Source organism: Stylophora pistillata, chromosome 14 (assembly GCF_964205215.1).
Source record: "Stylophora pistillata chromosome 14, jaStyPist1.2, whole genome shotgun sequence".
NCBI classification, from domain to species: domain Eukaryota; kingdom Metazoa; phylum Cnidaria; class Anthozoa; order Scleractinia; family Pocilloporidae; genus Stylophora; species Stylophora pistillata.
The window spans coordinates 1,419,018-1,538,351 of NC_142532.1; the positions used below are offsets into that span (position 1 = coordinate 1,419,018).

General features: G+C 39.3%; 1 protein-coding gene across 5 annotated transcripts; it reads right to left on the reverse strand.

The window, feature by feature from the left end:
- Window positions 1–2,750: 2,750 nt before the first annotated feature.
- LOC111338391 (obscurin-like) lies at window positions 2,751–117,923 on the reverse strand. 5 transcript variants are annotated; one of them, XM_088745738.1, is made up of 126 exons: window positions 117,444–117,923; window positions 117,283–117,348; window positions 116,835–116,946; window positions 115,376–115,466; window positions 112,618–112,731; window positions 112,212–112,328; window positions 111,406–111,810; window positions 110,233–110,355; window positions 104,352–104,543; window positions 103,880–103,991; window positions 103,528–103,775; window positions 103,226–103,348; window positions 102,742–102,933; window positions 102,071–102,421; window positions 101,729–101,851; window positions 98,549–98,746; window positions 95,713–96,066; window positions 88,038–88,157; window positions 87,531–87,722; window positions 87,155–87,409; window positions 86,742–86,864; window positions 86,068–86,238; window positions 85,811–85,984; window positions 84,296–84,475; window positions 83,738–83,860; window positions 82,321–82,512; window positions 80,824–81,150; window positions 80,297–80,419; window positions 79,868–80,059; window positions 78,524–78,847; window positions 77,374–78,206; window positions 76,906–77,263; window positions 76,701–76,798; window positions 76,317–76,386; window positions 76,108–76,197; window positions 75,831–75,971; window positions 75,640–75,692; window positions 75,213–75,463; window positions 74,960–75,009; window positions 74,487–74,535; window positions 73,609–73,893; window positions 72,955–73,015; window positions 68,145–72,538; window positions 64,951–66,996; window positions 63,423–64,301; window positions 62,131–63,033; window positions 61,456–61,755; window positions 60,886–60,947; window positions 60,159–60,540; window positions 59,242–59,550; window positions 58,960–58,984; window positions 57,957–58,240; window positions 57,826–57,867; window positions 56,791–57,413; window positions 56,138–56,390; window positions 55,393–55,788; window positions 54,028–54,909; window positions 52,706–53,590; window positions 51,530–52,429; window positions 50,083–50,964; window positions 49,097–49,825; window positions 48,040–48,591; window positions 47,463–47,792; window positions 46,163–47,047; window positions 44,994–45,887; window positions 43,851–44,735; window positions 42,753–43,628; window positions 42,336–42,461; window positions 41,875–42,075; window positions 41,668–41,719; window positions 41,103–41,458; window positions 40,633–40,938; window positions 40,419–40,473; window positions 39,821–40,251; window positions 39,172–39,483; window positions 38,848–38,884; window positions 38,371–38,744; window positions 37,835–37,913; window positions 37,541–37,614; window positions 37,152–37,433; window positions 36,879–36,915; window positions 36,302–36,594; window positions 35,955–36,106; window positions 35,141–35,351; window positions 34,629–35,003; window positions 34,003–34,302; window positions 33,542–33,615; window positions 32,569–32,762; window positions 32,295–32,322; window positions 31,925–32,175; window positions 31,746–31,812; window positions 31,305–31,408; window positions 31,036–31,105; window positions 30,781–30,873; window positions 30,465–30,557; window positions 30,077–30,127; window positions 29,593–29,670; window positions 29,147–29,188; window positions 28,934–29,068; window positions 28,478–28,588; window positions 28,095–28,161; window positions 27,797–27,999; window positions 27,156–27,477; window positions 25,139–25,417; window positions 21,418–21,696; window positions 21,078–21,137; window positions 20,866–20,992; window positions 20,319–20,519; window positions 19,790–19,928; window positions 18,910–19,039; window positions 18,706–18,754; window positions 18,534–18,560; window positions 18,152–18,304; window positions 17,755–17,800; window positions 17,049–17,123; window positions 16,459–16,792; window positions 10,579–12,219; window positions 7,294–7,423; window positions 6,947–7,150; window positions 6,710–6,848; window positions 6,130–6,256; window positions 5,680–5,755; window positions 4,805–4,975; window positions 4,317–4,362; window positions 3,724–3,804; window positions 2,751–3,375 (listed from the first exon to the last, which is right to left on the reverse strand). In XM_088745738.1, exons 1-126 carry the CDS (start codon window positions 117,565–117,567, stop codon window positions 3,289–3,291), a joined length of 38,115 nt encoding a protein of 12,704 aa, XP_088601864.1. In that variant the 5' UTR covers window positions 117,568–117,923; the 3' UTR covers window positions 2,751–3,288. The 5 variants fall into 5 exon arrangements, with proteins under 5 accessions (XP_088601864.1, XP_022800614.2, XP_088601866.1 ...); XM_022944879.2 differs by having other exon boundaries at window positions 60,748–60,947; XM_088745740.1 differs by lacking the exon at window positions 64,951–66,996 and having other exon boundaries at window positions 60,748–60,947.
- Window positions 117,924–119,334: the final 1,411 nt, after the last annotated feature.

Sequence of the window (119,334 nt, forward strand, 5' to 3'; positions counted from 1 at the left end):
TGCATATAAAGGAATTCGTGGACGATTTATATCTCGTTGCAAAGAGCGTGATTAGTTGTGTAATATGTGCAAGTGTCAAAACTATAGCTCTTTTGTGGGCTGAGAAACTCCTCCCTGAGTTTTAAAACAATAGAAATTCGTTAATGAGCTTTTGGTTTATCTTGAAAACCAGCAGCAAAATGCTATTGTTTTATTATTTAGAGAGAATTCGTAGAGATATAGACGCCTATAAAGGAACTCCTGGAGAATTTGTAGCTCGTTGGAAAGAGCGTGATTAGCTGTGTATTGTGTGCAAGTGTCAGAGCTAGAGCTCTGTTGTGGGCCGAGAAACTCCTCTCTGAATATTAAAACAATAGAAATTTGTTAATGAGCTTTTGGTTTATCTGGAAGAACCAGCAGCAAAATGTTACTGTTTTACTATTTAGAGAGGATTCGTAAAGCTATACACGCATATAAAGGAACTCCTGGACAATTTGTAGCTCGATGGAAAGCATGTGATTAGCTATGCATTGTGTGCAAGTGTCAAAGCTACAGCTTTTTTTTGCGCCGAGAAACTTCTCTCGATACTACAACAATAGAAATTCGTTAATGAGCTTTTGGTTTATCTGGAAGAACCAGCAGCAAAATACTATTGTTTTACTATTCAGAGAGACTTCGTAGAGATATAGACGCAGATAAAGGGCCTGCACGATTTACATCTCGTTACAAAGAGCGTGATTAGCTGTGCATTGTGTGCAAGTGTCAAAGCTACAGCTGTTTTTTGGGCCGAGAAACTCCTCTCTAAATATTAAAACAATAGAAATTCGTGAATGAGGTTTTGGTTTATCTGGAAGAACCAGCAGCAAAATGCTATTGTTCTTCTATTCAGAGAGGATTTGTAGAGATATAGACGTATATAAAGGAACTCCTGGACAATTTGTAGCTCATTGGAAAGAGCGTGATTAGCTGTGTATTGTGTATAAGTGTCAAAGCTAGAGCTCTATTGTGGACCGAGAAAATCCTCTCTGAATATTAAAACAATAGAAATTCGCTAATGAGCTTTTGGTTAGTCTGGAAGAACCACTAGCTAAAACGAGCTTTTAAGTCGAAAAGTAAAATTCATGGAGAATTTATGGCGTGTCAAAGAGAGCATGATTAGTTGTGTATTGCGTAGAAGTTTTGAAGCTACAGCTCTTTTGTGAGCCGAGAAAATCCTGTCTTAATATTTAGTAGTGGAGTTTTCTTCAGGTGTTTCTATCTCTGCAAAGAAGGAGAATTCCTGGACAATTTATCACGCTCTTTTTAACAAGCTACAAATTGTCAAGGAATTCCCCTTTTTTGCAGAGGTATGAATGCATTAAGAAAACTCTACCACTTAATATTCAGAGAGGATTTTTCCTTTATGTGTATCTATTTCTCTACATATCCTCACTGAATAGTAAAACAACAGCATTTTGCTGCTGGTTCTTCAAGACTAACGAAAAGCTCATCAACGAATTTCTATTGTTTTAGTATTCAGAAAGGAGTTTCACGGCCCACAAAAGAGCTGTAGCTTTGACAATAGGCCATTTTACAGTTGTGTACTTAGTTGCCAAGCCTTTGATTCAGAGTGAGGCTGAAGGTGACCTTGTTGTGATAGAGACCTGTATCTACTTAGCATAACATAGTGATTTACATTTGAAAGGCAGGAAGGTTTGTATCATAACAAGCTCAACCCTAGCCTCACTCCTATTCAAAGGTTTGGCAACCAAGCACACAACTGTAAAATGGACTATTGCACACAATACACAGCTCATCACGCTCTTTCCAATGAGCAACAAATTGCCTAGGAGTTCGTTGATATACGTCTCTATCTCTACGAATCCTCTCTGAATAGTAAAACAATAGCATTTTGCTGCTGGTTCTTCCAGATAAACCAAAAGCTCATTAACGAATTTCTATCGGTTTGATATTCAGAGAAGAGTTTCTCAGCCCACAAAAGAGCTGTAGCTTTGACACTTGCACATATTACACAGCTAATCACGTTCTTTCTAACGAGCTATAAATTTTCCAGGAGTTTCTTTATATGCGCCTATATTTCTACGAATTCTCTCTGAATAGGAAAACGATAATTTTGCTGCTGGTTCTTCCAGATAAATCAAAAGCTATTAGCGAACTTCTATTGTTTTAATATTCAGAGGAGTTTCTTGGCTCACAAAAGAGCTGTAGCTTTGAAACTTGAATGCAACACACAGCTGATCACGTTCTTTTTAACGAGCTATAAATTGTCTCTTTTTTTTGCAGAGATATCAACCATAAACAAAGTTCTATTGTTTTAATTTTCAGAGAGGATTTTCTCGGCTCACAAAGCAGCTGTAGCTTTGAAACTTGGATACAATACAGGGCCGATCACGCTCTTTTTGGACAGTCTACAGCTCGTTAGAAAGAGTGTGATTAGCTATGCATTGTATGCAAGTGTCAAAGCTACAGCTCTTTTGTGAGCCGAGAAAATCCTCTTTGATTATCAAAGCTACCGCAGCTCTTTTGTGGGCCGAAAAAATCTCCTCTGCACATCTAAATAGAACTTTGTTAAGGAGTTTGAATACCCGTTTTAGCTCGTTGTTCTTCCAAGTTACCAAAAGTTCATTAACGAATTTCTATTGTTTCACTATTCATGCGCAAAGTTTTGTTAATGGTTTAAAAAAGAAGGGTTAGCTTCTCAAGGTGAGCAGTGAGGTTTTGTTGTTTTATTATTTTGATTGTTTTCTTTGTCGAAAGGAAAAGGACAGAACTATTTGAAACGTGTTTTATTTCACTTGCAAATGTTTGTCTGAACAGAAATACTAAAATGGCAATTCCATAGTGAAATCACGACAATTATGTCTGATTAATGAGTTTGCCTTAAACAATAGAAGCACTCTTTCATGTTGTAACTTAACTCTTTTGTCTAAATTGTAATATATCTACTTTCATTTCATAAACAAATAGAACGAAGAGGAATAATGTGCAAAAGCATTTACTACTAAAATGCATCATAAAGCAATGACTTGCTTCAGGTTACTAGTAAAAAACGCATATTTGGATTATAACATTACCACAAAAATATTCCCTACAAAAATAAATACTCTTTCGTGGACCAAAACGTCTAAAGAAAAATATTGAAAATGATTGTAAAAAAAATCATTATTAAATTTACTTAATCGAAATGTTTGAAATCGCTCTCTAAGTTTACAAGGCGTTATTGTTATTCAGAACTAGCTAGTTGATCTTGGCACAGACGCGTGCCGCTTTGTATCCTTTTATGTCGATACACAGGTCAGGTACCCAGAACTATTCCTCATCTGAGTCTGGAGAGCCGTAAGGATCCTCGTTGAAGGTTTTTAGGACACAGGACGCTGACACAACATCTTCCTTGTCCTGTGGTCAACAAATACGTTATTATTTCTCACTCAAAAACGTTTTTTAATAAGATACTCTATGCACGACTTTACAAATCTTCCCATCTGCTGTGATTTAGTTTAACGGCTAAACTCGAGAAATTTTTCAAGGGATTTGATAAAATCAAAAGAAAGAAATTTGTGACATCACACTGCGAAAGACGCCATACAAGAGAGGTGACATATGATCCTTTCCTCTTCAAAGGGGAGTTTCATGAAGATAAAGAAAATCAATTCGTTTGCAGAAAATTTTGAGTAGATCTTGTTGTGGAAATTGATTGCTGAATGTAGCTTATGTCAAGTGATATACGTTTACGGAATAACAAACCTTTAACAGAAGTTTCTGGCTCAGATCTTTGAGCTTGGAGCTCACCACGTCACTTGAACGACGTTTCTGCATGTTATCGCCCTAGCAAAAGAATGAACGCTATTATTTGAAGTGAATAAAATGCACTCAATTAGATATTTGGCAAGATGATAAAAGGATGTCGCAGAAGGGAACGATAAAATAACTTAAGATTGAACTGAAGGAAAACGCATGTCGCATGATGCGAGGATTGTTCCCACTAACACTTTCTGTAGATAATTTCAAGTTTAATATTTCTTATCATTACATGGCTGTCTCACAAGGACTGGGAACTATCGAATTCACGAATTTGATTGGCTGAAATCAACATTGAAAGCGGTCTAAATTTTCCCATCTAGATCCGTCTAAAAAAAAAAAAAAAAAAAAGGTACAAAGAATATAAAAAATCGGCATCTAAGACAGCCATATAATAATCATCTTATTCACCGAGCTAGGTCGGTCTGTATGGGCGACCTCGGTCAAGATTCTCCCATACAGACCTCCCGCTCGGTTAATAAGAACTAAGCATTGGTCAAGTATAATTCAATGTAAAAAGTCTTTTTTTAGGAACTTACCATCAGCCAGGGATGTTTCGCAGCCTCTTCTGCGGTGGGACGTTTTCTGGTTGTGAATGGAAAAGAAAAAAAAATAACTTTGTCATCCACAAAAGAAGTGAATTACTTGTCCTGTCAAAGCGAGAACAAATAACACCCACGGAAGATGAACTTGCAACATCTCGAACTATTCATACATTATCCAACTAACAGATGACGAGTATGGACAAGGAAATCAATGAGTAATTCATCTTGATGAAACACCCACTTATGTAAAAAATATTAAGAGTGAAAGGGTTCAACGCCCGTACTAAATACAACAATAACAGAGAGAGAGGGAGAGAGAAAGAGAGAGAGAAATATAGTTTTGCTTACTTTACTTGCTCTACTTATTGTAATCCTGGGCTATTTAAAATTAAAGTAAAAACTACGAAATTTACACTTAAGTTTAAACTAATGCATTCCAAACGGTTTAGCAGACTGATCATTGATTATTGATTGTGACTTACTTGGCGTCCTTAGAAAGTAGAGAAGTGATCAGATCCTTTACTTCTGAGGTGTTGCGTTGAAATGCTTTGGAGTCAAAAGACCATTTACCCCTCTTGATCGCCTCACCAAGTTTTTCATCTTCGTCTTCGTCATCCTTCGTTTCCACGGAGAAAGGCAGCATTCCACTTATGCTAAAAGAGAAAACATAAATATACAAAAATGAGGTTTACAATCTAAGCAAGTCTTCAGCTTTGTTTACTTCCAGACCTTCATTCATTCGTTAGTCTTAAGGCGACACAACACTACTACTTTCAAATAACATTTGCGTGACAGTATTGGTGATTACCGTGATGGAGTTTAGCTATAGGTGATAATAATTTTCTGGACATTTGTCCTTAGTGTAAAACCTGAGGGGATCTTTGATGCGAACCGGCGTTGTAAAGATTGTTTTTCCTTTTCTTTTCCCCCTTTGACCCCTAGGCCTAGGAGTAACTAGCTTCTAATTTCTCCTTACAATATCACCCTTGAATCAAACATTTAGGTCAGGAGAATAAAGGAAATGATCACCAACTAAAGAAACTCTTGATTAGTAAACAAATTCTCCTTGTCAGCACCTTGGGAAGTGTATGGAGGACAGTATGGAGAATATGCATACCGGTATTAGGGCGTAAAGGGTCCTGGTATAGGAAAGGGGCGTTTCAAAAGAATTATTATTCAGAGATTAAAAGTGTCCTGATGTTGTTCTGGGATCGCGACTTTTGAATGTTAACTGTTTTCAAAATCATTCTAGTACTGCAGTTCGCTTTCTTTAACTATAATTCAAGTGAGATAGGTAATTGTTACGAATTAATAATATCTAATAGTTATAATAAAAAGTGATAACCGTTTCACTCACAGAGCGTAGATGAGAACACCAATGCTCCACATGTCTGCTGGTCCACTGACGGGAGCGAAGTCCAGCAGCTCTGGAGCTGGAAACAAATCAATTGATCAAATAAATACACCGCAACTAGGTTATCACCAACTAGTCTTATCGCGGTCAGAGTGAAGGTCCATCCAAAATGGGAGGAAAAGTTCATCAAATAAAAACTGGTTCAAGTGACCTTCGCTTGAGCTTACGCTTGCACTGATAACGGTGATTGCATTTGATCACTTGAGTTTGAGTTTGATTCATTGCTTGTTCTCCAATTCCCTATATGTTGTCTATTACTTATTTCGTATCTTATCTTACCTTTCATATTCTATTTTTATGTAGTTTGATTACTTAAGTATCGCATGCGCAGTAGGCACTAAACCCTGATGTCACTCTATCTTACAAAAGAGGATTTTAACTCGTTCAACTCACCTGTGAATGCAACATAACTAACAATGGCCAGCATGTCACCTTCCTTCCAGTTCTTGATGCGGCGTGCACTTCCGTAATCGATAAGTTTCACACCCAGGTTACTCTTGGCAATGAAAATGTTTGCAGGCTGTATTAAAAAATTAAGAGAGTAGTAAACTCAGACAAGCTGGTTGTAAAAACCCTTCTTCCAAAGGGAAACAAAATTTAAAATATAGTCATTAGGTTGGTTGGATATCCATCACTGATATTGTATGGGTGGGATAGGACGTGAACATTAAAATCACTAACACTGACTTATGCAAACCTCCACTCACTTGCCGGCAGGCAATTAGAATAAAATGGAGGAGATGAAATGGGAATTTATGTCAGGAATGTTTGTGGGCAGACAACAAAGAAAAGGCACCGAAGAATAAAAAACTGAACACGAAGTACGAAATGAAAATTTTTGATCGGAAACATAGAGGCAAGGCAGCGGTAGGAAAACTTGTCTTTAAACAAGGAAATGAAAAAAAAAAAGAAAAAGAAAAAGAAAAATGCAAAATACAATATCGACCTAAAATAAGCTGCTTTATTAACTTACCCTTATGTCTAAGTGAACAATCTGCTGGCCATGAAGATAATTCACTACATCAAGCAAAGGTCGAATTACAAAACAGATGTCTTCCTCACTCGGCCTGGGTTTTGATCCAACAAAGCTTAGGATATCTTGTCCCTCCAGCCTTTGATACAAAGGAAAACGAAAACAGTCAGAGCATGTTGAAACTCCTGAACTTAAATAAAATATGATCCAATAAACGTAGTCCTTGAAACAACTTACATGTCCATAACAAGGACAAGATATCTCCTCACGAGGAATGCATCTCGCAACATAACGACTTTGTCTCCTTTGATGCTTCGATGGATGTCAAATTCCTGAAGAGTATCTTCGCGGTCTGTGTCGTCGTCATATTTGATTATTTTCGCTACAAAAGGTTTCTTTGTTTTGGCGTCTAAGCAGCGCTTTATAACTGAGAAACGACCCCTAGGGTGAAACAAAAGCATTTACATAAGGTTACTGCAGAATAACTGAATGGTGAAGAATTCCAAGGTAACCAAATGTTATCGTGCGCGTTAAAGCAAATGAACCAATTGTATGGTTAAAGTCAGATAAAAAAATTCCCTTACTTTGCTATTTCGTGCTTTATTCCCCAAAACTTGTCGACATTTTCCAGTTTAAGTGCCACTCCACCAGTGGAATAGCGCTTAGCGATGGCTTGTGGAGTGTTGGCTGCTCCTCCAAGACCGCCCGTCTTACCTACAGTTGTTATCACAAGAAAGACACTAAGACACTAAAATGTAATTCAACCTGGTTGTCGCTTTCTACAAAGTAAAAGAGCAGGCACAAGATCACACAGAAACAATGAACAACCGCAAGTACGTGAATGCTGCCACTTGTGTTGTTCAACGTTTTTATGCGCTCCTGGGTTACACTGAAGCGAAAACCAGGCTTGAGCATACACTTGAGTGAAGTTGATAATTTTTTTTTTTTATCACGGTTTTTACCCCAGAATCGCGCGACTGAACTGACTGCGAATTGGCTTTTAATGCAGAGTTAACGCCACGTTTCCTTTCTTGACAGTGCTGCTAATCTAGTTTTAATCTAGTTTTTCTTGAAAAGGACTACATTCAAGTAGAGAAAAGATCCTCAGTTAACGTTTACTTTTCTTTTCAATTTCTCTTCTTCATCAATAATTTGTCTTAAGTCATCAAAGTGTCCAGTTTAACTAACATATTACTAGAACAATGGTCAGAAACATTTCTTCCAGAAACAAAACCTCTGGTCTGTTGAATTGTTAAAGATAAACTAGATTCTATTCGGCCACTCAACCCCACCAGGTTAGTTACAAAATTACTTCACCAGTGGAATACAAGTGCATTATTGTATACAACACCTTATTATAGATGACCTTAACCTCTTATATAATAACTGCTGCTAATAGTACGTTTCGAATCGACTAACTGAAGAGTGATGGAAACAACAGCTCCTATCATCGCTCAAAGCCTATGATCCAACTTTCAACGCAGGAAACATACGCGACCCCTTTTGGAAACAATTCTGCCTCCATGAAATAACAGATTAAACCCGTTTACTAACAGAGTAAAGCACAGAACATCAGAAAATAATTAAAAACCAAGATATACTTGATCACACTTTAGGATTTCAAAGTATTTTAAATATTTAGCATGTGGAGCAGATTGGTAACATCTTGTTATTTAAATACTCCGCAGATGCACTGAGTGAAGGTTCTACACGTGTTATTAAACTGTAAGAGAAAATGTCAAAGCGTAGCAAGAGAGGAGTAGTCTCAATTGAACAAGAAAAACGATTCACTCGAGAACTCTCACACAAAATATAAATCAACCATACAGCCAAAGGAACTTCTTCAGCATAAATCATTCGTTCTGGTTTTGCAACTAGTTATATCGTCCTACAATGTTACATTTGACAATAATTTCCTCTTGATATCAATGGTTTAAAGCAGTGCTTCAATATTTTGCCGATGACTATCACAATTGAAGTAAGACCAAAAGGATTTTAATTAATCGTTCTGATGAACACATTATTTTTTCCCCTTTTCTAATGTTTTTCTAAAACCATGTCATACTAGCGGTTATACACGTATCGGATTAGAAGGCAAAGTAATGAATGAAATATTACTGCAAAAAAAAAAAAAAGGACAAAACATTTAAAAGATCCAAGTTGAGCGGAAGTATCTTTGAAGAAAAAAACCAACCCAAGGATAAAAAACTTTAGGGATCTTGTACGAACACCACATGAAAATCATGTTCAAACGACTAACACGAGATTTCTTTCAAAATGTTACGATTAACTTAAGAAAATTCGGAAAAGAAGTTTCCTTAAAATACAAAGAAGACAACACAGATATTACGAATAACAAACCGAGTAGTGAAAAAGTTTGCTAACATGGTTAACGCCTTGGAAAGGAATATAAAAATGTCACTTACTGGCATCGTTAGCCATGTTGCCGTTGCGTACATACGAAGAAGACCGCCAAAGAAAACTAAAAATCTTAACGAGGTATTGAAGTAGATTAACTCCACCAAACAAATACCAAGAATGAAGATAACTTCAACCAAGTGTTTTATTCAAAATCCGACAACAGCACGACGTCTACATGATTTGCATGTCACGCAACAATCTGCACGCAAACAAACATGTCTGTGTGGAATATCTTGATTAATTTTCTGTTAGCTGTAAGACATAATCCGTATGATCCTTTGTACTTAAACTCGAACGGCGCTAATACTCGTTTTTATGAGAAAAACAATCCATGCAAAGCATAACTTGGAGTTCTTTAGTATCCTGTGTATGACACACAGTTAATTTTAACCAATGGTCCTTTCTGAGATAACAAAACAGTTTGTAATTTAGATGATAAAGCGTGAAAAGAATGTGATATGTCTTATTGTCGTAGAATAGAAGGACTTGAAATAGCTTTAATTTGTGTAGTTCAGATACAGAAATATTAGGAATAAAAAATAAGAGTGGATTTAGTAGTACACCCTGCTGGCGAATTAATGCTTTGAACGTATATTTGAGCTATTTTCAACACTTTGTTCGAGAACAGCGAGATTGCCATATACGGAATTCTATCCTACAGTCTCTTTCACCTTTAAATTAATCTTTCTCGACAAGAATTACAAGAATTCACACTAATTTTTTTCAACAAATGCCGTGGCTTTCCTTTAAGTTGGCCTTTGACAGAACCTTTTTCTTTCACAATTTCGTGTTAGTTACGCGGGTTAAATAAGTCCACAGCTTAAGATTTTTAACTTCAACGTCTTAAAGGTCCTCTTTGAAAAGGACGAAACAAATCTCCACAGGTAGCCCAGACTAACTTCGGAGTAAGAACTATAAACGAACAAGGATCCAACCATGACAGCAGAAAAAAACACACAGCAATCACTTTTCATGCGAAATAATGGCCGAAAAATTAAAACAAAATATTTTGTTATGACTTTAGGTTTGCGAGGTGATTGAATAACATAATTTTCGCAGTTTAAGCAGCCAGAAATTGCCTTTCATTCACGAGAAATTGTTTTGTGATCAACGGAAAAAACCCTTCGCCGAAGCTTAATTATTTGGCAACAGTGCAGGAAGCCGATATAAGTTTCCACTTCCTTCCAGTTAGTCATCGGAAACGACCTTAACTAGAAATATATTTGTCGATATTAACTGTATTATAATTAATAACTGAAGTATAGCACTCCTGATTAGTAGTGTACTTACGTGTGACCTGCAAAACAAAATGAAATTAGAACAAGACTTATGATATAACGATGCGTAAAACAATTTTCACGATCATGACTACATCTTCGATTATCTCTCTCTTCTTCAGTTAAACTTTCATTTACGATGAAATTTTCTGACGACAAATTGACGCTAACCATTATCGACTTCTTCGGTTTTGTTTTCTTGCTGTGTGGTTTCGCCGATTCTTGTTGTAGTTTCTTTTTCTTCAACAGTTGTTTGTCCGTCTTTGGTAACAGTCACTGTCTCTTTCTCTGTAACAGTTGTCTCTCCCTGCGTTTGCGTTCTTTCTGTTACTGTTACTGATGTGAAGCTGTTACTGGTGCTGAAAGCTGCTGAGGCAGGTGATAGGAAAGGAGACGACGCCGGGGGGACACCCCCTTCCGAACCTTGTATACCGGCAGCATGCATTGCTTTGACTCGGGCTAACAATCCACCCCCTCCACCGCCGCTGCTCTTCTTATCATCGGATCCCCGACTTCCGAGAATCCGGCTCAAAAAGTTCGTGCTTCGGATCGCGGTGATGGCTCGCCTCCATTTCCTTCGCGCGGTGAATGCTTTAAGACGATCGGTTTTCAGTTTCTTCCCTTTGTCCTTCTTGATGGTGAACCAGCGATGTTTAAGTAATTGATCGACCGTACTCCTTTTGTTTGCTTTAAGCACAAGAAGACCACTGATGAAGTCTTTCGCTTCATCTGAGATATCATCAAAGACAGGATCGTCAAAGTCCCACTCCGCCAGTTGGACATTCGTCAGGGTCTCTGCATCAGTATCCCCCATAAAAGGCGATAAACCACTCAGCAGAATATATGCTATGACTCCAATAGACCATAAGTCCGTGGCAGGTGTAATTCGCTCGTATGTAATGACTTCTGGGGCGACAAATTCTGGTGTTCCAAACATTACCTTGAGGTTTTCCTTCGGGTTGTACTTCCTCGCCAGGCCGAAGTCAATAAGCTTGATTTGTTTACTTTCCGGTCTAATAAGCATGATGTTTTCGGGTTTGAGATCTAAATGGAGAACCTCTCGCTGATGCAAGTGCTGAACACCTTCCAATATCTGTTTCATGTAATGCGACACTTCTATCTCCGAGATGAACTCATCTTCTACCACCTTCTCAAACAGCTCTCCACCCGTGACGAGATCCATGACAAGTATCATCTCCGTGGGTGTCTGGAAGAAATCTTGAAGCCGAAGAAGCCGCCTGTGCCGAACAGAACTCATGATCTCTGCTTCGTGTATGACGTCTTGTCTGTCCTTGGGCGCAGTACATTTGATGAACTTGGCTGCATAGGCGCGGCCAGTTTTATTGTCAATGCACTTGCACACAACACCAAAGCGACCTTTGCCGAGCTCATCTTGAACAGTGTAGTACTTCGTAATCTTTTCCTCTTTTGGAGTCATTGTTCTCTCCTCAGCTTCAGAGCCAGACGGTTCAGAGAGTTCGGAGTCGCTCGCGGTTTCATCGTCCGTTGAACCCGTGTCGATTAGCAATCGTGCGCTACTCGATACTTTACCGTGAGGATTCTTGGCTACTACCGTGTATTCGCCTGCGTCGGCTGCAGTTCCCTTAGTGATGATAAGTTTACAGTTGTCGTTGTCATCGTATAGGAATGTGAGCTGTTTACTTTCCTTCAGTAGCTTCCCGTCTTTATACCATTCCACTTCCGGTTCAGGGTTACCGCTAACCTTGCATTCAAATCTGGCGGCGCTGTTCTCTATGATCTCGCAATTCGTCAGGTGTTGAATGAAGACAGGGGGACCTAGTGGCATGCCATCTAAATGGGAAATAAGATGAATGATTAACAATGGATACGTGTTACGCAAGGGTACGAATGGCGGAAAGTACTGATTGGGCTTTAGGTAACAAACATGTGATAGTTGTACGTGGTGAAAACGGAACCACAAGGGCCTGTAGGAGAATAGCCACAAGAAGCTTAGCATAAGTGAGTGCAGAAATAGTCCATTTTAAAGGAAGGAAAGGGTGGAATGGAAGTTAAATTCACCAGAACAAATCCACAAAAATTCCATCTTAGACGAATTAGAAGAAAAAAAAGGAGTTAAATTCTCCTCCCCTCACGGGTGCAAAGTAAAACATTCAAGTAATGGGAAGTAAAGAAGTGATCAACGCAGAAAAACAAGTAAACCATTTCTAAACAACTTTCCTTTCAAAGAAATAAGATCAGTTAAGGATTTTAATGCTGATGCGTGGGCCGCAAGGACGAGTTTTATCGGCCTTGACCAGCTCAAGAAAGACAACAACTGCAACTCCAGTTTCGTCTGTACAGTGACTAACGAATGTTGAAGTCAAGATCGATAATATTCATTTCAGCGCGATAGAAGAAAGAATAATAATTTTTTATATCAGTCAAGGATCAAAAGTTTACCCTACGTGTATCGCGTGGGTGTTCAGGTCACGTAGGAATCAAGGAAAGTTGAGGAAGTAAAGTCAAATAGGATTTCATTGCAGCCACAGCTGCATTAACAAAAGGAATGAGAAGGAAACCGCAGGCAGAGTTACCGACATTCAACAAAAAGTTTTTCTATTATCTTTCTCATCACGAGCACAATACGAAAGAATAAAACAAAACCTACGAAAAAATTGTGCTGAGATGCACCACCAAGTTCTCAACACTAAATGAAGATAAATATTAAGAGGAACAGTTGGGAGAATAGAGAAAAAATCTGAAAGCGGACTGGTCAGTTTACAGCGCTCAAAGATATTTGACGTGACAAAATCTGACATGTGTTTATAAAAACACCACATGCTGCAATGGAATAATCAACTACTAAATCAATGAAATTTCAAAAAATATTAAGAAACATCTATATTCTAAAAGAAAAAAAGTGCACTCTTTTTGAAAGTATTCAGGAATTATCATACTGAACAAGAAGAAGAATATCTTTTATGCGAGTAACAGAAAGCAGAACAGAAATCTTGAAAAAGACATTATTGCGATAACAGCACTTAAGATGACCCCCAGGCATTTATCTACTTAAGACAAAAGACAACGAAAAGCTGATGAAAGTTGACAGATAAAAGTAAGGAAATAAACAAACTGAAAAACAATGGAATGATTTAAGTAAATATTATCAGTGAGTTTCTTTCACACAGCGTGACAGGCCAAGGTTTCACTATTATTCCACACAACATGATAGGAAACAACATCTTCCAAATGGAATCCAATTCAATTGGACATTTTTCTTGGTCAAATGATTTATGCAAACTAATCAGAGGGCGCCTTTCATGCCATAATTATGAAACATGTCTTGAATAAACGAGAACTTTCTCCCAGGACATCACAACACTATCAACAGTCCCACATGTAGAGCACGTTAACATCACCTGGAGGCCGGAAATATTAATTTTTTTTTCCCACAGAGGCAAGTAGATTATCTTCCACTTGAAGGAACAAAGTACTGAAAATAAGCCGACAAATTAAACTAACTCGGCATCTACCTCTCGGTTACGAGAGCGAGTTACATTGTGCGACCCAAGGAATGCAACACAGTTGACATGTAATTAGACACTGTTATCTTCACGATAACCCTTTCCCCAACCGGACGAAAATATTTGACATTTTGAAAAGCATCTTCATTATTCTGACAGAGTAAGATGAAAGAGATGAAGGAAAAAAATTTTCAACAACGTGTGCAGACAATCGGAATAATTTTGCTCCCACAACAACAAAGCCACGAAAGTTAACGCGGGTAACGAAAGGCGTTTAATTACAAAACGTAATGCCAGACAACTTTAAATGTTACCCATTGAACTTAGTAACGGGATACGCCGCTAAATGATGTTACCGACATTGGAAGAAGCATGAAGCTTTTTCTGAATGAGAAAATTCAAACAACTTATCTGAACACGTTCACCTACGAAAAATAACTGAGAAACTATTTGAAAGGCATAATTCATGGAAAACAAACGTTTAATTGAACGCGGGTAGGAGCCAGATGAGGACGGTTTAGCCTTGATAACTGTGAGAGCTAAACTTGCTCACATATGCATGCAATTCCTACAATGACGTTTCTATATGATAAATACAAAGTTACACGCTTTACACAAACCTGTTAAAGTGCTTTTGATGCTATTACGAGTTGAAGAGAATCTCCTGGCCAACAGAATGCTGTGATTCATGGTTTCTTCATATGGAGTGATAACCAGCTACCGCGCGCATTGAATAACTTCTGTACTAACAACCACAAAAATAGAGAACAGCATCTGTTCCAGTCTCCACGACAAGTTAAAATTCACGCGAGACGTTCTGAACGCTTAAATGAAGCAAAATTTGACAGTTTCTCTATGGAGTATGTCTGACTCTGGTCGAAAGAGATCGTTCAAGGAAACGTCAAACAACGCTTCAATGGCACCAGACGCATTATAAAATGTATTACGTTCTCGAAACTTCGACAAAAATTCGCCCGCCTTCAATTAGCATACGAAACTTGATACTTTTGAAGTGTCAAAGTACATCAACAATAATACCATTATGAAGCAATTTTTCTTTTACATATTGTCAGAAACAGTCTTCAAAGAAAACACCTTGGCATTAACGTGTAAGTAGAAAAATGCGGAAGGCCATGAAATAACCACAGAAAAGTAAACTGTTTGCAAGTCAGTTTGCCTTGTTTGGACGAAGAGTCCTACAATCGCAAGCGAACGAGGGGGAAAAAGTTACATCGTTGTTGCTGGAATTGGAAAAGCGCCTTGCACACGGCTCACTGATTTTTTAGTGTTTAGATCCCATGTAACAGGAAGGAATCACAGAGGCGCCAGAAGCACTTCACACCAAGACATTTATACACAGTTTTAATCCGAGCTTAAAAGAGGAAAAAAATAAACCACCGTTTTTATCAGGATGTGTAAAAATAACCTTTGGAGCTAAATATGGATAATCCAATTACAAATGTAAAGTAATCTAAGTTGAGGCTAAAGTGCAGGAAAACAGACCGGATATTAAATGTGACTTACAAGCTGAATCACAACTGGTCATGAACTAGTGTTGATAATCATCACAACTGAGCTAAGTTTGCGGGCAAAAAAATCAAACTGCAAAAATCGATAAAGCTGTCAGGGTTAGGACTTGAAACATTTCTTGAGATATTTCTAAATCAACGTCACAGCACACCACAAGGAGACACTGATCAGCACAAATGAAAAATGATTGAGGCGCCCGTGAAGTGAACTCTTAAGACAAAAAACAAAGGTGAACCGTGATACCTACACAGAACCGAGCCTTTTTTATCCCAGAATCGTAAACGAGTATGGGGACCTGTAGACTATCAAGGTTCCATCAGGGAGCGAGGGAAGGAGGGAGGGAGGGGGGTTATCTCAAAAAAGATTAACACACTCAACCAGTTCGGGAGGAGTCACGTTCTGATCATTTTCGCTTGAGTTCACACCATATGGTTAACGCAGGTGGATTGTATGAGTCACAGGGATTATAATCTTTACAGCAAACGGTTTAATGACCAAATCACCAGTAATAAAGAAAAATTACAGGACTTGGGAGGGATGAATACCGAGCTGTCAGTCGCAAAAGAGTTTGGTGCCACCTGTCACCGCGAAGAAACAAATTGAGGCAGTGTACTTTACTACAGCTCGAGGCTCATTGCTTTGACAACAGCTGTAAAGAGGTTAGTGGGAAGGGATGGAGAAATAGGATTAAAGAGAATCGGTGTTTTGTAAAAGCGCCTCAAGAAAGCGGATTTAAGTAGTAATGGATTTTGTTCTTTGACAGACAAGTGAAAAAATTTGTGGCCCACTTCGAAAACAGACTGCAGTCGAACATGAAAAGAAGCCGGTTCAATTAAGTTCTACCGATAGGAGTATACTATCTCTCGGCAAACAGGATCCGAATCAGCCCAGACAAAAAAAAAGTGGAAAAGAAGGAAAGGAAAGATAGCCCAACAGTACTCCCGTTACGATAATGAAATGTTGGTTGGCTGTTGACAACAAAACACAAAGAAGACGAACATGATTACAACATGTGGATCAGGAGTGCTATACTTACGGGCTTCTGCCCGAGACATCGGGCTTCTCCTGCCACTCAAGGCGGGACTTCGGCGACCTGAATAACTCAGGCCCCGTCTTTCTGGTACGAGGCTATCACCTGGTGAAATTTTCTTCGGTTCCTCCTTAGGTACCTCCTTCTTGACTGGCTCCTTCTTCGGCTCCGCTTTGGCTCCTTTCTCCTGAACTTCCTCCTTGGCCTTCTCTTCTTTTACCTTCTTTAGAAAGCCACCCGATTTAGGGGCAGCAGCTGCGCCACCAGGTTTGCCTCCTCCAGCCATCAGCCCACCAAGAGATCCCATTCGACTCAGAGCTCGCAAAGCATTCGCTGTTCTCTACAAGGAACAAATGAGGCAAACAGATTACTTTGTTTCGCCTGGGTTGTCTTCCGTTCGTGGATGAGCAAGTTGTGAAATGATATATTGAAGCGGGGGAGGGGGGTGGGGTAAAGAAATGAGCGATAAAAATTTTAAAGAACTGACAAAACTCTCGAGGGGGGGATGGGATAAATATTTACTCAGTCTCCAAACACCACAAAAATAATCACCTAAAATATTGCAAGGAGAATCTTAAATACTGACAGACACTTACCGCCCAACGACGGCGTGCAATAAATTTCTTCAAGTTTTCCGTACTGAGCTTCTGAGCCTTGAGTGTTTTGACTTTCTATTGCGGGAAAAAAAAAAGGAAGATAAGCATATCCTTGAAACAACATGCCACTATACATGCTTTCTGGGCTTTACGCAATACGACAATGTCTTTTTTTCTTTTTCTTAATAATACTTTCAGTCATGGTTTAATGGAGAGCACAACAGCAGCTATGTTTGTTATTCTTATCTTATCAGGCAGAGATACCATGGACCCGTACTAGAGGGACATTTACCTTAGCAACGTGATACCATGAACCCGTACTACAGGGGCATTTACCTTAGCAACGTGATACCATGGACCCGTACTAGAGGAACATTTACCTTAGCAACGTGATACCATGGACCCGTACTAGAGGGGCATTTACCTTAGCAACGTGATACCATGGACCTGTACTAGAGGGGCATTTACCTTAGCAACGTGATACCATGGACCCGTACTACAGGGGCATTTACCTTAGCAACGTGATACCATGGACCCGTACTAGAGAGGCATTTACCTCAGCAACGTTAATTGGAATAGTCAAACAATGGCAGAGGAAAAGAGGGAGATGGAGGGTGGAAGGCTCAAAAATTACAATAACACACACGAGATAAAGTAATAGGTAATGGGCTCCTGGTAATATAGAGGAAAAAATCTGCACTCGTACCTTCAACCAATCATGGTTCATACATTTGAAAACATCATTTCTCTTCCTAAGAATTTAATACCAAATATCCATTAACTAAGTAACATCATGAAGATTTCACTTAAGGGTCTGTCATTAAAATTGTAGGCTAGAGGCAATGTTGTTCTAAGGGGATAAGCACTTCAGTGTGTACACTCCTCCCCAATCTCCTTGAACACTTATAAACCTACGGCCAAAATATTGTCCTCATATGAAAAATCGCTAAAGACATGCAGGCTACCTAAAAATGAAAGCTTCTCAGCAGATCTCTCTTTCATGTCCGAGACTGTGAGCATTACAAACTCATCCTTCATTAACATGGTATCGATTGTTACGTTGTACTTTACAAGAAAGTCAAGCAGTATCTAGAATTACTTACTCGGGACCTCTGATGAGCAGTTCCTCAATAAACTTCTTGGACATGTCTGACACGACATCAAAAGCCTCGTCTTCAAAATCCCACTCAGCAGTGGACACGTTCTGTATGGTCTCATTGTCATCGTCTCCCATGAAGGGTGACAGACCACTCAGCCTGCAAAATAATTAAAAAAAAAAAGGAAAAAATGACATCGTATTTGAGTGACAGTCTGCCATCAGTAGCTAAGTATCGTTACTGCCTTTTTTAGGTAAGTGAAAAATAAGGCAGCACAGATCGATACATAATTAAAAATAACCATACAAAATTACCCTTAAAAAGTGATGTATACGAGTACAACGGTGAGCTGTACGACAGAAAGGGAAAATAGGAAAGTTATACTCACAGAACATAAGCTATGACGCCCACACTCCTGCAAAAGAAAACAGAAAATGAAAAAAAAAAAAAAAAAAAAAAAGGGATACTTTAGTTAAGTTATCTGTCAGCTTTACATTGGTGTACGGTTTTTTTCTTTTACTGAGCAAACAAAGATTTAGAAATGTAAACGTTTCTCTTACCACATGTCACTAGCAAGGCTGATAGCTTCGTAACTGATCACTTCGGGTGCTAAAAGTATAAAAATATATTGAATAATTAACCACTAAAAAAAAGAAATATCCTGAAAGGTACTCATTTCAAGTCTACCTAAGGGGGTACCACCCATGGCCCTCTTATTGACTAAGGTTAGTAAATTCATTTTACTCGATGCGCTGTTGACTCACCTACAAATTCGGGCGTACCACAGGCCACTTTGACGCTTTTTCCTGGTTCAAGTACACGAGCCATTCCGAAGTCAATCAACTTAAGATCTTCCTTACCATCAGGGCGAATGACACAAAGTACATTTTCAGGCTGAGAAGAAAGGGAAGACTACAGTATGAACCCCTATGCTAAAACTTTAATTATTGCTCATGAATCTGTTCAAATAAAAGCGTCTGAAATGTATTTCCATGTGTCCGCACTGTTTATCTGAAAAGTGGACTACCCCAAATGTTTGCTAACAAAGCCCTTCTTGTGAAGGTGTAGTCTGATCGTCCGGGTGAGTGTAGTCCTGAGAAGGACTGTTGTCGGTGGTAGTGACTGATGTTTCGACAACCTGTGCGGAAGTCATCATCAGAGTCAAGTGAATGATTGTTGTCAGAAGAATGTTCTTATTATTAGTCAACAACTACCCGCTCCATACAAACGACTCATTCACGACATAAACATCACAAACGACCGAAAAAGAACGACCTAACTTTACCGACAGATCGAAACAGGCCAATCACGACCGACTTACGTCACTTGAGTCTTACAGCCAATAACATCACGGCAAAACCAACCGATCATTTCACACGAACTGGAATAAGAACATTCTACTGACAACAATCATTCACTTGACTCTGATGATGACTTCCGCACAGGTTGTCGAAACGTCAGTCACTACCACCGACAACAGTCCTTCTCAGGACTACACTCACCCGGACGATCAGACTACACCTGCACATGTTACCCCCGGGTTCAAACCATTTACTGCACAAAGCCCTTCTTTGTGACCGCTCAAATTCAACTTACGCAACCATCGTGCAGCTCTCTAAGATGACCAAAGGAGTTTCTCCTCACCTTAAGATCCAAATGGACAATACGTTTCCTGTGCATATGTTCAACGCCCTGCAGTATTTGCTTCATGTACCGCACAACTTCTTTCTCCGTTAAGTTATCATCATTACAGACTTTCTCGAACAGCTCGCCTCCAGAGATCCTGAAAAGAAAAAAGACACAGGAGATATAAAAATATTTATAACTTTCTCGGTTTTTTCATTAATGAGCTGAAAGAAACAACATTTATCTTAATGTATTCTGTTGAAAATATAAAAATATTTATAACTTTCTCGTCTTTTTTCATTAATGAGCTGAAAGAACGACATTTATCTTAATGTTTCTGTTCTGGTTCATTTCAATAAACTGACATTCTGTAAAGACATCAACAAACCAAATTCGTATAATCTACAAATTATAATTTCTTGAAAACCATTAACATCATAGTGCTGAAATATCTAATAGAATTAGTTTAGGTCTCATACTAGTATTGTAACTATCTTTCCTTTTTCCACCATTGAGCAAAGTAATTCTCAACACTAATTTCACTCACAGTTCCAAGACTATAATCATCTCTTTTGGTCTCTCGTATGCATCATGGAGGTAGATGAGCCGTTTACTGTGCAGTTCATTCATGATAAGCATTTCTGCCAGAACTTCTTCTCTTGATTCCTTGGTGATTTTTAGGAACTTGGCGGCGTATTCCGTCCCAGTGCTTTTTTCTTTAACTTTTTTGACAACACCAAATTTGCCCCTGGAAATTAAAATAGTAAATATTTTTTTCCTCTTTACAGGACGGAATATCTTGGCGGAGAAGAGAAAGAGAAAGAAGTCAGGACAGTAGCAATAGAAAACTAAGCAACTTATCAGTTTTAAAGCACTGCAGTGTCCCGATTAGACAACCAAATCCTTTGGACAAGCATATGCCAGACACAAAATATACAAGAGACGGTTGTCATCTCACTACAAGTGAGTGTATTTGTTTTACCTGAGTAAATAATTAGCCAGCACCACTGACGAAGAATTTCAACGCTTAATTCAGACAGAGGGTAAAATAAAAATACAGGAAGATCCTAAAAAGACAAAAGAAATGAACTTACTTTCCGAGCTCTTTCTGAGACACGTAAGTATCGTCAAATTTCTTATCCGTCCGCAGGAAGACTGGATCTCGAAGCGGAAGGTCAAGGTCCTTGCTTTCTACGTCACTATCACCATCACCGTCATCGTCTGGAAAGAGTCATAGTGTGTGAATGGGTGTCAGACAGAGGAGTGTATCACTACGCCTGTGTTTACAAGCTTTCCAGTTTCTTACCTTTGGCTACAGCTTCATCACCACCTTTATCGACATTGTTTTCATTGACATCTCCCCCGCCTGAAAAGTAGGAAAAAAAAAAAAAAACTATCAAATTGGATGGGTTAATATTCTTGTACCTCTCAAGTTCTAAGATTGTTTACACTTCGGGATCTAAAAGTGCAAATCGATAAAAAGTTACGATTTTCCGTTCATGGCATTTATCTACACTTGAAGATAGTGCACTAGTCACGAACTCTCACATAACATACATCTCACATAACACATACATCCGCATATATCAACATGTCATGACAAGTGCTATGGAAAGGTTGATCCGAATACCCGACACCATTCCCACCTTTCACAGTAAGAGTCACTGAGCACGTGTCCTCTCCAAAGTCGTTTTTCACCAGGCAGGTGTATTCTCCTTCGTCGGAGGTTTCAACATTTTCAATTTCTAGCTCGGAGAAGTCCTCTGCGATTTCAATAAGCACTCTTCCCTCATCCTTCAGCTCTTTTTTGCCTTTGTACCAAGTTCCAGTCGGGATGGGATTTCCAGAAATTTCACACTTGAAAGAAACCACATCCCCGACACTGACCGTTTGAGACTTGGGAGCTTTGTCGATTTTCGCTGGAGCTGAAAGTAAAACAGGCCAGATTGTCATTGGAAGATGGAAACTAAACTTGAACCAAATAACAGCGGTGTAATAATTGTATCCGTGAACCTTAAGTATCAAATTTTTTTCAACACTCCTTTACATTCTTCACCTATGGGCTTGAGAGAAAATGTCAGTGGACATTAACGAAATGTTTCTTGCAAAAATTCCAGTTTTAAACCAAGAATTAGTCGCAGCAGGTCAAATCATACGATGCAGTCTGTTTGAGAACCATGTAAAGAGTTTCTGCGCTTTCCTCGCATTTTTACCTCTCGATATCAGCATATCATTAGTTTCTGCGCTTTCCTCGCATTTTTACCTCTCGATATCAGCATATCATTAGTTTCTGCGCTTTCCTCGCATTTTTACCTCTCGATATCAGCATATCATTAGTCGCAATACTGATACAACCGCGCGAATAAACGAATCTACAACTTCAACTCTTTCGCGAAACTCTTCTTCTCTTAGTAACCTTAATGAGAGTGAAACACATTGCGAGAAAAGGAAAAATAATCACAATATCGACTTTGAACTATGAGTTATCTTCATGCCATTATTTCAATTATCACACTAAAAAAACATATAATTGTTTTATCTACTTATGGTAACCTCTCATTACATTTGTAATGAATTGCCCACACGATTATGGACAATTGGTAACAAATAATGTAAAAAGAACGTTTGTCTCTTGAAAACCAACTTATTAAAATCTTTATGACTTCACACAGAAACTTCAAACAGAAATTTAAAACAGACATCATGGCAAATCAGCTCAAAAGAATTGTACGAGGTCAACCATCTGGAATGTTCATCTTATCGTACAACGCGACAAAAATTTGCAAGAATAAAGATGTTTAAATTGACAAGTCAAAATAAAGTCAATTTGATTTATGATGAGTTCAGGAACTTGACAAGTAAAAAATAGCAAAAAGTCAGAGGCTCTCTAATTGATAAGATGGTCGATAAACAGTGAGCGAGCCATCAATTCAACAAATTAAAACTATTTTTCGAGGCTACGCAAGCCTTCATATTAGTCGACCACAGATGGGTCTTACTGTAGAGTACAGGCCAGTGATGTGATCTTCTCCAGTTCGACACAAGTTGTCCTATCAAGTTACAAAAGAAGGCGCCTGGATACGTTACTTCTCTTATTTAAAGACACCTGTTTTAACTTAAGTGTTTAGATTTAACATCCATCAGAATTTAGGCTGTTTAACGTTTCCAGGGCTGTTTGAACATAACATACGACATTATGAATTGGATGAATCTGCGACGACCTGTACAGAGAAATCTTTGAATAGACCTGTACCTCGGTGTCACGTGCATAAGTGATGTGGAAAATACTTACATTTCTATCCTCGCATAACCATGAAAAATACGTATAATGTTCAACCAAAAGAAAATTTCTCGCCCTAAGTAAGCCGTAAATGAGGCGCCAGAAAGGTTCCTTTAGATCTTCAAGTCATTTCACAACAAATGCGTTAACTAAGGTTGCTTATTGTCTGGTTTGCAGCGCAGGATAAAAGCCTTTTAACCATAATCTGCTGTTCCTTGCCATTTACAAGCCTTATCCTCTAAGCCACCAACGCCTCTTTAATGATGTTTTCAAATAAGCCCTTGAAAATCCAAAGTGTAATTTAGCAGTTCAACATAGAAAACAATTTATCGATTTTGTCATACAGCTAACATGAAGCCTTCCAGTAGTTTGAAGTCATATCGCCAAAATAACATATTTTGACCGAAAAACCAAGGTTTCAATATTAATGGTAGTGCTAAAGTGGGCCTGTCTCTTGCTACACGCAGTTAGCATTGTTCATATCATGAAAGTGAAGAACAGATGATCAACCACCGAACGCGTTTACAGCGCACCAGTTACAACGTGAAAATTGACCTTTTCAAGTTATGGATTAATATCATATTTGTAGCGCGATTCTCAAATGACAATCTATGACTTACTCTTTTTAGTGGGCATCCTCCAGTTAAGACTGATACCGGATAAATAATAATGTAAAGAAAAAATCCCGCTGCCAGAAAAAGTGCTATTTACTATAGAGATTTTAACCTATGATCCCTGCGTGTAATTTACTTATTTTGATAAGCTGGTTAATAAATGTAAATGGCCTTAAAAAAAGCTACCTTTAGATAAAAGGACCATACTTATGCCGCCAGATTAGCATGTCACGCAAGAAACATATCAACAACACATGTCTGTTCAGCTAATTTCAATTTACGTCTCTCGAATCTTTATTTTATCAGAGTCACTATGAAAAATCGAGTGTAAATAGAGGGTATAAGTGTTTTACTTCCTTATCTGAACAAAAGAACAGGCATTAGGGGAAATTGGTTTGGTCTACATATGCTGGAGATGTTTCAGATTCAACTCCATTAAGGTCGACCAAAGAAACTGTTTACGAGAAATCTATCTCACAATGTAACTTAATGTAAGCCGAAAAACACGAGCATACTGCGAGATCTTGGTGTAAGCCACTGTTAGGCCAACAAATGATCGGCGTCACAGTTTCGTAAGAGTCACTGTGTAACGCGAGTGTAACAAAAGGCAGTTAGAGTTATCTTCAAAAGGATCAACATTCCTTTTAAGGGTGGCGCGGCCAAAACCATCCGATGACGGCCAATCGTGTTGAAAAATTCTACTATCAATTTAACCCAGCATCAGTTGTATTTTAACATCTCAGCACTACAAGTCAAAGCATAAACTTTAGCTGAGTTCTTCAAGTAGTTCATATATGAAGAAATTATGGCATAATCGATACTGATGTTAATCAGCTAGGCACCCTGCCGTCCAGCTTAACTTAACCGTCACAAGACCCTTTAAAAGAGCATTCGAAATGTTAACCACAAAATTCCAAGGACTTTTCATATGGGCACAAAATAAACTTGTTCCTCAGTTCCGTCTCCGTGTGAGAATAAAATGAATATTTAATACAAAAGAACGAGCAGATTGAAAACAAGGCTCACTGTCGTTGAAATGTATGAACAACATTAGGACGTCAAAACAATACCAAGGCTGCCCTCTCGGCACAAGAGGCATTGGTCGAGTTAATGGAGCATTTCTCGTGACCTCGATTACTGACTAATGAATAAGACGCAGGCACAAAAGCGAACTTTGATGTATAACTTTGGAACGATTGATCCATATTGCATCCACAAGGAAGTGTCGTGAAAAAAAAAGCAATTAAAGAACAAAGGCCAAATTTTAGTAAGCTTCTGCTGAGCTTTGAAGTAAATTTGCATGTCAAAGTTAAAAATAACCCGTGTACATTCCTACGACACTATTTGCGCTTTCAATAATTATCGTACATAGTGAAAACATCCACGACAGGACAAATTTTAATGACACTTAGCAGTCAACCATAAAAGAGCCGCAAAGAAAACAAAGATCAGTTAAATGGATGAGGGACTTACCATTTACTATGAGCTCAGCACTTGTGGAAGCCATTCCGTTTTCATTCGTGGCTGTGCATTTGTATTCTCCTTCGTCTTCGGCACTTGTTTCGGAAATTTTCAGAGTAACAAGGTCTCCGTTACTGAGAAAGTCAAATCTTCCCCCTTTCTTGATTTTGTCATCATCTACAAACCATTCTATGTCTGGGAAAGGATCTCCTTCCACTCGACAGCGCAGACTGGCAGGTTGGCCGACACAAACTTCGATGTCTTCAAGTTCCTCTGTAAACTTCGGCTGAGCTACGGGGTCAAAGTGATACTTATTGTAACAAAAAAATTTGTTTTATGTTTGAGTGGTCCAATATTTGTCGGATGTCTTACGTCTGTGAATGACTTCATCACGATTCAATTTAGTTTGCAGATGAAAACGCTCTAAAGATGGTACATCAGAATTGCATTTTACCATTTCAGTTGTACTGGATAAATTATGGTTGTCACTGTTGGATGTACGTACTATTAATTCTTACTTTTCAAAGTTACTCATAACCTATTTTCTTCGGAACCTTCTGCTAACAAAATACTCAACTAAAGAAGTCTTCAACGCGAACATCACAAAAAAATAACTGCGTCTCTGTTACCTCGTCGCCTTCTCGGTCGCCCTTCGTTTCGTTCGCTCGCCGAATGTTCGCGAATTCGTGATGTTCTCTCGTATGATCGAGTCCCAGAGGCTGATGAAGACACATAGCTTCGAGAGGATGAAAGGGTTGGCCGTGAAGACATTTGAAAACCGACTTCACCCGAAAACAGTTCGTGCCTTTTTTGAAATAATACACTGTGTGACTCCAACTAAGTCAATTATTTTGCATCAAATAACCCTTTCGAGTATAGAGCATAAATTCATAATTTCCACCGATGAGCGATGTGAATTCCACTGCATTAATCACTTACAGATGAAAAACAGAATTACCATAATTAATATTCCCAGTAATTCAGAACCAACGAGGCGCGACCGAAGGATAAGGATGCTAACCATGTATACTATTGTTTGAAACAATACCTTTTAAACCGCTTAAATTGATTGTGGCGTTATCATTTGAGAGTACACTGCGATTGAAGTTTTATGAATTTTTTGCCCTGAAATTTATTTATTTTCTGTTATCATAACCCATCCCACGGAGTCGCGAGATCATTGAACCGTTCCAAGAGCGAAAGTCGAGCCAAGGTTTATAATCCTTTAAGAACATTATTATGTAGCACTTAGAAACAAGCAGAAATTGTCAAGATTCATCGCATTTAGAGATTAAAGCATTTTACATTGTTAATTGAATCCTTAAACAAAGAATACCTCGACTTGCGTGAATGGAGAGACAACAAAACTGGCTTTAACTTTTTTTAAAGTTGTTAATCCAAAGACTCGTGTTTGTTTGGAGATATTCATAGACACAAGGTGAGGGGGATCAAAGGTAAATTTATTTCGCCGTCAGGTCACGTTGTGACAAAACCAACATTTAGTGTTTTTTTTTTTTTTTAATTTAATCCAAAATGAAACATCTGAGATCCCAAGAGTATCAAATAGCTAATGAAAGAGGTAAAATAAATATCTATCACGAGAAATTGATGAACATTCGATCATATTTTGCGAGTATACCAAGACACTCTTTTTAAACATATTCAAAATAATGAACCTGATGTTAGTTATGTCAGCAATGTAATTTCGATTAATGTTAGCATTGTAAATGGTATCTGATTATAAAATAGGATTTCATCGTAAGCAGCTCATTCTAAGTAATGTATCGCAAGTGATGTACTGAAGCTTGTGTGTTGTAATAGAGCTTATGTAATGTTAGTAACAAATGTCCTAAAATGAAGAAAAAAGTCACGTCGTGTAGACTCGCCAAATCGAACAGCGCTTAAAACTAAGATTACTGCTTCCTGGATCTATTAAGCCTACTAGTTACTCAAAAAGTAGACATCACTTGCGTTCATTTGCATTTATCATTTATTGTCGGCTGAAGGAATGAATGAAAAACATATTTACCTTCTCCAGTTTCTTTGAGCCGTTGCAGCTCCGGTTCGGACGCTTCTGAACTCAAATCTTGTGGAATATCATCCTCTAAACCAGCTTCCAGCTCTAGCTGAATTTGAGCACCCGCAATCTGGTCTTCAAATCCTCTTTCTAGCAACCAGCTTCCAGGAACCCAGCCCTCTTTGGTTTCTCTGTCTTTGACCGTTTGCACGAAGTAGAGATCTCGGCCTGAGCGGAGCACCCGTACTTGTTCACCGCGGCCGATTACCCGCTCATGTGTATCTCTTTCCAGTGTTTCTTCGGACAAGTGATAGGTGCCTCCTAGTTGAATGTTCTACGAGCAACAATCATGCGTGAATCGTGAGCTTCTAATTGCAACTTGAAACCTCCTTAGTGATCATCTGACAGGCACACGCCTCCCTATGGTCCACTGAGACAGACCACATTGTAAAACAGACTATTTCTCTTATCAAAAATGTCCCTAAAAAAAGGCCACGCCCAATCAGTCAAACTGTCTCTGTATCCAACTAAATTAACCCTGGAAATTCAACGAGCGAATGGCAGGTTGCTATGTTACTTTAAAGAGAAGAAGAAAGCAGCTGGCAACAAACCGAAAAACTACGTACGTGATTCGATCCTATCATTTCTCTTACCAGACGTTGAGGTTCAGGCGAGTCTGGTGGTGTGATGGCCACGTACTGTTTTTCAAGCTCAGCAATCAAATGCGAGTAAGAAGGACTGGTGATAGTTTCTTTGACTGTAGTCACCAGATTTCCCTCTGTAGATGAAGCACTCGGTAACTGAACTTCAAGTTCACCAAACATCAGAGATGGTGCAACAGCAGTAATTAGTGATTCTGAAAGAGTTAAGCGTTTGTGAGCCGAGGAAACGAAAACAAACAAAAAGAAACGAAAAGAAAACGGGAAAAATCTGTTTTAAACTTGAACTTACTTTCACTCAGATGTAATAGCCTTTTAATTTCTCGAACCCAGACCTGTTTGGACCACTCGGTCTTTGTCTGAAATAGCAGAGGCAGAAAACAATTTCCACCAATTAAGACTTAGAAATAAATTCACTTTTTCTCTCGCTATCGCTTTAAGACGCTCTGTATTTAGCTCCGGCATTGTGAGTCCAATATTATCACTATAAAAATCCATCACAGTCGACTTACAAACGACTCTACACTTACAACCGATGAAGATTTCAACCGAGGCTGTTGAACCCTCAGTCACTTTTCAGGAACACCCTTACCCGTACGATTACACCACAAGAATAGCAGACAGTTTTTGCCTTCTCCCTTGAACATCATTCACAAAGCAGCTGTATCATCTTACCTCAAAGGTATGGAGTACCAGAGCAGTGGTGATGGAAGTACCCACCCACACCATGAACTGACGGGCACCACCTTCAACATGTTCAGTCAGACCAACATTACCACTTGTCAGCTAAAGAATAAGAATGTGGCTTATTAACTTACAATTTTAACGAACGACGATAGGACCGTGTTACCAAGTATTTACTACCATTTTGATGAACAAGAATTTCACCGACCTTAAAATGAGTGATCAAACAAATATCAGTGAATCACGGTAACAAATATCAGTGAATCACGGTCACAAATATCAGTGAATCACGGTAACAAATACAGTAACCAAACTAATGGAATATAACGATAGAAAAAAATGAGCAAGGGCGTGGCTCGGGCAATATTTCTTATTGTTTCTACTTGTAAAAAGTTGGACAAAAATCCGAGAGGAGTTTGAAAGTTTAAACAGTTGGTGATATCATACCTTCAGCACGTTTTTAAAGATGAACTTTCTTCCTCCTTCTTTTCTTTTCGTGTTTACAATTCCTTTCTCGAACAAGAACAAGTCCCGCTCTTTTCCTTTTCCTCGAGCTTTCTCTTCCCAGAATAGCACCACCTCCTACAAAATAAGACGACCTACATCTTCAGTAATTCTTGTAAGAAAAGAGGTTAACATAAAAGTTATAACAAAGCTTACCTGGCGGATGAGTCTCCCGAGACTTTCAAGCGGAACCTCACCCTACAGAGTGACAATGGAATGAATAAGGAATTTTATTACACGACTCGGGCAGTCAGAGGGCCAATAACTAAAATTAACCAATCAAAATGCTCTATTGCCGGTCAATATTCAAGACCTCGGGCCGATATTCTCCCAGTACAGCCCTCGCGCTTGGTTAATAAGATGTATATAATATAATTGGGACAGGTTTTTGTGAATCAAGTAAGGTTCTCCGTCTGACGGTCTGAGAGTACGAAAAAAGAAAATAACAAACGAACGTAAACGAACGCGGAACAGAAGTAGCATGGATGAATGTCATATCTGCATTAAACATTACATAGACACACTGCTAGCAAAAGTGGGGGTGGCTGATTGTGGGAGTCTAAGAGTTTTTTTTTTTGTGAAGCGCCGAGTTAATTACTTACATTGTATCCCTCGATGTAGGATTTTTGTGTCGCTTCATTTGCTCGTCGGGATAGACTAGCTAGGAATTCAAGAGCCGCCTGTCGAGAAAATTAGAAATGGAATTATGGACTTGAAATCGTTTGAGTGACATAGAATTCAAAGAGCAAGTTGTCAAAATACGGTCTTAACAAGTACCATGCTCTCCTCCATACCAGTGTTGCTTTCGAAGAGATAAAGAGCGTAAGGCATTGGGAGTGGGGGGGGGGGGGGGGGTTGGTGGGGTGGTGTTGGGCTGGGATTGAGAGGATGGGTTAAAAATTCCGACCGATAGAATACAATAGTTGATCATTATTTTAGGCTGTTATCGACGTGATCATTTTTGTGCAAGAGTCCCGCAGATCAGTGACGACGATCGTATTTCTATCTATTCACCTAGACACCATTGTTGGCTGGGTTTGTGATGGCAAAGCTAGTTGTGGCTTAATTGAAAAATAAGGAACTAACCTGAAAATCTGAGTGCTGCAGATTGGCACGTACAGTGAACTTGAGCAATTCCTTTGTTAAAATAATAAAAACCAACGTTTTGAATGTAATATCGATGTTACCTTAAAATGGACGCACATCGATATAACAGACTGACAAGGAGGTACCTAAGCCACTAATTGTAAGTACCAAACTCTCAAACAATTTCTCGATAAAAAGTAAACACCAAATTAATTTACAAATAAAACCGCAAAAAAATAAAATTATTAATGATAAAAATCAGCAACAGAAGGTAATAAAAAAAAGTAAAAAAAGTAAAAGGATTTGAAGATAGGTGCTTTCAGCAAAACTTAGGAAAAACTTCTGTACTTCAAATCAATGTAAGGTATTAGTGATCATTCTCTCTTACCTTAAGAAGCAGGACGTATTCATCAAGGTGCTGTGCTGGTTTTTTAAGGTACTCTGTGAGGGACATAGCATCTTTTGTGTCTTCCTGGAACTCCTGTTGATGTTGGAACAATTATCGTTCATTAGATTCAGCACACAGCAGTACGTTAACAGGCCTTGGTTTAAAGGCAGTTAACATTATTTCAGCTTTTTTACCTTGAATGTACTTTAAGCTAAAATGCAGCTGGCGTGGGCTTTTACTTGTATATTATCACTGTGAATTATTATTTGTACGAGTGAATCTAATTGACGAAAGAGGGTTTTAATGAAATACTCACCGTCCAAAACCCTTGTGTTTCCTCACTCTCCAACTTTTCATTTGCCAACGGTCTTCCCTCAAGGAACTTGATGTACATTTCAAATTTTGTTTTCTAAAAAAATCACGAAATGGCAACGTTTCTGGTCAAAATGTTGCTTGTATTAATATTGAACGTTAAGACGAAGCCAATTGTACAAAGGTAACTTACTGTCGATGAGAAAGAATAGTTACTAATACTTCCAAAGATCGCCCGCTTTACGAAAATATCACTTACGTGTCTCAAAATAACCTTTGGTAAGTCATCTGGACTCTTTGCACAAGCCTCCAGTTCGTGCAGGAATTGTCTGGAGAAAGAACGGATGCGTCAGAAGAGTGACAATCATAAATATCAAGTGTTTTAGGTGGAGATAGCACTTAAAGCTTGACAGTGACGTATTCTATCGTCTGAAAGTCGACAATTTAACTCCACTAATACTACAAATACGCAAAATATGAATCATGAGTCGCACAGAGTTAGAGGAATGAGTACCGCAAAATTGTTACCTTGCGTGAAATCCGTATATTTCCTTGATATTGGAAAACACAGCATCCTCATGTTCAACAACTTCGTCGGGAATATCTGCTGCATCAAGTTCAGCTAAATGACTCTATAAAAACCAAACAAAACAGATCATCCTTCACGTGACCAGTTTCTTTTAATTCAGTGACACCACGTCACTCGAAAGAAAGGGATTTAGCAAATGAGTGGGGGCCTTCTGAGCGAGGATAATATTCAATTTCCACTGCAAAACGAGACAACAGCTTCAGTACAACAATTCTGCTTATATCACTTGCTTGTTCATCATCGCCGGTGTTTCTCAGCAGAGCTCCTGGTAGGTGTAAAAGTTGAGGTAACTCAACCCCGACACTTCCCCAACTAGGTGATTTGCAAACAGGATTTACATCACCCTTGATGTCAAACTCTTAGAAAGCGGCTGCCCTTACCTCAACAACAGTTCGGAGGTCGTTGACGTACTTCCTTTCAGATTCTATCAGTTCGTTTAGCACGAATCTAAGAGAACAAATCTTAGTGTAAGACATATCGTTAATCAAGGATAATTAAAATGTATTGGTACAGTGGGGAGAAAATTGACACCGAATATTGTCCACAATTCTTCTCTTACTCTCGCTGAATGAGCGCCTCCCTCTCTTTCCCTTTAGCAGTCTTTGGGGCCTTCTTCACATCTTCCTCAGGGGCCCTTATGATAAAGACCCTCGGTAACCACCCGACAGCGCCAGTGGGAATAACGCAGACCATCGAGCTCTCCAAGCCTACGTCATCAAGGATCTCTAACATGTCTCCCTCATTTACCGAGACCTCATCAGAGGCCTGGGCCGGGTAGTTGGTGATACACACAAACTTCTGTTTCTCTCCCTGAAAAAAAAGGAGCCAAAGCTTGTGAATTTGGATATCAAAATAAAGTAAGAAAGAAATAGGTAAAAAAAAAAAATCATATATTGCAAAGGGAGAAATAAAAAAAAAAAAAAACTTACTCTCATTAGTATGTCTGTGGTTTCATCCCTTAAAAGTAAAAGTATCGATTAGCTGCATTAATTCAAGATTTTGTGCAACCTAAGTGAGCACCTTCACCGCATTAGTAATCATACTAAATAAACTGACTTTGTGATGAGTCAAATGAAAGACATCAAGGTAACTTTTTGTGCCGTCTAGAGGTTGTCTTTGTGCTCTTGAAAGGCTAATGATTACTCATCAAGCTGAAAACTAATATCAAGTTAAACACGTAAACAAACTTAAGTTGACACTTACCCATCTTCGTCTCTCTTCAGGCATGTGTGACGTACAAATCCAATCTCTGACCCACGTGACACCCGTCTGACCAACCAGAACTCAGGTCTGCTGGTATCTAGTACTTCGACTTTGTCGCACTTCTTAAGGAATTTGTTTCCAGTCTCTTCTGAGTAGAAGTCCTCAATTGCCGTGTATAGTTTGAGCGTGAGAACCTGAGGAGGAGGTGAGGTAAGAAAACCATGAAATGGCCAAGAATTATCTTCACAAACATTTGTACATTGAAGTTTCCTTTAACTCTTTAGTGACTTTGCTGAATATTTGGGAGGGCGAAATCTTCTTCCCTTTAGATAAATCAAGGACTAAATATTGATTGCCGAATATTCAGTTTAGAAGGCAGTGTGGCCGAGTGGTCAGCGTGTCGGACTCGCAATCCGTCGCTACCGGGTTCGAGTCCCGCCCTGACCACTACCTGGATTTGTTTCACGGTAGCTCCGAATTCAAATCATCGGCGATGCTTGTAAATAACCAACTGGTTTGCCTTCGGCCAGATGGGATTCTTCATAATGTTATTTTCAATTTGAATTGTTTGTTTCAGTTGTTGGATGGAAAACCTGTAAACTAGTTTTCAGCTAGGTGTTTCTCCATCTTAAATAATAATAATAATAATAATAATAATAATAATAATAACAATTATTATTATTATTAATATTATTATTATTATTAATATTATTATTATTATTATTATTATTAGTATGTTTAAGTAACTTCTCTTAAAGTTCCCCAATCAATTAATATCGACTTCCTCCCCCCTTTTACCCCTTAAGGTGAATGGCGACTAATTTCTCGCCGCTATCTGACCTATGAATCAAACATAAAGATTATGAGAAAAAATAACGGATCACCAACTAACTGTTACACGCATTCTCCTGGCTCGTACCATAATGAATGAAGAAAAGAATTATGAATACACAGGACTTATTGAAACTCTCACCTCTTCAACTCTTGACAGGCCTGAGTTCTTACGCGGAGGTTTTTCTCCAGCAAAGGGTGACAATTGATCGGCTCCTACAATAAAGGAAACGAATAAGCTCCTTCTTTCCAACCTCAAAGTTTATGAATAAAAAGATCATGTCTCAGAAAGCATTTTCAGATTATCAACAAATTTAGTTGCGCTCTATGGGCTGAAAGGTATATGGTGCTGCACACCTCAGTAACTGTGAAATTGTGGTCTGGAAAGTATTCTTAAGTTTGAAAAGAAAAAAGTAATTGAAAAACAACAATAAATTGAATTTGCAATCTTGAATAACTTCCCTTTAATGCTCTTGTAAGGAGCGGAGACGATTTCCTCGGAAACAATATCAACCAAACACTATTTGCACCCTAATTCTGTGGAAGTTCTTCCTCCTTTATATCTCAAACAATCCCTTTTATTACACTTTCTACCTTACACACCTTCAACAAATAGCACTCCAGTAGAGGACACTTCTCCCAGATCATTTTTGGCAACTACTTTATACATTCCAGCATCTTCAAACTTGCCTTCTGTTATCAGAATAGAGAACAAGTCTCTCTCCTGCAAAACTTTGATGTGCGGAAACTGTTCACCACTGATCTTTTTGCCGTCTTTGAACCAAGTGACTGTCGGGGTAGGCTTTCCACGCACGCGCACATCAAACCTAGCTGCACTGCTATCTTCGATGGAGCGATCGGTTAGCGGCGCTGTGAATGAAGGCGCTTCACTTTGTCCAAGCGCTGAGGGTAAACAAATAAAATAGTAAGTCATTGAGGGGGGTCTGGTGCAGAATAGTTTCTTCCACTCTTATGACATTTGTTTGCAGCAGATTTAGCAAAACATTTCAGTAAACATCGAACATGTCATTCCATATCTGTTCATTCTGAGTTATGTCGACGTTCTACAGATCATCGGAAGCGTCTTTATTTTGCTTCTAACATAGTATTTTCAAAGTCGTCATTATCTTCCACGAAGTCTCATTTGAGGAATATTTGAAGCACATACACATAACCCCGAAACAAAATCCTATGAACTGGCGTCGTGCCCATTGCTTTTTTTCATTTACCTTTGACCGAAAGTTTTGCTTGACAGGCAACAGATCCCCCCATGTTGGAAGCCACACAACGATACTCGCCCTCGTCCTCCACGGCCACTTTGTTGATGAGAATGGAATAGTTTCCAGTCTGCGAATCTTTGATAAACTTCACTCTTGAGTCTTCCTTCACAAGATCTCCATTCCTGTACCATGAGACTTCCGGTTCCGGTATGCCTCTCGACTTGACAGTAAAGTATACAGTGTCCCCGACAAAGACATCGTTGTTGCTAAGCTCTTGTTGGAATTCTGGCTCGCAGACGCTGTCACGTGATCTTCGACGTTCCATTCGGGCGTTTAACTTTACAAGTTGTTCGTCATCTTGGGATGAAGATTCTGACATTGACTCTAAGTTGAGAATAATCAGAAGAAGAATTAAAGGGGCATCCAGTGATAAAAGTACTGAGAGTTGCCAATCAAATATTTTCTTCCGGGAGGAATAGAGCTTGATTTGGTAATACCTGAGACGATTCGATTATACTCACCTTCCACTAGGACTTCAGCCGAACACGAAGCAATGCCCCAGTTATTGAGCAGCACGCATTTATAAATTCCTTCGTCATCGACAGTGACTGACTGAATGTCCAAGGTGTGTTGCTCGCCCGCTGATGATTGAGTGAATCGAGGCTGAGAGCGGATCAGGTCATTGTCTTTGAACCACTCGATGTTGTCAATGGGCTCAGGACCGGAAGTCACCTTAACGAGGCAATGAAACAAATCTATATTAGAGTCAAATATGTCCTGTTACCCCTTTCAGCAGTTATTCTTTGCCAGCTGTTCATGTTAGATTTGAGAATAACCGCCTCCTGGTTAGCTCAATAGGTTAGAGCGCCGGATTGTGTTGTGCGGGAGGTCGAGGGTTCGAGTCTCGGCCGGAGCAATACTCATGGTCTTAAAATAATTGAGGAGAATTTGCTACCTTTCTATAATATCAATGAAATGGATAGATATTCTAGTCTTCTCGGATAAGGACGAATAAATAGAGGTCCCGTCTCCTGCAAGGTTAGGGGTAGGAGACGTTAATTTCCCACGCACGAGATAAATGTGTGATGGATGTTCTCCCCTGGGGTGGGATGTGTTGGGGGAAAAGGTGAGGTCGTTACATGGACTAAAGCGGCTGCCAGAGGCGCCTGATAATGCTGACGTCCGTTCTCAACCTTAGTAACACTGCAGACCTTAGCAATTCAGCCTACGCTGCTATTAAGGTATCGAATCATTCATTCACTCACTCACTCACTTACTTTCACTCACTCAACCCTATTAATAAAAACCCGTGAATAATAAAATATGTTATTTTACCTCCAAAGTGACATTTTCACCATCGTTAACCTCGATATCCCCCAGAGGGGAGAGGATTGTCGGTTTAGCACCACTCTTTGACCTGGATGGCCGTTTTGTCACTGGGAAGCCTGGGGCTGTGCCATCGGTACTTTCTTTAAAATCTACTAATTCTAAACACAAAGAGAACAGTAATTATTTCACTAGCATTCTTATGTAGAAGAACATCCCGAGAGCGTTATAATCTTCTAACTCATAACAAAATTCCCACCTACATTAGCTTTAGGAAGCGTGAAGCGCCATTTGGGTACACGGACGCTTAAAACATAATTTGAAAATCATTTACATTTCAGCAAAGCAACACCGACCTTCCACAGCTAACTTCGCCTCACAGGACTGTGTTCCAGCCTTGTTAGATATAACACACTTGTAAATCCCTTGATCCTGAATCTCAACAGGGGAAATCTTCAGCGAACAGTGTTCTCCATCAGACGACATCTTCAACCGCTTTCCATACTTGATCGGCTCGTTGTCTTTAAACCAGCGAATCTGCAGTGGTTGGCTGCCAGCGGCTATTATTTCTAACTGTGCAGTGGAATTCTTTACCACACAGATGTCGGTACATTCTTGGACAAATTCGGGGGCCATTTGGGAAAGGCGACTGAGGTTGAAAACATGGCAAAAATGCAAAAATGTTGAGGTATTACTTAGTTAAAATAAAGACGATTGCAGTCATTTCTCCTCACTAACCAAGATCCAAGATTTTTTTTTGTGCAGGCGAAATAAGTTAACTCGGTTAATTTTAAGGGACGAGTGTGATTAAAAACCAATCATAAAAAAGAAGGCAAAGTGGGAACAAGTGCTATTCATGTAGATATGAATTTTAAGATCAATTTGAGCATAATGTGTAAAACCTTTTTCAAGCAAAAAACATGTTTGTCTCACCCGCGGTTCATTACTGTCTGTGGAACTTTGACTTTCTCTGTAAAAATAAACGTCAAAAATGATAAGCTTATCAAAAAAGACCATTTCAATTTCTTCCATTGTATACTGCCCCCTTTTCCTTAACCATTTTTTAACACCGAAACCCCTAAGAATTATTTTGTCTAATAAGTTTGTTAAAGCACAAAGCTGTTGTCATTGAAGACGTTAGATATATTAAGCCGCATTACAAGTCAGCTTATGAAACCATACTGCTTTACAACACTAAGAGGATACCTTCAACAAGCACTTCACAATCAGTAGACACTGATCCCGCATCATTGGCAGCAACACAACGGTACACTGCCTCATCTTTGACTGACATATTGAAGATGTTAACTGCTTGCATCTCACCAGCGGAGATAATAGTAATATGATGGTCCTCTTTCAAAGCATGGTCGTCTTTGTACCACGTGACCTCGGCCTTGCACTCGAGGGGAACTCGAACGTCTAGCGTCAGATTGTCACCTTCTTTAACCTGTTTGTCTTGAAGCTCTAACAAGAAAACTGGTTTTGGAACTAGAGGGAAAGAAACGAAACAAAAATCAACACAACGCATCTGTGTTTAAGGCCTCGACCAAGAGTTGAAGTTGGAGTAAAAGATAATTTTTGACCTTTTGCCTGACCTGATTTCATTACAGACTTTGGTTTTGGTGCAGTTGGGGGCGCCACCTTCCTGTCAGCAGGTTTCGGCGTCTCCCTAGGATGGGTAAAAAGGACAAGAAATTAGCAGAGAGGAGCTGCAGAAAATCACGAATAAAAATGATTTACAAAGCTAGAAGAGTAAATATAAGAAAAAAGCAAAACGACAGCGATAAAATTAGAACAAAAACTCCGTTAGGAATTGTGCTATTGACAATCCAGCTAATTTTCTATCGTACGCCATTTGAGAATGAGCAGGATACCCCATCATATCTTACGTTGTTCGAGGTCCGTCCTTAGATTGTAACTCATCTTCCGAAGTTTCCTCACTTTCACCTCCTGTTGATTCTTCAAGGCCTGTGTAAAATGAACAGACTTACAATGTCATCAAAAATGCCTCGAATTCAATAAAGTTCTTCAATTTTAATTCCTTAGAAAAGATAACAGAGGGTCTTACTAAGTTTTACTACGTTTTTTATTAATAGTCCATTTTACAGTTGTGTGCTTGGTTGCCAAGCCTTTGAACAGGAGTGAGGCTAGAGATGACCTTGTTATGATACAAACCTTGCTACCTTTCAAATGTAAATCACTTTGTTATCATGCTAACTAGATACAGGTCTCTATCACAACAAGATCATCTTTAGCCTCACTCTGAATCAAAGGCTTGGCAACTAAGTACACAACTGTAAAATGGCCTATTGACTTTTCGTATCTCCCTCAAATGAGGTTCTGGTGCAAAAAAAAAAAATACAAAACAAAACAAAACAAGTCTTTTCAGATAACTAAGCACAGAAGAGCACTAAAGGCAACTGACCTTCTACTATTAGCTCTGCAGTGCAAGACACTTCTCCTTTGACATTTGTTGCTTCACACTTGTACATGCCCTCATCGTCAGTAACCACATCATTAACAAACAGAGAGAACACTCCGTCGTCATCCTCATCAAACCGGATTTTTCGGTTCTCCTCAAGCAGTTTGTCATCCTTCAGCCACCGTATTTCTGGACCAGGGCTTCCAGTGACCTTGACATCAAATCGCGCCGCGCTTCCTTCTATAACTTCTGCTGTCTGCATTGTTCGAGAAAACTGGGGAGGAGTCGCAAGAGCACTACCTTCAAGCTTAGGTTCACGTGACAGTGGGACGTCTGTGGCCATTACTACAATTTGCTCGTCGACTGGCTTCTTAGGACTGAAAGACAAAACAAGGATCACATGTTTAGAAAAGTTGTATAAAATAAATTATGGAGTTACAAGAACTTTCGAGGGTACGTTTTGGCGATAAATTGACTTACAGTGACATGACACCCTCCTTGATTTCTGGCTTAGGAACTGTGAAGAGACAAAGAAACAAAAACATGAGTTTCAAACGAGTGAAGACAGGCCAGAGTCAATACGAAAGGCGTTTAAATGAATGGATTAAAACAAATGAAGGGCAAACGAACGATTGGAGTGGCAAGTTTATGATGATCAAGGGAGGGCAGTAAGAAGTCAAAATCGTCCACTAAGGGGGGGGGGACGAACGAACGATATTGCAATCACGACAAGAGGGAGAGAAAGATTGACAATGACCATCATGTTAAATTGAAATTCGCCTTCACAAAAACAGCTATACATACCTTCAACAGTAAGCTTAGCAGAACACCAAGCCTCGCCTGTCTTGTTCTTCGCTACGCACTTGTACTCTCCCTCATCATCAGCCTCTGCACGTTGTATACGAAGTGAATGCACCCCATCTTTGCTCTTCTCAATCTTAACTCGACGGCCTTCTCCGATTGGCTTGCCTTCCTTCTGCCATATAACATCTGGGACTGGATTACCCGACACCTTAGCTGTCAGTTTCGCCTCCTCCCCCTCAATGACTTTTGTGTCAGTGAAATTCCGTTCGAATTCTGGACGAACCGTTAATTCTTGACGAGGTTTGGAGAGTGCTAAACAAATTTTAACAACAAAAGGGAGACGATAGGTCAAACTATTTTCTCACTATTTTCATCTCTATTCCCTCTAAGAACGAGACAGTCGAAGACTTCCCGTTGCTTAAAAAGCTCACATTTGGTCAGGCACTTCAACGCTTGTAGAGAGAGCGGGATAAGATGAAAATTCCTTTCTTGACTCAAATTATTTGTAAGTACCAGTAAACACACAAAGAAACATTTCCTAGATATAATGCGACTCGAAACAACTACAGGGTTTACAAATCAAGGTAATGTGGTAAGGTCTTAATATAAATTTGAGGCTACAAAAAAATAGAACACGAATGAGACCAACTTGTAATAGTGACTTCAGCTGACGAACTGACGCTGCCCACTTTGTTTGTGGCTTCACATTGATATTCTCCCGAGTCTTCCACCTGACATTCTTTGATCACAAGCGTAAATCCGCTCACTGATTGGTTGATGTCAAACCGTCCTCCTCCGCCAATTGGTTCGCCATCCTTGTACCACTGGAAACCAGGTTCCGGTGTTCCCATGGCCCGACATGCCAAGCGAACTGAGCTACCTTCAACCGCTGATTTATCTCTAAGCTTTAGAATAAACTCTGGTTCTCGAAGACGTTCTTTTGGTTTTGGAGATTCCGGTTTGGATCGAGGCTTTGTTGCTGTTGGTAGGGGTGGTTCTGACTTCTCTACCTGAGCTGAATCAGGTGATAGGAGGGTCTCAATCACTGGTGATGCTTCCGTAGAAACACGTTGTTTTCGTCTACATAGAGAATATAATTCATTAATTTCCATGCACCCAAAATGTAACTCAACTTTTACTTACGCGTAGTGAATATATAAATAAGCGCATTTTTTATGCTGTTTGACAACCTAGTGCATCTTCTAACAGAGATTAGTCAAACTGTGAAAATATTGTTTGTAACATACATCTCTTCTTCTGGTTCTTGTTCACCTGCTGATACGCTCTCTTCGTCATCTGTTTCTATAAATAAAAGAAAGCAAATGACTTATCTGCAGCAGTGGGAATAATTTTGCAAAGGAAGCGATGGAAATGATTAAATGTAGTTATAAGTAGTTATAAGAAGTAGAAACAAATAAATGAGATCAAACAAACAAGCAGACACACAATTTAATCGCTTACGTAATATATACAAATCCGCGGTGCAGTGTGCCTTGCCGGCGCTGTTCCTTGCCACGCACTTGTACATGCCTTCATCACTTCCGCATACGTCATCTATGACAAGCACTTGTCTGTCATCATCATCCTCGAACTTGTACCTCCCTCCCTCGAGCAGGGGTTCGTTCTCTCTGTACCAACGGATATCCGGCCGCGGGTCGCCGATCACACGACACTCCAGACTAGCTGTTTTACCGGGAACTGCATCAATATCTTTGAGTTTCTGAGTAAACCTTGGTGTAGTTCCTTCGAATTCAGGCTCCATGTCAGCTGAAATGAGGCCAAAAAGATTAGAGATCACCACACTCCTTAGTGGAAATCTTTCTCAAAACGAAAATATTAAAAAATAAAAAACCAAGAACATATAGCACCACCACTTTGAGTTGCCTGTTATAACCAAAATATTATAACATTACCAAATTGTTGTAACTTACGTTCAACATTGAGGTATGCATTGCTCTCAACCTGACCAAAATCATTCCGTGCCACAAATCGAATGTGTCCCGCATCTGTCCTCTTAGCGTCTGAGATATTCAAAGCATAAAGATCCTCATCACGTTCACAAGTGAAGCGAGGCCATTTACTGACAAGTTGATCATCTTTGTACCACTCAGCGGTCACGCCAGTACTGCTGACCACACGACAAGCAAACTTTGTCACGCCACCTTCCTTCACGTCACGGTTGCGTAACACAAGCGTTATATCTGGAGGAAGCTTGGCTGGACCACTTGTGGAGGATGATTCAACTTCATCTTCTGTGTCGTCCGACAGCATATCAAATGTTGACTCACTGACAATAAACAAATTAAAATAAGTCTTACGATATTCAAACTTGAATTTTGTTTCCGGAAACGAAATGGGAAGTTCTCGTCACAAAAACTAATACAGAAGGACGTTGCCCTTCCGTAGCACAGGATTCAGTTGCCAAGTGTGAAATCTTTCTAATCATATTTGCTGTTTGGTTATTGTGTGATTCAGTGTCGCACGGAAACCACTCACCGTGAAAGACGTCTCTCGTAGTCAGAGCCACTGGCAGAATCAAAACCATGGCCTGTGCAGGAAAGGCAAAGAAACCAATTTAGTGGAATAATAAGCACATGACAATTAGAAGTACGAAAGAACACCGTGTTACTTAATTTGTATGTAGAATTCTATTTCAAAAATACGAAGTTCACGACGACATTTACAAGATAATTAGATACTTACTTTCTATGAAGAGTTCTGCACTGCACTGAACCTTGCCGGCTGGATTACTCGCCACGCACTTGTATCGCCCTCTGTCAGATGATTCAGCTTCTCTTATGAGCAATGAACACAAACCGTCGTCTTCAAACAAGAATCTGATTCGACCGCCTTCACGAATCACACGATTATCCTTGTACCAATCTACCTCCGGCTCTGGTGTCCCTGAAAAAACGTAAACTATACTGTTAACAAGATATCATAACAACCAAGAAAAGACCAATTAACCCCCCTCCCTTTTAACTGTGACTGAGAATTGTTTTATATTTTATGTGTGGCGAGTGTTCAGTTATATCATCGCCTTTGGTACTTTTTCTTATTTAAACAGAAATCACTACATTGATATGATTACAAGCATTACAGTTGCTGCAATATCAGGAAATAAAGCCTGACTTAAATCATAAGAGGATAAGAATAGATCTCACCTTTGACACGGACGTCAAACTTGGCAGCACTTCCCTCCACGATCTCTATGTCCTGAAGTCGCTGAATGAACTCTGGTTTAACAGCTCCCTCAGGAACTGGTTCTCGTCGGAGGACAAGCTTTTGAGCTGTGAGTAAAGAAAAACCCATATAACTCGCTTAAAAGACTCAACCCTTGTGGTCTTTGAGTTTGGCTTCTGTGTGAGGACTTATGAGCGAACGGTATCGTCCTGGCGGCAAGCTATTACAAGAACATTCATTGCCTAAGGGTCACACGTAAAAAAAAAATCTCAGCAATTTTTCCTAGAAAATAAGATACTCTTTCTCATAATTAAAACATTGATAGCCCTAATAACTTATCTCGACTTTTCTACTGTTTCTCAAATGATATTTCACTAAGACAACAAATTTAAGCCTACCATTAACTATAACAACAAACGGTTTGACAGCTGTTCCAACGGAGTTTGTGGCTTCAGCTCGATAATTCCCTGAATCATCTGGGACTGCTTTAGGAATCAACAGAATGTTCATGTCACCTTCTGTCTGCAGCTCAACCCGCTTGACTCTCCGAGCAAGGCGATTCTCCTTGAACCATTCTACCTGAGGGGTGGGCTTCCCTCTGGCTTGCACCAAAAGCTTAACTGGAGCACCTTCCCAAACCTCAAACAGCTGCTCCTCTGCGCCTTGAACAAATCTAGGTGCGACTTGTCTGTTATTGACTTTGAGCTCAGCTGAACTCGTGACTTCACCTGCGCTATTTGTTACAAGGCACCTATACTGACCACTGTCCTCTGTGCTGCAATCGCTTACAGTGAGTGAAAACTTCCGACGCTCTGAATCTTCGAAGATGGTGTACTTTCCTTCATTGTTTATCGGCATTTTTCTCAAGAACCACTGCACTACGGGGTCGGGCTTTGCACTAACTGCAATCTCAAAAACGGCGTCCTCTCCTTCTAGTAATTCCAGATCATTCATCAGTTTTTTGAACTCCGGTTTATTCGTCGATTCGCTTACAACAAGACGCGTACTACACGACGCAGTTCCACTTTTGTTCTTAACAACACACTGGTAATCTCCGCTATCTTCTGGCCTGGCGTCCGAGATGACAAGTGAGATGAGGTCACCCTCCAACCCTGTTTTAACCCGTCGGTTTTCACTTACAGGCTGACCATTCTTTGTCCACTCAATATTGGGTTTAGCAGTGGCATTAAGGCGACATTTTAGTCTCGCTGTGCTTCCAATGGTAGCTTGAGTTTCTTCTAACGGTTGAGTGAACCTGGGTGCAGGTTTCTTCCCTGCATAAGACATAAACACTTCGATTAAAAAACAAAATGAACACAACTAAGACAAATCCAGCATAATTTGTTATACGACTTTACTACGGAACTACCACTGATGGATAACACTACAGGGTATAAGACAACATTATGTTGTGTTACCAGCAAAATAACTGAGATTGTTTTGTGAATAATATAATAAGTGTCACACTTCATGCTGTACCACGCACATTGACTTACCTTCAATATCAACCTGGAAGGTCTTAGTCGTTGTACCTGCAGCACTCTTCGCCACGCATTTATACACTCCAGAGTCTTCGGGAGTAACAGTGAAGATTCTTATACCATATTTGTTTCCTCGCACTGATATGTTGCCGCGACTAGTTCTTTTAAATGGCCTGTCATCTCTAAACCACTCTACGTCTGGCCTTGGATTGCCTCGAATGGTCACGTTTATCTTAAGTTCATCGCCCTCCTTTACTTTTATCGGTGAATCGCCGCCTTCATCGGAGAACTCCGGCGCAATCTGTCTCTCTTTTACGTCAAGTCGTGCAGAACATTGCATTCTTCCAGCCTCGTTCGACGCAACGCATTTGTAGCTTCCAAAGTCATCTAATGACACATTCTCAATAAATATGGAGTGTACCTCGCTGTCCTCGGATTGCTCAATTTTAAATCTTCCCCCATTGGCGATAACTTTTCCACCCTTTGACCATTCAGTAACAGGCTTAGGATTGCCAACCACGCGGACGTCAAATCGCGCCGTATCACCCTCGATAACGTCAGTGTGCTTCATTTTCTCTTTAAACTCTGGCATTATAATAGCTTTATTGACAAGAAGCTCTGCGGAGCAAGACACTTTGCCAAGATCATTTGTTGCTACACATTTATATTTCCCTTCGTCTTCAGCAACAGTATCAGAAATTGTCAATCTGCAAACTTCAGAATCGAAGTAGGTGTTCACTCGTATACTTGATGTGATAAGTTCATCGTCTTTATACCATTCAATGCTTGGTTCTGGTTTTCCATGAACCCAGCACTCTAACTTAGCACCACTGCCTTCTACAACTTCTACTTTCTTTAGAGGCTTGAAAAACTCCGGCGCTGAGCCTTTGGGTTTTTTGGCTGGTTAAGAAATAAATAGAGTTCATAATGTTGAGGTTTTAATTGAAATTATCAGCATTTAATTTTTCCAGACTGGTGTCGATGTTACAACAATTCTAACGTTTACCATCAGCGGAGAAAAAAAAATAAAGCCTAAAAAAAAAAAAAACCAAAGCACAAGGGATGAATGTAATAGGTTTGAGTCCTTAACTGGAGTAAGAGGAATAATATGACATGAGCTATGTTTGTATACCTCATTTTTATCTAAAAATAGCTAACCTTCTACGGTGACGTTAAAAGTCCGCATTGCTGTTCCCAATTTACTCTTCGCTACGCACTTGTACACCCCAGAATCAGCAGGCTTAGCGCTGTATAGAAGAAGTGTGTGTTTCTCTCCTTTCACCAGAGTGGTCATATTCGATGACTTTCTGAGACTAAGTTCATCTTTATACCACTCAACATCAGGAGCAGGTTTTCCTCGTATTGTAATTTCCAACGAAACTTCTTCACCTTCTTTGAAGATCACAGGGGCATCACTGAACTCGCCTGCAAATTCTGGAGGCGTAAGTCTTTCATTAACTTCTAATTCCCCACGACATGTGGCTTTTCCTACCTCGTTAGACGCAACACATTTGTAAATACCACTGTCCTCCAAAGTTGTTTCATCAATTATGAGAGAATACAATTCATCCCCGTCGTCTACTTTAACAATATATCGTCCTTCGTTAATGATAGCTTGAGATCCACGGAACCATAAAACATTCGGCTTAGGATTTCCGCTGACCCGTACATCAAGCTGAACTTGTTCACCTTCATTCACTTGTAAACCTTTTAGCTTTTCCTTAAATACAGGCGCTACTATAGGTTTGGTGACGACAAGTTCTGCTTCAGAAAAAGCCGATCCCAGATCATTTGTAACAATACATTTGTAAGATCCACTATCAGCTTCTTGTGTTTCAGCGAAGGACAATTGACACATATCGCCTATAATATCAGCTTTGATCCTTTGACTAAGTTCGACCTGCTCTCCATTTTTGCACCATTCAGCCGTGGGTTCTGGTGTACCAATCATACGAACTTTCAGTCTTAAAGGATTTCCCTCTACAGTCTGCATTGCTTTTAAGGGCTGCGTAACCTGTGGTGCCTCTCCTTTAGGTTTCTTTGCTTTTTTACCTGAAAGGAAAACTTCCGCATATTTTATCACTGACGGGATGCTTTGAATGCTTTTTTCTTGACTCTTGCCTGAAAGCCATAGTTTGTATCCCTCCCCCCCATCCCCATAGAAACCAATCTAGGTCAATTTCAGTGAACTCTAATTTCGTTAAATAGTGTTTCAAATGCTCTCCAACCACTGATAAACTATTTACTTTATAAATTCTCTCCAACCACTTGCAAACTATTTAATTTATAACACTGCGATTAATGAAGTATAAAGAAAAAATAGTCACCTTCGATATTTACTTGGAAAGTTCTGGTAACGCGTCCGGCCTTGCTACTAGCTACACACTTGTATAGGCCAGAGTTCTCTGGTGAGACATTCCTAACAACTAAAGAAAATTTGTCGTCTCGGGATTTTATGTCTAAACGACTTGTCTTTCTCAATGGCTTGTCATCTTTGAGCCACTCGACATCAGGGCGAGGCTTGCCTCTAACGGTAACAGATAATGTCACCTCGCCACCTTCAACTGCAGTGATTGGGCCTGTCTCCTCCTCGTCAGCAAATTCAGGAGCCGCCATATTCTCCTTTAGTTTAAGTTCAGCTTTGCAGGCGGCCACTCCAACGTTATTTGTTGCTTTGCAGGTGTAAGTACCGGCCTCATCTGGGGAAACATCATCAATTACAAGAGAGAAGAGATTATCTTCCTCATCGTCAATCAAAATATATTTTCCAGCATCTTCAATCTTGTCAGTTTCTTTAAGCCATTGTACAGCTGGTTTGGGAGATCCTGTCAAACGCACATCAAACCTTCCTTCTTCGTTTTCTGCCACTTCAATGTCCTTCATAACTTCGGTAAATTCTGGTTTCCTATCAGCTTCGTTTACGAGAAGTTCTGCAGAACAGGATGCAGTACCCAGCTCATTTTGAGCAATACATTTGTAATCACCTTCATCGTCAATTTCTGCTGCGCGAAATGACAAAGACGCAACGTCTCCGTCAAAGTCAGCTTTAACTCGTTTACTGGTCTCTAGTGGTTCTCCATCTTTAAGCCACCGGATGATAGGTTGTGGAGTCCCCGTCAGTGTACAGGAAAGTTTTACTTTTGTTTCTTCAGAGACTTCAACTGATTGCAAAGGAAAGGTAAACACTGGGGCACTTCCTTTTGGCTTCCCAGCTGAGGATGTAAACAAAAATACTTAATTCCTGAATCCTGAAGTACATATCAAATATGATAAAACTTCTTTCGTAAAGACACAGGTGATGCATTTAATAATTGTAGTATGCGAGCCCGAAATATCTGTCTAGTTGCTACTCACAGTGAAAATTTAGAGAATGTTGAAATACTGGGCCGCTTATTTCGACAAAGTTTACCCGTTGTAAACAAAACCATAATTCTAGCACTTAGCAGTTAAGGCATACAACAGAATTACGTTTTAAAATTCTTTCATTGTACATTCACGAAATGCGTTAAAAGAGAAAGCTACGAGGCGAGTGTTCTCTTGTTTAAAAAGAAGCTTCACCAAAAAACGTTCAAACAACTTTTAATCACGGCCAGAAAAATTACGTCAGTAAGTTTAATAGATTCCTACCTTGTACCATAACATCAAAAGTTCTGGTGGCAGTTCCCATCTTGCTCTTAGCTTCACACTTGTAAACACCAGAGTCATCCGCCCTAGCGCCGAGAATCACCACGGAGTGTTTATCTCCTCGAGCTCTGATATCTAGCCTTATGCTCTCGCGAAGGGGTTTGTCGTCTTTGTACCATTTCACATCAGGTTTTGGTTTTCCGTTGATTAAGACATCCAAACTTACTTCTCCACCTTCAGTCGCAGTCAAGGGGGCCTCAGGTTGGTCTCCTGAAATTTCAGGGGCGAAAAGCCTCTCCTTCACAATGAGGTCAGCTCGGCATGTGGTTTTACCTGGGTCAGAACTAACTATTAGCAAGTTGATGGGCCTATATTGGTCCCTAATAATTCAGGAAAAAAGGGCGAATATAGGTGCATGTGCATACATAGCAAAGCATACACACCTACGTCACCAGAATAAAAGTGCGGAATTCCTGACGCCAATCTTTCAAAAAAGACGGATTTTATACTAGGGAGCACAGATGTGCGTGCAGCTTTACAGCCGAAAATAACAACAAAACGAAAGGCAAAACTCCCTTACCCCCTTGGTTTGAGGCTTCACACTTGTACATTCCAGCATCCTCAAGCCGAGTATCACAGATTTCAAGTGAAAACAGATTCTCATCAGGATTCTCTTTAAACTCAATTCGACCATCGCTCTTCAGCTTACTTATCCCTTTAAACCACTGCACCGCAGGCACAGGGTAACCATCTACTCGAGCATCGAATTGGACAGCGTCTCCTTCTGTCACTTCGACTGTTTTAAGTTTATCCTTGAATTCTGGCTTAGTTACGACACGTACTTTTAGAGTGGCCGCACAAGATGCTGAGTCAATCTCATTGGTAGCCACGCACTTGTATTCTCCTTCATCAAAAGATCTGGCTTCCTTGATTGTTAAAGCAATGGACTCGCCATCATTTTCAAACTTGACCCGTCTGTTTTCTTTTATCTGCACTCCCTTTTTAAACCACTCGATGTTAGGTTTGGGTTTAGCAGTCACAGTACACTGTAGTTTGGCATCGTTTCCTTCCTTTACTTCCACAGGTTGAAGAGTTTCAAAAAATACCGGTGCTTTTCCTTCCGGTTTCTTAGCTATAATTTACAGCAACAAAAAACAGCACAGATGACTAGCAAAATAAAAATATCCCTTCATCGATGCGAACGATGGTTTTAAGAATGATACTCACGGTAAGCACGCGTTGATTTGCAGAATTAAAAGAGACCAACCACTACTAAAAGTACAATGGAATACACGCACAAAGAAAAACCAAGAAAAACAACAACAGTAAATACATGCAGAGAATATGCCGATGCTGAATGGAAATATCTTTTCCCCTTCAAAAGTTTTTGTTGGGAAAAAGGCCTTCCAATTGGTTATCTTCTTTTTTTCCAATGGATCCTCCACAGAAATAGTTAAAGTATTGCAATGGCAAGACTACAAGACAGGGTCTCTAATACACATGCACAACAATTCAGATCATTTAAACTCCCATTATAGTATATTCACTGTTTGTTTGGAAGGGATAACTTTTAACGAATGAAAGCAAACAGAAAAAAAGATCGTTAAAATGCTGTGAGTTACCGGAAAGCTAACTACCTTTCACACCGTCTATTTCCTGTCCAGTGACAAGAGCGCTCTCAACCTCGGCAGCTGAGTCGGGTACAGTGATGGCTTCATCAATCGCAGGCAGCGCACTTTCAGCTTTCTCAGCATCTTCTGGTGCGATCGTCGTTTCTTCAACAACCAAGTTACTTTCGCATGACACTTCACCGACTTCATTGAATGCAACACACTCATATTCACCGCTGTCAGTTGGCCTTGCCTCTTCAATCACCAGAGAAAACAGGTCGTGTTCTTCGTCATCAATCAAAATAAAACGACCCTCATCTTCTATCTTTTGTTTTCCCTTAAACCAGTCAACCTCTGGTGGCGGTACACCCACAACACGCACATCAAACCTTGCTTCGGCCCCAGGCAAGACACTGATATTCTTCAGCTTTTCTTTAAAATTTGGTTTGGTTTCAGCTTCTTCCACTAGAAGCTCTGCTTCGCTTGATGCACTACCGAGCTCATTACGAGCCACGCATTTGTATTCGCCCTCATCGTCAAGCTCAGCTAGTCTGAACGATAAAGAAGCAAAATTGCCATCAAAGTTCAAGTTGATGCGCTTCGATTGTTTTACCGGCTCGCCATCTCTAAACCATTCAATGTTGGGTTGCGGTTCTCCTTTTACCTCACACTCCAAGTTTGCTGGTTTACCTTCCACAACTGTAAGGTCTTGGAGGGGTTTGGAGATTTCTGGTGCTATTCCTTTCGGTTTCTTAGCTGTCAGGAAAAAAACACAGAAAAAGAATAATGCGTTATAATACTACGATACTTAATTTAGTAACAATTTATGAATGGTGCCACCATTTCAGTCCGGAGTTTGTTAACACATGGTACTCGAGAAGCTAAGGGGACAATTAAGAAAACACTTGATCAAACTCTCTAGCAACCCTATATACCTTATATGGTCATAGCTTCGGTGACAAGGTTTTCCGGAGGGAAAATAGTCAAAGATCCCAGGAATAAAGGTAACATACCTTGTACCATTACATCAAACGTTCTGGTGGCAGTTCCCATCTTACTCTTGGCTTCACACTTATAAACACCAGAGTCATCCGCCCTGATGCCGAGAATCACCGCAGAATGTTTATCTCCACTTGCTTTAATGCCTAGCCTTGTACTCTGGCGAAGGGGTTTGTCGCCTTTGTACCATTTCACATCAGGTTTCGGCTTCCCAATGATTGTTACATTCAATTTACAGTCATCGCCTTCTATAACTGTAACTGGGGCCTCTTCCTGTCCTTCAGGAAATTCAGGAGCAAACAGCCTCTCCTTCACAGAGAGCTCACCACGTATTGTGGTCTTTCCAGCTTCATTGTAAGCGACACATTTATACATTCCAGCATCATCACGATTGACATCCTTAATGGTAAGAGAAAAATGCCCATTTTCCTGATCTTCTTTTATTTCAGTGCACTCGTCATTCTGGAGCCTAGCCGTCCCTCTGTACCACTCCACAAACGGTTCAGGATAACCGACTACAACAGCATCAAAGCTGGCAAAATCACCCTCAACTACTTCAACCCTTTTCAATTTCTCTTTAAAGTCTGGTTTAGATAGAACCCTCACTTTCAACGCTGCTGTGCACGAAGCAGAACCGAGTGCATTTGAGGCAACACATTTGTACTCTCCTTTGTCATCTGGCCTCGCATCTTTAAAAGAGAGAGAGGATGCCATCCCATCACTATCCAGCTTGATTCTTCCGCTCTCTTTCACTCGAACTCCATTTTTAAGCCACTCAAAGGTCGGAGGTGGTTCAGCGGTCGCTTTACAATGAAGCTTAGTTGTATCGCCCTCTTTCACTTCTATTGGTAGTAAGGGCTCTGTAAATTGTGGTGCACTGCCTTCTGGCTTCCTGGCTATTAAGGTTAAGTAGAAGGGTTTATAAGGTTTTTAATGAAAAAGCAAGCCCTAACCGTCTGTTAGTCAGTCGGCCTGTCTGTTAGTGGTGTGCAGGTCTAACTCAAACTTAATCCTTGGCTCAAACTTCATTTTACAATAACCTAAACTACACTCCCAGACACAACGGATGGGACAAAGAAGATGGACATTGGAAAGGAAAGAACAACAAACAAAGTTGTTCTGGAGAAGCGTGGATTGGGTATGTTAAGATAATAAGGACAGAGCTAATGGATAGACTAATGATTTTGGTGGAGTGCCAGTGAATGCACACTACGGCTACACACACATCCTCGGAAACCCAGGGGCAGTGAGTCGATTTCAAGTTAAGGGCAGAAGAGCCCCTGGGGACATTGTCTTACAAGACTACTTCCAAACGGTCGCAGTCGTTCTGGCATCTGATTGGTGCCAGAAAATCTTTGTTTTTTTTTTTTTTTTTTTTTTTTTTTTTTTTTTTTTTTTTTTTTTTTTTTTGCTAACAGTGGTGGAGTGCCAGTGAATGCACACTACGGCTACACACATTACCTGAAACTTGTACATCAAACTCCCTCTCCACAGAGCCTGCCTTGCTAGTGGCCTTAAACTTGTACAATCCAGAATCTTCTGGGACAACTTCCGTAATTTTCAGCATATGCGTGTCCTCTCTGACAGAAACATGCAAATGCTCATCCTCTTTGACTTTTTTGTCATCTTTCAGCCATTCGACTTTCAGTTCTGGTTCGCTTTTTCTCAGCTCTGCACTCAAACTGACGTCACCTCCCTCTTCAGCGAAAATTGGGGCACTTTCAACTTCGTCAACAAACGCAAGGGCAGTCAGGGTCTCTTGCACAAAAATGTTGGCCTCACAGAATACCTCACCTTCTTCATTATATGCCAAACATTCGTATTTTCCAGCATCTTCTAGTTTTACGTCCTCAATGATCAGTGAGGAGCGCCCTTCGTCTTCCTCATATTCATCATCCAAAAAAGTAAATCGCTCCGCTGGTTCTTCCAATATCTTACCGTCTTTCGTCCAATCAACTTGTGGCCTGGGTACTCCAGTAATAAGCACATCAAACCTGGCTTGCTGCCCAGCCTGAACACTGACATTCTTCATTCTCTCTTTGAACTCCGGTTTTGCAGCTGGTTTGTTTACAAGAAGTTCAGCCCAGCAAGACACACTGCCAAACGCATTCTGAGCAACACATTTGTAGTCACCTTCATCATCAAGTTTAGTCTCTTTGAAATTCAAAGAGAAGGTTTCATTATCGCTTAAAAACTGTGCGCGCTCGCACTCCTTCACCTTTTCGTTGTCTCTAAGCCACTCTACCTCTGGCTTGGGCTGTCCGCTTATTTGACATTCTAACTTGGCAGGGAAACCTTCAAGAACCTGAACAGATTTTGAAGGTTCCACAACTTCGGGTGCTTTTCCTTCCAGGCTCTTTTCTGCAAAACAATGAGAAATGAAGCTCAGTTTGTTGAGAGTAAGAGAAGAGAAAACAAGTCTGCCTAAAATCACTGTCATCTTGCATCTGTTCGATTTCCAAAAACTCAAAGTCAAAGTCATCAAACCACATAACACTTTGTTAATGTTATGAGCGCCAAATAAACAATTATTGACCACTTTTCTCTAGTATAGCTTAACACCTTCAACCTTATTTCACGGCACGTTTAGATTAAATGTCGAGTAATAATATGCACGTCAATGAAGCACAACCTTACCTGCCACATTAACATCAAATGTACGAGTTACAGTGCCTGCCTTGCTTGAAGCTTCACATTTGTAGGTTCCCCTGTCTTCGGAAGTAACATCTGAAATTACCAAAGAGAACTTGCCATCCTTTTCGTCCATCCTTACTCGGCTGGTTTTTCTCAACTTTTTGTCATCTTTGTACCACTCCACAGTTGGCGCAGGCTTCCCTTTAATACCTACCATTAAGCGTACCTCATCTCCTTCCATAACGTTAAATGGAGCACTTTGTTCTTCATTCGTGAACTCTGGTGTTATCATTTGTTCTTTGACGGCAAGAGCAGCTTTACAACTTGCCTGTCCCTCCTCGTTAGCAGCTATGCATTTGTATGTTCCTGCATCTTCAAGAACAGTGTCCTCGATGATCAATGTGTAGATGCCTGCCTCTTCGTCATCCATCACGACGAAACGACCATCGTCTTCCAGTTTGTTTTTGCCATGGAACCAATCCACCACTGGAATTGGATTTCCTTCCACAGTGGCATCAAACCGTGCTGCTTCTCCTTCAATGACATTAATGGGCTTCAATTTTTGTGTAAACTCTGGTTTCTTGTACGGTTCGTTAACTAAAAGTTCCGACGCGCAGGAAACAGATCCAAATTCATTCTTGGCAAAGCATTTGTAAGCGCCCTCATCCTCAAGTTCAGTTTCTAAGATCTTCAAAGTACACAATTCGCCATCAAAACGGATCTTGACCCTCTTGTCTTCCGTCAGCGGTTCGCTGTCTCTGAACCACTCGATAGTTGGTTCTGGTGTGCCAGTCACTCTACACTGTAGCTTAGCGGGTGACCCTTGCACTACCTCTACTGGCAGTAGGGACTCTATGAACACTGGTGCAATACCTTCTGGCGGCGCGGCTAAAGTAAACAATGAAAAACCAAATCTGAGTGCAATAGCAGCTCTAAGCTAATTATTTAAAATTGAGTGCAAATCTTGTTCTTGACATACGTAAGAAAAGTAGAAGACGCGTCATGTCGCCCCGAACGCCACTAGTAACGCACTCCTTAAGAGGCTTACGTTTGAAATAGGGGTTCGTTCGCTTTATGTCAAAAACCGCCATCAGGAGTCTTTTCACATGTAAGCCCCAATACATCGTCAGAAAAGTATGTTATGGCGTTTCATATGCTATTCTCATGCCATTGAAATGCTTTTCCAGAGCAAATTTCTCATGCCTATGAAATTTTCACGTACAATAACAGCGCAAACCGTATAAAGACTGCCTGTGCCATAACGACCACTGAAGTGCTAGTAGATACGTCTGTACTCGTCTAAAATCTAACAGGAAGTCACGCACCTTTTATGTTGACATCATACGTTTTTTCCACTTTACCACCCTTGCTCTTTGCCTGACACTTATATACCCCAGAGTCCTTTGGTTTGGCCTCCAGAATAACAAGAGAGTGTTCGCTATCTTTGGCATCTATCTTCACACGGCTTGTTTCACGCAGTTTCTCGTCATCCTTGTACCAGACGACTGTGGGAACAGGCTTCCCTTTCACGATCGCACTAAGACAAACAACATCACCCTCTCCTATGTTCAATGGAGCAGCTTCTGGTTCAACATCTATTTCAGGCTTAGTGATGGCTTCCTTCACTGCCAAGGCAGCTTTACATGATACCTGGCCTTCCTCATTCATAGCTATACATTTGTATGTCCCAGCATCCTCTATGAGCGTGTCATTGATTCTAAGTGTGTAAGTATCACTGTCTTCGTCGTCAATGATTTTAATTCGCCCTTCGTCCTCCAATTTTTCCTTTCCTTTAAACCAGTCTATAACAGGAGGGGGATTACCAGCCACTTTAACAGAAAATTTTGCAGGTTCTCCTTCAGTGACATCAACCGGCTTCATTTTTTCTTCAAACTCAGGTTTAGCGTTTGGTTCGTTAACAAGGAGTTCAGCGGAACAGGAGGCTGAGCCAAGGTCGTTTTCAGCCACGCACTTGTATTCACCTTCGTCATCCAATTCTGCATTCTGGATTTTTAAAGTGGCTTGCTCTCCATCATATCGAGTTTTGTATCTTTTCACGTCTGCCACAGTGACGCCATCTTTGAACCAAGCTATGTTAGGCTCTGGACTACCTGCGACCATGCACATCAGAGTGGCTTCACTTCCTTCTATGACCTCAACTGTCTGCAATGGCTGTGAGAAGTTAGGGGCTTCTCCTCGTGGTTTATCTATGCAATATATAAATGAACTCCAGTTTTCATCTATCATTAAATTTCGGCAAATGTTAAAAACATATTTCAGTTTATAAAGTACCCCTCGATTCAACTTAATCACTACCATCACCATTCTAATCAAGGTCATTATTATTGTAACTATCTTTGTAATTGTCGTAAAAAAAATATAATTTCTTGTCATTATCGTCCGTTGTATCTATTAGAAGCTTAGTGGTTGCGATTGGGAGAGATTTTAATCAACACACTAGTTTGTTCGAGTAAACTTCTTGCACTCGAAGCGGGAATACATGTAACTACTCCATTGGACACCTCAAAATGCATACAACTAATATAAGGGGTTCATCCTTTAATTCCAATGCGGCACTGAGTCTGAATCAACTCATAAGAGAGTCAGATGAATGATTTATCCAGCTTGATCCAACTCATTATGGTAAGTATATACACATTTTAAGTCCTCGACAATGTTAACTTTTATACCTTCAACTTTGTCATAAAGAGATTTTTCCTCCACTTCCTTTTCAAGCACAATCAACTTAGCTTCACATGACGTTTGACCAGCCTTGTTGGAAGCAACGCACTTGTAGTTACCAGCATCTCCTGATTCGCTGCCTTCAATAACCAATGTGAACAGATCTTCTTCAATGGCATCAATGTGCACAAATCGTCCTTTATCTTTAACCTCAATTGACTCCCAGTGCCACACAACTTGGGGTTCTGGAACGCCAGAAACTCTAACATCAAATCGGGCCTCTTCCCCAGCATTAACTACAACATCATCCATATTCTTTATAAACACTGGTGCGGCAATATCTCTTACAGGTCTTGCTTGCACGTCGGAAGTACTTACTGTCTGTTCTACTGTAGGTTCTGATCCTGAATGAAAAAGAACGCACTTTACAAACATTGACGTCCAGAGCTATAACAATAAATACCATCTTCTCATGAGGAAAATTTAGAAAGATGGGACTTAGAAAAATTTGGGTAGAAGAAAAGCACGATGCAGTCCTTCGAGACAATTACAGAAACTTCCTACAGCGGTTGCTGTATTTCATTTTGATCACAATTTATCTGTCCCGTATCGAACAAAAAGCACTCTCTTAGTAAACGATATCAATCAGTGTTTCCCCAGGAGGATTTTATTTAGGAATGTATATTACATAAACCAAATCAATAACCTCGCTATCTAATCAAAAACTGTCAAAATAATTTAAGATCAAATTACCTTCTATATTAAGAAGAAACTTTTTGGTAATTGTCCCTATTACACTGGTTGCAACACACTTGTATGTACCCGAGTCTGCTGGGGTCACGTGAAGAACCATTAGCTTAGAGTGCTCAGGGTCCTGTGAGATCTCAAGTTGAGAATTAGACATGATTGGCTCTTCGTCCTTGAACCATGCAATAACTGGTGAGGGCAGCCGGCCGGTATTGACAACCATAGACACATTGTCCCCTTGAGAGCCTTCCATAGGCACCTAGCAGTAACATAATTTTTCGGTTAAGCATGACTCGTGGATACGAAATAAAACTTCAAATGGTAAACGGAGCATGAGCAAATCCCCTGCCACCATAGAGGTTATGACAGAGGACTGGATAAGGAACATTAAAAAAAAAAAAACAATACCCCAGTAGGATGCTAAGGACAGTCGCCCAGAGGCGGAGAAGGGGGAGGGGGTTAAGAGGACTGCTGACTGCTCTCAGTGTACCATTTCTTTTCACAAGTCATAGGTGGCTAGATGAGTTGACGGTTTGATTCATTTCCAAGCCTGTTGTACCATCTGCTTTTACTTCAAGCAAAATATAATGTGATAAATATGAAGAAAACTAATAAACATGACACCTATGAAGGAACTGTATATAAATTCAAGCACTAACCTCTTCCATTTCATCTTTGAACTCTGCTGGGACCTGAGTACGAGTAACATTCAGGCTACACTCACAATTGGCAGTTCCAGCCTCACTCATTGCCACGACCTTGTAAGTCCCAGAATCACCAACTTCACAATCCTCGATTACGAGACAAAACAGCTCTTCGTCATTGTCATCAGCATCGTCAACAATGATCACACGTCCCTCGTCTTGCAACTGACTCCCATTCTTGAACCATTCCACTACTGGTTCAGGGTTACCTGTGATGCGAACCTCAAATTTAACCACATCACCCTCATTGGCATCAAGGTTCTTCAGCGGTTCCTTAATCAGTGGCATACTAACACCTTCTTCCACTATCAGCTCAGTCTGACACACAGTTTTGCCAAACTCGTTTTGCGCAACACATTTGTAGTATCCTTCATCGTCTAATTCTGTGCAGGAGATGACAACTGTACAAACATGACTCTCGTTTTTAATGGTGATGCGATCGTCCTCCTCCAAAGGTTCGTCATCTTTGAACCAGGAAACTTCTGCCTCTAGTCCTATTCGACACTCAAGCCGTGTTGAGTCACCCTCAAGAACCTCAATCTCCTCTGGTAAACGTGAGATAAACTGAGGAGCTTTGTCTGGGTCAAAAAAAACACACCAAGTCAAAGATCGCTTACTTGAAATGGATTTGAACATGGAGAAAGAGGCACCTGAAGCACCGAGGTTAGAGTTCACGCTCACGTTTGTAGAAGCCAACTAAAATTGCTTCCTTCAGTTCAAGTTTCTTATATTGCTCTGGAGTAACATTTCTAGGCCGATTTGCTCTGCCCCACTTCTGTGGGAAAAGCCTATTTCCTTTTTTTTCCATTTCATATATTTTTTTCAGAAGTTGCACGTTGTTGAGTGCGTCATTACAACGGTCAAGGTAAGAATTTACAGCAACGATAGTTACAAAGATAAAAGACTATACGTAACAGTAAAACAAACAGTGCAACTTAAACGTTAGACTCTATTTGATAAGCCATTTCTAAAATTACCAACATCACATACCACTAGATCCTGTATCTACACATTCCACAGCATCACTCTTTTCTGTAAATAACGAAGTAAGCAAGTTGAAAACTACAAACAAGTCCTTTCAGTCTTAGCAAAAACATCATAAGCTAAAAACACTATAGTACCTTGAACCAGGATTTGTGCCTCACACTGATCTTGTCCTGCAGGATTCTTCACTACACACTTGTATATGGCCTCGTCGTCAATTTCAACTTGGTTCACTCTGAGCAGATGAATCTCGTCGTCTGAGAGTAATTTGCAGCGATCGTCTGGTTCTATCTTTTCGTCGTCTCTGTACCACGTGACTGTGATAGGTTTGGAGCCAATCACTTTGATTTGCAGTTCAAGCTTGTCTCCCTCCACAATGTCCTCATCAGAAAATTTTTGAACCAGAACAGGCTTTCTGAGTCTGATTGAAAACATTACGAACATTCATTTTGAAATAAAATGCTATTAGGATCCTGAACGTTGTAAACAATTTGAAATAGTTTCAGCTGACAAAGAAATGCCTTTGTTAAGTAGAGGATATCAAAATTTCTCCCAACTTCCCATGAGGTCCTGGTCTCCTTAAGTCTATGATAAAATGTAAACATTTGACGATAAAAACTTGCGACAAAACGTTGCTTGATAACATTGTAAAATTTAAAAACGATAAAAAGCTATAGAAAGCTAAAATCGAAGACGTTTCAACGCTAACATAAGGTCATTATCAAGTCAAGAATGTATAAAAATAAGTTCTAAAAAGACTAAAAACGAACAATAAGAGAAAAAAATTTGCGGGTTAAACAAAAAGTTTAGCACGTATGGAGTCCGTTTGCACGTTCAGATTAGGTTATAATCTGAACGTGCAAACGGACTCCATACGTGATAAACATTTTGGTTAACCCGCAAACTATTTTCTCTTATTGTTCGTTTTTAGTATTTATAGAACTTATTTTTATACATTCTTGACTTGATAATGACGTTATGTTAACGTCGAAACGTCGTCGATTTTAGCTTTCTATAGATTTTTATCGTTTTAAATTTTACAATGTTATCAAGCAACGTTTTGTCGCAGGTTTTTATCTTCAAATGTCATTCCAAGTCACTTCTTCTACGAAAATGTAAACAGTACGTAAAACTACTTACATCACTTTCTCATCGTCACTTGGTTCTGAAATGAAAGAGAAGGTTTTCAATAAAATCATCGGGTAATGTAAAACGTACAAAAATTAAACTTAACTTCAAACAACACTCGTACGGTATCGACACTAAATTAGGAGGTTATTAATGTTCAGCTCCAAGAAACAGTTCATCTCAAGTACTGCAAACGATCCTATTGAGGTACGTCATCTGTGTGCAGGTTTCCAAGTCAAATTACATCGTGAAGTACAAAGTACTTCTTTATTTGAGTTTGCGTAATTCACAAACCTTCAACTATTAGTTCAGCAGAAGAATTCAGTTCCCAAGTCCCACTCTTAACTGAACACTTGTAAAGTCCCTCATCTTCACCGACGGTCTTTTTAATAACCAGCTTACTGCTTTGTTCATCTGTTATAATTTTGACTCTCTTGTTCGGTTCTACAGGCTTCATTCCCTTGGACCATGACACAGTTGGTTTGACTAGACTCACAAAACAAATCTCCAAAGTCGCTGGTCCCCCTTCATCAACTTCGACATCCTGCAGTTCCTTTGTGATTTGAACTTCAAGGGATTCCTCTGTTTTTGGTTCTCTTGCTTCTGTAAATTTAGTTAAAAGCCACTCTACTGAACTTTTTTCAACTGTAAAAAAATAACTTCGGGAGCAGCAAGAGATCTGATGTGTTGTAATGAGCTTTAACTTGCAATACGCCTAATAAATGTTTGAAAACGTTACATTGAAAGCATCGTTACATGCGAAATACCATTGACCACTTTCATAAATGGCTGCCGAATTAATATTCTTTTGTTTAAATTTAAATTAGCCTTTCTGGCCTTGCTTGAGATAATGTATTCTCTTGAATTTTGTACTGGAGAACGAGGCCAGAAAGGCTAATTTCAATTTAAACAAAAAAATATTAGTCTGGTAGCCATTTAAGAAAGTGGTCTATGACAATAAAAATTAACAGTAGGAAATATAAATGGTTCATATAAAGATCTCAAAACCAACTAAGTTAGTTAACTGATGTGTTCTCAAATTATATCAATTTTGCTGAGGATTTTTACACCATATGGTGTCGCCTGGGTCCAGATTTTCAACGGGCGGATAACGCTATCCAACGTACTCCATTATCCAATAGATATAGGGTTGTAGCGTTATTCATCCTTCGAAACCGGAGGGCTGGTCTCTACCAGTCTACAAAAATTACCTTCTACGAGCAATTCCACTTCACAGATAGCTTTCCCTGCCTCACTTTTTGCCACACATTTGTACATTCCTTCATCATCCACCTCTGCCTCATGAATAATAAGCTCATATTTATCTCCATCAGAACGAATAGAAATCTTGTCACTTGGTTGTACTGGCTCGTCATCTACAAACCACGTAACTTCAGGCACAGGCTGCCCAATCACCCTGACCTTGAGGACCACTCTGGCACCTTCATTTACCTTTAAGTCATTAGGAACATCAATAAAGTCAGGCAGAATAGGTTCATCCGCACCTGGCAGGCTCAGTTGGACTGGCTCGTATTCCAAGGCTGAAATAGTGTCAGGTATCAGAGGCACATCTCCTTGTCCAGGTAAAACAAGCTAAAAAAGATAAAAGAAAAGCTAGACACACTTATTACAATCTTCTTTATTCATAACAGCATACAAAACCCCAAAACATCGAAACAATACATTGATTGCATTTTGAGCCAGGTTCAGAGACTCAGGACAGTTACAACTTGAACTGCTTATTTTACCCCTCTTGTATTTGACTGATAGTCTCTGTGCGGGAAGAGAATTTTGGGATACCTGAACAGCCTCAAATGAAGGTCTATTTTGTGGAAACTCTTTCTCTGACACTTCACGTTTCTCCTTGTAAGATGAAGGAAGGTTCTCCTCTTTAACAGGCAGTGCAACCTCTGCAGGTCCAAACGGTACTGAACTTACTGGTAAACTTAGTTCCACTGTTACTAAGCTTTCTGGAGGCTCCACTTCATCTTCATCGTCTCCTACAGAAGAAAAGAAGAGTACACAAGAGTGACTAATTAATAACTGGCCCTACGTCAACCTGGGTCAATGAAGCACGCGTCAACTTCAGAGAACACAAAGTATGTTGGAGACTTGCCGGAAGTGCAGCTGTGAGCAACTCGAGTAACTCAAGCTCTTCAAACGTCTTAAGTGCTCGCACTACGATAAACGCACAGCTGACACATGAAATTATAATTTAAATCAAATTTTCATCGCGCTTGTTTAAGGATGTACCCTCCACGCGTTCAAACATTTCATTAGCCTGCACAGTGGAAATATCAAGCAAGCCTGTCCAATGAATTTACTGGTAATTTTTAAAATGAAATGAGAAGAATGCCGTCCCAAACATCAACATGTACAGGCTTACTTAGTATTCTGGGCATAAAAATTCAAATTCCTCTCAGAAAATCTGATTTATCCCTTTTCTCACACTCCCAAAAGAGAATGTCACCTTTCATTGCGACGAAAAGCCTCAAGGCAAACACGTACCTGTAACTAGTAACTCTGCCTCAGAGATTGCTTTACCAAATGAATTTGAAGCCACGCACTTGTACAGACCTTCATAATTCGACTTAGCAGAATTGATGACGAGCGCACAGCCATCAGCGTCGTCAAATTCAATTCTGAAGTTGCCACCTTCTTCTATTGGTTGTTCATCTTTAAACCACTCAACTTCGGGCTCTGGCTCACCTGATATGCGGACGTCAAGCTTTGCGGCACTACCTTCAAACACTTCCTGGGACTTCAAGGGCTGGATGAACTTGGGAGACTCACCCTCAGGTTGTTTTGCTGTTAAAGCAATTAGGTTACCCGTTAGAGTAGTTAGTTTACCAACAAAGTGGTTTCTCGTGCTTACTCTGCGATATCTTTTATCACAAAAAAACTCGAGGAGTATGACCCATCGCAATTGATAAGATGGACTTCTATTAAAGTACTTTACACTTAAAATAAAAGTTTGAAATTTCGATAATAGAAAATAAATTACTACTCCAAACAAGTCACACGAAACGATGGTGACAACTCCAACCTCTCACTCAGAAAATTTAAAGGAAAACCTAACATTTATTTTTTGGTAATTCTTTGCGGCTGAAACACGTCTGCAATCTTCTTACTCCAATAATCAATCATCCTCTGGAAAAAATTGTTTTAGACTATGACACTGACCTTCTATATTAACATCGAAGTTTCTTGTTATTGTCCCAGACGGGCTGGTAGCTCTACACTGGTACGCCCCGGAGTCTTCTGGTATTGCAGCGACAATAGTCAGAGACTGCTTATCTCCTTGCACCTCAGTCTTGTACTTACTACTGCTTCGACTAATTGGTTGGTCGTCTTTGTACCACTTAATGGAGGGCTTTGGCTTCCCAATTACTTCAACTTGCAGTGTAACATCGCCTCCTTCATCAATCAACATCGGAGTTCCACTGTCTTGGTCTGAAAATTGGGGAGGGATTAACTTTTCCTTAACTGTCAACCCAGCCGAACACACAGCCTTTCCAAATACGTTGGATGCAACACATTTGTATCTTCCTTTGTCTTTAGTCACACAGTTACTAATAGTAAGCGTGTGGCAACCATCTTCGGTAGACTCTGTAGCAAATCGCCCATCTGTTAAAATCTCCCGTTCAGACGAGCACCACTGAACGTCAGGTTGCGGAAGGCCTTGAACCTTTACGCTGAAGACTGCACCATCACCTTCAAATGTGCTGACATCTTTCAACTTCTCTAAAAATTCTGGTTTACTCTGATCTTCAAGATCATCGACTTCATTAACTAGAAGTTCCAAAGTACAGATTGCTGATCCAATCTCGTTCTGTACTTTGCACTGATACTCTCCTTCGTCATCTAGCTCAGTGCTTCGAAAGTGAAGTGAGGTAAACACTCCATCACAATCAACGGTGACACGCTCGCTTGTCTCGACAGGGCTCTCATCTATCAGCCAAGTAACTTCTGGATATGGTTTTCCTTTGATCTCACAGTTTAGTTTGACTGCACTTCCTTCCAGTACTTCCACAGGAGTGGTAACTGCTGTGACCTCCGGTGCGACGCCATCTGAAGAATCTTTTCCTTCAAGGTAAATTACAATGAGATTTAAGTTGAGAGCTTAGAGGTATAAATGGGACAATGTCTGATATTTATTATCCACACCCAATTCACGGTCTCATTACGCAATTCTATCAAAACCTCGCCTCAACAAGGACTATAATTAAGTGAAAACACGGTTTAACAAAATGAGAAAGGGACATTCAAGCAAACACAGTTTGTGCGAATATTTCAGTAAAAGAAAACAACAAATTACAACTGGAACGGCCAAGAGAAAGTATGATTGCGAAGCTACCAAACAGCGAGAACCGATACAGTATTCGTTTCGTGTTCGCAATGAGGAGCAAAACCCCTTTTCACAATTTTTAATCAACTGGCTTTTTTTCTATGCATATCAAATTTGCAAGTATTACCTTTAATGGTGAGCTTGAAGGTGCTGGTGCTCTCATCTTTGGTATCAAACTTGTAAATTCCAGAGTCCTCTGGGGAGGCATTTCTTATTGTTAGAGTATGGATGCCTTGTTTAGCATCAATATCATAGTGGGTACTCTGTCTCACAGGTTCATCATCCTTAAGCCAAGTAACTATGGGAAGTTGGGCGCTGGTCAAAGCCTTCAGTGTTACATCTTGGCCCTCTATGAAATCCACTGGAATCTCAGCAAAACCTGGACTTTTGTGTGGAACTGATGGAGGGGTGACTAAAAGTTGAGCACTACACGAATCTTTGCCAGCTTCGTTCATAGCTATACATTTGTACAGACCGGCATCGAATGGTTCACACTTTTCAATTACAAGCGAGAAGAGTTCTGGCTGATCATCATCCACATCATCAATTATCATAATACGGCCCTCATCTTCAAGCTGCACACCATCTTTAAACCATTCCACGACTGGTTCTGGATTTCCAATAACACGGATATCAAAGCAAACATTTTCGCCTTCTGTCATACTTGTGTTTTTCAGCGGCTCTTTAAAAATTGGTAATGCCATTCCTTCGTCCACAATCACTTCAGCAGAGCTTGACACGACACCTTGGTCATTCTCTATCTGACAAAGATAGTCCCCTTCATCATCTAGAGTTGAGCGATGGATTGTCAAGGCACAAACTACACCATCGAACGAGGTGGTTAATCGCTCACAGTCAGTCAGAACAACATTGTCATGAAACCACTTCACGTGAGCGTCAGAAGCTCCAAAGACATGACACTCCAATGTGATTGGTTGTCCTCGAAGTACCTCTACCTCGACGAGTTCTTTGGTGATTTCTGGCAACGAAGTGATTGGCTTTGCACCTGTGACATGTATGTTGATCAACATTCATTTTACTTCAATTGATAAACAAAGCTTATTTCAGCAAATTAGTGGCTAAGAAAATAAAAGTAACTGTCCATCTGCTATAGAAGAATGCATTTTGTAATAATTACACAAAATCATTACGTATTAAACATGTTTCATCAATAACTACAATCAGACAACTATAAAAAGCAGCTATAAGGCTCACTTGAACTGCAAATTAACCTCGTGGTTTCCCTTAGGCAAACAAACATCGATCGATGGATTCTAACGAGTTTATCTATTTGTAAATCAAACTCTACCAGGAATTCTAGATAATGGATTTGGGGGAAATTGGACAAATCAGGCAAATGAATAGTCAATGACAATTAATAAAATTTTGATAGGAGAACTATCTGTGAGGGGAAGTTGATGATCAGAGGAGCATCATTCTCTCTCTACTGTTTGTCTACTGGCGAACAACGTGGCTAATCTGTATGAGAAAACCAGAATCGCGGCTAAAGTAAGGCCAGTTAAAGGGATCCCAGTTATAAATTACGGTAACTCTTATCAGCCAACAAAAAAAACTGAGATATGTGAAAACTAGAGAAAATCAAGAAGAATAGAAAAGAAAACCTCTCACTTTATAACCTCAAGATTAAGAGCTACCTTTAATCTCAACATTGAAAGCACGTGTACCAACTCCAGCTTCATTTGTAGCAGTAAGAGTGTACGTTCCTTTGTCATAAACACTTGGATTGGAAATCAGTATGGTGTGAAGGTCATCTTTTGAAGTAATAGCAATATGCTCGCTGTTTTGTAGAAGAATATCATCCTTATCCCACTCAACTTGTGGTGTGGGACTACCCTGAACTCTTGCTGCAAGCTTAACATCTCCATTGACAGTCAGTTGAAATGGAACAACACTGTCATCTTCAACAAAGGAAGGCCTTTCCAGTTCCGATGGTTGTTCTGGATGAACGTTCTCCTCCGGTTCACAATCAACTGTAAAAGTTTTCCACGAGGCGCCAGCGTTATTAGAAGCCGTGCATTTGCATACACCTTTGTCCTCCTGAGTGGCACCTTTAATAACAAGCTTCTGCACTCCATCTTCTGAGTCGATCTGAAAATGGCTACTTTCCCGTAAGACTTTTCCATTCTTTGTCCACTCTGCGTCTGGATTTCCACTAAACATAACCTCCAATTTAACATCACCATCCTCCGAAACCCTTACTGGTGCCTCTTGCTCTGTCTGTTTCACAATTGTTGGAGGTATTACTGTTTCGTCTACACCTACCTGGCCTCTTCTGCCTACTTCAGGCTCCACACCACCAATCTCTAGAGCGTATGCTCTGGTCGACTTTCCAGCGGGGTTAGTTGCCGTGCACGTGTAATTCCCTTCGTCTTCTGGCGAAGCTCCTTTGATTAAAAGTCTGTGGGTGCCTTCTGATGAAAATAATTTAACATGTCCATTCTCCGAAATGGCTTGACCGTCTTTTCTCCACTCAACGCTTGGTGTGGGGTTTCCCGCTACTTTAACTTCCATGGTCACATCGCCATTATCTGATATTATAAAGGGGTTTGCTGTATGTTCTTCAAATGAAGGCATAACCCAGTCTTCATAGCCTTCTATGTTCACTTCAAAACTTCTCGTGGTAGTTCCAGTAGTATTTGATGCTAGACAGACATAAGTTCCTTTATCTCTTGGCGTGGGTCCACGGATCACTAACGTATGTATATCAGTATCACCGTTCCATAGGAACTTGTTAGTTTCCACCAGGGGCTTGTCATCTTTCAGCCACTTTACGTCCGGGAGAGGTTTACCACTCACTCTCACTTTCAGAGTGACATCTTCATCTGCATTCACTTCAAAAGGACTGAGACCTTCCGGCAAGGCAATGAAGTGAGGAGGTTCAAGATCAATTTCTCTGGTCTCTCTTGAAGCTGTAAGCTCCTTGTTCGTGCGTCGAGGTCTATCCTCGGTTGCATCTTGTTCTCCCGATGTTACTACAACCTTTGGCTCCGCGAATAAGCTCGAAGGTGTGGCTGACTCTGCATTAACTGAGATTTCAAAAGGCACCTCAACGGTGGGTTCACTTCTCTTTCCGAGTGGAATAACACTTAGTCTTGCCTCGTGTGACTCCTCTCCAATTTCATTAAAAGCGACACACTTGTATGTGCCAGCATCCTCAACAAAAGTCTCCCCAATAGTTAGGGAAAACTTCCCCTTGTCGAGATCGTCTTTTATAACAAATCTCCCTTTATCTTCAATTGCCCTTTCATCTTTAAACCAATCAACTTCAGGTGCTGGAGTTCCTCCGATAATAGCACTAAACGTTGTATGTTGACCTTCTGATACAGTTTGATTGCGTGGCTTCTTTTTGAAAAAAGGAGGACTATGACTTTCACTGAGATCTTCCTCCACTAGCAGTTCGCAATATGTTGATGCAATGCCAAACGCATTTCTGGCAACACACTTGTAATCTGCTTCATCATCTAGCTCTGTGCGTAACAAGATTAAGCGGCAGTTTTTCCCATCGAATTCGGTACGAACACGTGTCGTCTGCCTAACTCGAGAATCGCCTTTAATCCACTCGATGGATATTTCAGGAGAACCAACAACTTCGCATTCCAAAGTTACTGGAGAGTTCTCAATGGCAGTTGGTGACTCCAAATATTTTGTAAACGCGGGTGCAGTTCCATGCGGCTTTGAGGCTATACAATAAAAAAGGTATTGTTTCTTCACGTTTACGTCAGAGGAGACCGTCTGTATCACGTAGCTCGTCTGCGAGACGTCATGACAGAGGCACGAACGAGGTATGATCATCAGAATCAAAAGTGTTAGAAGAGTTGGAGAAAGCTAGTTAACCTACACAAAAGACCAACTTCAACATAGCCATAGCTCGTCCACAGATAATAAATGAGGAGGAAACACTGCAGCAAGGCAGTATGTATAAAGTACAGTTAGCAGAATAGTAAGCATTAGTTGAGGTGATGAAAGTGTCCTTCATTGATAAAAATTCGGTTGAGATCATTATTATTGTGATAGTGTACCACTAATTCCTATTTCAATAACTGCCTTCTGTTTGCTTTGAATTGCCAGATTACTTAGAAATGTATTACAGCGTGCAAGCGGAGCAATGGTTGAGTAATATAATGATCCTTTTAACCTTTGATATATGTATTGTGTGATGCACTTCGATAATTACATAGCTTTAGTTTATTCCTCAGATGGTTACAACTAAAAGCCACCTTGAAGCCAAATTTGAGAAGCGTGCTAAGGGAAGAAGATTAAAAGCAGTAGCTAAGAAATGCTGGGCTGGATAATTAATGCCAAGGTTAAGAAGTATTTTACAACATTAAACTCCATTCTATTTGCAGTTACGTTGACAAGGTATACCTTCAGTGGTCAACCACTGCTCTTACAAAGTTACACAGAGAACCTTACATGTAAATCAATCGATATCATTTAAATAAGCAGCCCCTTGAATATCCGAGGAAGAGCGTTCTCGGCATCCTGATTGCAGCTCACTATGTTAGCTAGCCAAAGTCTAATTACTTTATAGCAACCTAGTGCAAGCTTCTCTGAAATTTAACTTCGAAAAAAAGAGCACCTTTTTAAAAAAATAGGTCAAGTCATAAGCACCCCTTCAGAGCAATATGATTGGTCAATATTCTATGTATTGTCAGACTCGTAATGATTAGAAATATATCTGTTCTCATACGCTTCTGCCATCATTAGTTAGAGAAATGCATATAAAATACACAACTTAATCTTAGGATAACATAGCACATTGAAAAATCTGTGCCACATGTACACAGAAACTGCTACAAAAGATAAACATTGAAAAAAACATCCTTACCTTTAATATTGACGTGAAAAGTCCTTGTGGACGTTCCTGAAGTATTATGTGCGATGCACTTATAAGCTCCAGAATCAGCAGGGCCAGCACTGGAAACAGTCAATGTATGTTTATCATCTTTAGCTTTGATGTCAAAATGGTTGCTGTTCTTTAGAGATGTATCATCTTTGACCCACTCTACGGTTGGTGTAGGCTTGCCACTCACCGTTACCTCTAGCACAACGTCACCTCCAGCTTCAATGAAATTTGGAAAAGAGGGCCCATCTGTAAACACTGGAGGGGATGGTTTTTCTGTAACAGTGAGCTCACTAGTACAGGACATTTGTCCTGCTTCATTTGAAGCGATACAGCGGTATGTTCCAGCATCAGATAATAAGCAATTAGACAACTCCAAGGAATGCATGTTATCATCGGAGAGAAATTCATACCGTGATTCCCCCTCCAAAGGCTCGTCATTCTTCAGCCATTTCACATCTGGCTGAGGCGTGCCAGACACTCGAACGTTAAATCGTGCCAAGTCACCTTCAAATAACTCAATACTCGCCATTTTCTTGACAAATTCAGGAGCAACAACTGCCTCGTCAACAACAAGTTCGATAGAACAAGAAACCCTCCCCACCTGGTTGGTAGCTGAGCACGTGAACTCTCCATCGTCCGTTTGTTTTGCTCCTTTCACAGTAAGAGCAGATCGATTTCCGTCGAACTCCAGATCAAAGCGGTGGCTGTCTCGTACAAGTTTTCCATCTTTAAACCACTCAATTTCGGGTTCTGGTAGACCAGAAACAATTGCCTCAAATCTGGCCTCACTTCCCTCGACAATGCGTGCTCCTTCAGGTCGGACAACAAATTCTGGGGCGTGCATCTCCTTCTCGACTTCCAGTTTAGCAGAGCAATTATCAGTGCCTCCACTATTAGAAGCAGTACAGGTGTATTTCCCTCCATCTGAAAGCCTGCAGTGAGTTATTTGCAATGTATGAATGCGGCCCTCGGTGTCTATTTGAATACGATCATTTGAAACAACAGCTCTCCCATCTTTCAGCCACTTCAAAGCTGGTCTGGGTCTCCCACTGACTTCAACCTCCAAGTCAACATCACCTCCCTCAACAACTTTGTTGTCTTCGAGGCGCTGGAGAAACCTAGGAGGAATGACGTTTTCTCTCACCGTCAGCTGTCCTTCGCACGACACTTGGCCCGCCTCATTTACCGCCGTACAACGATAGGTGCCCTGATCCTTTGATATGGCACCATAGATGAGATAAGCATAAGTTCCTCTCTCTCCATTCTCAACAAATTCAGTTCTTGACGTTACTTCCTCGATCAAAACGCCATTCTTGTACCAATCAATATCAGGTTCCGTACCTTGCACACGAACTTCCAGACGCACATCAGTATTTTCAGTTACGTCAACATTTCTCAGTGCGTCCAAGAAAGAGGGCTTTTTTATCTTCTCTGCGACAGAGAGTTTCCCGATAGATGACACCATTCCAAATTTGTTTGTGGCTGTGACTGTATACTCTCCATCATCGTCTGGAAGAACATCCATCAAAATAAGTTTGTAAATGTCACCTTCACATTCCATAAGGGTTTCCTCGTTTTCTTCTATTTTCCCACCACTGCTGGACCACTCAATATCAGGTATAGGGTCGCTCGTAATGTGCGCTTCAAAACGTGCTGTATCTCCCTCTGATACACTAAGATCTTTTAACCCTTTCACGATTTGTGGTGGTAATGGCGATTCTGCCTCCTTTGGAACCCCGAGCACACCTTCAAGGGGTACTTCACGTTCCACAACCACATTATTTGATGGTGATATATCTTCAGTTTCTTGGCAAGCATTTCCTTGATCAACCAAAAGCTCCACTTGACATGACGCTTCTCCAGCTTCATTGACAGCAACACATTTATAGATTCCTTGGTCTTCAAGAGTCACAGAACTGACTGTCAATTTACCAGTTGGCGAGGAAACAGTACGACCAGTTGTGGGAATCTCTTGACCCTCTTCACGAAACCAGTTAATGGTGGGCGTTGGCGTTCCTTCAACTTTCACCTCGAAGGAAACAACGTCGCCCACCAAAACATTTGTATTTTGAGGTTTCTGCAAGAAGGTTGGGGGTTTCCCGTGAGGTCTTCCTGGTTTAACAATGAGGGGTGCAACACTCCGAACAAAACCAACTTCATTCCTTGCTTGACACGCGAATTCTCCTGAATCACCAAGAACAGTTTTATGAATATTCAGTTTGTGGACGTTTTCAGTTCTATGTGGTCCGTATTTTTCACTAGGTTCAATAAGAACATTGTTTCTAAACCATGCAATGTCTGGTTCCGGATTCCCTTGAATCTTCACTTCAAATTGTGCATTGTGACCCTCCACAACTTCGATAGGCTTTAGTTCTTTAAGAAATTCAGGTTTGACAGCTATCTCATCCACAAAAAGTTCAGCTGTACATTCTACTATTCCGTGAGAATTCTTGGCAACACACTTGTACTCAGCCTCGTCGTCCAATACTGTTCCATCGATAACCAAGGCATACTTATTTCCCTCTTGGACTACATGTGTATGCTCATCTTCTTCTACAAGGTCACTTTCAACAAACCACTGCACAACTGGTCTAGGTGAGCCATCAACTATTACTTCCAATCGGACTGCATCTCCCTCAGTGACATGAAAAGTTGACAGTTCCTTTATGAAGAGAGGCGCTTTACCACTGGGCCTTTTTTCTGCCGGGGGAGGCACAGCCTCCACAATCTGTTGAATGCTAGTTAGGACTGTTTCTTTACCTTCATCAACCACTTTCAGGTGTGCACTTGTCACTGCTTTGCCTGCTATATTAGATATGATGCATTTGTACTGTCCAGAGTCATTTGGTGCTATGTCTTCAAGTACTAGCAAAGATGAACCTGGTTCTGTCTCAATGTCCATACCTTCGTCGTCTTCAGAAACCTCCTCATCATCCAAATACCACTTGACTTTTGGCTCTGGACTACCAATGTACTTGACAGAAAATTCAACGGTGTTACCAGAATCTGCTGTAGAGTCATAGAGTTTCTTCGTAAATCTTGGTGGTACAGTATCCTCTGCAACAACCAGCACTGCTTCACAAGAGGCTGTCCCGAACTTGTTCCTTGCTTTGCATGCATAAGTACCACCATCGTCATCTCTACAATTTGTAATTAGAAATGTATGTGTATTTCCTCTTGTTTGGGTATCAAAGCGCGGCCCAGATTTTAAAAGCTTCGTGTCCTTAAGCCATTCTACAAATGGTGTTGGTTTCCCATGAACCCTAACTTCCAAACAAACTGAATCACCGTCTGATACTTCAGTATTTTGCAGAGCTTTGGTAAACTCCGGAGCACTCCCATCACCATTTACTGTCACTGTGGCAGAGGTGATGTCCTCTCCAGCAGTATTTGTTGCAGCGCATGTGTAAATTCCTTCGTCATCCATGTCCGTCTTGAGAATGTTTAATACGCAGATGTTGTCAGATGATACTTTCATTTTTACCCTATTACTTTCGTTAACTAATTGTTGGTCCTTGAACCAACTTATATTGGGATCTGGTTTTCCAACCACTGAGCACTTAAGCTTGATTAGTTCTCCCTCAGACACCTCGACACTTTCTAGCTGTGACGTAAATTTGGCAGGTATTTGTAAAGGTGATATGTATAAATGCGCACATGATTCAGCATTCCCAGCCTCGCTACTGGCTTTACAAGTATAGTCACCTGCGTCTTCTAGTGTACCATACATAAGAATCAAAGCAGATGTGTCTTCATCGTGAATAATTTCCAAATGCTTGTCTTGTTTAACCGGCTCTCCGTCTTTAAACCAGGTTACCTCAGGCTCTGGCATTCCTGTAACTTTCACATCGAAACGAGTGCAAGAGCCTTCCACAATATGCACATCCTTTAAAAGTTTAACAAAAGCAGGAGGGCTTGTTGGAGTGACTTGCTTCACGGTTAGTTTACAGGATTTTGTGACTACACCAGCACTGTTCTTAGCTCGGCATATATAGTTTCCTTGATCACTGCATCTCGCATCCTTGATTTCTAGGCTACAGATGTCATTTTCTCTGGTTGCATGGAAGCGCCTGTGAGGATAAATTGTGATTGGTTGATCATCTTTGTACCAAATCACTTCAGGTGGAGGTGTGCCAGTTACAAAGATCTGCATTTCTACAGAGTCCCCTTCCTCAATTGTTTTGTCTGTTAGTTCTGTGGTGAATTCAGGGGGAATAGACCTTCGACGAGATGTTGGCCTACTCTCTGTCATCAAATGGATGTCAGAAGCACTTATATCACCGGGTTTGGGAAGTTGAACCTCAAGGGGTGCAAATTCAGTTCCATCTTGCCCATTAACAGTTAATGTCACTGACTGGGGTGGTTGATTTTGATTTCTGTGAGAGTGCAAAAAAACGGATTCTTAAAATTAATGTCTTTAAATAATTTTTAAAATAGTGTCTAAGATATTATACTAAAGTGTTCAGTATCAAACTCACCTTTACTGAATTCTCTGTTTTTTAATTGTACACCTCTATCTAATCATATTCTTAGCTCACTACCTTGACTGGCCTGAATATTTCACAAAATCGTCTTCAGCATTAAACTACTAAAAGTGTATTATAGTACAGTACAGATGTAGTTTGGTCCATGCCTGATAAGAAAATAGAGATAGATTTTGAATGGTTTGCCCTTTTGCAAATTGAAAAGGCCCAAGTTTTGACAAAATTACCGATTCCACTGTTTACTCGTGTACATTACTGCAACTGGATTGAGAATAATTTTGTAAAGAAAATCGTAATAATACTCTTACATTGCTAAATTAGAGCTGTCAGTTTCATCATTCACGTCAAGTTCGCCCTCTGATTCACCGGCTGTAAAAAATCATTTTTAAACATTTAAACAATGTGTCAGCTTTCAATAAAATATTTTTAAAAAGACCACGACAACAATCACATGACACAGCCAAGACTCCCCCTACATTACTTTAAAACAATACAAATGCGTTAATACATCATGTCAAAATCAAAATTAACCGATTCAATTCCAATGGACGCGTCACTTCAGAATTAGTTAATAGCAGAAACGTTTAGGAAACTATGCATTAGTAATTAGTTGTCAAGGCCTCATACTTGACTAGCAGCGAAGCAACTTGCTTTTGTGTTTTGATCATCATCATCATCATCATCATCATCATCATCATCATCATCATCATAAACGAATATTTAAACAGAATATTTAAAAAAAAAAGAAACTTTGTCGACCAAACTCCAGTTTTATTTTCGGAAGTTCAACTGATAAAAATCAGTTCCTCGTGTGAAAATCGTCATCTGTCCTTGTAAAATAGTTTTTAAAAGGCATACATACATTACCAAGCAAGCAATCAAAAACCTGCAGACAGACTTTCCGTTTCAAATAAATGTCAGTTGATGGAATACTAATGTACATATTTTCCAGTCCTTCTTACATTCAACATTTAGGTCTGCCATGGAAGTTGCTGATCCTGCTACGTTTTTGGCGCGGCATGTATATACTCCCTCATCCTCAATATCAACTTCAGAAATTTTTAAGCTGTACAAATTGCCATCCTTCTCGGTATGGATGCGCTCTCCAGATCTGACGGGAAGGTCGTCTTTAAGCCATACCACTTGAGGCTCTGGAGTACCAGTAACGCGAACCTCCAGCTGTGTTGGCTGGCCCTCAGCTGCCTTAAGATTTTCCAAGGGCAAGGTAAATGCTGGAGCAACTGGAGCTATGAAAATGAAGAGCATATACAAATATAAGCTTTAGACCAAACAGGAAACAACTATGGTGAGACGGGAAACAGCTGGGATTTGGGCCACGTGGCAGGTAAAAAGAAAATAATAGAAAGCAAGACTGATTTAAGACCGGTCGACTTTTATGTCATCTTCAAACGAGGCATACCTTTTTGACCCGCAAATGGACATGATTACTCATAATTTGGATATATCAACAAAGTTGAAATGGTAAATTGGCCACAGTAACGATTACAAAAGCTGATGTTTCGAGCGTTAGCCCTTCGTCGGAGCGAAGGGTTAACGCTCGAAACGTCAGCTTTTGTAATCGTTACTGTGGCCAATTTACCATTTCAACTTTGTTGATATATCCAAATTATTTTGTTACCCCCACCGACGCAGCCCCAAACAGTTTCTTCGAAACTATCAGCCCTTAATGATTACTTATAAACACACAGTTTCTATTTCTTTCCCTTCTCTTAAGATTGCCGATTACTTTTTTCTCTTCGTACTGCAGCAAATATCCAGGAGCATCAGGAGTTGTGTAATCTAACCTATGTGCAATTTTTTACTTGATTTATTAACGTACCTGATACGAACTCTACCGGTGCCACTTCTGCAACTTTCCTTTCCGAAGCCTTTTCGAAGAACAAAAAAGAAAAATGGACATTAGGAGTCAAATATGGCGATGTCACTACTAACAAAAACAACTGTATTTTCTCGATTAAATGTCTCTCTCAACGTCGCATTCAACCAGAATAATGCGGCATTAAAAAAGGATATAAGGAAGGAAAAATAATAAAATCGACAACAAAAATAACGATCACGCACCACAAAATTCTCAGTACGATTTTATCGAAGCCAAACAGGAGACAAGAAAATTTTCTGTTTTACGTAATATGTAAAATCTATGTATTACAACTGCCGTCTGTGCTTTAAGAAATACGGTTTTGAAAATAATACCGCCTTTAAATGACCGCCGTATCAGAAACGCACAATTCTTTTAAAGGCCGCGGCTTTTCATCGTGTTAAAATGGATACGCACTTTATGTTCGTTCCTACCTCATCTGGAAATTTAGATCCGGGCTTGGACTTGAGATTCACGGTGTATTCTACGAAAAGAGAGAGAAAGAGAAATTGATTACAGCCTACATTCTTGCCTCTGAAATGTGGTAAATACCAGAGACACTGTAAAGATACGGCACTCGGTTGCTTTCAGTTGAATCGTCATTCCAGCTACTGCCCACAAGAAGAAAACCTTAATGAGTTGTTTTTCAAGCAGGTTGCAGTTTAATTATTCACACTTGCATATTACCTGCAGGCATCATGATTTCTGCTGTAGACTTCTTCCGCTGAAGGACTGTCACTGGAACCCAAATTTCATTGCCTCGGGAACCATCTGCAAGAAGTTTGACTACTTTGTACATTCCAGGATGTGACACCCGATCCAAAACCACCACAGTCTCTTCTTTGCGGATGCAAATGTTGTTATGGTCATCTCTGTAGTCTTCTAATGCTATACAGAACTCAACTTCTTTGGGAGTAGGAGCGAAGGGGATCTCAAACCTAAGATTTAGAAGTACATTCTTTAAATTCATTCTACTCCATTCGACCCAGTGCTCACGCTGATAGTCCAAAGAGAGACCCCAAAGTAGGTGTTTCAGAGATCCGCACTGATAAGCGGGCTCTGAAGCAGATGCTTCAATTATTGTCTAATATTGACCAAAATAACAAATACTTACCGAGTCTTTTGATTAATTTCAGCACAAAGACGATCAACTACTTCTTTACCAGCCTAAACAGATAAAATTTGTAAAGGGTTCAATGGGTGAACGACCACAAGGACTAAACTAAATATACATGTACAGCTTTAGAAGGAGCGGTAAAAGGAATGAATATTCAAAATACAACAAAAACAGAATGTGTGTCATACCTCAATGTCAGCTGTATCCACATCAGCCTTTTCCCCACACTCCAACATATCATCAAGAAAGGTTTTATATTCCAGAACACGTTCAACTGGCCGATCTAAGAGTTCCTTTATGGGACGAGAAGGCGCTTCATTTTCACATTTCTGTAAAATTTAAAATAAAATTTGAAAACACTGACAAGACTTGCCCAGCATACTTTGAATGGTGAGAATTGAAAGTGGAGTAGAACAATTCTATGTCCACTATACATTGTGTAAGATTTACACGTATGTAGGTTACCTCGAAAAAATCTTTTGGCTGTGATTCCAAAAACCTGTCTGAGTCACTCTTTCCAACACAAAAGGTTATATATCTGTCAAGTTCATGTTCCTAAGTAGAAAGGAAATTAAAGATCCTCATCCATACTAAGTTAGCAGACTCTTCTTTTCACAACTTTATCAGAAGATAACTATCAAAAAATACGAAAAGATGGTAAAACCTACTCTTACCCTCTTCTTGAACACTTTGCCAACCTCTGATGGATTTCCTTTGCACTTTGCCAACTCGTCACAAAAGATCCTAAAAATGAAATAAAATTGAATGTTGCATATACAGTCTCTTCTACATACACTGTGTTTGTTGCAATGTCGCCAACAACATCAGTCAAATATACCCGTTTACAAATCAAGAGCATCTGCTTGGTAAATAAAAGATGACCACGAAAAACCAAATATAGGTTTTCATATTCCTCATCACACGAGCAGCTATCTACCCTAAACACTTTTCTATTGTTTTAACAAACTAAAACGTACACGTTGGCATAGCAACTTCTGTAAATGACCAGAGCCTTATAGTAGAAACGACCAGTTAATCAATAACATTTAACAACATACACTTTGTGGAAGAAGAAGATATCTTCTGAGTTGATAAAAATGGTGTCCTTATTCTCAGCCAATTCAGATGGTGCGTTGGGAAGTTGATAGATGTAGTCCTGAAAAATAAATAACCGTACATTACTCTCACAACTGAAAAATATAGAGTCGTGTAATCTCAACTATTTCTTCCTTTTGAAATTGATTTCAAAACGAAAAGCAATACCTCTGCAAGCGACCTCAAGTCATCCACATATTTGCCCTCACTTTCAATTAACTTATCAGTGATGGCATTCATCCTATGCAGCTTGGCCTCTTTATCTGAGTCAGGGCCTTCCCCATTCACAAAGGGGTACGGAAGAGTTAACTCTACAGCATCAAAGTTGAAGTCACTGGGTGTGGTCATGAGATGCACTTCAGACTCAAACCTTGGTTGATCTTCGTCAGCTGAGTGGCCATTTGCTAGCTTGCTTGAATCAACGTAAGGAGCTGACCCTCTTCTTGGGGTGTCTGGTGGTGTGAAGATCAGAACTGAACCAGCATGCTGAGGTATGAGAAGCTCAGCATGTTTAGTATGCTGCAATCTGCGGGAAAAAGAAACAATTATTGCAACGTAACGATGTAGCCATGATTGAAAAGCAGAACAAGAGTTTACTGTGTACACGTCACAAACTTTCTATCGTTGTGGACTTACGGTTTGTGGGTACTTGCTACGGAATCTTCAATTTTCCTACAGATGTTCTCGTTAGCTCTTTTCATCTCTCCTTCCACCCTGTTTATTTCCTCTGGGCTGGTCTTTTCCACGGTGTCTGGTGTACTTTCCACAGTTTTCTTGGACCGCACTTCAACGCTCAGATTCTCAGAGCTTGGCAAACAACCAAATACATAGAGATTTGACATCATTTCTGGTTTTTCTGGAACCAGCACCTCTACTTCAGTTCTTGTCTCTTGTTTTATACTTGTAGTAGTCTCCCTTGTTGTTGTTTTCCATACACGTTTTCTCGTAAGCTGAGCTTGGTCTGCTGAAGATGGTGGAAATGTTTGTGTGTGGAGGGCTGTTTCAACTTCAATGTCTGTGTTGACATAAGGCCCTAAGGAGGTCACTGTAACATCTTTCTTTACCACTTCTACACCCCAAGGAGCTAGATCCATCTGATTAGGTTCTCGCTTCGTATCTTCACTGATGTGAACCAGAATCTCATGTTCTGGGATTTCCACTGGCTTCAGAGCTTTTCCACCTTCAAACCAACCCTGGATCTCTGACTTGATGATAGGCTCTATCTTTTGCTCAGTTTCTGTACTAACTGGTGTGTCTGACCTCACTCGCACTGAGACCTGAGGACGCTTGGCTGGTCCGGCCTCTTCAAATACTACCTGGTCACCAGGTCTTTTGCTGCCCAAGACTCCATCAACAAATGATGACAACACATTTACACGCACTGGTTTTTCATAGCCTGATGAGTCAGGAGTGGTCTCCAGCAATTCTTTCTCGTAAGCCTCTACACTTTCTCCTGTTATTTCTTCTGCCTGAAAGTAAAAGTAGAAATCACACATTCATATGACCTTGATTTCATGACTGGCTGAAAAAAATCGAGCAATCATCAGGTAAAAACTTTCCAGAAAAATATTACACGTGTCAACAAACACAATGTGAATCACAATCTCAATGCAGAGTAAAGATTTCACTGGTTGATTTCATAGTTGTATTCCATGCACCTAACATGATAAATGAAATTGAACAATCCTTTGAAAAATGAATCGCTATATCTAAATTTTAGTATTGAGAACTTTTTTTAAAAAGTTGTGTGATACTAAACAAAGGAGTGCACAGCTGGTCTTTGTACCTTGGGAGGAAGTCCTCGCTGCTTTCTCTCTCTGAGTCTCTCTGCTAAACGGAAAAGGTCATTATCCATGAAATCAAACTTAGTGGTTATCTGCTTCTGTTTGGTCATAAGATCCTTTGCTTGGTAGCGAGGTTCATCCATAGTAAGCTTAGCTGAAAGTTCAGCCAACTTCTTCAGTCGTGCCTCTTGCTTATTAAGCCCAGGCTTCACAAACCCTTCCAACATGTCTAGAAGGTCTATGACTTCCTCCTCTGTCTTGCACCTTTTTGCTTCATCCTGGGTGGTTTTCAAGAAGTGCTCACTATCACTGATCCATACTGATGCCTAATAAACAACAACAAAAAAAAACATACTTTAAATGGCCACAATGAAACAAAGACAAGTTCTGAGATAGCGGCCAAGTTCACCAAACTTATCTGCATAATCAGACTGGGAGACCCCAACACTGTCATATGTGGCGGATCCAGGGGGAGGGTCCAGGGGGGTCTGGGGGGTTCTGGACCCCCCTAACAGACCTGGCGCTTACAACTTTGAAATTGAAATTCTTACATCGAAAGGATCCTATATCACTTTTTAACTGGCTGATCTTTTTAATGAATCGAGTAAACGGTAAGCGACCAAGGAACTATAACGTGCAACCGCGACTGGTGGGAGGGGGTGTGGGGGAGAAGTAATTTGCCTCAAAAGAGTCCTACAGTCCTTTCTGAACCAAAGTAAAAATTATTGGATCCGCCCCTGGTCACGTACTTCTATTGGAACATTCATTACCTGAAGAGGGAATTCCACGTTAAGTACAACCTAGCGCAGAATCTAACGTGGAATTCACACGCTGTGTAATGGACTTTCCTTAATTGCTTAATTGAATAAAAATAATGAAAAAAAAAAAAAGGAAACTGAGCATGAAACAAGAGATGCAAAACAATATCACTTCGCCTTGTTTTCAAATCGCAATTCCATGCTGAATACCTTGCTTCGTTAGATCCTATTACGAATAAACACCTTAATATATATAATTATCTTATTAACCAAAAGCGAGGGCCGTGCTGGGAGAATATCGGCCCGAGATCTTGACAGTACGGACCGAGCACAGCGAGGTCTGTACAAAAAAGACCGAGGGTCGATATTCTTCCAGTACGGTCCCGAGCAAGCTTGGTTAATAAGAGATTTATTATACGACTGAAGTTCAAAGGGACACAAGTGCGGTATCATTCGGGACCATTCGGGACAGTGCCCGGTCCAATACTGAGAGAATATTGACCGGCAATAGAGCATTTTGATTGGTTGATTTTAGTTATTGGCCCTCTGACTTCCCGAGTCGTGTAATAAATCTTACTACTAACAAACCTGTTCATAAATCTGATGGAACTCTATTGATGCTTCAAGCATGGCCCTGTGGTCTTCCATCCTGGACAAAAATCTCTGCCAGCGGGCTTCCATTGCAGAAACTTGTCGCATAATGGCAGGTGCATCGTGATGATTTAATTGCTTCAACTTCCCTGCTTCTTCAACCAGTCTTACTACTTCCACATCAGCTGGCTGTCAAAATATTTTAATCGCCCTTATGTACCACAAATAGAGTCAACCAAACAACGCATTCAATAAAAACGTCAGACAAGATGGGGAAGATGATCAATCAGCTCTCAAACAGTTTTAAAACCAGGATATTGAGAAACCCTCTTGAAATTAATCTTAATCTCCTATAAATAGCAACTTGGGAGACAAGCAAGTTATTATCATTCTCATTCTCATCATTATCATTAAAATTACAGTTACCTTAACAGACTCCAGAAATGAATCTGACTCTTGAAGCAAAGTAACAGCATCAAGTAGAGTGACTCCAAACTTTCTGTTTAGAGCAAGGAGTTCTCTGGTGTGCTCCTCTATGGTCAAGTTGACCTAATAAAAATAATTATTAATGGAAACCTGTGTAAAAACTTTCTTTCAACAGAATCACGATGACTGAAACCAGTCCAAAAATTGTACACCAAACCTTTTTAAGCCTCATGTTTTACACTGAATATTTATTTTAAAATATACGATACGATTATTACACTACAGTACAGATAAAAGGCTCTATAATAAGTCCCATGGAATCAAAACCAAAACATTTCAAAACATTTAAGCCCTATACACAAAGGAATTTGACAGAAAAAAATGGAATGATGGAAATATCTCCCCCCCCCCAAAAAAAAACAAACTAATTCTGTTGTCTCCTTTACTTTGAAAAAATTGAAATTATTTCCAAAGGTGATTAAGACATTTCAGCCTATACATCCTTCTAGCAGTGTTTACAAACTTACTGCACTGATAGCCTGCTCAAATTCACACAATCGCACACTTTCTAACAATTTGTCCCTATGGTGTTCCCAAAGAGACCTCCACTCCTCATGTCTTCCTTCTGATCTCTCAAGGAAGCCCTTGATTTCATCACGAGATACAGAGACAGCTGCTGAAGTGGAAGCACGGCTTAAGACATCCTGTGCACTAACAGTGGTGAAGCTGTACAGGTCTTGAACTGTCTGGTAGTTGGCGAGATGGTCCTGTAGAAGGAGCTGGGAGTTGTTGATGTCTCTGGGGAGGGGTTGGCTTTGAAGGCCATATGTCATATCATCCATCATTTGGAGAAGCTGAAATGAAATTCAGTCAAGAAAAAAGTTAATTTTCTGATATTGCAATTCTCTGGGAATCATAGTGTACAAACCATCCCCAAGATGAAGTTGAAGTTAATTTATTTGTTTAAGCAGGTTGATTAATTTGGCAGCTGTAATAGCTGATGTGGACCTGCTGTCCTAACCCACCCATCCCACCCCAGGGGAGGACATCCATCACCCAGTAATCTCGTGTGTGGGAAATTAACATCTCCTGCCCCAACCCTGCAGGAAACAGGACCTCCATTTATTCGTCCCTATCTGAGAAGACTAGAATACCTAACCATTTCTTGATGTTATAGAAAGGTAGCAAATTCTTCTCAATTATTTTAAGACCTTGAGTGTTGGTCCGGCCGGGGCTCGAACCCTCAACCTCCCGCACTACAGTCCAGCGCTCTATCCATTGAGCTAACCGGGATGCCACACAATAAGTTTCACCAAAACAATTAATGTGGCAATTTGAACTTTGCCTGGGTGCGCAGGGAGTTGGAACTAGAACTGTCATTTCTTCCCAGTAGAATACATTGTAGAGGTGTTAAAAGGTAACTACACCTAGTTCACTTTTGTGAACAGATGGCCTAGAAGAAAAGGTCTAAAAGAAAGACACAGATGTTCTAATCTGGCACTTGGGATGGAGGGCATACAATTTTGGCCTAAGGGTGAGGAAGAAGGTGGAAATTTGAACAAAATAATTTTCAAATGCCAAGGAGTTTGCCAGAGAGGGGGATCATTTTAGCTATCAACTGATCGATGCATAACCATGACATGTTCCAGTCTGTTTTCAATGACTGCATTAAGAAACAGAAGAAAGGCAGTATCTTAGTAAAAGTAAAAATATTTTTACTTTAAAGCATAGAAAAGAAACAATGCCTCAACAAAAGCTGTAGGTAAAAATTAATGGTTACATTTTCATACTACTCTGAGTTTTATTTGAAAATCTTTTTTCCGTGAGTAACTATGAAGTAATTATTTTCTCCTAACATTATCATGATTATATATCAACCAAACATGCTGAGAATAAAGAAAAGACAACTTAGAGGATGTCATATGATTCAATGGAAATTCTCAGAAAAAAATTGAACAACAATGTATAAAAGAATTAAAAAGAATAACTATGGCAAGATGAAAGGGGCTGATTGCACAACTTACTTTTTCAACGCTTGAGTAAAATGTTGCTGACATTGACAGCAAAACCTCATAATCTGCTAGCAGTGTCTTAAACCTTTGATAAGCAATCTGAAGTTCATCTGTAATGACTCTGATGGCTGCTTTGTAGCTACCCTCTGCCTCTGACAGCTCCTCTGCTGCACGTAGATGTGCTTGAACATCTTCATCAGTGCGCTGAGGAAGAGACCAAGAAAAACTTAGAACTACATGTGTAAGAAAAACAACTTACACCAGAAGTCTTTACTTTGTACTATGTATATTTTACATGGACATTGACACACCAACTTACACTGCATTTCTCTAACCAGTTTTACCACCGAGGCTACATAATGAGGAAAGGTGAACTGTGAGTTTTGGAAAAAACTGGTGTCCACATTGGAAAGAACTAGAGGCTCTATAATGATGATAGAAGGTAGTATTGCAGAATATTTGTCTCACATCAAAAACAGAAAACCTGCCACGTTCCACATATTTAGAAGTACCCTGTTCCACAAGCAAAGGATGATTCAAGAATATAAATTAATGTAGTGACCATTTGACATTCAACCAATAATTAAATGGTAACAAATAATCATATTAACAATAACAATAATGACACCAATACGTATGATGCACGATCTTCGCAGTAGAGAGCCCTATTTATGCAATAGCGAAATCAAACCTGAAAAAAATCAGGCCTGTACGGGATTCGAACTACTGACCTCTGCGATACTAGTGCAACGCTCTACCAATTGAGCTAACAAGCCAACTGGGAGCAGGCCATTAAGTTGATTCGTAATAAACCCGTGATGATAAATCAGATATGATGAATATATGAAGTTCGTATATTTTGAACTGCAGTTACAGATACGTATGATACAGGCCTGATTTTTTTTAGAGCGCTGCACTAGTATCGCAGAGGTCAGTGGTTCGAATCTCATACAGGCCTGATTTTTTTCAGGTCTGATTTTTGCTATTGCATAAATAGCGCTCTCTACTGCAAGGATCATGCATCATACGTATCTATAACCGCAGTTCAAAATATATGAACTTCATATATTCATTGTAAATGACAACAATAGTAATAATTTATAATAATAATTTGAAGGGGCTAGCTTAGGAACCTCACTATTCCTCTATTGGTCTACGCTCTAGGCTCCAATAATGATTAATCAATACTAATTTTAGTTTTGCCTGTTAATTTTAAATTATTTTTTTATTTTATAGCAATTCCATTTGATGACATTATGGCTTTGCCTCCATAGAGGCAGTAGTCATAAAAAGGCAGTTTTTACTACTGGGCAGAATAGTATTTCTTTCCAGTTGCTCATTGAGCAAAGCCTCCCATCTTCTTACACTACCATTTCAATCTTATGTAGAACCTGCATTTTACTTGTTTTTCTTGTCCTCTCTTTCTTACCCTTGCAGCATCTTTGAACTTTTGCAACTTGTCTTCTAACTCTCTTGGGTCAATGGGAAGGGAACTGTAGTCTACTTTGACAGGGAAAAATGTATCACTCTGTTCTTTAATCCATAGTATGACCTAAAACGATGAGAACAGAACCCCGGTTAGGAAAAAAAGGAATTAGAAAATGATAGCTTACATGGTTAATTAATTCCAATGCCCCTACTGCTTAGACTGTTACAACAGTCAATATTCCACATAGAAAAATGTAGATTTGTTGGATTACAACTTCAAGTCAATTTAACTGTCTTTCCAAATCTGGAGATACTGCTGAGTTAAGAAACTTGAAGGCTCACTTTAGTCCTCTGGAAAATCAGTTTGGCCCTACTGAGAGCAAATCAAATAAGCTCAGTTTCACTTGATTTGAAGGTGATAACTTTTGGAACAGTCCATGTTACTACTTAATAACTACTACATTTGCAGTTTACACCTAGATCATTGTGAGGTTATAGAGAGCCTCCCTTGGCAGGTACAGTGTGTTCAAATAAAGTATTAAAACAAAAGACTACTTGCCTCCCTGGTGTCTTTTTCAAACTGCACAAACTCAGCACTCAGCTGTCTGTTCTTGTTTTGTTGTTCTTCTCTTAGGTTCCAAAGCTGGCCAAGCTTGTGAACCCTTGCCTCTAGAGTTGCCAGGAACTTCTGTATGCAATCAGCAGCTGCCCCTCTGTCCAAACACTCCTCTCTGGGTTCCTACAGAAAAATAAAATAATGGATGCTTTCCTCTTTAAACTACAAGAACTTGTTGGGGGTCTGCAAAATCTGTGAGCAATGCAAGTCATGTGAGCCATGTGAGTCATACGAGCCATTTTTGCGAGTATTTCTTTTTCTTCGATTAGTCCAGGGTCTGGGAGATCGTTGATCATTTCACTCCCGACTATCACTAAACTATCACTGTAAACCGCCCACCCGCCCGCCATCTTGAAAGCGGAGATGATCCTGGGGGCGAGTACAAACAGTACAACCTCGCTGCCAGGGTACTCTCTCTTTCCCTGGGAAATTAATTTTAAATTTAGCTACAAAAGTGCTTAAAATTGAAATATTCCCAGAAAAAAATCCTAATCTTGCTTCAGTTGCTAGAACTATCGCTGGTGCATCAAATATGAAAAATGCTCTAAACATCTGTACATCATGCCAAGTCTTGCTCATAGTAATGGTTGTCCTGAGTTGGACGAATTTTTTTCTTTGTTTCATATTTTGTCATTTAGAGAAAATTTTATCAATTCAAATTGCTCATGATCTGCAAAAAATAAAAACAATGCGACAAAAATTAATTAAGGTTCAACTTAAGTAAAAAAATTTTCTGAGAAAAATGCATGGCTCCACTGCCCTACCACTACTTGAATGGGTAGTTGAATGGTATTCATTGACTCTTGTCATTCATTTATATCCATGTGGAAAATCATTCAGGAGAAAAGAGAACAGTACTTCCGGGGCAACTCTGTGTATTGGCATCAAGAATGGTGAGGAAATCACATAATTTTAACAGCTTCGCTCTTAAGTGAATCAGAGTTATCAAAACTCTGTCGGTTGACTGACTGCTCCAGGTGGTTGTCTCTTCCCTCAGACAAGTCTTTCTCCAAAACTCACCACCAGAATAGCAGAAGCTGGTTTTAAGATAGCGTTCGACCCACCAGCTGATGGCAAATGCTTCTACTACAATGCTTCTTCTCAAATCAGATTTAGTCCGTCAACATTGAATGCTGTCATCTTTCACTACTTGAAAAATCATCACTTCGATGTAAGTAATTGATTTTTTATGGACATTTTTGGTTGATTTCATTCAGGATACGCGCAGAGATGCAAAAAGATTGCTTAGGATTTCATCAGTTTGAAACAATTGCCTTGTTGCCATGTTTTTCTATGAATTTGTTCTTTGAAGAATAAATGTAACAAATAAATGTAAATGTAACAAATAAAATTCTTAACATTTTGATTGTGGCTTGCATGGTTCACATGGCTCATCCTTGGCTCGCATGGCTCGCTGGCTCGCACGTTTATAACACTCACTTGTTGGGGGCTACTTACTTTTTGCAACTCATCAAGAAGTGCTTGTGACTCTCTCTGCATTTGTCCAGAGGCTGAAAGAATGGCATCCTGCAGTTGTTCTTGCTGTACAAGTAATGCAGGTGATGCATCAACATTCTCTTTAGGCTCATCACTTGTCAGCTGATTGAAGAGCTCATCCAATTTCCCAAACAGCTATCAAGAAAGCAAATCATTGATCAGGCAACTAAAACTTGCATTGAACCTTATTATCTGCACTAAAAGCATTTGGCACCTACCAGTTGTCTATGGCGATGGAAATCAAAGTACATTTTCCCCAGCTTAAGCCTGTATTCAAGTCGAGAAGAAAACCTCATCCACAAATCTTGTATATCTTTCACTTTTACAATATCTTTTTTTGATTGCACATTCGACACATCAATCGCTTTGGCCATTTGATCTGCAAAAGCCTGCAAACAAACAAAAATTTGGTGAATACTGTAAAAGTTTAGTCCTGTACTAATTGCGTTCTTAATTGTTGTAACAAATTTGTGTCTTTCTTGACCCACTTTTATGGAAAAACAAACACCATCTTTTTCTATTATTTTTTTTTTACTCATTCTTCTGAAAGCACTGTTTGGTGCAACCCCTATTGGTAATATTATCACACTAGAAAAGGCATTCATGAATATTTGGTCAAGTTACAGGTAAAACAATAAAACTAGACTAAAAATACTCTTTTATGAAGCAGTTCTAAAGATGCTGACTGTCTAAAGAATCAGTAAATGGTTGCTAAATTACACTTAGTGCATTTACTGGCTGGAATGAATGTGTTAACAGCTGTACATGCAACTCCAAACAAGGGCCTGATCAAAATCTGGTGCATAACTTTGCCTAACACAGATGTGCAATTACCAAATATTGATACAAGTAGAATTAATAAGCAGGTAATTTGCCAGCTACAGTTTCTAACCTGTCTCTCAGAATCCAGTTCTTGATGTGAATACAGAAATTCCTGTGATGTTTTGACAGAATCACCCATTACTGTGTTGCTATCAAGAAAGTCTTCACCAACATTCCTAATCCAACCACAGAGCTAAGTAGAAAAAAAAAAAACTTAAACAGCAAGTACTGGTATACTAATCAGTGACACTTAGAAGATAGTTTAAGAAAAATAAGATGACCATCTCAACCAACCAAATACAAAACTAATAATCAGTCACTACTTAATCACTTGCATTTCCCTTCACTTGTGCTCATTAATGTGTTAATAGCCAGTCCCCTCCTTGGTTCCTTGCAGAATTACCTTTTTCTGATACAAAAGACTACCTGACCGTCTGCTTAATGCTGGTTTCACAAAACTCAGGATAAAGATGAGAATCTTACATCTTCAAATTCCTTGTCAGCAAGATCAGGTTCAACATTAACAAGCATAGCTGTACTTCTCTCCTGCAATTCTTCATACATTCTCACAATCACAGGTTGGTGTTTCCCATCTGCCATTTTCTCTTGCAATATCTTTCCGTCTCGCAGTTGAGCTGCAGATGCTGCATTGATTGCTCCATACAGCTCCTTTTGATCTTCAATGGTCAGCTTTTCTTCTGTAATTTTGTCTCTTATTTCATCAAGCTTATCATGTGCCTTAAAAGAAAAAAAATAAAATAAAATAACCAGGAAAGTTTGGAAATTTCAGTATGAAACTAATGGTTAGGAAATGCCAACAACTTCAGACAAATCAAACATCACTAATACTGTCACTTACTCTGCTGTTTTTCTTGTAAAAGGTTAGTGTATCTGTCAGTAGTTTCCTTCTATCTTCCAAACGTTCTTTGAATAACTGCAGGTTTGTTAGTAGCAGGGTAATTTTTTGCTGTGTTTCCTGTATGTCACTGAAGTTTCCATGCATAAGCTTTTCTGTTTCTCGTGCAAGCCTCTGGCCAGCCTCTTCCTTTTCCTGATAGTAAAAAGGAACTATTGCTTACAATTTTTAACCAAATTTTATTATTTATCAAATCCTATAAATTTCTTATCAGACGCTCAACAGCTCATCTTGTAAATGCAATGACACTCTCCAATAGTCACTTCTTTAAAATTATTATTCACTAACCTTTCACTTAAACAAGCAATAACTCTGAGAACTGATTACACAGTATAAATAAGAATCATATACATAGAGAGGCTAGCAACTGGCACTCAATTCTTGCACCCACGAGTTATGAAAAGCCAAGGATATGTTGGCCAGTGAATCAACAACAATTCATAAACATACCTTTGCCACTTCCTCAAATTTGAAGTGTTCATCGAGGAGAACTTGAGTTGAGGGTGCCGAGTCTCCATAGTCTTGATAGCTAAGATAATCCTCTCCTTCCTCATTTAGCCATTTTGTGATCTGTTGGATTGTTGTTACAAAAGTTACTCTTAAGGATCACAAATATCACCTTCTTTGGCTAACCCTAAGAATACTGTGTTGTAGTTATACAAGCCTGTGGTCTAATGGCACCCGGTTGCCAGAGACCACTAACTTTTGGCTTCCAAGACAACTGATAAAAAAAATGCCAGTCGCCCAGCCGGTCATTCTTGTCCCTCCGTTCAGTTCCATAGTATACAAGAATGCAAAAATATGTGACATGCTGTTTTCCATTTATTGTGTAAATAATGCCTCGTGGAAATTTCCTTTGATGCCAGATAAGCTCACCTGTTTACTCTCATACGTTCAGATCTTAAGTTTTGTTCCACATGATTTGACAAATATCTAACACTACGATCTCAGACAGAAGACATGAACCTTCTGAATATTAGTACCATTTCTCAAAATATTATCTCAATTTTCCCTTAGGCTGTTTTATCATTGTTTACTTTATTGTTACAAATACTTTCCAAACCGCAAAGTGTGAATTGCCATGTTAAAAGTCTTTGTTTATGCAAATGTATACGTTTTCTGGTCAGCATAATTTGATAACTTGTTTGCACAGGGTTACCTAGCTTTTGAAGGTTAGTTTTATTTCTTTGGAATACATATCTTGACGATGAAATGATCAATGCTAGATAGCTGCAAGAATGAATTCACTTAATTGGTAGGAATACAGTAGCACAGTTGTATTGATCTAGTATAAATTTCTCTATTACTTCTTGACACTTTCCATCCATTTGCTACTGTAATAGCTAATTTTAGCTTTTGCAGCAAATACATGTATTACAAACACATCCCCATTTAAAAATGTACTTCACCATTTTAAAATGTACTTGACATTTCAGGTATCTTAGTTCCTGAATGAGCCAATCAGATCTCAAATGCATTTTTAATGAGTTCTCTGGGAACTAAGTTCCTGTGTCAACCAATCAGATTTGGTTTGTAATATGGACTTTGCCCTTTAGGAACTAAGTTCCTCACTAAACCAATGACATGGAAGAATACATGACGTGACATTTCTAAATTAAGGTTCGCCTGTTTTATTTAGGTCAACACTAAATAGAGCAGACAACAATGTTACACTTTGGAAATGAGTCGAATACACGATGGTCTACACGGCAACGAAAAGGCATCTGATACTACACAATTCTGTAAAAAATGCCACAACGGTTTTGCCGCGCTTTTTACCAGCGCAGATACATATACCTTATTAGTAGTTTTGTTGTGTAGTATCACTGATTATTATTACAAGTTGTGCCGTAGTTTGATGAGCCCGTAGGGCGTGTGAAAATACAAATAACGAGTAAAATTTTTACTCAGCGATACTATACAACAAAACGTCTAATAAGTTATTTATTATCCAACACGCCAAGCTGTTATATATATGTTGTTCAGTGCGGGTGAATTTCGCGGATATTTATTTACGGGGAGTGCGTGACAGAAGTATGCGAAGCAGTACCAAACTGGCGCGTTGTTTTGTTGCTGTTTCTATTTTCTTCGATGAATTAAAGGAAGAAATTTCCTGGACGTCGAGCTGTTCTTCTTCATTTGATTCATCTAGTAAACTTAGATCTATATTTGCCAGCCATTCTGACTCTTCGTCGTCGGATGTATGATTCAAACTGGCTGCCGTTTTGTTTTCGTCATTTAACTACAAATCCACCGTCATTTAACTACAAATTCTCCGCTTGCACGATGCGAGAAAATCTGTTTAACCGATACTCTAGAGTACAAATACCGCGTGACATTTGTACTCAACCAATCGTTTCGTAACATTTTCAAAGCTGTGGTGTATGTATAAAGGGCAGAAATTTCCTCTCCTACGCTTCAAATGCGTTGTTTATTTTGTTTCGGAAAAGTATTTCGCTACGCTTCAATGATCTCGTCTCGGATTGGTGAAAAAATGACAGGTGTATTCATGCGTGGAAATGAACTTACAGTTGCGAACCGAGATGTAATCGGCGTTGAGTTTCTTGTTTTCCTCTTCTCTCTCGTGAGTTAAAAAAATCCATTCCCAAAGAAAAATTAGGCAGATCTTCATCGGCTTATTCGCTTGTTGCCATGTCTAGTTTAACTTTTTTACGGAAGTTTTTCCCGGTTTTTAATGAAAAATGCTGAAGTCACTCGTGCGAAAAAAAATTGTCCCGAGGCATTTGACGTCACCAGCGTGAATCAGTGGGAAGCACGCTCGCGCAATTGAGTTTGATTGCACGACCCTTAGAAGCTATGTTGTAATAAGCAACATAAACCGGTCTAAAAACTTATCGCAAGAGCAACATTGCCGGGGGAGACTGTTTTGACTTGTGTACATCGCCATTTCAAAACGTACTTGACATTAAAGGTATCTTAGTTTCAGAATGAGCCATTCAGATCTCAAATACAGTTTTCATGAGGTCTTTGGGAACTAAGTTCCTGTGTCAACCAATCATATTTGGTTTGTAATATCAACTTTGTTCTTTAGGAACTAAGTTCCTCAACAAACCAATGACATGGAAGAACATATGACATGTCATTTCTAAACTAAGGTTTGCCTGTTTTATTCATGTCAACACTAAATAACACAGACAACAAATTGAATTGATAACATGGCAGAGCCGCGCAATCAAACTCAGTATCTGTAAGCTCTCTCCAGATCTCGATAGCACACGCTGTTGGCGCCTGCAAATGGCTTCGCCAGAATTGTTTTTTTTTTTCGCGCGAGCGGCAAATTTGTGAACACGGTGAAAAATATTATACTTCGCGACAATAATGGATAAAAATAGAGACTCGGCCTACCAATCCCAAAACGAAGACAATTTTGTGACCTTTTCTCTTTGGCTAGAATTCTTAACCGAGGCAGAAAAAGAGAAAAACAACGGGAAACGAGACTCGGCATCAGCGCTGTCACGATTCACTTCACTGAACAAACACTTCTAAGATAGTGTTGTCCATATATGAGAACGATCCTTCGCAGTAGAGCACTATTTGAGCAATAGTGAAAATCAGACCTGAAAAAAATTTCAGGCCTGTACGGGATTCGAACCACTGACCTCTGCGATACTAGTGCAGCGCTCTACCAATTGAGCTAACAAGCCAACTGGGAGCAGGCCATCAAATTAATTTTTTTCAGGTCTGATTTTCACTATTGCTCAAATAGTGCTTTACTGCGAAGGATCGTTCTCATATACGTCTCATAACCGCAGTTCACACATATGTTTCATATGTTTGTTGTTGTTTGATTTATCATCTACGGGTTTATATCGAATTAATTTGATGGCCTGCTCCCAGTTGGCTTGTTAGCTCAATTGGTAGAGCGCTGCACTAGTATCGCAGAGGTCAGTGGTTCGAATCCCGTACAGGCCTGAAATTTTTTTCAGGTCTGATTTTCACTATTGCTCAAATAGTGCTTTACTGCGAAGGATCGTTCTCATATACGTCTCATAACCGCAGTTCACACATGTTTCATATGTTTGTTGTTGATAGTGTTGTCCGTTATTCGTGTCAGATTTCGGATGCAAAATTTCACCGGCTACGTTATAAAACAATTGGTTCATGTTTTTAGCTGTGCACTATCGACTTATGGAGCACTTGGGTTTTTCTTCCCAAGGAATTCAGTCCTCAGAAAAATAGTTATCTCCACCCATCTTCGCTTCGCTTCATCTCGGGTAAGATGTCTAAAAGAGATGTTGCCTCATTTCGCGCCATGAAGTAAATTTTGGCGGGCAATAGACCGTGACCGCTGTTCTTTTTCGTGTTTCCCAAAACACATTCCCAACGGATTCAGCCGTGTCTTGCGACATCCAAAACGCATTTATCACTCCACCGAGCCACCAAATGACATTGGTTGGACAAGATTGAATGTGGTTCGCGAAAAGGATACCTGCGCAACTATCTTACGAAATATATCGATCGTACGCGATCAATTTCGCAGGAACACCTCTCCTGACCTCACCTGGATCTTTTTCCGGTCTCAAGTCAGGTAACCGCTAGCTGATTGGCCAAACTGGTAACTAATTTCTACCAATTCTATTCGTGTTCCCACGGAGACTGTTCGTCGCTACACTGCTGCAGCAGTAGAATTTTTTTTCGGTACGTTTGCACGAAGCATTTGCAGCTTGAAGGAGAATGTACTCTGAGGAAGCTGCAAATGCTTCGTGCAAACGTACCGAAAAAAAATTCTACTGCTGCAGCAGTGTAGCGACGAACAGTCTCCGTGGGAACACGAATAGAATTGGTAGAAATTAGTTACCAGTTTGGCCAATCAGCTAGCGGTTACCTGACTTGAGATTGGAAAAAGATCCAGGTGAGGTCAGGAGAGGTGTTCCTGCGAAATGATCGCGTACGATCGATATATTTCGCAAGATAGTTGCGCAGGTATCCTTTTCGCGAACCACATTCAATCTTGTCCAACCAATGTCATTTGGTGGCTCGGTGGAGTGATAAATGCGTTTTGCATGTCGCAAGACACGGCTGAATCCGTTGGGAAAGTGTTTTGGGAAACACGAAAAAGAACAGCGGTCACGGTTTATTGCCCGCCAAAATTTACTTCATGGCGCGAAATGAGGCAACATCTCTTTTAGACATCTTACCTGAGATGAAGCGAAGCGAAGATGGGTGGAGATAACTATTTTTCTGAGGACTGAATTCCTTGGGAAGAAAAACCCAAGTGCTCCATAAGTCGATAGTGCACAGCTAAAAACATGAACCAATTGTTTTATAACGTAGCCGGTGAAATTTTGCATCCAAAATCTGACACGAATAACGGACAACACTATCTTAGAAGTGTTTGTTCAGTGAAGCGAATCGTGACAGCGCTGATGCCGAGTCTCGTTTCCCGTTGTTTTTCTCTTTTTCTGCCTCGGTTAAGAATTCTAGCCAAAGAGAAAAGGTCGCAAAATTGTCTTCGTTTTGGGATTGGTAGGCCGAGTCTCTATTTTTATCCATTATTGTCGCGAAGTATAATATTTTTCACCGTGTTCACAAATTTGCCGCTCGCGCGAAAAAAAAAAAACAATTCTGGCGAAGCCATTTGCAGGCGCCAACAGCGTGTGCTATCGAGATCTGGAGAGAGCTTACAGATACTGAGTTTGATTGCGCGGCTCTGCCATGTTATCAATTCAATTTGTTGTCTGTGTTATTTAGTGTTGACATGAATAAAACAGGCAAACCTTAGTTTAGAAATGACATGTCATATGTTCTTCCATGTCATTGGTTTGTTGAGGAACTTAGTTCCTAAAGAACAAAGTTGATATTACAAACCAAATATGATTGGTTGACACAGGAACTTAGTTCCCAAAGACCTCATGAAAACTGTATTTGAGATCTGAATGGCTCATTCTGAAACTAAGATACCTTTAATGTCAAGTACGTTTTGAAATGGCGATGTACACAAGTCAAAACAGTCTCCCCCGGCAATGTTGCTCTTGCGATAAGTTTTTAGACCGGTTTATGTTGCTTATTACAACATAGCTTCTAAGGGTCGTGCAATCAAACTCAATTGCGCGAGCGTGCTTCCCACTGATTCACGCTGGTGACGTCAAATGCCTCGGGACAATTTTTTTTCGCACGAGTGACTTCAGCATTTTTCATTAAAAACCGGGAAAAACTTCCGTAAAAAAGTTAAACTAGACATGGCAACAAGCGAATAAGCCGATGAAGATCTGCCTAATTTCTCTTTGGGAATGGATTTTTTTAACTCACGAGAGAGAAGAGGAAAACAAGAAACTCAACGCCGATTACATCTCGGTTCGCAACTGTAAGTTCATTTCCACGCATGAATACACCTGTCATTTTTTCACCAATCCGAGACGAGATCATTGAAGCGTAGCGAAATACTTTTCCAAAACAAAATAAACAACGCATTTGAAGCGTAGGAGAGGAAATTTCTGCCCTTTATACATACACTACAGCGTTGAAAATGTTACGAAACGATTGGTTGAGTACAAATGTCACGCGGTATTTGTACTCTAGAGTATCGGTTAAACAGATTTTCTCGCATCGTGCAAGCGGAGAATTTGTAGTTAAATGACGGTGGATTTGTAGTTAAATGACGAAAACAAAACGGCAACCAGTTTGAATCATACATCCGACGACGAAGAGTCAGAATGGCTGGCAAATATAGATCTAAGTTTACTAGATGAATCAAATGAAGAAGAACAGCTCGACGTCCAGGAAATTTCTTCCTTTAATTCATCGAAGAAAATAGAAACAGCAACAAAACAACGCGCCAGTTTGGTACTGCTTCGCATACTTCTGTCACGCACTCCCCGTAAATAAATATCCGCGAAATTCACCCGCACTGAACAACATATATATAACAGTTTGGCGTGTTGGATAATAAATAACTTATTAGACGTTTTGTTGTATAGTATCGCTGAGTAAAAATTTTACTCGTTATTTGTATTTTCACACGCCCTACGGGCTCATCAAACTACGGCACAACTTGTAATAATAATCAGCGATACTACACAACAAAACTACTAATAAGGTATATGTATCTGCGCTGGTAAAAAGCGCGGCAAAACCGTTGTGGCATTTTTTACAGAATTGTGTAGTATCAGATGCCTTTTCGTTGCCGTGTAGACCATCGTGTATTTGACTCATTTCCAAAGTGTAACATTGTTGTCTGCTCTATTTAGTGTTGACCTAAATAAAACAGGCGAACCTTAATTTAGAAATGTCACGTCATGTATTCTTCCATGTCATTGGTTTAGTGAGGAACTTAGTTCCTAAAGGGCAAAGTCCATATTACAAACCAAATCTGATTGGTTGACACAGGAACTTAGTTCTCAGAGAACTCATTAAAAATGCATTTGAGATCTGATTGGCTCATTCAGGAACTAAGATACCTGAAATGTCAAGTACATTTTAAAATGGTGAAGTACATTTTTAAATGGGGATGTGTTTACAGTAACTGTATCCACGTAAATGCAAAAAAAATTAATAAAAAGCAAGGTTTCACAAACATGATTCCCTCCAAAATAATTGAAAAGAAACCAGATTTACAAATAAAGGAACAACATGGATCCAAACATGGGACAGGTATATTCTGTAAACAAACGATTGCAAAGCATTTGTATTTGTAGTTGATGGCAACAACAAAAAGTGCAGACATTCATCGAGAATAAAATAACAGGGTTAATTATTGATTAATCAAAACATTTGTGGAATTAATTAAATAATTAATTAATTATCAAATAATTAATTGATTAATCAATTTAATTTTGGGGGAGGACACTAACTTCAAGGGCTGGGCACCTTGTTTAGCTGGCATGGCTGAGGGTCCAAAGGGCACCCTAGAATTTTCCTTACACCACAGCCATAATATAATTATGTTATCTTAAAAAATATGAGTACACCATTATAAGAGGATATAATACCCAAAAACATAACACAAATGACTCAGCCAGAGAATGATCCAGAAACTCAAGATCAAGAATCCAGTTCACATATCATTTAGCTTCAACATCTATTGCTAAACAAAGATTAGGAACAATTCAATATCCTAGAAATTTTTTAGATAAGTAACTTTTAATGGTCCAAAGCCTCCTGATACCTGTCTTATTTCTTCATCAATCTTGCATCTTTTCATACACTGCTCCAAAACTTTTTTTCGCTCTTTCCACTGTTCATCAAGTTGCTTTCGCCTGTGTTGCAGGGCTTCCAGAATACGTTCCACACTGTAACATGCTGCTTTTGTGGCATGATGGTTGTTTATGTCAGCATGTGAACTAGCCTCTCGTAATTTGTCCAAGAGAGCTTGTCCTTTAGATAAAGTCTGCATGGATAATTCCAATACACTTTTTCTTAGTTCCTGATGTTGATGAAGCAATGATGATGATGATGTCACATCTTCCACTAAAAGAGTTCGGCTGATTTCATCTTCTGAGGTATTGATTTTATCAGAAAACTGTACAAAGTCAATTCAAAACAAAATATACATTATTAATTGCAAATTCACTACTCAGGTCATGGTAAAATAATTATTATCTAAAAAGCTAAGCTGTAAAAAACTTTCACATTCTGGTATACTTAAGGAATACAAAATTTAGGTCATTACTTAAATTGATTCTACCTGATTTGAACAAATTATAAGGAAACAAAATTAATCCATCAAATTGAAGATTAGGAGTTTTATTGTTAATTAATAAATTTGTAGTTTCATTGACAGTTTTGGAAAATTCTCAAGATTATGTCAGGGTTTGCCTTTATTTAAGCCGAGCAGTGCTTTGTGGCCTGTTGTTAAGGAAGACATCCCACCCTAAGTATAAGCATTAAATGAAAAATCCATGATGCTACCTTACGCTTTTATACTTAGGAGATCTGTCATTATGAAAAAGAAGACATGAAAAGCACTGCCAAAAATCAAACTGTAACTGCAGGAAAGAACCTGCCAAATATTAAGTTATAACTAAAAAGTAAGAAACTGTTAGTGTAGATAGTGACCAGCAATATTTTCCAAACAGGATAAAACCATTCATCTTACAATAAAAAAGGGGATCTTCTGTTCATTAATTTCTTTCTTAAAGAATTGTTTTAATTAGAATCATTTATATCTCAATCAACATGACCTAAGGATATTTTTAGCCAAGCATGAAAAAATTAGCATTCCTCAATTTTGAACATTGTCAATGAAGAAAAGTGATTAAAGCAATCCATCAAAATGTTGACTGGTTATATATACCACTTAAATCATAACTATTAGCAACTCTTAACTCCATAAAAGTGAGCTTTGGTTACATTACATCTTTAAAAACATAAAAGGCAAGTTGACATCATGCTTGACTGACCACGATCAACAAAACCTTTAAGAGTGAAATTACAGGAGATCATGTAAAACCAAGAATATCGACCTATGGCTATCACTAATGAAATATGGATAACATTTTTTCATTAACAAAGCATCCAAATTACTATCTGAGATAAAAGATGTCCACACAGATTGTTTGGTGTATCTATCTGTTGTGATTAAAATTCCAATCAACAATTTACCAATTAAATTCTCAAAACCCAAAATAAAAATTCCTAAATTAACAACTTCACAAATCAGACATCATAAATCCTTGGATAAATTCCATGGATTATACCTTAGCTACAGATATGAAGGCTTTAAAGGATCAACTTTTAAGATCTACAAAACAGACTGCACAAAGAAAGGTATATTTAGCATTCAACAGATCATATACTCACAGTCTGTAGCGGGGTCACAAGAAAAGCGACAAGAATTTTACGGTAAAATGGACAGATGGAACAACTAGATCAAAAGCTTGGCCATGCAAGTGTAGAGAAGCCAATAAAAATCATTATCCCATAAAAGGTATCATTTTCATAAATCTTAACATTAAATACCAGTTACCATGCATTCTACAGATTTTTTAGGGCAAGATTTTTTCTTACATACAGGGCCACACTTTTAAATTTTTTTAACAAGTAGACATTCATTTTATTCAAAAACTACAAAATGAACCATAATATACATGTATACTGGTACTGAAAGCTACAACAGCCTATAGAAATTAGTAATTCTCTCAAGCAATCAAAATTCTGGTAATAATTAAGAAACTCAAATCATTACATTTCATTAAAAATAATTTGAAAAAGAATAGGATTGTAAATTGTGACAAATTGTAAATAATAATAAAAAATAGAAAAATAAACAGCTTTTTTCTAAAAAAAAAAATTATAATACTAGTAATTGCAAGTAACTACTTGTAATCACCACAATGTATTTTGCACAAAACCAACCATAATTTCATTAAAAATTAAAACAAGTAATAATTATGGTCTTCTCAGTGAAATAACTGATATCTTAATCAACCACATGTTATTCTAAAAGCAACAGCAAAGTTTAACTAATCAAAAACCTTGACAGTTGTAAACCCTCTTTCAGAGCATTACACCTCACTTTAATAAGAGTTACATACAATTTAGAACTGCATATCAGGGGTAGCCAGCATGTCACTCAAAAAAACAGAATACAAGTCAGGGGCGAAACTGTAATGATGGGCCTCCTCATTATCTGGGTTTTCACCTAATGACATTAAGGTTTTTCTCATTGCTTTCTTAATAGAAAAATAAAATGTGATATGAAGTATGGGTATTTTCAGTTTAGGATCCATTGTGAGTTGTGTATTTCTTTGTAGAGTATAGTATTAGTAAATGGTGATAGCATGGGGTGAAGTGTTTTAAGATCATAATAAGGTTGTAGAGTAAATATTTCTAAAAGAAACATAAAAATTATAATTATTATGGAAAATAATTATCAACACACCAAGAGTCAGGCATGACTAATATCAATGAAGGTTTCAGTATAACAAATACTTAATCCATGAACCAAACTCAATACAACTGTGTTGGAGGTCATCCACATCTAATTCCATCATACACTGTACCTTCTCTACACTGTGATGAAAAGCAACTGAGGTGTCAAGAAGTATCCTCCTTCCCTCTAATTGAACATTAAGGTCATTCCAGGCCTCTTCTAGAGAATCTGCCATCCTTCCATAGGGTCTGTTACTTTGATCTTCTGCTGAAGCTACATGTATTGACTTGATAATCTGAATGAGCTCAGCAACTTCTCTTTCTTTTTCCTGGAAATGAACATTTAAGGAAAATGTCATAAACAAATCATGATAAGTAAGAGTAAGAACAAACTGTACAAATAACAACTAATGATAAAATAAGTATCCAATGAAATGATTGTGGCCAACAAAAAACATCTGAAGGTTATAAAAAGATAATCATTTCAAGTGTTACTTAGACAGTGATATGACCTGACTGCACATGCTTTTTTATAATTGTTTTTGCTTCTAAAAATTCCCAATAAATAGATACAGAGCCCTTTATCTGAGTAGCAAATAATCTGTGTATTTCGGGCAGTATATTGAACCTGTAAAGTACCTTATTACTGTAAAAGTCCTTCACGTAATCTTTTCAAGGCCTCTTCAACTACAAATAACTCATAAATTTAAGCTTATTGCATATTGTAGACAATCAGTGATATTTTATTTGACCTTTTGACCTTGTTTACCGCAACAGAGTTGTTCCTAAAGTCGTCTTGAAGAGATTTCAGGAATAAGGCGAGAATGTTTTGTTCATAACCAGTATGCCACTTCAAAGGACAAAAAAATATGCGAAACAAAATATACACATGGATTGTGGGCCAAGCAAAAAACAAAGTCTCTTTAGTACATGCAGCTATAAATGGATACCGACGTAAAGACATAAGAAGTTTTGATTAATCTCGTCAAAACAATTTAGAAGAACTAAACAGACGGTCACCTTCGGTATTTTGAAGAAATTGAATTGCTCAGGAATGCTCTCCGTGGCTGATCTCTTATCGCGTAGAAAGGCTCGTCTTCGATGCTAAATTGCGATTTGTTAACAAGAAATCGACTCTTAAATCCCATCTCCTTGAGTACATTAACATATAACAAAGAATTCTTTCGTTTTGCTCGATCAATCTCAAGAGTTAATTAGAGAGGTTTTACATCCCGCAACCATGTTCATAGGAAATTACATTATCGCCATTGCCTCTGGCGTTATAATTAACTCGAAATGTCCATTTCATCGACTATCAATATGTCGATCTACAGCCAGACATATAATTCACTGGGTTTAAAATGAAATCTGCCTTTCGTGTTTAACGTTTGTGACTAAAGTCCTTAAATACTTTCTCTTCTTAAGAATCCATGTATTTTGTAAACACTGACCCGTAATTCCCGCACAGAAATAGCAATGACGAAGCCAAATATCTAAGTAATGTTCATGATTATTAAGAATCTTCCTAGCCAAGGAAGTATATCAAATCAGGTCCCTGTGATATTGTATTCGACTCGAATGTTTCAGTGGTTGTATACAAATTGGCAATTAGTATTTGTATACAATAACAATGATTCACTGCTCTTTTGCCAGCATGGATTCGCACTATCTTTCAAAACGCATGATAGTTGTAAAGGCTCTGAGCTGTTTAAAACTCGGAAAGGAAATTATATTATAATCGAACGCCAAACTGAGTGCGATAGAACACCTGATCGAATGAACAGAAACTACAAGGATGTGTTACTATTCACTTTAGGCGAGTCTTGACGAGCAATTGTGACAATAAAATGGCTCAGTTCTTCCTTTGCATCGTCCGGGATGAGAATATGGCTTCTACGAAAATAAACATCGTGAGTGCTTTCATTATCTTACCTCCTCTCAGGATTTATAAACTCAAAATCCAACAATAGCGAATTAAATTGATGCAGCAATATTCAGCCAAAAGCTCAGGTCGCCAGTCAAGGCTGATAACTTATGCAAACTTAAAATGCCGAAACATGCCAACCCACTTAAGTTCAACCACATTCCAATGCGCTCTCCACGCCCCAGTGAACAAATACTTTTCATGCTTGAGGCAAATGTGTACGCTCATTCGACCAGAACTCGCTCGGCCGCAGACACAACGAAAGGTGTCACATTACATGTCTGTTAAATAAAAACATCACTTATTAAACGAGCTGCCAGCAAAGACGATTTACAATCCAAGCCATGTCACCTCGTCGAGTTGCCGTATCTATAGGTAACTGAATGTAAACTGCGTGTTTACAAAGGTCGATTAATATACTTTTCGATTTACACTCATGGGACGACAAAACAGTTGGCGCACTTTGATAACTTGGCGTGACAGAGAGACAATCTATCGCATTAAGAACATCTTTTTTTTTAGTCTTTACTTCAAACCTGTGTTATTAAAGATAATTTTTATTGCAACGGAAACGGTTCTAGTTTGTACTAATTTTATAAAAAGTAACTTACGAATTCTGACAACTTATCATGCCGGGATAAGGGTTTTTCTTGGAAAAACAGGTTAAATTTCTCGGAAATTTGGATGACCTTTTTTGCTCTCACTGTCCGCTAAGAATCGTCACCATTTTAAACTGATTAATATCATGTTCATTGTTCTCATTTCCTTGTAACTTCGAACGTAACTTAGTAAAAAACCTCGAGGCACAAATCCCTTCGTATGCCGGTTTTAAAAGAGAGGAAACTGCCCGGAGTTTTGAGACTCTCAAGGAAGATTACAGTGACGAACCCGAGAAAACGAGAAGTACAGCTGCCGGGAGTAAAGCCATTGCTCTCTAAGAAGAAGTTCAATGCTCCGAAAAATCTTATCGATAATCGTCATATTTTTAAAGCCTCTGTTGAAATGTCACCTTTGTCGGAAGAAATGCCCTGAGCGATCATGTCCTCATTTTACACAGGTGCTGAAAACTAATATTGATTGATGCAAATATGGCTCCTTAGATAAGTTGAAAAACATTCTTCAAACGTGGGGAAGGCGTTAGACGAACAAGAAAACTACCCGGGGCCAACTTAAGGTGAAAGTTAACCTTAAATTTGTTCGAAATCTCGCATGTCTTGAGACGCTTCGAGCTAACAGACAGTTCAAAAGCAGTTACAGTCTAAATTACATCTTTCAATCAATTGTTCTCCCTTAGTAAAAAAGCTGCTTCCCCTTAAAACTTTTTAAACAGCATGAGTACATTCTTTCGACCAATCCGCAACACACGAACGCATCACGTGATACAAACCTTGAGTCTTTCTTCCAGTCCCTGTAGGTCAGCACTAAGCGCTTCAGCTTCGGTCAGGTTTTCACCAATCATGTGTTTGTTCTCTTCTGTTTCGCTGGTTCTGTCTTTAACCCACTGAAGAAGCTTTAAAGTAACAACGAAGAGAGACTTAATCATCTCCAAAACTGATAAAGGATAGGCGTCTAGTTTAAGCCCTTAGGCTCTATTTAGATCGCAAACGACTAACCTCACAGTCGTAACAAAGTTGTTAAAACTGCATTACCAAGATTTTAAAGGGTAAAGTAATTAGACCTGTCGATCAAATCTACTGTATGAGGTTATTTTTTTTAACATATGGTTCACCTCTCGCATCTGTTGTTCATAGTCTCCGAGTTTCAACCAATGGCGGAGTCGCTCGTCCCTGTCTTGCCACACTCTTTCCCAGGCCATTTTTCTCTCCTCCAAGTCGGCCAGAGATTCCTCTAAGAGATGAGGAGGCCGATTTGGTGTCCCGTTCTCTCCATACAGTGGAGGTAATTGCATTCTGTCAATCAAGGTTTTCCCCATGGCAACCGTCTCAGCGTATTCTTTGTCGATAGAGTGTCTTGTTTCAGAGTGTCGGCGAATTTCTTCCTCGATGAACTCAGCTGTGAGGTCTTCCAGGAGGTCCTCTCTCATGTATCTTCCTCTGTGCACCTCAATATCTTGGACAAGCTATATAATATAAGAATAGTTCTTAGAGTTTGTCAAAGTAGCGGCTAAAGGGTATTCTGTGTATGATTATTTAAAACAATTTGAACTGTAGGTATGACTTTTGCCTCTAATTGTAAAGTTGACTAACGAGACGTGTAAAGATTCCTTAGAATTCCTGTCAGCCAGTACCTCATGTCGAGAGACACATTACAACGGCTGTGCTGGTCTGGGCATGAACCCTTAAAGCTCCAACGGAAGTCGAATGCATTTGCTATTCAGTTATTAAACCATTACACTTACGCTACTTCCTTAAATGACTTTGGTAGTTTCTGCTATTTTACCTTCTCCGCGCTCCGACGAAACATGAGCGCCACAGAGAGTCTCGCTCCTCGTTCAGCCATAGCCGATGAAAATTCACTCCAAGCGCTGTTTAACTTTTCCTCCATTTGATAGTTTGGGGTCAGTTCATAGCGACACGTGCGACGGAGAACTAATGAGGCCTGGAGAAATTGTCGACCATAATCATATGTACTCTACAAAAAAAATAAATAAATAATCTAATTAAAATTCTCATTCAGATGAAATTACTTTTCAGAATATTTAAGATGTGTCTCCTAAACAACTGTTCCTCGCGAGTTGGAGCGGCATTCGGAGTTTTCTTTTCTGATCACGGCTGTGTCATGGACTGAAAAGTCCACGTTTCTCGACAATTCCAAATAAGTTTTAATAATGTTTAACTTCTAACCTCAAAACCTATTCGAGATGTAAGTTCATATCTCGTTCAAGGACTGACGACAACTACACTGATCTCAAGCGGCATCTTACTTTAGCTGTAGTTTCAAGCTTCTCATGTTCCTGTTGCAGAGCCTCGATATCCTCAGAGTTCCTTCCCACATCTCCCAGGTTATGCTCCGTTGCGTCACGCAGTTGACTTATCCACACAGTTGCCTGATTAATTCAAAGTCAGACATGAGTTGTCGTTTTTACTTATTTCACATTTGAAGATACCCTCCCCCCTCTCTCCCGTCGGAGAACTATTCCGTGATTGCTAAAAAGATATATCATTAGCAAAAAAGGATTTATTCCTTCTCACCTATTTCTAGATCATTTGTGTACTTTTTCTTTACCTGCTCAGCATCTCGTTCGCTCTGTTTGAGCTGCAACAGTTGCTGCAGTTTGATTCTGCGCACATCACACAACTCGTCTGTGCGAAGTTTCCGCTCTCTTAGTTCGTCCAAAGTGAGCCGCACATGCGCAATGCCCTTTTCATAATCCTGAGTGACGTCATCACCCCGCATATTGGACATTGGGCTTGTCATCAATTCTTGTACAGCCAATGCATCTCGCAAGGTGTCCTCAGACGAAACGGAAACGGCTGAGTGTAAAAGGGAAATATTACATCATGCGTTACAATGAAATGCATGGCCTAACGAAGGGACCCTGTTAGGTAAAATACTCATTAGCACACATTTCACTCACCCTCAGCCTTCTCTTCCAGTGTTCTGAGCATGCTCTCTGCGGACTCATAGTCGTACATAAGAACAGAATCCGAACACAGCAGTTCAAATAAGTCATCCAAATTAACTGAGCACTGAAATAAAAAAATAAAAAAAAGAATATAACTTCAGTTGAAGTTCATAAGAAGCGTACAATTTAACTAAACAGTTTCTTACTCAATTCTCTCACTTGATTCTTTCCCTAAACCCGACCAATCAGAATTCATTAATCTGGGAGGTGGAGACATCAACTGGACAGAAGATAAATAATTCATTGATTGGTTGCCAATTCACAAAGTTTATCATTCAAATCTAGAAATGGTAAACAACAAGCTGTTTTCAAAGACGTCAGGTCACTGACTGGCAAGAATAAAGCTTATTACATCTTATGTGGGAATTGTAGCTCTAGACTCCGATGATTGTAGACAAATATGAGATTTCAACGCTCTCCTCACCTCTCCGGCACTTTTGTGAAATTTAAGTGATGTGAGTATGATATCTCTCCTTCTATTCATCCGCAAGGCAAAGTTACGACAACCTCTGTCTAGGAATTCCTTGCGACTCTTAATATCTCTGGAGGCATAGTGATTTTCCTGGAGCATTTTCTTGGCAAGTTCACGCACCTGAGCGAAGTGGTTTATCACTTCCTATGATAAAGAACATTTCTCAGAATTGATTATTATTGTCACTTAGTATTGGACTTGAGCTTCCTATTGATAACACGCGTTCTGATTGGCTAAGAGCTAAGATTGGCGACCAGCTGATTACGGATTATGCAAATTAGGAAGAGCAATTTAGACCGCAACCTCTTTTCGAAAAGTCGCGCCGATGAAAACGATGAAGGCCGACTGAAATTCAGAGAGTGTAAGTTCCATTACCCGCAGCTAAAGTCTCAGGAGTGACATGGTAAGAACGTAATTTTTGGTCGATAAATATGGCAAGGTGACAGTTTTTGACTCACCAACCGGTAACCTTGGGCACCAGCAAAAGTTTTTCAATGACAACCCCGAGTTGTTCAGACGGCAAATCCTTCTTTAAAAACTAAATGAACATTTTTTTATTCCAAAGATTACTATTTTTCGTCAGGTAAATATGCTGGACGCCAACACACCAAAACACTGAAGAGGGCACAACTAAAGAACATTCAAAGTTCGCCGAGTTAGTTCTAAAACATCAATCACTGGGTGAAAATCACCCCTGGTACACTAAATTTGGTCATTGCGGAAAAATCTCAAACCTCATCAGCCTTGCCGTATTGACCCCGATATTAGGGAGTTTAAGCAAATCACTACGGCTGGCGCTGCTACTGCTACCGGAAGTAAAGTTGTCCAGAAACGAGTAAATGCGCATGTCAGTGGTACCCATCTAGCCGTAGCGGGAAATCCTTCTACGCGAGTGGGAAGGTTTCGGCGTAGTCTGTGGTACGTGAACTTATCTCGCTTCTTTCTTCGCTGTATTCATTCTCCTGAGCAATTTTAACTATTGAAATACACTTAACATCTTTAAAAATAGCTTATCGGGAATATTTATCAAGCTGGCTGTCCCTTACCGAGTGAATCTGCCTTTATTTTTGCAGCCGGGTTTGTCGAAGGATCGAAGGAGTGTGCACATGGAGAACGCAGCGAACGCAAGGAGAAATGCGTCAGTAGAAAGTCTAACTTTTCCTTTAAAACCTCAAAGACTACTTGAAATTCAAATAGCTGAAGCCTAGGAATGACGAGGGTTACGAGGGACCGTGTAGAAACTTTGCTTTGGTGTTTATAAGCTCCAAACTGGCAATTTTACAACACGTAAGCTTAAATGTTTGAATTCACTCATTCACTGTGCACAGGGTCGCTTACAATTTTTTTTTACAAACGTTGGAATCCCTCCTCCCTTTGAACGAAGTCATTTTGAGTTTTTAGACGCGCAAAAACTACCTCGAAGACGCTTAACTTCTCAGCCGTACTAGGTTTGTAGTTCGCGTTGCTTAAAGTTGAATTTTGGCGGGCTACGGCGACGTACTCTCCCCAAGCCTCGTCAACCACGATAGCCGTAGCAGCGCCAGCCGTAGTGATTTGCTTAAACTCCCTATTGCTCGGTCAATACGGCGAGGCCTCAGTGTGAGAGATTCCAGTAACGACCTCACTCCCGCAGGCAAATTAGACAAGCGTGACTACTTAACAATAAGTTGATAAAATGAAAAAGGTGCGACGGCAAGCTCCATATAAACTTGTTTCCAGCATCCACACTTAGTTAGATAGTTTATTTATATAATTTTGCAACCCAAAAGTTGAATTACGTCATATTTGCATGGTAAAAAAAAAAAATATATATATATATATATATATAACTAATTATAACAAACTGGTTCAAGACTTCAGAGGTGGTTCATCATCGTTTTATTACGACAGCTCTGTTTCGTATGGTCGAAAATGGCCACACTCATCAGGTAATTTCAATGTAATTCAGGTAATTTCAATGTATATTTAACAATTATTCCACGAGCGCGCGTTGGATATACGATGATAGATAGCCAACTCGGCGCTACGCGCCTCGTTGGCTATAATCATCTCATATCCAACAAGCGCGAGTGGAATAATTGTTTTATTAAAAACGTTATATTAAATTAAATTTTATTCAATTTTTAGCTCCCTTTTAATTTTAATCTGACACGTACGCTTGCCATATTTGTAGATTATGGTATATTGGCTGATATACCATAATGGCTAAGCCAATAAAAAGTCTTGAATTGCATTATCCAATGATCCAGTTTTTAATAAATATATATATAAAGGTTAATATATATATATATAGGAAAAATATTGTAGTACACGAGGACGGAAAACTTCGAGCTAAGAAAGACATGTCTTTCTTAGCTCGAAGTTGTCCGTCCTCGTGTACTACAATATTTTTCCTATTATTTATCGAGGTTTGGACTGTGAATCCTTTTGGATCTGTCTGGCGCGGCGTCACAGTTGGCTGGTGGCCTTTTAACTTGTTATATATATATATATATATATATATATATATATATAGGAGAAGTAGTGTGGCACACGAGGACGGACAACTTCGAGCGAAGGAAGACATATACTCAATAAAAAGTCTAAAAAGTTTAATAAAAAACGTTTGCAATGAATGATTGCAATCTTTCGGTTTTCAGAGAAAAATTCTTTCTACAGGTTCATGGCACAGCCATGGGCCCTAAGAACGCATGCAGTTATGCAGATCTTGCCATGGGTGAAATAGATTTTCAGGCTAAGTTCTCTGGCCACATAAAGCCGGCTTTGTGGTGGCGATACCGTGATGATGTTTTTGATCTCTGGCAACAAGGCCTTCCGGCACTGCACGAGTTTACTGAATTTATAAACTCTTTGTACCCCACTATAAAATTCGAATTAGTTTTCTCCGAACGAGAGGTCCATGTGCTAGAGTTAACTCTACATCTTATCGAGGGTTTTATTAGGACAGACGTTTACTCAAAGCCAACTGATAGTCACCTGTATCTCCCACCATCAAGTGCTCATCCTAAACACGTTTTCAAAGCTATCCCTTATAGTGTGGCGACGAAGGTTATCTGGTTACTCAGGGTTACCCTTCCAAATTAGTGGACGACCAGTTTCGTAAGGCCTCTACCATACGTAGAAGTGATCTACTTAGGACTCGGGCCAGATCTAAGAGGAAATTATTCCCATTTTGTGACCACATTTAATCCAAATTTACCTGATGTAAGTCGCATCATTAAAAAACATCTGAGTATTTTGGAATCCAATCCCAAGTTAAAAGAGCTTTTTCCTTCAAATTCCATCATAGCATCCTTCCGCAGATCTAAAAACCTTAAAGAATTGTTGGCGCCATCCCGTTAAGGCCCTAACACTGAAAGCGAAGGGGTTGCCGAGGTCAAGGGATGTTTTAAATGTAATAGAACAAGATGCGATCTTTGTCGCAACTTCTTGGTTGAATCTAATTCCTTTCTAAGTTTTCAAACAGGCAAAAGTTACAAGATACGATCGAAACTTTCCTGTGATTCTAAGAACATAATTTATTTGGCTTCGTGCAAGAAATGTCGCCCACAATACATTGGCTCCACAACAAATGACTTTAGGGTTAGATTTCGCAACCACAAGTCTGCTATGGTCACTAAGAAAAAGACCTGTGAAGTAGCGGTACATTTTAACAAAACACCACATGATTTAAGCGATTTCTCATTCCAATGCATTGATCAAGTGCAGGCAACAGTAAACAATTCAGGTAACATCGAGAAACTTCTAATCACCAAAGAAGCATATTGGAGCGCACAGCTGTTCTCTCTGGCACCCTTCGGCTTGAATAAGCGCCAGGAATTTCACTCCAAAAAAAGAATAAACTATAATTAATGCGGAGAATTTTTTCAAATTGGGCGAGCATCAAAGGTTCCAGTCTTAGCGTTAATTGGGAATTTTAGTGCAATTCTCGCCTTTCAAGTCAACGCTGGGTCCTTTACATTTTCAGTGGATTCGACAATTTTTCCATTTCTTTTTATAGTGATAATTTTTCGCGTAGTAATTACTGTGTTTGTTTATATGTGTTACCACGCCCTATATAAATCTATTTAAGGAATTTTTAAGTCATCGTATTACAACTGATGAAGGTCTCGGACCGAAACGTTTTTTATTAAACTTTTTAGACTTTTTATTGAGTATATGTCTTCCTTCGCTCGAAGTTGTCCGTCCTCGTGTGCCACACTACTTCTCCTACCATTTATCGAGGTTTGGACTGTGAATCCTTTTGGATCCTTCTGGCGCGGCGTCACTGTTGGCTCGAGGCCTTTTAACTTGTTATATATATATATATATAAATATATATATATATATATATATATATATATATATATAAAGTGTGACTTGATTTTCGTAGAACACATCTCAATACATAGAAGTAGAGCGAAGTATATATTGTGGGAGGAAAAAGACAAGTAAACTACAAGTTCATCCCTACGAGCCTGTTTCGTGGTCGCCCACTCATCAGGGGATTTAATGATAAAACAAGATACAGAAACAGAAGTACAGAAACCACACCGCATCATTCCGCCACGCTAAACACAGAAACTCTACCGAACTCAGCAAGCACATCTGGACCCTCAAAGACAACAACATCGATCACTTTATTTCCTGGCGCATTCTCTCATCGCACTCACCGTACAACAGCTCAAGTAAAAGATGTAACCTCTGCCTCAAAGAAAAATTCCTAATCATCTGCCGGCCCGAACTATCAACACTAAACAAACGTAATGAACTCGTGTCTTCTTGCCGCCACAGAAGCAAAGCCCTTCTACGCAACAACTAAACTGTCAATTTCGCGCTGCATAAATTAGACTAGTTAGATCATGCAAATTATATTGTAGACAAGCAATGGTAAAGTTTATTCTCATTAAATCCCCTGATGAGTGGGCGACCACGAAACAGGCTTGTAGGGATGAACTTGTAGTTTACTTGTCTTTTTCCTCCCACAATATATATATATATATATATACATATATGTATAAATATAACATAGTTAAAGGTCAAAACTAGATCTACAAGCGCAAACTATTAAAATATGGAATTAGAAATCTTATGCCTTAACTGCATTTGAAACAATGAAACTTTTACGAAATCTGTCAGTCTTAAAAACCGGGTTGAACATGCGTGACTTCCTGAGGTTATAACACTTGTTATTTTGTGGGGGGAGTAAATTCTTAAGCTTACTGTTTTTGTTTTCCAAAATGTTTTTAAAAACTTTATCCGTCAGGGCTTGTCTTCTACCTGACAGAGTTACAAGTCCTGCCTTACCTAGCGCTTCGTCATTAAGGAAAACATGGAAACATAATACGCATCGCATACGCATCGCCCTCTTTTACGCATCGCCCTCTTTTACGCATCGCCCTCTTTTACGCATCGCCCTCTTTTACGCATCGCCCTCTTTTACGCATCGCCCTCTTTTACGCATCGCCCTCTTTTACGCATCGCCCTCTTTTACGCATCGCCCTCTTTTACGCATCGCCCTCTTTTACGCATCGCCCTCTTTTACGCATCGCCCTCTTTTACGCATCGCCCTCTTTTACGCATCGCCCTCTTTTGAGCGAGGGCCAGCCGTTCAAATAAAGAAATAAATACTTAGTACTTATTACGACAATAAATCCATTTTTCAAAGAGTCAGGCTCTTCCTATTTATACGAATTGCCCACTCACAAAATTCATCGGGAGGGAAGGAAAAAGTGGGAAAATAAACTGTGTGATGCTGATGGAAATATTTATTAATTTTTATTGCTAGCTTGAAATGGGCTTGATTTGATAAAAGATAATTAAATAAACATTACACTATAAATATCTCTTTTACCCTGGCAGACAGCTCGAATTCCTCATGCTCTTTCCTCAGAATCTCACAGGAGATAACAGAATCTCCAATATCATTGGAATTGGCTAAATATGACTCTCCTGGCCCAAGGACCCAGTCAGTCACCTGAATGAACATACCAAATTAAAAATCAGTTTAAACAAAGCATTACAATAAATGAAGACCTACGGTCAATTTATGGTTAAAGTAACCTAGAAAAAGAACATGTTTTTGTTGCAAAACTTGCTTTGTAAAGATTAAAGTGACTTAGAAAAGAACTCTAAAAAAGTCTTGAAGTTTTTTTCTGTCTCACTTCACGACTCTGCTTAACAGCTTTCAGAAAGTTGCAGAGAAACTCAGAATAATTGTAACCATCCAACTCTGCAGAATAATAAACACATACCTCAAACACTCTATAAAAACAGTACAAAATATATATATTGTGTTTATTGAGTTTCCAGCTACAAAATTCATCAAATTTAGACTTTGCATTCTGCCTTCACAAGCCAAATTACCTTATTCCTATGTCATGTTTTGCCTCACAGTGCCTCAATAAATATTTGTATTGTTACAAGATGATCTTTCTGCCTCAGAAATGATAAACCTCAGAATGCTTTTCATGTGACTGCAAGGTTTTATCACCAATTAAAGTTAAAGATATTTGGCACCCAGAATTTCGAAAATTGTCCATTGTCAGAAAAGCACAGAATTATTTTTATTTGCAATAAAAGTAATGCCAATGACACCTTAGTAAGTGTCTCATTTTCAGATCAGAGTCCCCCTAAAGTCTTGTTTCTGCACTTTGCGTATCCACAAGTTGAATTTTTAACATTGTCACTGACATTTCATACAATATGACAGAAATGAAAAGTATTTTAATGCAAGGAGCAATTGAAAATTTGTTTTAACAGTTATTGAGTAATAATTGTTGGAGGCAATTGTTTTTAGGCAGAAGACACACAAGATACATCATTATCGATTTGGTATTCTACTAGCCAGTGAAATGTCATTGTGCATGGTAAGCCTAAATAAACTGACCTGTCAAAACTGAAAGTGTGCAGTCTCCCTGGGTTACTTACACTTAATGCCAAACACAGTAGCCTAGGTTGGGCCTCCCATGGCATAGCTCATGGCCATCCTTTCATTTAATTAATGTTTAAACTGTCATCAGTTTACCTTTTGATATCCTGCATCAAACTCCAGTAGATCCATACACTGTATCAACTCTTTCCATCTCTTTTCCCACATGTCCATCAACTGGCTGCATCTCAGGTTTAGTTGAGTCACAATACCTTCCACCTGCTGACGCTCTTGGCTTGGTAAAGAAGCAGGACTGCCAGGGAAATTCTGGCTTGGTGGTATAGGAGGTTCATTAGCTTTAATTGAGCTGATGAGGTGTTCCCCTCTTTGGATAAGAGGATAGGCAACATTATCCAACAGTGCCCTCTTTGTTTCATGTTGACGAATCAGGCCATCTGTATCTGCTATGTTGTTTCCTAGCTGATGGGTGTCTAGGTCTTCTTCCAATTCATCAAATTTTTCATTCAAAGAGACTGACGCATCTGAAAGTTGCTCAATTTCCTGAAATGAAAGCAATATCTAATTCTAAGAAACACGGATGGCACTTTTTCCTTTTGTTCCAACAGCACCCAAGCAAAACACTTTAGAAATAAGAAATTAATTCTTGCCTCAAAGAAACATTAGAACTGGAGCCAACTGATGATACATCAGTGAGAAAATGATAAAAAATTCAAGGCTTAAATACATATCATTCTTCATCTTTGGGCATTCTATCTGATAATTAATAGAAGGAATTTAAACATAAGTCTTCTTTGCAGATTAAGATAAAGTGAACTTGGATCATCAACAGTCAGTTGCAACCTCATCAGGGTCAGCTTTGAGAGGTATTTGCCTAACAATCTTATATCAATATTTATTGTAATGCTTGTTACTAATGCTGTATAATTTGTTGTTAGACTTACCAATCTGGTATCAATCCATCTGTTGTGGTTATATGATAAAGAACCACCCAGCTCTTGGGTGAGTTGACTTCCTTCAGCAAACTGATGAAGTTTACTTGATGATGACAACAATGTCGTCTGTAAAACACAGTTGATAATAAAAGTGAAGCATGTGCATTGTCCTCAAGTAACATGCTAGATTGTGTTGAGTGAGGCCTTAAGATAAAAAATTGTACCACACCATAGCTTCTCTTGCTTGGTGATACTCTGAAGTAACAAAGCTTGAAACATGCATTTAAACTTGACAGAATAAAGTTATTAAAAAACTCAGTCAACATAATATTACAGTTGATAAAATTGAAAAATACTGGAAATCCAAAAGTAGGTCAGCTTGATACAGAAAAAAAAAAGGTTCAAGCCAATTTACCTGAAATGCAACACTAGATTGTTCCTTTCTGAGACCAGTTCCTGAGCGCCGTTTCTCCCAGAAAGCATCAGGCTTAATAATATAGACTTCATGCACCTTTTCTGGAACCGTTTCCTTAAAAAACAACATTAAGGAAAGAACTTTTATTGATATGCATGATCAGTAGTGTGCCTGTTTGAAACATGATCAGTATTGTGCTTGTTTGAAACATGATCATTTGGTTACCGTATTTCTTCACCTATAAGCCGATCTCGGCTATAAGCCGAGACCCTGACTTTCAGGGTCTTTACGCTACACTCAAGCTGCCCAAAAAAAAAGGTAAAACCATCGGCTATAAGCCGAGAGCGAAATTATTGATTGTAACTGGCCATTTGAGCAAGCGAACCTCACGGAAAACATAAGAAATTGACTCACTAAACACAAAACCTAATGAATTACAATAAACACATATATCAAATAAGTTGAAATTGTGCATTGTACATTGACCACCATAAAGAGTTGAAAAGTTGATGTTTCGAGTGTTAACCCCTTGTCAGAGCAAATGGAGGAATTGTGGGTTGCATGAGGATTTATATGCAGAAAGCAGAGCTACACTATCAGCGGGAACATGGTGACAAGAAAAGCACAACTAAATTAATAGTAGAATGAAAAGTGTTCATTGCTATGTGTGGGGTTAAAGTGCACCTAAACCCCCAAATTTTTTTTCACTTAACGAAGTAAGCGTATTTTTTGGAGTATTTCTGTGCAAAAACTTTTTTATTTGCTCAACTCTTCAATTTTCTGTGCCCAGTCAAAACACGGAGAATCAGCCACCATCTTGCCCCACGACGAGTTTAAAGAGGAATGGCTCTCGCGGGCAATGTGACATCAAATCGAGAGCACAAAAGTCTGCATTTCACACATTTTCACTTGTTTGGGAAGGTTGTAGTCGATATTGTCCAAAAATATGCTGACTAAGTGTGTTGTAGGAGGATGCAGCAACGTGCGAAATTTGCAAGAGGGTATCACGCTTCATACATTCCTCATACAACACACCTAGTCAGCACATTTCGGACAATATCGATGACAACCTTCCCAAACAAGTGAAAATGTGTGAAATGCAGACTTTAGTGTTCTTGATTTGACTTCACATTATCCGCTAGAGCCATTCCTCTTTAAACTCGAGGCAAGATGGCAGCTGATTTTCTGTATTTTGACTAGGCACAGAAAATTAAAGATTTAAGTAAATTAAAAAATTTTTGCACTGAAATACTCCAAAAAATAAGCTTATTTTGTTAAGCAAAAAAAAAAAATTGGGGGTTTAGGTGCACTTTAAGAGCGCCAATTCGAAAGATAAACTTTTGTTCAAGAGTTTTACGATCTGATCTTTACTTATGATCAGTCTTGTTGTAAACACAGAAACAGAAGAGTTACACTGCAAACTCTACAAAATAAACAGGAAAACTTATATCATAACGTTAATTAAAGTTACACATTCTCTGTGCCTTATTTAAAAGACCCTTATTCCCCTTTAGTACAAGTGACCAATGGAGTAAACTAAAACCAAACAGTCACACTTTTAAAGATGACTCATCACACGAAGAAACTTTAAATTTTTCTTCCAAAAGTTAAAAAATTAAAAAATGAGAAAAGAATAGTTAATTCCGTCCCAAAACTAGAAGATCAATATCCAGCACATATTAGAGCAGCTCTATGGAAAGCTGTAATGTACATGCAGTACACTGGAGCTAATTAATAATTATCATTAACCAAAAGAGTTCTTCTATAGCCAATTAATGATTATTACCTACATGAAGAGTCCTAAGCACACTGTACACTGAACTAATAACTGATCATGTCTGACTCGAAGAGTTCTAAGCATAATGTACTAGAGCTAATTTACAATTGTTACTCACCTAATGACTTCTAAGCATACTGCAAACAGCAGCTAACTAGTGATCGTTACTGAAATGACAAGTTCTAAGCATACTGCAAACTACAGCTACCTAGTGATTGTTACTGAACTGAAGAGTTCTAAGCATACTGCAAACAGCAGCTAACTAGTGATTGTTACTGAACTGAAGAGTTCTAAGCATACTGCAAACCGCAGCTAACTAGTGATTGTTACTGAACTGAAGAGTTCTCAGCATACTGCAAACCGCAGCTACCTAGCGATTGCTACTGAACTGAAGAGTTCTAAGCATACTGCAAACCGCAGCTAACTATTGATTGTTACTGAACTGAAGAGTTCTAAGCATATTGCAAACAGCAGCTAACTAGTGATTGTTACTGAACTGAAGAGTTCTAAGCATACTGCAAACAGCAGCTAACTAGTGATTGTTACTGAACTGAAGAGTTCTAAGCATACTGCAAACAGCAGCTAACTAGTGATTGTTACTGAACTGAAGAGTTCTAAGCATTCTGCAAACCGCAGCTAACTAGTGACTGTCACTGAACTGAAGAGTTCTAAGCATATGCAAACCGCAGCTAACTAGTGATTGTTACTGAACTGAAGAGTTCTAAGCATACTGCATACGGCAGCTAACTAGTGATTGTTACTGAACTGAAGAGTTCTAAGCATACTGCAAACAGCAGCTAACTAGTGATTGTTACTGAACTGAAGAGTTCTAAGCATACTGCAAACAGCAGCTAACTAGTGATTGTTACTGAACTGAAGAGTTCTAAGCATACTGCAAACAGCAGCTAACTAGTGATTGTTACTGAACTGAAGAGTTCTAAGCATACTGCATACAGCAGCTAACTAGTGATTGTTACCAACCTGAAGAGTTCTAAGTAGAGGTTTTGCAGATTTCCAGGATGAGCCCCTAAGGTCAATGATAACCATGTACATCTGTCCTTGTCTTCCATCCCTTAAAAGAAAATTTGTTTTAGCCAGGATTTATGGTGTTGTTAGGTTTACAATAATTGTTTCCAGTTTTCAAATACTTGAGAAGCCAGGATAACCCCAACCCATACCACGAGGTGACCAAGCAAAACTATTTCCAGGCCTCCTCTTATCTGAAAGGCTCACAGAAGGGTTTGCATTACAAACCTGGGATTAATAAGGGAGAAGTATTTATTTTGTAAGAGACAAAGGATTTCAAAGGTGAAATCTACATTCTAACAATGATGAATAAGAATGGCAATCAATTTGTATTGTGCTTATGAGCAGTATTCATAATCCCTTCATAATTTGATGAAGCAATAATTTTTTTCACAAAATCTTGTTCTTGTAGAAAAATTTACAACAAAGAAGAGCAAGTGTCTCTAATGAGAGATCACAATTGATGATGAAATTAAATATTTAAATGACTAATTGTATTAAAAAAAACCCCTTTTTCATTTCGGGTTACTATTCAGGCTTTCATGGCTACTAACACTATCAATTTAAAGTTAGGTTTTAATTCTCTCTATGGTAAATTCTGGTCGATTATTTCTCAACTGTATTATTAAATAACAAATTATAGTGACCATTCAAGTTTCAAAAGTTTGTATCTTATGGCCACCACACCTGCAGAGGTTAACACTTTTCTTGATGATAGTAGTTAGCAAACAATTCATTTAAAACAAATTGTAACTGCTTTTGTTATGTTTATTATCATAACCTTATCATTTAATTTAAAACCTACACCCCTACAAAAATTATTCTGAAATGTAATTAGTTTAGCAATGATCAATAAAATTTGGATGAAATTTTAATTATTAGAGATTAGTTGTGTTATATATGAGTGATACTGATGCTAGCTCATAGGGACATGAAATTGATATGAAAGCAAAGTATTCTTCGAAATTTAAAATGAATTTCCAGCAAACAAAAACTAAACTACTTGTCCAAAGGGAATTTTAAAATTTCCTTTAAACATCACTAGGTTTGATCCAAGATAAACAGCACTTTAGAGACCTGTCATTTGAAAGATTTATGATAAAAGAATTTTAATTCCATTCGAACCAGCATAATTACGGCAAAGAATTTTGTCACGCAATTGATCATTTGTTCGAGATTCCAACCACTGGAATCTAATATCAATATGAAAATTAGGCTTGCTTGTTTTCCAAGTATTGCTAAAAAACAGAGAGGGTCCATAACTTAATATCAGTTCACTTCTGTGGTTTTGTTTACGGAACAATCCAGAAAAAGTGAATCTGTCACACAAGTGTACAACGAGACACGAAATTTTGAAAATAACATTGCAAAAAAATTCATCAAGATCATTGAAAGTTTAAATAATTCTACATACCTTGGTGATTGCGTTAAGTAGGAAAGTGTATCTCCAAGCCGATCTACGCTCAAATCTTCAGTTTTTCCGGCTGGTATAGTCAAAATATTTCGGCCGTCCCGATCGCGCCCCCCTGGGTAGATTTAACCAACACATACAGAATTAGCTCTGGTTAATCAATCGATGTAAAATATAAACAGCTACTTTTACAAGTAAAATTACAAAGACTAAATTCTTTCACGGGACAAACAAACGTCAAGCATCGATAGTTAGAAGTTATTTGAGAACTGCAATGAAGTTTTACAGAGCCAGTGAATCAACTTTATAATGATCGCGATGTTAACGTGAAGGAATGCACACAGATGCCTTCATCGAGTTCTAAAATCAAAGCTTTATAGTTCTCAAAATTCTCATTATAGAAGAAACTTAGCACTTCTCGACTTAAGAGCATACACAAAATTTGTTTTACCTGAAGTGTAAGCAAGTTTGGCTCTAAGCGTAGATTCCATTTCAGAAGTTCGAATCGCACGCTGAGCTAGAAAGAAACGAAAGTCAAGCCAAAGTTATTGCAGAAATGTTCACTTAGTGTTTAAGTTATTGGATGTCAAATCGATTCCTTGGGATACTCACGTCTGTATGATCCTCGTAGGTCTGGAGAGGAAGCATATTCCGGACGATATGTCCTTGTAGCAAACGACAAATCCTCAAAACCTGACTGTCGAGCCAATTCGTCCATGGCTTTCTGAGAAGCCATTTTTCCCTTTGTTTATACTCCAAACGTAGCAAGAAAGCAAAGATCAAATTGCCCCGAGGGTTAACCAAATGGCAGTTGAGTGTTTTTCATAACTTTTCACGATTGGTAGATACAGTCAAAGTGCGTAAACTGTCGCTTATTCCAACTCTGTGTGACCACATCAATCACCTTCTAACCTTGTGTCGGTGATTGTAAAGCCCGCTCTGCGAACGGATTGAAATTCTCTTCAAGCTTAATTAGCTATTAACAAAAAAGTTTCGGAATTTGAGATCAATGACTGTCTTGTCCAAGTCTTTGTCGTCTTCCCTATTGAAAGAAGCGACATGAGGAGCCTGAATGGGCTATAATTAACTTTGCTAATGAAGAGTTGTTTGGGACTTTAATTGTGGCTCGCATTACGAATAATTAACGTGGAATTTTCCTATTACCCCACTCTACCCTATTCAAAATTCAGATATACCACAAACCGCCTTAAAGCAGATTACAGCTTTTCAAGCAATATAATAAATGAACATTAATAGTTAAAAGACAGGCATATCAAACAGGCTAAGTACAAAACCGCCATCAAGAAAACATTTAGAAGTTCTTTACGAGAATCACAAAAATTATCTGCGGGGTGGGAGTTAGTATAATTTTGGACAGAAACACATCTGGAGATTACTGGTGAAAGGTGATTGGCTTATTCTCAATTTAACAGTAAATATAAAAACATTTTTCAAAACATGAAATATTTGTCCTGGTAATAGAACGCTTGGATGATGATGTACTCGTTTTTAAGTTCATCATTGATCCATTTGATCCAAACCCTCACTGGTTTCCAAAGACTTTGGCTGTGTGGCTAACCGTTAAAGCTTTCATCATTACGCAGTGGATTAAAATAGTCACGCAACTTAATCAGCATTTTGTGACAATATAATGATACCAGGACAAAAGAGCTGCATAGTAAACGGATTGTGGCTTTTGCTGCATTTAGGAACAAATACTTTGCTTAAGTTCCTAGATCACAAAAATTGGTGTCCATTGATGGGCTCCCGTCCGCTACTAAATAACGGGGCCGAATTATCCAATCTCCAAAGGACTCGCAAACACTACTTCAGAAACGTGATGGAAGGAAAATGTGTTACCGCGATGGGGGCAAAAGCGTATTTCATTAAAGGACAGGTCGTAGAACGTATGATTGGACTCGGTCACCCAGATAATGGCTTCATTGCCCCATGCACAGACATATCCTGTTCCTGCGACTCTCACTTCGGGGAAGTATGCGTTGTTGGTTGTCAAGAAAAGGGCTGCCTTTCACTTTTTCCCCTTTTGCTTCACAAACCAAGAGCCAGTCATACACTAGGGCAAGCAGAGTAATAAGCTCCAAACATGAGATAATAGAGTTCAGCTTAGGATTCACCCCTTAAGTCTCCTACTAACAACTCCCTAAGAGAGGGGGAGGAGGTAGCCTGTTCAAGCTGTTCAAGACATTTACACAGTTAAAGGGGTGCAATAGTTGTACTTTTAGCGACACGTCGTCAGACTCCCTCTTAAACCTTACTATTATCATTTTTTTTCTATTATTTGTTCTCTCCCCCCCCCCCCCCACCCCCTCTCTCTCTTCCTCGGCGTTACTGTCGAGTCCCTTTGACTAAACTGAACACATGGAATTCAGGCTAATCAACGGGTGGAGCTGTTGAATTTGGATTTAATTCCCTTGATAATACGATCGTCTGCCAACTTTGCAATCACACTAATGTAATTGGTCTGGCCGCGTGAGAGGTGGGG

What these genes read in the sequence shown, in the direction of transcription:
- LOC111338391 (XM_022944879.2), bottom strand. Translation starts at nt 117,567, where the DNA reads ATGGCTTCTCAGAAAGCCATGGACGAATTGGCTCGACAGTCAGGTTTT. An exon ending in GGAAATAGACGGTGTGAAAG is followed by an intron (nt 48,592 to 49,096) that starts GTAGTTAGCTTT and finishes TGTAAATTATAG; the next exon opens with CTAAGAAACCGGAAGGAAAA. An exon ending in TCTCAGAAAGAGCTCGGAAA is followed by an intron (nt 20,520 to 20,865) that starts GTAAGTTCATTT and finishes TTTAATTTCCAG; the next exon opens with GGGCAAATTTGGTGTTGTCA.